This window comes from Myodes glareolus, chromosome 17 (assembly GCF_982192425.1).
Source record: "Myodes glareolus chromosome 17, mMyoGla1.1, whole genome shotgun sequence".
NCBI lineage: Eukaryota > Metazoa > Chordata > Mammalia > Rodentia > Cricetidae > Myodes > Myodes glareolus.
In genome coordinates, this window is record NC_142042.1 from 63,553,419 (window position 1) to 63,673,210 (window position 119,792).

The following is a 119,792-nucleotide window of genomic DNA, read 5'->3' on the forward strand; positions in this document are numbered from 1 at the left end:
CCTCAGTCTTTCCTGGAATTCCACAGTTGATTCTCTATTGCCAGCTATGGAAAGGACTTGCTGTAAGGCAACCTTTTATATGCTAAGAGCATAGGGTGTGGCGCAGTTTAGGGTGTGTCTTCCTTCCTTGAGATCTGGATTAAAGGTGTGTGTCTTCTGGCACCAATCCCAGATTAAAAGTTTGTTATTTTCGAGAGCAGGGCTGAGGATGCAAGGTCTAAGGGAACAGAAGCCAGGAGTAAATCCAATCCCAGGAACCAATCCAGTTCCATGATACTGGTTGACCAGGATTGAGCAGCAATCTGATTCTCTCTCTCTCTCTCTCTCTCTCTCTCTCTCTCTCTCTCTGTGTGTGTGTGTGTGTGTGTGTGTGTGTGTGTGTGTGTGTATTTGTGTCTGTTTGTATGCCTTTCTATTTGTTTCAGTCAGTTTGATTTGCTGTAATGACCAAGACTTTCTCTGGTATGTGGACAATCCTGTTGATTAAGACCCATGCCTCTTCCTGATGAGGACCTGAATCCTTTTGGCTGTGCCAGGTTCTCCAAGAACCACTTACCTGAAATAAAAGCCCCACCTGCCCCATTCCCGAAATGATACTGTATATGAACAAATACACTAAGTTCCCCAATAGGAAGTAGCTTTCCTCTTCAGGAGCATACTCATGAGAGCAATGAAATGGCAATGCAAAGCTTATGTTTTGCAAATGAGGAGTCCAACATTGACTGTGTACCTTTGTTTCAAATGACACATTGGAGAGAAAGGGTATCTGCCTCCCTGTCCCTAAACCGACATATAGAAGAGTCACTGATGCTACTAACTAGCCACCTGGAAAACCTTCTTATAAAAAATACCCAAAAATTCAGAGATCAAAAGCAATTGATTGATTTATCTTATCTTGAGAGATGATCAGCATTGGAGGCAGATTTTCAAAAGAGCTGGACTGGGAATTGCTGAGTGGACCAAATCACTAAAGATATGCTCATGTACTTGAGGCTTAATGTGACCATTCAGACATGCTAACCAGAGAGGGATGAGAGATATAGGATCATTTTACAGATTACAGTCTAAGGGGAACTGTCTCCAAACCCCTTCTTCAGTAACTGTTGGATATATTCTGCGTCCTTTGGAAACCAGAATATTCTCTCACGTCTAAGGCCCAGCATAGTAAGCATGGACGTTCAAAGTTTAAAGACAACAGCACACACCAATGAGGATGAAAATTAGGAGGTATTGAGATGCTGAGTCTTGGCAGTCTGCGTGATGGAAAGGAGAAGTATTTAGTATTTTCTCACAGCACACCCCTAAGTGGATCAGGAAGACTGTATAGGGAGGATTAACTGAGGAGGAGAGGAAAACCACCAATGAGATTTGGCAGAGCGATCCTGGGGACTGTGAGTCTGGATGGAATACAAGGAAGGAAAGAAGACAGCCACATTCAGAGTCCTGCCTATCTCTGCTTCCTGCCACCATATATGAATTCTTCCACCTGAACCTTCATGTTGTGAACACAGAGGCCCCTGACAGAGCAAGAAAAGCACCTCTTCCTTAATCATGTTTCTTGTTTTGGAAAGAATTCTTTTTTTGTCTGTGTTTGTGGGGAGGGACAGGGTTTCTAAGTAGCTATGTAGCCAGTCCTAGAACTCACTCTTTAGACCAGGCTGACCTCAAACTCACAGAGACCCACCATCCTCTGCCTCCCAAGTGCTGGGATTAAAACCCTGCCCGGTTTATGGGAAGAATTCTTACAACAATATAAGAAGAGTAATAACAGCTGTGTAGGAATAAACATCATTCCTTTATTTCTGGTAAATTGACCCCAGTAAACAAAATGCACTTGTGATGGATAATCATGGTTTCCTACTTGACTAGACCTGGAATTAACTAAAATTCTAAAATGGAGGGCACAACTATGAGTAATGTTATGCTTAAGTTGAAGTAAGTAAATCTCTTCAAATACAGACTTTGGAAGTAGAAAGACACAAACATTTCATCCATATCTTGAGGCTAGGAGACACACTTTAAATTGAGGCACACCTTTTGCCTTCTGGAAGCCTAGAAAAGTACATGGAAGATACAAGCTGTTGCTCTTAGTCTGCTTGCCCTCATCTTGCCACAAGTCCATTCCCTCATTGGTATTAGAGAATTCTTCATAATTCCAACATAGACTAAAGATTAACCTGCAAGTCTAACCTGCTGGACTGAGTATGTACTGAATTCTTGGACTTCCACTTCACAGGTAGCCATTAAGACATTGTAGACAGAAAGTTTTCTCCCACCTAGCCCCATGGTCTTTCAGTCCCAAAGAAGCACACAAAGACTTATAGTAATGACAAACACTTAGACCTATTCCTTAGGCTTGTTGCTAACTATCTCTTACAACCAAATTGAATTCATAAATCATATCTATGTGTAGCCATGTGACTTGGTACCTTTTCCGTGTTAGGCATTTTTATCTTCCTTCCTCTGAGTCAGATCAAACTGTGTTTCTGATTTTCCTCTTTCCAGAATTCTCCTATTCTGATACTCCCAACTGTACATCCTGTCTGGCTACTGGGCACTCAGTTTTTTATCAAACCAATAAGAGTGGCAAATCTTTAAAGTGTACAAGAGCCTTATTCCACATCATTTCCCTCTTTTTTCTTTTCAGAGCAAGAACCCTGAATCTAATTTCTTTTGTTTAGTTTCTCCTGACTATTATACATAACCATCATGCTAAACAAAGACAAATATTCATAATCCATTTTTATGGTGATGGGGCTTAGTTTTCTAGGCTACTTCCTGATATTTTGGGGTGTTAGTAACATTATGGGAACCCAAAGCAAAAATTTAGGGTAAAGATCAAATTCTAACTGGAATATTCTGTGAATCTGTATTCAGTCAGCAGTCTTGAAGTTGTTCTGGATGTGGAACTCAGAGAAACTGCAAGGTAGTTGCCCTAAAATGTTGGATCATCTGGGTCTACTAATCCTATCCAAGATATTTAATAGGGGTCTTGCTTGATCAAACATGGTTTTTCTTAACCCAGAATGAATCCACAGCTTCTAATTAGCTGTGGAAATAAAAGAAGAACCTCTTTCCAAAGGAACATATTTTTTAACTTAAATTTTGAAGTTGAGATATTTTAAAATTATATAGGTTGAATTAATCCAGCAGCACTTTACTCAAATGCCTTTTAGCAGCTGTTGCTCCTTCCTCAGCAATCAAACAATTCAAAGACCATGTAATAACAAAAAGTAACCCAATTCTCTTTTAATTATATTTTTAATTTTTGGTTTTTTTTTGAGAAAGGGTTTCTCTGTGTATCATTGGCTGTCTTACATCTCACTCTGCTGTAGACTTGACCGGCCTTGTGGCGTGGGAGAATTGTCTATATTCTGTCAATCGTGTATTTTAATAAAACGCTGAGTGGCCAGGCAGGAAGTATAGGTGGGTCAACCAGACAGAAAGTAGAGGTGATACAATGAGAACAGGAGAATTCTGGGAAGCAGGAAGCTTCCTCTGCCACTCCTGCGCAGACCACCAGAGAAGTAACATGTAACCTGCCCAACTAAAAAAGGTACCAAGCCATATGGCTAACATAGATAATGATAATGGATTAATATAAGTTACAAGGACTAACAAGAAACCTGAGCTAATGGGCCAATCAGCTTTATAATTTTATGGAGTCTTGTGTGTGATTTTCCTTGGGAGTTGCCGGTTGTGGGGTACCAGACGGGACAGAAACCCCAACAAGCTGGCCCTCATGTTACAGCCTTGAACTCACAGACTACCTCCCTCTACCTCCCAAGTGCTGAGATTAAAGGTGTGTGCCTCCACACTGGACTACTCTATTTTTTGAAAGATATTCTCTATCCTTTTTATTTTCTTTCCCAAGTCTACATATATTTTTAAATACAGTGTAAGCCATTTAGGGGATCTTTTTGTCTAAGTCTGTCTTTAAAACGCAGCTTCCTGGGCCCTGCCGCCGATGCAAACACAGGCTTTGGTGCATTTGTGGGCCTGGGTGTTTGTGTGTCTGCTTGGGATCCAGAGGAGAGTAGCTGAGACCATGCCTGGGCATCAGCTCTTCCTGCCAGGGCAGATGGTGGAAGCAGGCTTGGTCAGGCGGGAGAGCATGGCAGATTCCTGCCACCATACAGAGAGATGATTCCAGGCTGCACAGTGCTTTGCATGACTGGATTGGCTGTAACTCAGATAGAAAGAGTTTCTGTGCCACACACTCAGTCTCAGAGTTAAAGTGCTGAGTATGGCTCCTACTTGAGGGCCTCAGAGCTAGCAGAAATAGTACATTTTCCATTTTGAAATTGAAGAGAGGTGGAGACAACATCAAGAGTAGCCTGCCACTCTGCAGCTCAGAGGGTCAACTGAATCAGAGGCACAAGCGGCTCTGCCATGTTGGACTGGGTAGGGCAAGTCCACCGTACCTGTTATTGACCTAGGAATGTCACAGCTTACATTCTTAAGTGCTTAGCGATTTAAAAGCACAAAGCAAAAATGTTCCTGGACACCAAAGAGTTACAGACAAAGCAATAGGACAGATTCAGACATAAAAGACCTCTAAATTGGTCATAGTGCTAGATAGACATATGTAGACATGGGAGAGAGAAGAAAAAGAATATAGAGAATAAGGTTAATGCCTTAAAAATGGTAATGTCTTTAAAGAGACAGAGTACAGATAGTTATAGATTAAAAGAAATAAAGAAATATAAGCCACGTAAAATGGTAATTTCATAGAGAGTTTGGATTCTGTATATTATTGTATTTTCTTTCAATTTTTGACTGTGAAGGAGCTAAATACAGAGAGACATTTCATTGTGTGGTCTGTTACGCTAATCCAACATGTATATTATGAAACTATCTTGACTTCAGAATTTGGATCTAAGGACATGATGCTTTGGAAAAGAGGTTCTTCTTTTGTTTTCTCAGAGGATGAGACCCTGTGGATTGTTTCTATCCCAATATGGTATGATAGACCATGCACTCATGAAAGGTTGCTGTGAACACCCTCAAAAATTACTTCACTCAACTGCAAACTGAGATGAACTTAGCACATAGGTTATACCATGAAAGACCTGATTAACAGTGCCCCTATACAGCAGGAAGAAGTTTGGAGAGAAATAACTACATCCATATTCCCAGATACTGTTTATAAATGTTCTTTTACATTTAAAGGGGGACATGATATTGATATGAATAATTTACATTGGTAGAAATTTTACTTTATTAATATAAATTTATGGTCAATTTTGTTATATGTATATGTATTTCTGCTCTTGATTAAGGTATTGTGATTGTGTAGATCATTTAAAAATGTTATGTATAATTAGGAAATATAGGTTGTTAATGGATAATCATTGAGAATAGTCAAGTTTGTAGTCATGTTAGTTAGATTTACTAAATGTATAGAGATATGTTTCCATTAAATAGGCATTCTTCATATATTTAAAAGACTACAGAATATGGCATTTAATGTTTTAAAAACTTAGGACTTTTCATGACCATGAGAAGTCTAACCCAAGGAAAATCACACACAGGACTCCATAAGATTATAAAGCTGATTGGCCCATTAGCTCAGGTTTCTTGTTAGTCCTAGCAGCACCCGCTACTTCAAGAGGAAGATAGGCATTGATGAGGCTCCTTATGGAATTTGATAGCCATTTGGGCAAGAAACTGTTCTTGCCTGGACTGTTGTATAAACTGGATACAAAGAATCTGCAGAGAGAGGACTGCTGAACTTGCCTAAAAGTGAAACATTTCTTCAAGGTTCCTGTTTCATGAGTCTGTGAGACGTTCTGCAGGACACATAAAAAAGTGACTGAACTGTCTTTAAATTTTCTGTTTCATAGAAATGTCAGCTGGATATATGGGCCTGTAGGCTGAAGATGGATGCCCCAATGGTACAAAAGAACTTTGGGTGACTGTACAGACAGCAAGATGTCTCTGTCATTTCTAGAGCTTTGGAAATTGCTTACTTCTTGTTTACTTAAATAATATTATATCCTTTTGGAGTCTTCGATGGAGTTGAAGAATAGATAGATAGTTACAGTTTTTCTTAGTCATGATAAAAGATAAAATAGATCTAAATATTATAACTGTAATTCTTGTATGATAACTGTTTTTGTTATATGTAATTTTACTATGTTAAAGTTAAAGCCTTCCTTTTTGTTTAAACAGAAAAAGGGGAAATGGTGTAGGAGGGTCTTCTGTATATGTGTTATTTTCATTGGTTAAATAAAGAAACTGCCTTGGTTTTTTGATAGGGCAGAATTTAGATAGGTTTAATAGACCAAACAGAATGCTGAGAGAAAGAAAGCAGAGTCAGGCAGATGCCATGGCTCTCCTCTCCGAGATGGATGTTGGTTAGATTCATGCCAGTAAGCCACAGTCAAGTGGCAATACATATTATTAGAAATGGGTTGAATAAATATGTGAGAGTTAGCCAATAAGAGGCTAGAACTAATGGGCCAGGCAATATTTAAATGAATACAGTTTCCATGTAATTATCTCAGGTAAAGCTAGCTGAGTGGCTGGAAGCCAGGCGAGATGAGAAACGGCCTGCTGCTACTTTTACTACAGGGAAGGCAGGATTGTATGAGAGATCAATGATACCAGGAGAACAAGGCCCACAGAATCAACTAAGTGGGGTCATAGGGACACACAGAGACTGAAGAGCTTTCATATGTCTGTACTAAGTCCTCTGTATACATGCTGTTGTGTTTAGCTCAGGGGGTTTTGTGTGACTCCTAACAACAGGAGTGTGGGAAAATCTGATCTGTTTGTCTCTTCCTAGGGACATTTTCTTTCTTCTGGGTTGGCTCCTTCAGCCTTGGTGTGAGGGTTTGTGCCTACTCCTATTGCATCTCATTATGATGTGTTCAGTTGAGATCCCCAGGAGGCCTGTGCTTTTCTGAAGGGAAACAGAGAAGCAGTACATCTGGGTGGAGTGGAGGGAGGGGAGACTATGGTCAGGACATATTGTATGAGAAAAAGATAAGTAAAAAAGAAAAAGGGAAAAAACTGGAGAGGCATTTGAGGAAAGAGTATTTGGACAAATCTGCTAAGGAACAAGGAATGTGAAGATTCCTTCATCCCCTGTAAATGTCCATCAAAAGGTGCCTTCAGCAGTGGAGGAGTTCAATAAACAAGGAGAAAGGATGACCCATTCTGTGCACAGTCAGATTTTTTACCAAGCTATCTCAATGATTGCTCGATGTGCCCATGATCAAAGCAGCTAAAGTAACTGAGATGTGGGATGTCCAAGAGATCAAAAACATGGATATGTACTTCTCAAGACTGACCTTGTTACCACTGCTTCTGAATGGCATTTCTGCCAATAGCAGAGACAACACAGAAGTCCATATATATCACCATTTCCCTAGCCTGATCATCTAACAACTTGACAACAGTATAGCTAGATTGAACCAATTTCTCTGTAGAAGGCATAAAACTTTGTCCTTATTGAAGTAAATATTTAATCTAGTTATGGATTTGCCTGTATGTAATGATTTTACCAAAACTACCTTGTCTTCCATCATGGTATTCCACACAATATGGCTTCTGACCTAGGAACTTAATTCATAGCAGAGGGGTACAGCAGGGGCCCACAATCATGGAATCCATTGGTCTTACCATGTTCATCAACTTCTTAAATGAGCTGTCATGACAGAAAAATGAAATGGCCTTTTTGAAGACACAGATATGGAGCTAATAAAAGGGCATCAGCCTAGAATACTGGGACAGGATTCTCCAGGAGGCAGGATATGCTTTGCATTAGAGTCCAAGATATGATGTGATTCTCTATATCTCAGATTCACGGGTCCAGGAATTAAGTGGTAAAAAAGGGAATAGTTCCACTTATTATCACCCCCAGTGATCCCCTGGGGGAAATTTGCTTTCTGTTCCCATGTTCCTAATTTTGACTGGCCTGGAAATGTTGGTTCTGTTTTGATGGTGTGGAGGCAATACAGTGCTCCTGACTGGAGCCATAACAAACATTCTGTTAAGATGGAAGCTCAGACATCTCCCAGGTCACTTTGGGATTCAGGTGTCCTTAAGCCAACAGGCTAAGAAAAAATCAACAGTGTTAGGAGAGGCAATTTACCAAGAGGAAATTGGTTGCTTCTCCAAAATAGAGGTAAGAAAGATTATGGATGTTGGTCAGGAACTCCTTTATGGCTACACATGCTACCACATAGTCCAACAACTAAAGATGATGGGAGACTACAGGCAGACAACAAAAGGTACAGACACACCAGTGGTGTGGGACCATGATCTGTATTCTGTCAATTATATTATAAATAAAAGCTGATTGGCCAGTAGCCAGGCAGGAAGTATAGGTGTGACAACCAGACAGAAAGTAGAGGCAGGTCAAGGAGAACAGGAGAATTCTGGAAAGAGGATGCAGTCATGGCCCAGACACAAAAGAAGCAAGATGTGACTACCTCGCTGAAAAAGGTACTGAGCCATGTGGCTAACATATACTTGAATAATGGGCTAATATAAATTATAAGGGTTAATAAGAAGCCTGAGCTAATTGGCCAATCAATTTATAGTCAATGTAGACCCCTATGTGATTTCATTGGTACTTAATGATTGTGGGAACCGGGCAGGACAAAAAAAACTCAGACATAAGCATTTGTTCAACTATGTTCATAGCAGCATTATTTTTAATAGCTAGAGGCTGGAAACAATCTAGATGTCCCTTAATGGAAGAATGGATAAAGAAAGTGTGGAACATATACACATTAGAATAATACTCAGCAATAAAAAACATTGACATCTTGAATTTTGCATGCAAATCAATGGAAATAGAAAACACCATCCTGAGGGAGATAACCCAGACCCAAAATGATGAATATGGTATATTCTCACTCATTAGTGAACTCTAGCCATAAACAAAGGACATTGAGCCTATAGTTTGCGATCCTACAGAAGCTAAATAATAAGGTGAACCCAAAGAAAAACATATATAGATCCTCCTGGAAATTGGAAGCAGACAAGATCACCAGGCATAAGTTGAGAGCATGGGAGTTCGGTGGGGGTGGGGTGGGAGGAAGGGGAGAGGGGGAGAGAGAAGGGAGAAGGAAAGGATTGGGGAGAACTTGGGAGAGTGGAATGGTTGAGATGGAGGAAGGGTGACTATGGGAGCAGGGAAGGAGATATCTTAATTAAGGGAGCCATTTTAAGGTTGGAAAGAGACTTGGCTCTAGAGGGGTTCCCAGGTATCCAAGGAGATGTCCCCAGCTAGGTCCTTGGGCAGTAGAGGAGAGGTTGCCTGAACTGGCCTTGTCCCACATTCACACTGATGAATATCTTGAATATCACCATAGAACCTTCCTCCGGCAATTGATGGAGATAGAGACAGAGACCCACATCAGAGCACTGGACTGAGCTCCCAAGGTCCATTTGAAGAGCAGAAGGAGGGAGAAGAAGAGTAAGATAGTCAGGACCACGAGGGATTGGTCCACCCACTGAGACAGTGTGCCTGATCTAATGGGAGCTCACTAAATCCAGCTGGACTAGGACTGAACGAGCATGTGATCAAACTGAACTCTCTGGATGTGGCTGACAATGGGGACTGACTGAGAAGCCAATGATGATGGCACTGGGATTTGATTCTACTGTATGTACTGGATTTTTGGGATCTTTGGTATCCCAGCAGTTTGTCAACCTGACTTTTCCTGTAGGGCAATCGACATCTCCCCCTACACCATGAAGCCATGATGTAGAAAGGATTCAGTCAACTCTTAGTTCTCACAGCCAAAATCTACATAAAAAATCATCTCCCACAAATTTTCTTTATTGACAGTAGTCACTGATTAAAAAAAAGAACTTGGATTGGTATTTTTTAAAAATATATTTTTTTAAAAAAAGTAAAAGATAAAAGGAGCCTCATACAGGAGGCAGTATGTCTGCTCTAACTGCAGACTCAGCAAGGTGTAATCTACTGGTCTGCTCTGGTGGAATAGGCTGCTAATATCCTGTATTTACCCTTTACCTTGGTTTCAATTAACATAGGATCATAGCCCAGGAAATTAACTGCTTATACAGATTAAAGGCCTGAATCGCTAAAACTAGCTTCAGAGAGAAAGCTTCTCACCTGGGCACCCTGTTGGAGTGAAAAGCAGGGTTCCCAGAAGAGATTCCTTTGAACTCAACCATCTAGATGCTGATGTAAACCAAGGCAGCAGGTTAGTATTGCTACCAATGCTGCGTTCCCAGCCACAGGGGATCTGCACAGCCACGCCCGCTCTGAGATGTAGAGCACCCCTATGCCAGATCCACTGGTTTCTTGTGTCTCTGTGAAGATGCAAGGTTAATACTATTGTTACCCACTATGGGATTGTTAACTTGTCTGTATACCAATATAAACTGAAAGCTTTCAGGAGATCACCCACACACACACCTTTTTAAACTTCTTCTACGCTTATGCCCCCTTTTGCTATTGCACCCAGACATAGGCCTCAGCAACAGTCAGAGCCCAGATTGCGCCATGGACCCAGATGACAGCACAGTGTTTGAGACCAGCGTGGTTCCAATGTATAGATTTATGTCTGAGTCGTCCATTCAGTACTGCCAATACCATGCCAGTTTATAACTTTTATTATTGTTTTGAAGTACAATTTGAAATCAGGAATGAGGAGACCTAAAGAGGCTCTTTTCTTGTTTAGAAGTGTTAACCATGGAGTAAGAGTGAAAGTAAGATACATAGAAGGGAAGAAAGATATAAGCCCAGAGGCAAGAGGTAGATGGGATAATTTAAGGAAAGCTGGCAAGAAACAAGCCAGGCTAAGGCTTATAAGAACGAATAAGCCTCTATATGTGATTAATTTGGGAGCTGAGTGGCAGGCCCCAAGAAGACAAAAGCATAAAAAGCCAAACGATTAAAAAGAATTAAAAAAAAAAAAACCAGAGAACTTTCTGAATGTCTTAGACCTCACTCTATAGACCAGACTGGCTCAATATATAGAGAGCTGCCTATCTCTAATTTCTACAGGGTGAGATGCAGTCTTGACTTCTTTTTTTTTATTGATATTTATTGAGCTATACATTTTTCTCTACTCCACACCCTGCTTCTTCCCTTTCTCCTTCAATCCTCCCCCAAGGTCCCCATGCTCCCAATTTATTCAGGAGATCTTGTCTTTTTTCTACTTTCTACTTTCCATATAGATTAGATTTATGTAAGTCTCTCTTAGTGTCCTCATGGTTCTCTAAATTCTCTGGGATTGTGGTATGTAGGCTGGATTTTTTTTTTTGCTTTATGTTTAAAAACCACCTATGAGTGAGTACATGTGATAGTTGTCTTTGTTCTGGGTTACCTCACTCAAAATAATGTTTTCTAGCTCCATCTGTTTTCCTGTAAAATTCAAGATGTCGTTATTTTTTTCTGCTGTGTAGTACTCCATTGTGTAAGTGTACCACATATTTCTTATCCATGCTTTGATGGAGGGGCATTTAGGTTGTTCCCAGGTTCTGGCTATGACAAACAAAGCTGCTCTGAACATAGTTGAGCACATGTCCTTGTGGCATGATTGAGCATCCTTTGGATATATACCCAAAAGTGGTATTACTGGATTTTGAGGAAGGTTGTTTCCTAATTTTCTGAGAAATCACCACACTGACATCCAAAGGGGTTGTACCAGCTTGCATTCCCACCAGCAAGGCAGAAATGTTCCCCTTTCCCCACAACCTCTCCAGCATAAATTCTCATCAGAGCTTTAGATCTTTGCCACTCTTACAGATATAAGATAGAATGTCAGAGTTGTTTTGATTTGCATTTCTGATGACTAAGGATGTTGAACATTTCCTTAAGTGTCTTTCAGCCATTTTAGATTCCTCTGTTGAGAGTTCTCTGTTTAGGTCTGTACTCCATTTTTTTTATTGAATTATGTGATCTCTTGGTGTCCAATTTCTTGAGTTCTTTGTATATTTTGGAGATCAGACCTCTGTCTGATGTGGGATTAGTGAAGATCTTTTCCCATTCTGTAGGCTGTCGTTTTGTCTTGTTGACCATGTCCTTTGCTTTACAGAAACTTTTAAGTTTCAGGAGGTCCCATTTATTAATTGTTTCTCTCAATGTCTGTGCTTCTGGGATAATATTTAGGAAGTGGTTCCCTGTGTCAATTTATTCAAGTGTACTTCCCACTTTCTCTTCTATAAGGCTCACTGTGGCTGGCCTTATGTTGAGGTCTTTTATCTATTTGGATTTGAGTTTTGTTCATGGTGCTAAATATGGGTCTATTTTCATTCTTCTACATGTTGATATCCAGTTATGCCAGCACCACTTGTTAAATATGCTTTCTTTCTTCCATTTGATATTTTCTCCTTCTTTATCAAAGATCAACTGTTCGAAGATGTGTGGATTGATATCCAGGTCTTCTATTCAGTTCCATTGGTCCTCATGTCTATTCCTATGCAAATACCAGGCTATTTTCAGTACTGTAGCTCTGTGATAGAGTTTGATGTCAGGGATTGTGATGCCTCCAGAAGTTCTTTTATTGTACAGGATTGTCCTGGGTTTGCTGCTTTTCCAAATGAAGTTGAGTACCATTCTTTTGAGGTTTTTGAGGAATTTTACTGGGATTTTGATGGACATTGCTTTGAATCTGTAGATTGTTTTCGCTAAGATTGCAATTTTTACTATATTAATTCTGCCTACCCAAGAGCATGGGAGATCTTTCCACTCTCTGGTGTCTTCTTCAATTTCTTTCTTCAAAGTTTTAAAGTTCTTTTCATAGAAGTCTTCCACTTGTTTCGTTAGAGTTACTCTGAGATAGTTTATGCTATTTGCTGCTATTCTGAGGGGTGTTGATTCTCTGATTTCTTCCCCAGTCCTTTTATCATCTATGTACAGGAGCGCTACTAATTTTTTTAGTTTATCTTGTATCCTGTTACATTGCTGAAAGTGTTTTTGAGTTGTAGAAGTTCATTGGTAGAATTTTTGGGATCACTTATGTAAACTATCATATCGTGAGCAAACAGTGAGAGTTTGACTTCTTCTTTTCCAATTTGTTAAGAAAATGGTTTGATAACAGAGCCAAAAATGAGGCACTTTTAGAAATATACAATATTTACAGGCTAATAATGAACAGCTAGTTGAAAAAACTAATACTATTGAAAAGGATAACATTTACTTGACAAACAAAATCCAATCAATGTTGAAGGGTGCCGAGACATTATCTGAAAGAATTTTTGCTGTTGAATTTTAATGACCAGAATATGTTGAAAAGTATGATAGGTTAATGGATAAGGTATCTCTTCAACAAGGCAATAAGCACATCATCAAAATAATGTCCAAGAATGAGACATTAACTAATGGAAAATTTGATGCCTTGAAATCATCAATGAGGACATTAGAATGGAACACTAGATAGGAGATTCAGACTTTATTAAAAGCAGTGGTAAAAAGATTTGAAAAGATTGAGGAAATTATAGAAACTGATGATCAGGGACAAAAAGTAAAAGGACAGGAAATAGCATAAGGTAGGCAACAAATATACATGGCTACATATAGGCATGATCAATCTAAAAGAAATTAACCAAGCAAAGGTATCTTATTACCTAAATTCACCATTTGTTGGGGAAATTGTGAAAAGGTGGGCTTCAAGCAATAAGACTACCTCACACAATTGGCTTCAATTAACTTCAGTGGTCCTAGAAAATGAACCCCCACTGTTATGGAAATGCTATTGGTGAGAAGAGGCAAAAATTTTAGAACAAAAGGTAAATGCGAAAGGATTTGAGGTTTCTCAACACAAAATCATGGCAAGGACCACTATTCTGATCCTCAGGACCAGGCTCTCTGTGATGAACACACCTTGTCCCTATGTAACACAGCAGCTTTAAATTCTTGGGACAAGATTCAGGAACTAGGAAAGAGAAATGAATCATATACCAGGGTTAAACAGGGCCAGAGAGAAACTTTAATGACTTTTTACAAAGACAACAAAGGCTGTACAAGTAGGAGTAAGGGACCCAGAAGCTAGATATGTACTTATTGAATCTCTGGCTTTTGAAAATGCCAACTTAGAATGCAAAAAGATATTTGAAGTTTTAAAGGTTAGATCAGCACCAGTGGATGAACGGACCCTGAATACAATGAATGTTTAGATTTGACTATAACACTGAGACTTGGGTAGTAGAAGCAATTTCCAAAGGTATGAGGAAGCTTTCAAAGGTTAAATGTTTCAAATGTAGTAGAATAAGACATCAGAAAAGGGATAGTAGAGGGAATTACTAGGAATAATATCTCCTCTGGAAATGACAAGAAGAGGTGGTTTCAGCTTTCTGGAATATGCAGGAGGTATGGCAGAGGCAGACATTGGACCAATGATGCAGATTGACAAAAGACAGACAGGTCAACCTGATACCACTAGGAAACTCCTGGAGGGGCACATCTCACAGACCCCTATGTCAAACGTGGTCAGGTCATTCCAAGTCACTTTAGAGAACCGGTCTCACCAGGAAAATTAAAAAGTCCAGTGCCTACTGTAAAAAAAACATACTATTCATGATGATTGAATAGACATGAAAGATGAATCAAAACTCCAGTAGGAAATAGGAAATGTATATTTTGGCAGATGTCTATGAATGATCATAGACCAACGCTAAGAGTACATATAAATAACATTGTAATTCAGAGATTGAAATACAAGCTGTTACGATGGCCTTGAGAGCCCAGAATTCCTGTCCAGCTGCCTTCAAGCAGCAGTCTGTGAAGAAGGAATTCTCCCACAGCTCCCCTAGCTCAGCTGCCAATGTGGACCTGACAACCTGGAACCTTTGTTTCATTTTCTACTTAGAGATCTTGAGTGAGTCTTTGATCATGCTCACCTTGCAGAGGAGGGTGAACTCATCTTCAGAGAGAATCTGATATGCCTGGGACAAGGTGAAATCTCAAGGGATGAACCTTTTGAATCTCAGGTTGTAATCTGGCAGGAAACAGAATACTCTTGGGCTCCTCACACATTGGGTTTTCTTCTCCTTAGGCACTTGTGATCCAGAACTGAAACTTTGCCCAAATGTGACTCTTTGAACAGCTGAGCAACACTAGGTAAACTGACAGGTAACCTGTGCTTTCCTCCTGGACCCTGTTGGAGTGTACTCTCAGACACCATTTGTCATTATCTCCTGTTGAGAATGTTGGGCTTCTAATGCTGTCCCATATCTCCTCCAGGAAAAAAAATGGAAGTTGCTAATGGTCCACCTGTAGGATAAATTCTGGACACAATTTGTGTGTAGTCCCAGCTCTGGGCTGTGCTGCCCTCTGACATTTCTTCTGGAGGTGGTTTAAAGGTTAAACTGGATCCCAAATGAAGAACTAGGATTTGCTTTCTCTTCACCCCATGAAACACAATAAGAAACAGGGTATAGAATTTTAGTTTATGTTTCTTATCTGTTACCTCTTCTATGTAGCAGCAACTGTATTTCTTGAAATTTTCACTCCAGATTTCAATAGTAATTTCACAGAAGACAGCCAAGGCTACTACTAGGGATTATTAAATCATTCAATTGTTTTTTTTTTCTAGGTTGAATCTTAGGTAACTTGTTTTGAGAATAGGTAACTAGTTTGGGCAATTATACATTACTTTTAAAAGTTTGGAACATTTTATACACTCTTATCTAAAAATATTGCTCTAGGATTCTCTAGAGTAACAGAACATATACAGAGCATCTCTCTTTCTTTAAATTCCAAGGGGATTTATTGGAATTACTTAGTGCTGAAGTTCTGACAGCATGACATTCCACAATGACTAGCTGGGAAGGTCGAGTCCAACAACCCAGTATGTACTTAGTCCAGGAGGTTAAACATATTGCCTGGTCTTCAATAAAGACAGAAATTTCAAAGGAGAATTCTCTAATGACAGTGCAGGAATGGACTTGCTGCAAGATGAGGGTAAGCAGCAAAGAGCAAGAGCTTCTTTCTTCCATGTTCTTATCTAGGCTTCCAGCAGAAGGTGTGGCCCAATTTTCAGTGTGTCTATCAGGCTCAAGATTTGGATTAAAGGTGCATGACTTTAGGCCTGAAAATCTGGATTAAATGTTTGTGTCTTTCTATCTCCAAAGTCCATATCTGAAGAGACTCTATCTACTTCAACTTAAGTAAAACATTTGTCACAGTTGTGCCTTCCATTTTAGAATTTTAGTTAATCAGGTGTGATCTCGTTGGGAACCAATAATAACCGTTATAAGTGGAGCTGGCTCACTGGGGTTCATCTTCCATAAACAAAGAGATCATGTGTTGTAGGAGGCTGCTTATTTGTTCCCAGCTGCTCAGCCCCAAAATACCCACTCAGAAACTATATTTATTAAATCACAGATTGGCCCATTGGCTCTAGCTTCTTATTTGCTATCTTAATTTAACCCGTTCTAGTAATCTGTTTATTGTCACATGCCTGTGGCTTACCAGGTAAATTTCCCAGCATCTGTCTCTATCAGGGATATATGACTTCTCCCTGACTCTGCTTCCTTTCTCCTAGCATTCAGTGTAGTTTTCCTCACCTATCTATGTTCTGCCCTATCAACAGGCCAAGGGAGTTTCTTTATTCACCACTGGTATTCACAGCATACAGAGGAGGATTCCATATTATCTTCCCTATTCTGTTTAATAAAAAAGTTTTCAACTTTGACATAGTAAAACTACATATAATAAAACAAGTATCAAGCAGTAACTACAGTTACAATATTTATACTTTATCTTTTCTAATAACTAAGGAAAACAATATTATTACTATCTACTCTCCTATTACATCAAAGACTCTAGAAGGATGTAATATTACCCAAGTAAATAAGAAGTGCATTGCAAGCAACTTCCAAAACTGTAGAATTGACAAAGACATCGTGCTGCCTGGACAGTCACCCGAAGATCTTCTGTACCATTAGAGCATCCATCTTCGGTCTGCAGGCACAAAGTATCTAGCAGATTTTTCCATGAAGCAGGAAATTTCAAAGACAGTTCCACCTATATTGGCAATTTGTCATGCACATATTTCTGTGTCCTGCAGAACGTCGTGGATAACTGAATCCATAGAAAGCTTGAGAAAACTTGGAAAAGAATTGAGTAAAGCATGTTTTCTTGGTAGCAGCAATTTCTCGGTCTGCTCTGCTTGCTAGAGGCAAGTAAACACTCTCATCTAAGAGAGGCTTCCTGACTCAGCTTCAGCTGCAAAACCCTGTAGCTGTTTTAAGAGGTCCTGCCACAAAACACTTAAACAGTGTTGATGAAAAGCTGACAACATGTTTTTTGGTTTTCAACCATAGCAGGAAAAAAAGCTGCGCCATTTTAAAATGTCAGCTTTCTGGACTGTCCTGCCAAGGCAAACTCTGACTCTATCAGGCAGGCAGTCCACCTGAGTGTGGTCTGTGAGCAGAATGCTGCGGTTTGCTTGCTGGCAAGGACCTTGAAACGCCATAGAATTGTGGCAATAAACATGGCTACAGCCAGTACATCTGCCATGAAGCTGGAAAGCTAAGGAATGGGCTGGATCCAGCTATCAAAGCCGTGACTTTAATCCTCTCCTTAAAGACTCATGTAGTCAGATAAAGAGAGATATACAACAAAGAGAGATTCAAAAAAAACTGGTTTACAGTGTGTTAAAAATATATTCAGGCTAAAGGTTAAAGTCATTAAAAATAAAAAAGAAAGAAAGAGAGAAGTAGCGTGTGGTGGTACCCACCTTTAATCCCAATGCCTGGGAGGCAGAGGTAGACTGATCTCTGTGACTTCAAGGGGCAGAGGTAGATTGACCTCTGTTATTTTAAGGTGTGGTAGCACACACCTTTAATCCCAATGCCTGGGAGGCAAAGACAGACAGATCTCTGTGGATTCAAGGTGTTGTAGCACACACCTTTTATCCCAGCACTGGGGAGGCAGAGACAGAAGGATCTCTGTGAGTTCAAGGATAGCCTGGTCTACAGAGTTATTCCAGGATAAAGATATACAGAGAACCTGTCTCAAACAGTAAAAGTAAAAATAAAAGAAATAAAGGTTAAAATAAAGCCGCACAAAGATGGAAAATACACATAGAATCTTCATACTTTCTGCTATTATGCTTTCATTGAATTGTTTGAATGCTGAGGAAGGAACAACAGCTGCTAAAATATATTTGTTTATAAATGCTGCTGAATTAATTCAAGGTAGGTATTCTGAAAATACCTTGACTTCAAAATAGAAGTCAAAAGGGATGCTACTTTGGATATGAGATTTTGCTTTTGTTTCCACAGGAAATAAGAGGCTGTGTATTTTTTCTGAGTTAAGAAAAATCCAGTTTGATCAAGGAAGACCATCTGAGAAATCTCTTGTCGGAACAAATGACCCAGATGTCAGAGTTCTATATCCATAACAGGTTCAATACTGTTGCCTGAGATGATCAAGACTCACAGGATAGTCCAGTCAGGACTTGATTATAACTCTTTAGGTCTCCATAAGATTATTAAGGCCCCTAATCAGCAGGAAGTAGCCTGGAAAACTACATCCACATTCCCAAAAAATGGACTATGGATATCTTCCTTTGTTTAAAAAAAAGGGAGGGGGGAGATGGTACGGGAGAATTGTCTGAAATCTGTCAATCATAATTTAAATAAAGGCTGATTGGCCAGGCAGGAAGTATAGCAGGTCAACCACACAGGAAGTAGAGGCAGAACATTGAGAACAGGAGAAGGCTAGCAAGGAGAAAGCCCATTCCTCCATTCCTGCCCAGACCACAGAGAAGCAAGATGTAACCTGCCCCACTGGAAAAGGTACTGAGCCACATGGCTAACACAGACAAGAATTATGGGTTACCATAAGATTTAAGAATTAGTTAATAAGAAGACTGAGCTAATGGGCCAATCAGTGTGATTTTCTTGGGGGCTTGCTGACTGTGGGGTCCCGGGCAGGACAGAAACCCTCAATAAGCAGGTCCCTTCATGTTACAGTGCTGCCTGAACAGTCGCCCAAAGATCTTCTGTACCATTAGAGCATCCTTCTTCGGTCTGCAGGCCCAAAGTATCCAGCAGATTTTTCCATGAAGCAGGAAATTTCAAAGAGAGTTCCACCTATATTGGCAATTTGTTACTCACATATTTCTGTGTCCTGCAGAATGTCTAGCAGACTCTTTCATGGAGGAGAAACCCTGAAGGACCATCTCACCTTTATGCAAGTTCAGCAGTCACTTTTCTGTGGGTTCTGTATGTCCAGTTTATCCAGAAGTTCAGGTAAGAGCAGTTTCATGCCTCTTCGATGCCCATCATCCTCTTGAAGTAGTTGGTGGTGACAGGAGCAGATGAGACTCATTGTCATGAAAAATCCTAAGATCTTAAAATATTTTAAATGCCATATTCTGTAGTCTTTGAAAGGTTTGAAGGATGTCTATCTAACTGAATAAAACTCTATGCATCTAGGAAATCTAACATGGCTACAATCTTGCCTATTATAGATGACTATCTATTAACTTACATTTATTAATTATACATTACATTTTTAAATGAGCTGCAGAAAGACAATATCTGAAATACATTTCTGTTCATCTAGAAAACCTAACTAGCATGACTACAAGCCTGACTATTATAGATGACTATCTAATAACCTATATGTCTTACTTTCACATTATATTTTTAGTTGAGCTGTACAAACACAATACCTTAAACAAGAGCAGAAATATATGTATATACACACACACAATATAGCAAAAACGACCTTGAATTTGTGTTAATAGACCAAGATCTATACCAAAGTATCCATTTCTATAGCATATCCCCCTTTAAATGTAAACAAACATTTATAAACAATATTTGGGAATCTGGGCATAGTTCTCTCCATACTGCTTCAGTTTTTTGTTGGGAAAATATTTTGGGGGGCAGTGCTCACTACCCCCATTCAGGGGATCTTGGTGCATCAAACCACATTAGTCTAGAAGCAATTCACAGATTCTCATCCTCTGTGGAAACAAAATAAAAACCTCTTTTCCAAAGTAACATATCCTTAGACTGTATTTTTAAAGTAAAGATACCTTTGTGTTAGTTTAGCTAGCAGTCCCCAGAAGCAAATGTCTTCCTGCAGTCAAAAAGTTCAAAGAAAACACAATAGTATAAATAATCCACACTCTGTGTATACTCCATCTTTACGTGGCTTTTCTTACTCTATTGCTTTTTTATATTTATTTTATCTTTCCTCCTTTAATCTATGACTGTCTGTACTCTGTTTCTTTAAAGACTTTGTTTTAGTATTTTAAAACCATTTACTTTTGTTTTATAACTCTCTATCGTCTTTTCTCTTCTCTCTCCCAAGCATATGTACATCTTTCAAACAAACTGTGTCTCATCTAGAGGTCTTTTTCATCTGAATTTTTCTTTATTGTGTATTTATAATTATTTTCTGACCAGAAGTGCTTCTTAAAATGCTAAGCCCTTCTTATGAACTTAAGTGGTGCCATTGCTAGGGAAAATACAGAACTGCCTGCTTGCCCCACCTAGTCTGGCATGGCAGAGCTGTTTGCTGTTTCTGAGAGCCATGCTCACAGCTTCACTTTTAGGCACACAGCCAGTCTATGTTGCCATTAAACAAGTTGTAGCACTCTATTAAGAAACCCCATTTCAATGCTCGGCCTCCTGAAAGAGTCAGTGTTCATGCTGGCAGCATGGCCCAGAAAGCCGGCATTTCAAAGCCACGCTTTTTTCTTCTACTGCTGATCCAAGAAAACCTCTCTTAAAGGAACTGCAGAATGCTGCCAGCAAGCAACGCCCATTCAGAAAAAAAAGGGTCTAAACTTTGTTTTTTACTGTCGAGAATTCCTTTGCAAACCCTCTCAGGTTTTAAGTGGACTTTAATTGTCCAGGTGGGTGCCAATTTGTTGCAGCAGGCTGCTTGTTGGTTCCTGTCTGCTCTGCCATGCAACAATCACACAGAAATTATATTAATTCAATCACTGCTTGGTCATTAGCTATAGCTTCTTATTGGCCAACTCTTACATCTTAATTTAACTCATTTCTAGTAATCTGTGCATTGCCACGTGGCTGTGGCTTACCAGGTAAATTTCCCAGCATCTGTCTCTATCAGGGCTACATGGCTTCTCCCTGACTCTGCTTTCTTTCTCCCAGCATTCAGTTTAGTTTTCCTCACATATCTAAGATCTACCCTATCAACAGGCCATGGCAGTTTCTTTATTCACCACTGGTATTCACAGCATACAGAGGGGAATCCCCCATCATTAAAGTAAAAACTGAAATCAGAAATGGTGACATCTATAGTGAGAGTTTCTGCATCAATGTTTGAAATGGAATTGCTCTGTGATTTAGATATCGGTGTAATTTAGTACTCATAAACTAAATTTGGAAATGTTTCTATTTCTGGAATAAATTGACAGAGTTGGGCATTAACTCTTGTTTGAATAGCAGATACAGTTCTGTGCCAAAACTATCTTACTCAAGGATTTCTTGTTGTTGTTTCATTGCATTTCTGCTGCCTCAGTTTCCCAATATAGGCATGATTCAAGAAAGGGCAATAAGATATCACGTTTACTACATATAGAGAACACATAATTGTTTTGATGTATTCCTAGATGGAACATTGAATTATTGTTCACGTTGACCTACCTATATATAAGCAATCCTCCTGAACAAGTCTCAAGGGTATCTTGAGCTGAAGAGATGAACCACCACATACACAATAAAAAACAACTTTCAGCTTGATTGGGGTTCTCTCTCTTTTTGATTTTGAAATGAAGTATTCTTACACAGCCTAGGATGTTTTTTAATTCACTCTGTAGGCCAGGCTGCTTTCTTAGGATTAAAACTTGCCTTTTTGAATCAGAAGAGAGACAATAATAAGATGACTGGCTTTGACAGAAAGAAGAGATAAAAAATATTTTTAAATGAATGGAATATAAGTAGTATGCCCTGTGGACCCTAGTTCTTCACAGACTAAGGGGATGAAATCAGGAGTCCTCTGGCCTAGGCTGAATACTGAGTTGAACCACAACAGGAAGAGTTGGAGAAAACTTCAGGGAGACATCAACTAATTTCTCTCCAGCCTAGAAGCTTGCATGATGCCCAAAGCAGAGAGAGATCATTCCCATTGTTTCTGTGTCTCTGTGTATACACACACGCGCGCACGCACGCGCGCGCGCGCACACACACACACACACACACACACATATATATCCTTTTTGTTAGTCTTTGTTGTAAGGCCTTCCTGCATGACCCGACTTGCTCTGTTCCTACATCCCATTACCTCATCCTACCAGGTTATACACGAGCACCACCACTACTGACTCTTGACGCCTAAGGAATGTTCTAAATAATAAATAAATCCAAACATTCAGTGGACCTCTGCCATCCTCTCCGTGATCTCCAGGCAGCATTTATTTTCCTGTAATGAGCAATAGCATTATCATGCATGAGGACACCACTGCTGATTAAGACTTGTGTATCCACCTGATCCGGACCTGAATCCTTTGACTGTGCAATATCCACCTGAGAATCATCTACCTTAAGTAAAAGCACCACCTATCCCATTCCAGAAAGGAGAGACTATATGAACAGATCCTGTGCTTCAGCTCCATGGGGATTTCAGGTCCCCATGAGAAGTTGCTCTCCTCTACAGCAGCCTGCTCATGACAGCTCTGGGCTAAAATGTGAAGAGTTTATTTTTGCAAATTTGGGGTCCTGCTTTGATTGTCAACTTCCATTACCAAACACACTGGAGGGAAGAGGTACCCGCCACCTGACTCTAAACCTACATAGAGAAGAGTCACTGATGCTACTAGTTAGCCAACTGTAATTGATTCCTAAGTGAAGAACCAACAACTCAGAGATCAAAATAAGTCAATTGATTTATCCTGTTGTGAGAGAGGAGCGACCATGGAGAGAGACTTTCAGGAGAGCTAGCCTGGGAATTTTTGAGTTGATTGAATAACTGAAGGTATTGTCATGTCTTCTAGGCTTAAAGAATCCTTGCAGACATGCTGGTCTGGATAAAGATGGTAGACCTGGGGAGCAATTTACAGATTTCATTATAAGGGGAACGGCCTCAAAATTCCCTTCTTAGGTAACTCCTGAATATATTCTGCACCCTTTGGAAGCTAGAATACTCTCTCACTTTTAAAGCCCTGAAGAGTAAGCATGAAAGTTCAAAGTTTAAAGAGGACAGAACTCACCAGTGAGGATGAAAGTTATGAGGTATTGAGAAGCTGAACCTTGACAGTCAGCATGAAGGAATTGGGAAGTATTTAAGATTGTCTCATAGCACACCCTCAAGTGGATCAGGAAGACTGCTTTCAGTTAGGATTATTTGAGTTGGAAAGGAATAGGCAACCAGTAATATTGGTGGAGGCATACCGGGGACTGTGAGTCTGGATGGAATAAAAGCCAGAAGACAACCACTTTCAGAGGATCCTGACTGCCTCTGGTCCCAGCTGCCATAGATGATCTACCACCCTGACCTCCATGTTGTGAACACTGAGGCGCCTAACAGGGTTCAAAAAAAAGCACCTCTTCCCAGATCATATTATAAGGGACTTCTAATAACAACATGGCAAAAGTAATAACAGCTGTGTAGGAATGGACACCATCCCTTTACTTATGGAAGATTAACCCCCGTAAGCAAAATGCACCTGTGATGAATATTCTTGCTTCCCACGTTACTACACCTGAAATTGACTAAAATCCTAAAATAGAGGGCACACTTGTGAGAAATGCTTTCATTAAGTGTGTAGATCACTTCAAATACAGATGTTAGAAAGACAAACATTTAATCCGGATCTCCAGGCCTGAAGACATGTACCTTTAATTCATATCTTGAGGTTGCTAGCCACATCTTTAATTGGCCAACATCTCCTGCCTTCTGGAAGCCTATAAAAGGACACAGAAGAATGAAAATATTGCTCTTTGCCTGATTGCCCTCACTTTGAAGCAAGTCTATTACTTCACTGCCATTAGAAAATTCTTCAGAACTCCAGCATATACTGAAGATGAGCCAACATGTCTAACCTTCTAGACTAAGTAAGAATTGAATATTTGTACTTTTCCTTCAGAGATAGTCATTGTAGGATTAGCAGGACTGCAGCCCTAAGTCATTCTAATGAATCTCCTTTGTTCATACAGAGAGAGAGAGAGAGAGAGAGAGAGAGAGAGAGAGAGAGAGAGAGAGAGAGAGAGAGAGAGTTTGGATATGTTCTGTTACTACGGAGAACCCAGATAAAAAAAATTTTGAAATGAGTATATAAAATGTCTCATATGATCAAAAGGTGAGAATAACTGGCAAAGTAACGTATCTACTGACCTAAGACTCAATCTTTAAAAAAATGAAGTGATAGAACAGCCCATGGTAGCCTAGACTATCTACACTGAAAATACTTTGGAATCTGGATAGATAATTTTAGAGATCTGATGTGGGAGGTGAAATATGCTGTGAATAAGTTTTATTACCATTGGTTAATAAAGAAGCTGCTTTCAGCCAATGGCTTAACAGAGTAAAGTCAGAGAGAGAGAGAGAGAGAGAGAGAGAGAGAGAGAGAGAGAGAGAGAGAGACAGCAGAGTAGGTGAAAAGTCATGTAGCCCTGCCAGAGACAGATGCTAGATGGCACTTTACCCAGTAAACCACAGCCATGTGGAGATATACAGATTAATGGAAATGAGGTAATTTAGGATATAAGATCAAGCTAGAAATATTCTTAAGCTATATAGTTTCAGAGTGATTATTTCAGCTCTAAGCAGCCAGGAACAAATGAGCAGCCTCTCCTAAGAGACTGACGTGCAAATGTAGAGCTGACTCATCTACAGAAAGCCTGGGAAAGCTTGGAAAGGAATCCTAGACACAAAAGAACAGAGTTAAGCATGGCTTTTTGATAGCAATATTTTGTCCAGGGGGCTCTGTTTGGTAGAAGCAAGCAGAGGCATTCTTTCTTTTTTTGAATTTTTAATTGATTTTTATTTAGCTCTACATTTCTCTCTGCTCCCCTCCCTGCCTCTCTCCTTCCCTCTTCAGACCTCCACCGAGGTCCCCATGCTCCCAATTTACTCAGGAGATCTTGTCTTTTCTACTTTCTACTTCCCATATAGATTAGATTTATGTAAGTCTCTCTTAGTGTCTGCATTGTTGTCTAAATTCTCTGAGATTATGGTTTGTAGGTTGGTTTCCTTTGCTTTATATTTAAAAGCCACCTATGAGTGAGTACAAGTGATAATTGTCTTTCTGGGTCTGGGTTACCTCACACAAAATAATGTTTTCTAGCTCCATCTGTTTTCCTGCAAAATTCAAGATGTCATTATTTTTTCCTCTGTATATTACTCCATTGTGTATATGCATCACATTTTCCTTATCCATTCTTTGGTTGAGGGGCATTTAGGTTGTTTCCATGTTCTCGCTATGACAAACAAAGCTGCTATGAACATAGTTGAGCACATGTCCTTGAGGCACGATTGAACATCCTTTGGATATATACTCAAAAGTAGTATTATTGGGTCTTGAGGAAAGTTGTTTCCTAATTTTCTGAGAAATTGTCACACTGACATCCAGCTTGCATTCCCACCAGCAAGGCAGAACTGTTGCCTTTTCGGCATAAGTTGTCATCAGTGTTTTTGATCTTGGCCATTCTTACAGGTGTAAGATGGAATCTCAGAGTTGGTTTGATTTGCATTTCTCTGATGACTAAGGATGTTGAACATTTCCTTAAGTGTCTTTCAGCCATTATAGATTCCTCTGTTGAGAGTTCTCTGTTTAGGTCTATAAACCATTTTCTTATTGGATTATGTGATATTTTGGTGTCCAATTTTTTGAGTTCTTTGGATATTTTGGAGATCAGACCTCTGTCTGATGTGAGGTTAATGAAGATCTTTTCCCATTCTGTAGGCTGTGGTTTTGTCTTTTTGACCATGTCTTTTGCTTTACAGAAGCTTTTCAGTTTCAGAAGGTCCCATTTATTAATTGTTTCTCTCAGTGTCTGTGCCTCTGGGGTTATATTTAGGAAGTGGTTCCCCGTGTCAATGTATTCAAGTGTACTTCCCACTTTCTCTTCTATAAGGTTCAGTGTGGCTGGCTTTATGTTGAGGTCTTTGGTCCACTTGGACTTGAGTTTTTTTGCATGGTGCTAGATATGGGTCTATTTTCATTCTTCTACATGTTGATATCCAGTTATGCCAGCACCACTTGTTAAACATGCTTTCTTTTTTCCATTTGATATTTTTTGCCTCTTTGTCAAAAATCAGGTATTCGAAGATGTGTGGATTGATATTCAGGTCTTCTACTCAGTTCTATTGGTCCTCCCGTCTGTTCTTATGCCAATACCAGGCTGTTTTTAGTACTGTAGCTCTGTAGTAGAGTTTGAGAATGATTCTCTATATGAACAAATCCTGTACTTGAACCACAGGGAACTCTAAGTTCCCATACAAAAACCTGCTCTTCTCTCCAGGAGCATGCTCCTGGGAAACCCAGGCTGGCAATGTAAAGAATTTCTTTTACAAATGAGGGTCCTGTATTGACTGCCTACCTTCACTCAAATGACACATTGGAGGGAAGCGGTACCTGCCACCGTGATCCTAAACCCACATAGACAAGAGGCACTGATGTTATTAGTTACCCACCTGTAACAGATTCCTAACTGAGGAACTAAAAATTAGGAGATCAAAACCCATTGATTGATTTATCCTGTCTTGAGGGATGAGTAGCATTGGAGACAGACTTTCAGGAGACCTGGGCTGGGAATTGCTGAGAGGATTGAATCACTGAAGTTATTTTCCTGTCCTATAGGATTTGTGTGTCCCTACAGACATGGTGATCTGGATTAAGATGATAGATGTGGGGAACATTTTACAGATCACAATCTAAGGGGAAGGGGAAGCATCGCAAAATCCCTTCTTCAGTAACTGTTGAAAATATTCTGTACCCTTTAGAAGACAGAATACTCTCTCCCATTTAAGGTCCACCATGGTAAGCATGGAAGTTCAGTTTAAAGAACAGAACTCACCACTGAGGAGGAAAATTATGAGGTAATGAGACACTGAATCTCAGCAGTCTGATTGATGGAAATGAGAAGTAATTAGGCTTTTCTCATAGCACACCTTTAAGTGGATCAGGAAGAGAGTATAAGGAGGATTAACTGGGGAGGACCAAAAAGGCCACCAATATATTTAGTGGAGCCATCTCAGGGACTGTGAGTCTGAATTGAGTAAAAAGCATGAAGGAAGACAGCCACATTCAGAGAATCCTGTCTGGCTCTACTCCTGCCTCCTTATATGAATACTTCCACCCTGACCTCCATGTTGTGAACACTGAGACCCCTGACAGAGTAAGAAAAGCATCTCTTTCAATATTAAGTTTTTGGGAGGAATTCTATCTTTGTAGCATGGATTCTAATTGGTCTTAATAATAAAAACTTGGAGTCAACTATTAGGGGATGAAGCTGAAGGATTGGAGAAGCAGAGAAGCCAGCCACTAGAGTTCTTACCTCTACCAATACCCAGATCAAATGGTCAATCTTGTCCTCAGAATGCCACCTGAGACTGCGTTCTTAGACTACTGCTCCTCAGACTGTGCTGCCATGAGCTCCTGTCTCCTCCCACTTTATTTTCTTCTCTCTGCCCAGCCATATCCTTTCCTGTCTCTACCTCTTTAGTGCTCAGATTAAAGATGTGTGACACCCAAATACTGGGATTAAGGTGTGAGGCACACCACCCTTTGCCCTCTTTCTCTTTTAGACTGGATCAGATTCATGTAGCCCATGGTGGTCTTTAACTAATAGAGATCTGTCTGCCTCTATCTCCAGAGTGCTGGAATAAAGTTAACTAGTGTGCCTAGCTCTGCACTCTGATCTTCAGGCATGTCTATTTATTAGATCACAAAGAAAATATCAACACATCTCTTTATCCTTCTTTTTCCCATACTGTCTTTATCTGTGTCTCTCTCTATTCATCTCTCTTTGAATCTCTGTATGTCTCTCTGTTTGTAATCCTGTATGTGTGCATGTCGTTCTGCATTTGTTTCTGTGTGCTTCTGTCACTTTGTTCTCCTGTAATGGTCAGTGACTTTCTCAGGTATGAGGACACTCTCACAGTTTAAGACACATGACTCATCTTGTGGGGAACCTGAATCCTTTTGGCTCTAGAAGGTAGTCTGGAGAATCACCTACTTGAAAAACAACCTCCACCTGTCCTATTCCTGGAATGGGAGACTATATAAATAGAACCTTTGCTATCTGCCCCAGGAAGTCTCAATTCTCCCTTGAGAAGTGGGCCCAGCTGTCCAAGCATATGCTCATGGGAACTCAGGACTCACAAGTAGAACCCTTTTCTTAGAAATGAGGGGTATTTTAGTGATAACCTACCATCATTTAAAATGATGGATTGGATGGAAAGGTACTTACCACCCTGTCTCTGAGCCCATATACAGAAGAGTCACTGATACTACCTTTTAGCCACCTGAAAAAGCTTCTTATAAGGAAGCAAATATGTAGGGATCAAACCCAATTGATTGATTTATCCCGTATTGGGGGATGAGCAACACTGGAGCCAGAATTTCAGGAGAACTAGGCTGGGTAATGCTGAATGGATTGATTTACTGAAATTATTTTCATGTCTTCTAGTATTAGTGAGTCCCTCAAGACATTACGAATGTGGAGGCCCAAAAATGTGGGCCTATTTCCACCTTGCCTGAAGGTCAGAGAGTTTTATCTTGTTCAAAATTGTTGACAACAACCAGGGCTACACATCCTGACCTAGGGTGTGTTTACTTGGAGTTTTTGTCATTAAGATGTCTCATACAGGTAGATCCACTCCGCTCTGACCAAGGTCAGGGAATTCAAGAATACTTCTGCTCCTTCTTTTGAATTAAGAGGTTTGACTGAGGGAGTGGCTGCCTTCAGAATACTTGGTCTAGGGTGGGTTCACTGTCTAAACAATAGAATGTTTTTCTCAAGAATTAATGGCTTGATGGCTCAAAGTATTGAAGCAAGCAACTATTGTAATTTCCTTTGTATCATGTTAGAGCAGTTTTTTGTCTTGTTCCCCATTTTGTATTGGGGGTATAAGAGTGCATGGAAAATAAAAGTAGGTGAATTCACCATTCAGTATTTTCTGAGTTGCCCTCCAAATACTTAACTACATCTTAGTGATTTTTTTCTTATCTATGTTCCTCCTCCTTAACATTTTTCTGATCCTCATGCCCCTACCCTGGTAAGTGGTATACTTGTCAAAGCATGGTCTCTGCTACATGGATGATAAATTTGGGGAGCATTTTACAGACCACATTTCAAAGGGGAACTGTGTCAAAACCCCTTCTTTGGTAACTGTTGAATATATTGTACCCCTGTGAAACCAGAATACTCTTTCACTTTTAAAGCCCAGCAGAACAAGCATGGGAGGTCAAAATGTGATGAGGACAGAACTCACCAAAGAAGGACTCAAATCATAAAGTATTTAGCTGAATCTTGGGAGTCAAAGTAGTTGAATTGAGAAGCACTCAGGATCATAGCACACCCATAAGTGGACTGGAAGAGTGTTTTCTAAGAGAATTATCTGAGGTGAGGGGAAGAGCACCAATGGAAGTTGATGGAGTCATATTGGGCACTGTGTGTCTGGATGTAATAAAAGGCAGGAAAGAAGACAGCCAATTTCAGAGGGTCCTGCCTGGATCTGCTTTCTGCCCATCATATGTGAAGTTTTCCATTATGACCTCCATGTTGAAAACACTGAGAATCCTGACAGGGTAAGGAATACACCTCTTCCCTGATTGTGTTTATGGGAGGTATTAGTGTAACATCATCAGAAGGATAAATAACAGCTGTGTAGAAATGGACACCATCCCTTTGCTTATAGAAGATGAACCACCATATGGGAAATATACTTGTGATGGTGTTCTTGGTTCCCAACTTAACTACATAAGGAAGTTACTAAAATCCAAAAATGGAGGGCATGCCTGTGAGAAAATTTTTGCTTAAATTGAAGTAGGTAGGTACACTACAAATAAGGACTTGGAAGGAGAAAGACATGCATTTAATCCAGATCTTGAAGATAGAAGACACAATTTTAATTGGGCCACACTGTCTGCTACAAGCAGAACATGGAAGAAGGAAGCTATTGATGTTTGCCTGCTTACCCTTATCATGCAGCAAGTCCATTCTTTCAAAACAAAATCAAACAACAGAAAAATAATTGCCTGCATTTTAGGGATATGTAATGAGCTCAGAAATTCGCAGGACACTATGTCGTTTCTCAGTGTCTATCATATGGTTATGGAGGGTCATCTGGACAATCATTTCCAGTTAATTTTCCTCTGAATTAGACAATACAGTACTGTGTGGCATTTGACTTCTCATGTCTCTTCTCCACTGCTCTGAATTTCCTTTCTTAAAAGGGTGTTATCATAATCTTATTCATAGACCTTAGATGGTATAGTCTATGAAACCAAGGTTGTCCTTCACTGTGTCTCCTAGAGTCCCTTCCTGGAAAACTCCAGGATAAATCTGAGTCTAAGGTTTCAGTAGTAAGAATAGGAAAGACAAGCCACATCCAACTGAATCATATTTATCATCACTATCATCATCATCATCGTCGTCATCATCATCATCATCAACTATATTATTCTAGGAACTAAAAGAACTTGGCCTTGTGTTTGATGACCAACATGCTTTAGTGCTTTAGATTATGATAGTTCTTGCAAACTCGTTTAGAAGTGTGATAACTTTGACAAATATTTTGAAGGAAATAAAATCTCATATGTGGAAGTTCTCAACCTTGGTTTGCATGTCACTAACAGCTCATCAGACATGACAAATGTACCCATCTCATGCATTATTCCACTAAGACAAAGCTTTTAGGAGAGAAAGAACTTAAGAAATGTAAATTTCTATACATGTGTTAGGTTTTTGTATAACTAAAATTCCCTAAACAGCAAAATACACTTCTGTAGGTAAGAGGTCCTGGGAAGTTGGCAGCAGTGCTGTAATATCATGGATATTGAATCTCCCTGGATCCCTCCATGAGAGAACACAAGTAGCTTGCTCATGGTCTGATGTGGTCCTTGTCCCCACAGTTCACATGGTGATCTCTAACTCTTAGAGTGATGTTAAGAAAGGTGTGACCCAACTGGACAATGCACAAAAAGTAAAAGACTTTGAAATGGTGATAAACAAATGAGAAATCTTTATCAAATTCCTTCCCCCCAGAACTAGGGAACCAAGTATAGGTAGAGGAGGAAAGAGTGTGAGAGTCAGAGAATACAAATGACCAGAGGGAACAGTGCCTTCCTAGCTGTCACTGTGGATTAGGTTGTTCTGTCTTTGCCTTTGAATATAACTTACAGAAGCACACCAGCTTCACAGACTGCTGCCTGGTGGTAAATGGCCAGGAATTCCGGGCTCACAAGGCCATCTTAGCTGCTCGCTCTCCAGTTTTCAGAGCCATGTTTGAACATGACACGGAGGAGAGCAGAAAGAATCGCATTGAGGTTCATGACCTGGAACCTGAAGTCTTCAAGGCAATGATGGGCTTCATTTACACCGGGAAGGAACCAGATCTCCACAGCATTGCAGATGCTGCACTGGCAGCTGCTGACAAGTATGGCCTGGAGCATTTGAAGGTCATGTGCAAGAGTGCCCTCTGCAGGGACCTCACAGTAGAGAATGCTGCCCACACTCTCTTCCTGGCTGACCTCCACAGCACACAGCACCTGAAAATACAGGTGCTGAATTTTATTACAGCTCATGCTTCCGAGGTCTCTCAGACTGCAAGCTGGAAGACAATGGTGGATTCATACCCTCACTTGGTGGCTGAAGCATACAGCTCCCTGGCATCTGCTCAATGCAATCTACTGGAGCCCCCTCCTAAACGCCTGAAGTAATCCCAGGACCCTGTCCCCTGTATCCTACATGTGTATCCCAGAAGTAGTGGTCACTGATACTACCAATGACTCCTGGGTAGACTATGGGGTATTTACAGCAGCACTGGGGAAACACATCATGGTTAGTAGTGTTTTAATACATTTATTAATGAGTTGACTATTGTATTGGTTTATTATTTGTATCTTTTTTGAAAAAATAAGGAGGGAACTTTATTTAACATGTCTGGGAGGGAAGGGAGGAAGGTGGCTTCATTTGGTGATGGTGTTCGCATTCATGCTCTTGCCTCTGCCACTGAGCACGATGTATGGTGTCTTCTGGGCCTTCTGCTTCTTCCGGAGCAGTGCCACAGTGCCCAGGGGCGTATCACTGGAGCTCATCTTTTTCAGGAGCGCCTCCTCACCCAGCTTCTTCATCCGCTGCTCAGTCTTCATCTTGCCTGAACCCTTCCCGTGGAAGCGGTGGGACAGCTGCCGGAAGGCCTCCTTGGGAGTCAGTTTCCTGCCGGTCTCGTCCACGTACTCAATCTTAACATCAGGCCTGTAGCCTTCCTTCTCCTTGAAGTCCTGGGTGAAGCCCCTGTACTCCTCCCGCCGGCTGTACTTATCATCGATAGCCATCTTATCCTCGATGCAGTACACAGCTGAGGGTAGTGACTTATTGGGAGCCTTCACCCGGGCCACCTTTTGCACTGTGGTCTCCAGAAGCCCTTTGTTCTGACACAGAAGCAGGGCAGCAGCCAGCCCTCTGTTCACGATGGGTTCCTCATCCAGGATGGTAGTAGAAGAAGCGGAGAAATCCTGTTGCTGCTCCTCCTCATCGAGGTTGACGGTGCTCCAGCCGATGTTCTCTTCCCCATCTGATTCTGAGCCATCATTGGCCGAGCGATCTTCATCCCATTCAAAGTCCATGAGCTCCTCCTGGTCCTCCCGGTTGCCAGCCAACCCATAGGTGGGGATCTCCCCTAGCGTGCGGCAGAATTCAGAAGTGGCATTGTACACGATGGCCCCCTTCTGCTCAGGGTCCTCTTCTTCCTCCCAGCCGCGCTGGCGAGACTCCAACTTCTTCACAATCTCCACCACCTTCTCGCCGCGGTCTCGAAGCTGCTGGAGTTGCTGCAACTGCTGCAGACGCCGCGCCTTCTCCAGCTGCTTCTGCAGCTCCAGCTCTGCTTCATCTTCTTCCAGCACCTCTGGGGACCCTGACGGAAGAGCTCCCCCATCCTCTTCATCACTGATATCCATGTTCTCTACTCTATTATCATCTGATGGTGGGGGCTGGGCCACAGGGTCCTTCTCCTCATCCTCCAGGACATCCTGTTCCACCTCGGGAACCCGACGCCGACCCCGGCCCCGAAGCCTGGATCCAAAGTCCCCATCCTGAGTCTGGTCCCCAAGAGGCAGTAAGTCATCTGCCCGCATTACAACTTCCTTCTCCTTCTTTCGGATTTTCTTCACCCTCCTATTTCTTACTGGAATTTTTATTCATCCCCTATTTCTTACTGGAATTTTTATTCATCCTTCCTGTCTATTCCATCATTGAGAATAGTATGGGTTTTTTACAGTAGGCACTGGACTTTTTAATTTTCTTGGTGAGACTGGTTCTCTAAAGTGACTTGGAATGACCTGACCACGTTTGACATAGGGACCTGTGAGTGATGCCCCTTCAGGAGTTTCCTAGTGGTATCAGGTTGATTTGTCTGTCTTTTGTCAATCTAAATCATTGGTCCAAGGCCTGTCTTTGCCACACATCCTACATTTTCCAGAAGGCTGAGACCACCTATTCTTGATATTCTCTGAGGAGATATTATTCCTAAGAATTCCCTCTACTATCCCTTTTCTGATGTCTTATTCTACTACATTTGAAACATTTAACATTTGAAAGTTTCCTCATACCTTTGGAACTTGCTGCTACTACACAAGTCTCAGTGTTACAGTCAAATGTCTAAACGTTCTTTGTATTCAGGGTCCATTCATCCATTGGTGCTGATCTAACCTTTAAAGCTTCAAATATCTTTTTGCATTCTAAGTTGGCATTTTCAAAAATCAGAGATTCAATAAGTAGCTTCTGGGTCTCTTACTCCTACTTGTACAGCCTTAGTTTTCTTTGTAAAAAGTCATTAAAGTTTCTCTCTGGTCCTGTTTAACCCTAATATATGATTCATTTCTCTTTCCTAGTTCCTGAATCTTGTCCGAAGAATTTGGTGAGCTCACATTAGATCAGTACCCCTGTCTCAGTGGGTGGATGCACCCCTCGTGGTCCTGATTCCTTCCTCATGTTCTCCCTCATTTTGCTCCTCATTTGGACCTTGGGCGCTCAGGACAGTGGTCCAATGTGGGTGTCTGTCTCTAAAATCATAAACACCAATGAGAGCATATGCTGGAGAGGATGTAGAGTAAGGGGAACACTCATCCATTGTTGGTGGGAATGCAAACTTGTGCAGCCACTTTGGAAATCAGTGTGGTGGTTTCTCAGGAAACTGGGAGTCAACATACCTCAGGACCCAACAATTCCACTCTTTGGAATATACCCAAGAGATGCCCAATCATACTACAAAAGCATTTGTTCAACTATGTTCATAGCAGCACTATTTGTAATAGCCAGAACCTGGAAACAACCTAGGTGCCCCTCAATAGAAGAATGGTTAAAGAAGGTGTGGAACTTATACACTTTAGAGATTTACTCAGCTGTATCATTTTTAAAAGTGTCTTATTATTGGCTCTGTTATCAAACCATTTTCTTAAAAATATAATATGAAAAGCAAAACTAATTCTAAAATCAAATAACTGGATATAAGAAAAATCATATAAGCCTTGCAGAATACCATCCATTATATAAGCAAAGAGGTTATTAAATTCCTAGATGGTAATATTTTTTTCTTTTTTTCCTTATTTATTTATTTAAAAAATTTCCACTTCCTCCCCTCCTCCCAATACCCTCCCGCTCCCGCTCCTCCCACTCCCTCTCCACCTCCCTCCCCATTCCCAAGAGCAGTCAGGGTTTCCTGCCCTGTGAAAAATCCAAGTTCCTCCCCCCTTCCTAAGGTCCAGGAAGGTGAGCATTCAAACAGACCAGGATTCCGAAAAGCCAGTCATTGCCAAACTCCTTTTATGAAGCTACAGTTATTTTGATACCAAAACCACACAAAGACCCAACCAAGAAAGAGAATTACAGGCCAATCTCATTCATGAACATTGATGCGAAAATTCTCAATAAAATACTGGCAAACCAAATCCAAGAACACATTAGAAAAATTATCCATTATGATCAAATAGGCTTCATCCCAGAGATGCAGGGCTGGTTCAACATACGCAAATCTATCAATGTAATCCATTGTATAAATAAACTGAAAGAAAAAAACCATATGATCATTTCATTGGATGCTGAAAAAGCATTTGACAAAATTCAACACCCAGTTATGATAAAGGTGTTGGAGAGACTGGGGATACAAGGATTATACCTAAATATAATAAAGGCAATATACAGCAAGCCGACAGCTAACATCAAATTGAATGGAGAGAAACTCAAAACCTTTCCACTAAAATCAGGAACACGACAAGGCTGTCCACTCTCTCCATACCTCTTCAATATAGTGCTTGAAGTTCTAGCAGTAGCAATAAGACAATATAAGGGATCAAGGGGATTCGAATTGGAAAGGATGAAATTAAACTTTCGTTATTTGCAGACGATATGATAGTGTACATAAGCGACCCCAAAAACTCTTCCAAAGAACTCCTACAGCTGATAAACACCTTTAGTAATGTGGCAGGATACAAGAGCAACTCCAAAAAATCAGTTGCCCTCCTATACACAAAGGATAAAGAAGCAGAGAGGGAAATCAGAGAAACATCACCTTTCATGATAGCCACAAATAGCATAAAATATCTTGGGGTAACTCTAACCAAGGAAGTGAAAGACCTATTTGAAAGAACTTTAAGTCTTTGAAGAAAGAAATTGAGGAGGATACCAGAAAATGGAAACACCTCCCCTGCTCTTGGATTGGGAGAATCAACATAGTAAAAATGGCAATTCTACCAAAAGCAATCTATAGATTCAATACAATCCCCATCAAAATCCCATCAAACTTCTTCACAGACCTTGAGAAAACAATAATCAAGTTTATATGGCAAAACAAAAAACCCAGGATAGCCAAAACAATCTTATACAATAAAGGAACTTCTGGAGGCATTACCATCCCTGACTTCAAACTCTATTACAGAGAAACGTTATTGAAAACAGCTTGGTATTGGCATAAGAACAGAGAAGTCGACCTATGGAATCGAATAGAAGACCCAGATATTAACCCACAAACATATGAACACCTAATTTTCGACAAGGGAGCTAACGGTATACAATGGAAGAAGGAAAGCATCTTTAACAAATGGTGCTGGCATAACTGGATGTCAACCTGTAGAAGAATGAAAGTAGATCCATATCTAACACCATGCACAAAACTCAAGTCCAAATGGATTAAAGACATCAACATTTGTTAGCCTCCGCACTTTTCTGTGAATACCCAGACCTCGAAACAGGCACACGCTTTCCTGACTCGAGGCCACGAGAATGGACGACTGTCCTAAGGGTTTAAACACACAGACACAAAGAGACCTGCTCATTCATCAAAGAGCAAATGGCAACTTTATTAAACTCAAGTCGGGTATATATAGTAGTGGGCAAGAGGGCAAAAGGGCACGGCCCCCTCCCATCAGGAGCAGTGGAAGAAGATGACAGGTGCCCAGTGCCTCAGGCCAGAAGCAGCTGGGGGAGGCAGGCGTGGCAGGCGTATAGGGCTCAAGGCTGGAACCTTGTTCACAGGTGGAATTACCATAACAAAAGAGAACCAAGTTCTTTCTAAGCTATAACCTCAGACCAGTGCAGAGCAGAGAGGCCAGGGAGTCAGAGGTCAAACAGCCCTGCAAATCTCCACGAAGAAAAGGGGAAAAGGCCTGTGTACCTACAAACATTAATCTGTCCACTTTGAACCTGATAGAAGAGAAAGTGGGAAGTGTTCTACAAGATATAGGCACAGGAGACTACTTCCTAAGTAGAACCCCAGTAGCACAGACAATAAGAGAACCTAGATGGTAATATTGTCTGCAATTATATAACTTTCAAGTTTATTGATTTATATATTAATCAAATAGTTACCTTTGTTATTAGATTTTAGTAAATTGCTGAAGGTGTAATCATCTTTATTACGCAGCAGTTGTTGTATTGTAGCTTCATAGCAAAAATACATGACTGGCTCCTGCTCAAACAAGTCCCATTCTATTTTGATTCTATGTGTTGGTGCATGTTTAAATACTGATAAAAAGGCTTTTCTTAACAAATTAAGAGCAATTAAATCAATTCCATACATGGAATAAGGAGCCCAGAACTCATAAACAGGGAATATAAATCAGAAGCTGCTCATATGACTGCATAGTAGGGAAGCCAGCAGGGGGAACCATGCATGAGCCTGGGACACTGTTAAGTCATTGCATGGTGGCTCTGCTGTGACAGGGTTTTGGCAAGATAACACATAGTAGGAGAAATCAAACTAGGTGGTTGGGGATGTGGGACTTTCTGGTTTGTGAACCTTTAGGGCTTTTTTGGTTGATCCACCTGGAAGACAGGGAGTTGGAATTCACATGGGTGCCGTAAGATGAACTGTGTAAAGTAATCCTACATAAGATCAGAATTGAGTATAATAAAGGGTTATTTATTTAGGGGTAGACCCATAGACCACAGTCCTCTGTATGAACAGGGAACAGAAACCAAATTCAGCAGAAGACACAGAGACAACGAGAAAGATCTCTCTCTGCTTTGGGCAGGGGACAAGAAAAAAAATCAAGAAAATTTTCGAATATATGTTTTTTAAACATAAATCAAAAAGAACCAGCCTACAAACCACAATCCCAGAGAGACAACAATGAGGACACGAAGAGAGGCTTACATAGATGTAATCTCCATGGGAAGTAGAAAGTAGAAAAAGACAAGATCTCCTGAATAAATTGGGAGCATGGGATCCATGGAGGAGGTTTGAATAGGGGAGGGAAGAGGCAGGGAAGGGAGTAGAGAAAAATGTAGAAGTTAATAAATATCAATTAAAAAAAGAAGTTAAGCATTTCATCGCAGCTCGCAGAAGTCAGACAAAGGCAGCTTTCTATATTTTGAGCCAGCCTGGTCTATAGAGTGAGGTCTATGATAGAAAGTTCTCTGGTTTTGTTTTTTTTTACTCTTTTTAATCCTTTGACTCTTTATGCTTTTGTCTTCTGGGGGTCCTGCCACTCAGCTCCCAAACTAATCATATATAGAGGCTTATTCTTTCTTATAAGTTTAGCCTGGCTTGTTTCTATTCAGCCTTTAAAAAATTATCTCATCTATCTCTTGCCTCTGGGATTTTATCTTTCTTTCCTTTCATGTATCTTACTCCATGGTTGGCTGAGTGGCAAGGTGGCTGGGTGACTCAGGGGCCAGACCCTAGCATCCTCCTTTCTTTACTCTCTTGCTCCTACCCTCTTCTGTATTTATCCTTCTATTTTCCTCTCTCCCCGCCAACTCTGCCTATCTCTCTCCTGCCCCAATATTGGCTGTTCAGTTCTTTATTAGACCATCAGATGTTTTAGATATGCACAGTAACACAGCTTTCCTGAGTTAAAAATACAACATAAACAAATGTAACACACCTTACAGTAATATTCTACAAGAGCCATAGATAACTAAAACATTTCTATACAAGAAAAGAGCCTCTTTAGGTCTCGTCATTCCTGATTTCAAATTGTACTTCAAAATTATAATAAAAGTAATAAAAATGCATGGTATTGGCAGTATTGAATGGAAGACTCAGATATAAATCTATATTTAGAAACCACGCTGGTCTCAAACACTGTGCTGTCACCTGGTTCCATGGTGCAGTCTGGGCCCTGACTGTTGCTGAGGCCTATGTCTGGGTGCACAGCACTACTAAGGCCAGGATCATTACCCAAACACGACACATCAGACAGCTAAGCAACACTAAGTAAACTGACAGGTAATCTATGCTTTCTTCATTTACCTGGTCAACCATACTCTAACAGTATTTCTGTTTGCCATTGCCAGATATTTTGTAGCTCTGCAAAAATGAGTTCTCCAGGAAGAGTGTACACATACCCTTTCCATAAACAGTCTATTAGATCTGTCAACTGTTCATTTACTGTATAATACTGTGATCTCACAACAGTCCTGGATATTCTCTTCAAACCGAGACTAGGGAAGAAACCCATTTAGGGAGAAAATAACATTTACATAATTTGATTCACATTATTTAGGCTAGTTGTAATAACACTACCCATATTGGATCTTTATTTGCAGTTGTGATATGTATTTTCATTCCTGGTGTGTTGTCTGAGGTTTTTTTTTTAACTTTTTATTGCTTTATAATTAATACCATTCAAAATTTCCACTTCCGGATTCTAACCGTAATTAAAGGTCTTTGAGCCTATTATTCGTGATCCTAGAGAAGCTAAAGAAGGTAAACCTGACGAAAATCATGTAGCTATCCTCCTGGAGATTGGAAATAGACAAGAGTGCCAGGTAACCTCGGGTGCATGGGGGGGGTCAGGGGGCTGTTGGAAGGGGAGAGGGTTAGAGAGAAGGGAGTAGGGGAGGAATGGGGAAAGATCGGGGGACTGGGATGGGGGGGGAGGGAGAATGGATAGATATGGGATCAGGGAAGTTTATACCTCAACTAAGGGAGTCATTTTAGGGTTTACAAGAGACTTGAGTATAAAGGGGATCCCAGGTCCAAGGAGAGATCCCCAGATTGTTCTCTGGACAGAGGAGAGGGTGCCTGAACCGGCCTTGGCCCACAACCATACTGATGAACATTTTGCATATCACCATAGAACCCTCATCTGGCGATGGAGGGAGATGGAGGCGGAGACCCAAGTCGAAACACTGGACCTAGCTCCCTAGGTCCAAAGGAGAGGCAGAAGGAAGGAGAATGTGAACAAAGTAGGCAAGAGCAGAGGAAACCTTCATCCGACATTGGATGGCGATACAGACGGAGACCCATATTGGAGCACCGGACGGAGCCCTCCACGGTTCAAATGAGGAGCAGAAGGATGAAGAAAATGAAAAAAGAAATCAGGACTGCGATGGGTGCCATCACCCACTGATACAAGGGGACTGATCTAGTGAGAGTTCACCAAGGCCAGCTGGACTGGAACTGAACGAGGACGTGATCTAACCAAATTCTCTGAATGTGGCCAGATTCTCTGGATGTGGCTGGCCCGGAGTCTTTCTGAAAAGCCATTGACAATGACACTGGGACTTGTTTCCTCTGCATATACTGGATTTTTGGGGTCCAGTCTGTTTGGATACTCATCTTCCTGGACCTGGAGGGAGGGGGGAGGAACTTGAACTTCCCATAGGGCAGGAAACCCTGACTACTCCTAGGGATGGAGAGGGAGAAGGAAAGGGAGTGGGGGAAGTGGGAGGGTGTTGGGAGGAGGGCAGAAATGGAAACTTTTATAATTTAATAAACTTTTAAAAAAATTTCCACTTCCTCTCCTCCTCCCATTTCCCTCCCACTCCCCCACTTTCCCTCTCCCCTCCCCCTCCATTCCTAAGAGAGGGCAGGGTCCCCTGCCCTGTGGAAAGTCCAAGGCCCTTCACCCTCCATCCAGGCCTAAGAAGGTATCCATCCAAAGACTGGGATCCCAAAATTTGGGCATCCATCTTCAGCCCCCAGGCCCATATATCCAATAGAAATTTCTATGAAGCAGAAAAATTTAAAGACAGTTCAATCACTTTTTTGTGTGACCTGCAGAATGTCTCACAGACTCTTTCATGAAACAGGAACCCTGAAGGAACATCTCACTTTTAGGTAAGTTCAGCACTCCTCTCTCTGCAGATTCTTTGTATCCAGTTTATGCAACAGTCCAGGCAAGAAAAGTTTCTTGCCCAAATGGCTTTCTAACTCCATAAGGAGCCTCTTCAATACCCATCTTCCTCTTATAGTAGCTGGTGCTGCTAGGAGCAGACATTTCTCATTGTCATGAAAAGTCCTATGTTATTAAAACTTTAAATACCGTATTCTGTAGTCTTTTAAAGATATGAAGAATGCCTATTTAACAAAAACATATCTCTTTATATCTAGAAAATCTAATTAACATGACTACAAGCTTGACTATTATCCATGATTATCCATTAACAATCTATATTGCCTAATTATACATTACATTTTTAAATGATCTACACAATCACAATACCTTAATCAAGAGCAGAAATTCACATATATATATAAGAAAATTGACCTTAAATTTATATCAATAAAGTAAAATTTCAACCACTGTAAATTATTCATATCTATATCATGTCCCCCTTTAAATGTAAAAGAACATTTATAAACAGTATCTGAGAATATGGATGTAGTTATTTCTCTTCAAACTTCTTTCTGCTTTATAGAGGCACTGTTAATCAGGTCTTTCATGATGTATCCTGTATGCTAGGTTCCTCTCAGTCAGCAGTTGAGCAAAGTAATTTTTTGAAGGTGTTAACAGCAATCTTTCAAAATGGTGTGATCTATCATACCATATTGGGATAGAAGCAATTCACAGGGTCTCATCCTCTGAGAAAACAAAAGAAGAACTCTTTTCCAAAGTATCATGTCCTTAGATTCAAATTCTGAAGTCAAGATAGCTTTATACTACACATGTTGGATTATCATAGCAGACCACACAATGAAATATCTCTCTGTATTTAGCTCATTCACAGTCAATAAATTGAAAGAAAATACAATATACAGAATCCAAACTCTCTATGAAATTTCCATTTTTATGTGGCTTATTTTTCCTTATTTCTTTTAAACTATAACTATCTGTACTCTATCTCTTTAAAGACTTTACCCTTTTTTAATGCATTAACCTTATTCTCTATATTCTTTTTCTTCTCTCTCCAAAGCCTATGTATGCCTATCTAACACTATGTCCCATTTAGAGGTCTTTTATGTCTGAATCTGTCCTATTGCTTTGTCTGTAACTCTTTGAAGTTCAGGAACATTTTTGCTTTGTGATTTTAAATCGCTAAGCACTTAAGAATCTAAACTGTGACATTCTTAGGTCAAAAGCAGGTACCATGGGCTTGCCCTACCCCGTCCAACATGGCTGAGCCACTTGTTCCTCTGAATCAGTTGAGCCTCTGAGCTGCAGAATGGCGGGCTGCTCTGGATGTTGGCTCCACCTCTCTCCAATTTCAAAATGGAGGACTTACCATTTCTGCTAGTTCTGAGGCCCCCAGGTAGGAGCCACATTCAGCACTTTAACTCTGAGACTGAGTGTGCGGCACAGAAACTCTTTCTATCTGAGTTTCAGACAAAGCAGCCATGCAGAGCACTGTGCAGCCTGGAAACATCTCTCTGTATGGTGGCATGAATGTGCCATGCTCTCGTGTCTGCCGAAGCCTGATTCCGCTGTCTGCCCAGGCAGAAAGAGCTGAGGCATGGGCACGGTCTCAGCTACTCTCCCCTGGATCCCAAGTGGACACAGAAATACCCAGGCCCAGAAATGTACCATAGCCGGGGTTTGCACCGGTGGCCAGGCCAAGGAAACCACATTTTAAAATGGGGTGGCTTTTCTCCTGTTGCTTTTGCTAAATCAGAAAATCTCTCTCTACAGCATGCCCTAGCCAACAGCAGAAAGCTTTGTATACTCTGTTTTTTCTGTGCTTAAAATTAAGTTCTCTCAGGATTTACATGGATCCAGTTCTCCACATTGAGGCCCCAAACTGTAGTAAAAGGTGCAGTGGGCCGCTTCCCATCCTGCCTGGCTCCCAGCTGCCTGGCTAGCTTTACCTGAAATAATTACATGGAAACTGTATTCATTTAAACACTGCTAGGCCCATTAGTTCTAGCCTCTTATTAGCTAACTCTCACATATTGATTCAACCCATTTCTAATAATCTGTATCACCACTTGACTGTGGCTTACCGGCATGATTCTAACCCGTGTCCATCTCAAAAAGGAGATCCATGGCATCTGCCTGACTCTGCTTTCTTTCTTCTCGCTTTCTGTTCAGTCTACTCCACCTATCTAAATTCTGCCCTGTCAAAACGCCAAGGCAGTTTCTTTATTTAACCAATGAAAGTAACACATAGATAGAAGACCCTCTTATACCACTTCCCCTCTTCCCTGAGGTTCTCTGAGCTCTGCCTAATGTTTGACTGTGGATCTCAGTGATCTGTTTCCCATCAGCTGATGGAGAAAACCTAACTGATGATGACTGGGCAGGTATAGCAATTTCATTAGGTATCATTTCATTGAACCTTTGTATGTATGAGACCATTAGGACCCTGAACAAACTTCAACAGCTGAGAAGAGCTAGATGGGGTAATGGACGTCTTTGAACAGAAACACCACTAGAATGCACAAAGCTGATTTTACTATTTATATCCATTTAATATTTTATTGATGTCAGAGTTTTTTGCTCTAGGCCCTTGATCATATGTTCTATTCAGTTCAATTCAGACAAGTTTTTCTAAAGAAATTTTAGAGGGATGTGCTTGAGGCCTTAAATAAACTGAATCTCTGTAGCCAAGTAATAGACAAAAGTTGAACCAGTACAGCAACAGGGTCAAGGTTGCTTTGATAATACCAGATTCTGGCACTGCCCCTCCCCCAGTCTGACAGTCAATAAATTTACAGTTGTCTTGAAAGGCTATTCCACCAGGCTGTCTTTCCCCAGGTTCACTGTAAATGCTCCACATACCCATAGTCTACCCAGGCGTCATTGGTAACAATGTTGACTGCTGATTCTGGGATACATGTGAAGGTCACAGTTGACAGGATAGTAGAATTTCTTCAGGCTTCAAGAACAGACTCCATTGCAGAGCAGTAAGGAGAAGCCAGGGCACCGTATGCTTCAGCCACCAGTAGGGGTATGAATCTGCAATTGTCTTCCAGCTTGAGGTCTCAGAAACCTCTGAAGCATGAGCTATAATGAAACCCAGGACCTGGATTTACAGCTGCTCCTCACTGTAGAGATCAGTCAGGAAGAGAGTGTGGGCAGCATTCTCCACAGAAGGAACTCTGAAGAGGGCTCTCTCGCACATGACCTTCAAACTCTCCAGATCATACTTGGCAGCAGCTGCCAGCACAGCCTCTGCCATGCTGTGGAGGTCTGGTTCCTTCTGATTATAAATGAAGCCCATCATTGCCTTGAAGACTTGTGGCTCAGGTCAATGGTCTCAACACAGTTCTTTCTGCCCTCCTCCATGTCACATTAAAACATGGTTCTGAAAACTGGGGAGTGAGCAGCTAAGATGACCTTGTGAGCCTGGAATTCCTGGCCAGCTACCACCAGGCAGCAGCCTGAAGTGAGAATTCTCCCAAAGATCTCCTAGCTCACTGGACAGTGCACACCTTGGAACCTTGATCTCTGGCTTTGTGCTCTCCTCAAAAATTCTGTAGGTGTCTGGCATCAGAATCCTTATGCACAGAAGAGTGAGCTCACCTTCAGGGAGAAGCCAATATGCATGGTGAATAGAAAACTTTGAAGGATGAACATTTTTTTATTTATTTATTCAAAATTTCCACCTCTTCCCCACTTCCCTTTTCCCTCCCCCTCCCCACTTCCCCCTTCCTCTCTAGTCCTAAGAGCAGTCAGGGTTCCCTACCTCTTGGGAAGTCCAAGGTCTTCCCCCCTCCATCCAGGTCTATAAAGGATCATTAAAGACAGTGATCATTAAGACAGTGTGTAACCTAAGCAACCTATGAAAACAATGGAAAGAACAAATGAAATAACAAAACATAGCAAAACCTTACACTAAAATGAAGAAAACCAAAAAAACTAATGAATAGATATCCTGAGATATAAACCAAACCAAAACAAAACAATTGAAAACATAACAAAAACAACCAAACAAACAAAATTCCCACTTCCCTTTCATAACCTGGCAAGAACCTGAAAGATTTTAGACTTGGCACAATTTCACTACTTTCTCTTTCAGAGCTGATGATCCAAAACTCGAATTATGTCATAATGGGACTCTTTGGAGAGCTGAGCAACTCTTGGTTAACTGACTGATTGTCTGTGCTTTCTTCATCAAAACTCTTTGTGTGAACTATCAAACACCATGTGTCATTGTCTCCTGTTGAGAAAGTTGAGATTCTAATGCTGTCCTTCATTTGCCCCAGAATAAAGTAAGTTGTAAATGGTCCACCTGCAGAAGAAATTCTGGATGTTGAACATTTGTAGTCTGAGTTCTGGGCTATAGCATCCTGTGGCATTTCTCCTGGAGGCAGCTTGAAGGTTAAGCTGAATCCAAATGAAGACTAGAATTTGTTTTCTCTTCACTCTGTGGGACACAATAATAGGCACGATACAAATTTTAGTTTTTGTTTCTCCTCTATTCCCTCTTCTTTGAGGCTGGAAATTTGAGCCTCTGAAATTATCCAAATTACAATGCTAGTTCATAATAAGTAATCTAGGATACTAGGGACTATTATATCACTTCATTGATTTCTAAGTTGACTATTAGGTCAATTGGTAGCTTATTTGGACACCCATATGCAACTTTTGATAATTTGGAACATATTATAAACTCATATCAAAAATGCAGTTAATCCTCCCTATACAGTCTTCCTGGTCCTCTTATGGGTGTGCTGTGAGAAAATACTAAATACTTCTCCTTTCCTTCATGCAGACTGCCAAGACTCAGCGTCTCAATACCTCCTAAATTTCATCCTCATTGATGTGTGCTATTGTCTTTAAACTTTGAACATCCATGCTTACTATGCTGGGCCTTAGACATGAGAGAATATTCTGGTTTCCAAAGGATGGAGTATATATTCAACAGTTACTGAAGAAGTGGTTTGGAGGCAGTTCCCCTTAGACTGGTGATCTGTAAAATGCTCCTACATCTATCATCTCTCTCCAGATTAACATGTCTGAATGGACACATTATGCCTTATGTACATGAGCATATGTTTAGTGATTTGATCCACTCAGCAATTCCCAGTCCAGCTCTCCTGAAAATCTGCCTCCAATGCTGCTCATCCCTCAAGATAGGATAAATCAATCAATTGCTTTTGATTTCTGAATATTTGGGTTTTTTTCTATAGGAATGTTTTCCAGGTGGCTAGTTAGTAGCATCAGTGACCATTCTATATGTAGGTTTAGGGACAGGGAGGCAGGTAGCCTTTTCCTCCAATGTGTCATTTGAAACAAAGGGACACAGTCAATGCTGGACTCCTCATTTGCAAAACATAAGCTTTGCAATGCCATTTCATTGCTCTCATGAGTATGCTCCTGAAGAGGAGAGCAGCTTCCTATGGGGGAATTTAGACGCCACTGGGGTTCAAGTAGAGTATTTGTTCATATACAGTATCACTCCGAGAATGGGGCAGGTGGGGCTTTTATTTCAGGTAAGTGGTTCTCTGGAGGACCTGGCACAGCCAAAAGGATTCAGGTCCCCAAAAAGAAGAGGCATGGGTCCTAATCAACAGGATTCTCCATATACCAGAGAAAGTCTTGGTCATTACAGCAAATCAAACTGACTGAAACAAATAGAAAGACATGCAAACAGACACAAATACAAAAAAAACACACAGAGAGAGAAGATAGAGAGAGAGAGAGAGAGAGAGAGAGAGACAGAGACAGAGACAGAGACAGAGACAGAGACAGAGACAGAGAGGGCGAATCAGGTTGCTGGCTCAATCCTGGTCTGCCAGTGTCTCGGGACTGGATTGGCTCCTGGGACTGGATTTACTCCTGGCTTCTGCTCCCTTAGACTGTTAATCTGGAATTGGTGCAAGAAGACACACACCTTTAATCCAGATCTCAAGGCAGGAAGACACACCCTACACTGAGCCACGCCCTCTGCTGTTAGCATATAAAAGGTTGCCTTGCACCAAGTCCTTTACTTCCCAGGCAGTAGAGAATCACCTTTGGAATTTCAGCACAGACTGAGGAATAGCCAACATGTCAGAAATCTGGGACTGAGTAAATACTGGTGAAGCACTTTTCCTTCACAGTTAGCCTTTGTGGGATTAGTAGGACTGCAGCCCTAAATCATTCTAATGAATCACTCTCCTTTATATAGAGAGATTCATTCTATGGGTTCTGTTCCTTTAGAAAACCATAGTACACTTTTCAATATAAGAGTGTATAGAATGCTCCAAATTATCAAAAGTTGTGTGGAATTGTCAAAACTAATCACCTCCTTACTTAATATTTAATCAAGAAAAGATGGAGATTGTCTTCTTTGAATCTCATAGTGCAATATGTGTAGAATTTCAGAAAAACCAAAGTTTCTAACCTCATAGAACAGGAAACAGATGGAAAAACAGAAACTAAAAATCTGAAATATGTCTGTAATTGTGACCCCCAGGTTGAAGAAGAAGACAATCCTGTTCTTCTCTGGCTCCAGGTAAACCATCACACTCACAGCAGCAGATATGTCAGAGGACCTGGCAGCTGAAAGCAGCGGCTACACACAGATCCGAGTCAAGAAATTCTCCTACAGATGGACCATCAGCAACTTCTCTTTTTGCTTGGAGGGAGTCTTGGGGAAAGACTTTAAAAGCCCCACTTTCTCACCAGGAGCCAATGACAAGCAGAAATGGTGTATGAGTGTATACCTGAATGGATTTGATGAGGAAAGCAGAGGTTATCTGTCAGTTTTCCTAGGGTTGCTCAGCTCTCCAAAGAGCCCTGTGTGGGCAAAGATCCAATTTGGGATCATAAATGCCAAAGGAGAGGAATCCCGAATCATGAACAGTCAAAGAGTTGTCAGGTTCAACCAAAACGAAGGCTGGGGTATCCCAAAGTTCATTCTTCGGGATTTCCTTTTGTCTACTCCCTGTTTTCTTCTCCCAGATGACAAACTCACACTCTGCTGTGAGGTGAGCGTGGTTCAGGACTGCATCAGCATCTCTGAGCAGAACACGCAGCCAGGGATTGACATTCCAAGGTGCACACTTGTAGATGATCTAGGAGAGCTGTGGGACAAATACACCTTCACAGACTGCTGCCTGGTGGTAGATGGCCAGGAATTCCGGGCTCACAAGGCCATCTTAGCAGCTCGCTCTCCAGTTTTCAGAGCCATGTTTGAACATGACATGGAGGAGAGCAGAAAGAATCACATTGAGATTCATGACCTGGAACCTGAAGTCTTCAAGGCAATGATGGGCTTCATTTACACCGGGAAGGAACCAGACCTCCACAACATGGCAGATGCTGTGCTGGCAGCTGCTGACAAGTATGGCCTGGAGCGTTTGAAGGTCATGTGCGAGAGGGCCCTCTGCAGGGACCTCTCTGTGGAGAATGCTGCCCACACTCTCTTCCTGGCTGACCTCCACAGCGCAGTGCAGTTGAAAACTCGGGCAATGGATTTCATTACAGCTCGTGCTTCGGAGGTTTTTCAGACCTCGAGCTGGAAGACAGTGGTTGACTCCTATCCCCACTTGGTGGCTGAAGTATGTGTCTCCCTGGCTTCTGCACATTTTCCTTTTCAAGAGCCCCCTAACAAACGCCTGAAGCAATCTTAGGACCCTGTGGGCTGTGACCTACATTTGTGTTCCTGAAAAAGTAGTCAGTATTGTTACTAATGACACCTGTTTAGACTATGGGCTCTGGGGCGCATTTACTGTGAATCTGGGGAATTACAGCTGCCAGACCAAGCTTCAATACATCTGTAAATGAGTTGAAGGGCAGGTAGGGGGAGGAGCAGCCCTGGACTCTAGTATACCCTATGCGACTTCAATCCTGTTGTTAGACTGCTTTGGTTTTTGCCCCATCAGATGGAAACTGGGATTCAAGGTTCTATTGAGTCCAAGATCATCCCAGAATGGTTTCTTGGCAGAAACTGTCTGCATTGGACTGAGCAGACCAAATGATCAAGGGCTCAGAACAAAGAAAAGAAAAAACATGAATGTTTATTTAAAAGAGAAGGGCAACAGGAAGAAGACATTTTCCCTCCAAACTCAGCATGTGTGAGATGGAGAGATGGTGACTCAGTTGACAAATGCAATAGTTATTCCTGCAGGGGACCTTGGTCACTTCCTGACACACATGTGGGGCTTTTCAAACATCTCTAACTGGGGTTACAGAGGATCTGAGTTCCTACTCCATGGGCACAGCCATCTCTGTAGACAAAATCCTACTCAAATAAAATATAAAATGAGTAAAATATTTAAATCAGTTTTTTCGTTCCGCTAGTGTTCTTTTCAGTGAAGCCCATTTTTGTCCCTCCAACTGTGCTGAGCTGTGGAGGTTTGTTTCAGTCCTCACTGCCACATAGGACCACAAGCCCTCAGTCCTCTCTGGGCACTGACATTGGCAGAGGGGATAACAACCCATCATGCTCTTGTGGAAAGTGAGACATGGAAGCCTAGGGGAAAAAGACACCTGCACCTGGCAGTGTGTTGATAGACTCAGCTTTGAAAAATAACATTTATTGGTTCTGAGAAAGGAGATGGGGATTGATTCATTAAGAATTCAAACTTTCTTTTCCTGACCTGTGGTTCTGTCATTAGATATTCAGAATATGATTCATTATTCTCCTCTAATTTCTCTCACCTTCAATGATTGTATATTTTTTGTATTTTAATAAATAAAGTTTGTCTGAAGTTCAGAGGGCAAAGCAGCCATACTATTCCATTATAGAGTCCAGGGAGTGGTGGCACACACCTTTAATCCTAGGACTGAAGAGACAGAGCCAGACAGATCTCTGTGAATTCAAAGTAATCCATGGCTACTTGAGATTGAATCTATCTTTAAAGGAGAAACATAGCTCACTCAAAGGTGATCCCAATGCCTGGGAAACTTATCCGGCAACTTATATTTTGTCAGACTTCTATATATGATCAAAGACCAAAGCTAAGAGTGCATATAAATAGCATTTTAATTGAGGCATTACTAGACATGGGTACGGACATGAGTATTATTATTCCAGCATCATGACTTTCAGATTCGCCTCTTCAAGAGGCAGATGCTAAATTTTATGAATTGAAACCCTTTCTTAAGTGAACCAAAGCATAGCATGGATTGAATGCATAGGGTCAGAGGTAGAGAAAGGAAGGCTGAGTCCATATGTAGCTAATATTGCAGTGAACTTATGGGGTTATGACCTATTGCAGCAATGTAATACCCAGGTTACCCTTCTTGCAGTTTCCAAAACTCATGTTTTTGGGAAGGATATTATAAACAAAGGTCATCAGCCTTCCCCAACATTGCACATCTCCTCATTTTCATTGTGAGGCCAACACATCCTTGAAATACACTGGCTGATTTAATTCAGAAGGTTTTTTCTATTATCCAATGTATCTCTGATGCTGTTGTTCCTTTCCCATTAGCGTTAAGAAAATTCAATGTTAATAAAGAACTTTGTAATCAGTTTCTGGGGGTAGTTTCCATACTGGAAATTGGAAAATTACAGGATTGACTGACAGGGATGGGAGCATTGTGATGAGGGGACAAGGGAGGGTAAGAGAAGAAGAGGAGGGAAGAGGGGGAGGGGAGAGGAGAATTTGAAGGAAGGGGATGGTTGAGATGGAGGAAGAACAGAGATGAGAGCAAGGAGAGAGATATCTTGATTGAGGGAGCCATTACAGAGTTAGCTGAAACCTGGCTCTAGAGAATTTCCCAGGAATCCAAATCCCAGCCCTGCTAGTATTTTAAGGATGTATTGACCTCACAATGAAAATGAGGAGATGTGCAATATTGGGGAATGGGTTTTGCTTTGTTTCCACAGGAGGAGATATGCCATGGATACCATCAAAACTAATAAATATTCAGTTTGGAAAAAGAAAACTTCTTGAGAAAGAGAAATGACAGGTTATCCATAGAGGTGACAATCACAAAGGAGGTAAGTAAACCTGATAATGGGTGGGGCAGGGTTTTCTTCTGAAAGTGTTCCTCCAACACTAATCATCAGTGTATATAGTGTAAATTAATCAATTGTTTTTAATCATTTGACTTTTGATTTCTCTGGTAGGTAGATTTTGTGCAGATTGGTAATTAGTAGCATGGGTAAGTTACTCTTCAATAGGAATGTTCAGGGTCAGGGTGGTATGTGCCCCTTTCTCAAATCTGTCCTTTGAAAGGTTTGTAGGTGAATACCCATTGTTCCCAAGAAAGGTGCTGTAGATCTGTGAATTGCTTCTAGGCTTATGTGGTTTGATGCACGAAGATCCCCTGAAAGGTTGCTGTGAGCACCCCCAACATATTTTTCCAGCAAAGAGCAGAAGCAGTATGGAGAAAACTATGCCCACATTCCCAAATACTGTTTATAAATGTTTGTTTACATTTAAAGGGAGATATGCTATAGGAATATATACTTTGGTATAGATCTTGGTCTATTGATACAAATTCAAGGTCAATTTTGTTATATTATATATATATATACACATATGTATGTATATATATATATATGTATATATCTGCTCTTGATTAAGGTATTGTGTTTGTAAAGCTCATTTAAACATATAATGTGAAACTTTGAATTTCCATGCTTACTATGCTGGGGCTTAAACATGAGAGAATATTCTGATTTCCAAAGGATGCAGAATATATTCAACAGTTACTGAAAAAGGTGTTCGGAGACAGTTCCCCTTAGACTGTGATCTTTAAAATGCTCCTACATCTATCATCTCTCTGCAGATTAGCATGTCTGAATGGACGCATTAAGCCTCAAGTACATGAGCATATCTTTAGTGATGTGATCCACTCAGCAATTCCCAGTCCAGCTCTCCTGAAAATCTGCCTCCAATGCTGCTCATCCCTCAAGATACAGTAAATCAATCAATTGCTTTTGATCTCTGAATTTTTGGGTTTTTCGTACATGAATGTCTTCCAGGTAGCTAGTTAGTAGCATCAGTGACCCTTTTATGAACTCCTTTTATGAAGCTACAGTTACCTTTTATGAAGTTACAGTTACCCTGATACCAAAACCACACAAAGACTCAACCAAGAAAGAGAATTACAGGCCAATCTCACTCATGAACAACGCTGCAAAAATTCTCAATAAAATACTGGAAAACTGAATACAAGAACACATCCAAAATATTATCCATTTTGATCAATTAGGCTTCATCCAGAGATGCAGGGCTAGTTCAACATACGAAAATCTATTAATGTAATCCATCATATAAATAAACTGAAGGAAAAAAAAACATATGATCATTTCATTAGATCCTGGAAAAGCATTTGACTAAATTCAACACCCCTTTATGATAAAGGTCTTGGGGAGATTAGGGATACAAGATTCATTCCTAAAGATAATAAAAGCAATATACAGCAAGCCGACAGCTAACACCAAATTGAATGGAGAGAAACTCAAAGCCATTCCATTAAAACCAGGAACAAGACAAGGCTGTCCACTCTCTCCATATCTCTTCAATATAGTGCTTGAAGTTCTAGCAAAAGCAGTAAGACAGCATAAGGAGATCAAGGGGATTCGAATTGGAAAGGAAGAAGTCAAACTTTCATTATTTGCAGATGATATGATACTGTACACAAGCAACTACAAAAGCTCTACCAAAGACCTCCTACAGCTGAAAAACCCCTTTAGTACTGTGGCAGGATACAATATCAACTCCAAAAATCAGGTACCCTCCTATGCACAAAGAACAAAGAAGCAGAGAGGGACATCAGAGAAGCATCACCTTTCATGATACCCACAAATAGCATAAAGTATCTTGGGATAACTCTAACCAAGGAAGTGAAAGATCTATTTGACAAGAACTTTAAGTCTTTGAAGGAAGAAATTGAAGAGGATACCAGAAGATGGAAGGATCTCCCATGCTCTTGGATTGGGGGGTGAACATAGTAAAAATGGTAATTCTATCAAAAGCAATCTATAGATTCAATGCAATCCCCATCAAAATCCCAACAAAATTCTTCACACACCTTGAGAGAACAATAATCAACTTTATATGGAAAAACAAAAAACCTAGGATAGCCAAAACAATCCTATAAGCTAAAAGTACTTCCAGAGACATTATCATCCCTGACTTCAAACTCTTTTACGGAGCTACAGTAATGAAAACAGCTTGGTATTGGCACAAAAACAGAGAGGTTGACCAATGGAATCAAATCAAAGACCCGGATATTAATCCACAAACCTATGAACACCAGATTTTTGACAAAGGAGCTAAAATTGTACAGTGGAAGAAAGAAAACATCATTCACAAATGGTACTGGAATAAGTGGATGTCAACCTGTAGAAGAATGAAAATAGATCCATATCTATCACCATGCACAAAATTCATATCCAAATGGATTAAAGACCTCAATATTAATCTGACCAAACTGAACCTGATAGAAGAGAAAGCAAGAAGTAGTCTGCAACACATGGGCACAGGAGACCACTTCCTATGTAGAACCCCAGTAACAACAACAATAAGAGCAACAATGAATCAATGGGTCCTCCTGAAACTGAGAAGTTTTTGTAATACAAAGGATACTGTCAGTAAGACAAAAAGGTAACTTACTGAATGGGACCTCTTCACCAACTCCACATCAGACAAAGGTTTAATCTCCAAAATACATAAAGAACTCAAGAAACTAGACATTAAAACTCTAATTAATGACCAGTGGTTGTTGACTCCGGTCATTTTTTTTTTTTAGGTAGTAGAGTGTATGTGTTTTCCTTCTTTGATTTGTGCTTGTGAATGGTCGCTAGATGTTTGAGTTATTGGAGGTAGTGTTGGCAATGTTGGATTCCTTTGGTTGTGATTTTCCTTCTAATAGTCTCTGTAAGGCTGGATTAGTAGCTACGTATTGTTTAAATTTGTTTTTATCCTGGAATATTTTGTTTTCTCCGTTGAGACTGAATGATAGCTTAGCTGGGTATAGTAGTCTGGGTTTGCATCCATGCTCTCTTAGTTTCTGCAGTACCTCTACCCAGGATCTTCTGGCTTTCATGGTTTCCATAGAGAAGTCCGGTGTAAGCCTGATAGGTTTACCTTTATAAGTTACTTGACATTTTTCCTTTGCAGCTCTTAAAATTCTTTCTTTAATCTGTATGTTTTGTGTTTTGATTATTATATGGCGAGGAGATGTTTTTTTCTGATCCAGTCTATTCGGTGTTCTGTATGCTTCTTGAATTTTCATAGGAATATTGTCCTTTAGGTTGGGAAAGTTTTCTTCTATAATTTTGTTGAATATATTTTCTGGGCCTTTGATCTGCAGTTCTCCTTCTTCAATCCCTATTATTCTTAGATTTGGTTTTTTTATTGTGTCCCAGATTTCCTGAATGTTTTGTGAAGAGAATTTGTTGGATTTGCCATTTTCTTTGACCAGAGCATTTATTTTCTCTATGGTATCTTCAGAATCTGAGATTCGTTCTTCTATCTCTTGTATTCTATTGGTTATGCTTGATTCTGTAGTCTCCGTTTGTTTACCTAGGTTTTCCATATCCAGCCGGACCTCGTTTTGTGTTTTCTTCATTGTCTCCATTTCAGTTTTCAATTCTTGAACTGTTTCCTTTACCTCTTTGATTGTTTTTTCTTGGTTTCTCAGGGTCTCATTCACAGATTTACTTATTTCTTCAAACTTTTTGTTATATTTCTCATCTATTTCTATACTCATTTCTTCAAACTTTTTGTTATATTTCTCATCCAATTCTTTAAGGGACTCTATTGCTTTCATAATGGCACTTTTTTCCAGGTCTTCTGGGTTAAGGTGTTCAAGTCCTTCTATTGTAGGGTCCTTGGGATCTGGTGTTTTCATGTTGTTTTTCAGATTGTTGGATGAGGTCTTGTCTTGGCGTCTGCCCATCTCTTACTTCAAATGCTCTCTATTTGAACTTCTGGTACCAGGTCAGGTTCCCTTCTTGGGCAGGAACTTCACTGACAGAATGCCCACCTTTCCTCAGGCAGGCTATTGAAGCACAGGCACTCCCTCTTTCCGGGATGCACTTACAATGCAGGCCCAGCTTGCAAGGCAGGTGAGCTGGGGAAATTTTATGGCCCCAGGGGGAAGGGAGAAATATAGGAATTTATACCTGGATGGAAGCTGGGATGGCAGGCGGGAGGGGGGAGCCAGCATTGCAGGGTGACCTGGGTGTCTATGGGGTCTGGGAATGCCCAATCTCCTCCTCACAGGGATCCTGCCATGGGACGAAGCAAACTCACCCCTCCAATGGCCCTCTGCTAGAAGTCAGGGCCCCAGCTGGTCAGGAATGTGGCTGAGCTGGCACCTGGTCCACCTGTCCTCAGGTACCTTTAAGACCCAGGAACTGGCTCCAGCCGGGATGCGCCTACAACCCAGGTCCAGCTCGCAAGCCAGCTGAGCTGGTGAAATTTTATGGTATTGGCATAAGAACAGAGAAGTCGACCTATGGAATCGAATAGGAGACCCAGATATTAACCCACAAACCTATGAACACCTAATTTTCGACAAGTGAGCTAAAGGTATACAATGGAAGAAGGAAAGCATCTTTAACAAATAGTGCTGGCATAACTGGATGTCAACCTGTAAAAGAATGAAAGTAGATCCATATCTATCACCATGCACAAAAATCAAGTCCAAATGGATTAAAGACAGCAACATTAATCTGTCCACTTTGAACCTGATAGAAGAGAAAGTGGGAAGTAGTCTACAAGATATAGGCACAGGAAGCCTCTTCCTAAGTAGGACCCTAGTAGCAAGGACAATAAGAGAAACAATGAAAAAATGGGATCTACTGAAACTGAGAAGCTTCTGTAAAGCAAAGGACACAGTCAGGAAGACAAAAAGGCTGCCTTCTGACTGGGAGAAGATCTTCACCAACCCCTCAACAGACAAAGGTTTGATCTCCAAAATATACAAAGAACTCAAGAAAATAGACATTAAAACTCTAATTAACCCAATTAAAAAATGGGGTACTGAACTAAACAGAGAATTCACAACAGAAGAACTTCGAATGGCTAAAGAGCACTTAAGGTCATGCTCAACCTCCTTAGCGATCAGGGAAATGCAAATCAAAACCACTTTGAGATACCATCTTACACCTGTCAGAATAACTAAAGTCAAAAACACCAATGATAGCCTATGCTGGAGAGGATGTGGAATGAGGGGAACACTTATCCATTGTTGGTGGGAATGCAAACTTGTGTAGCCACTGTGGAAATCAGTGTGGCGGTTTCTCAGGAAACTGGGAGTCAACCTCCCTCAGGACCCAGCAATTCCACTCTTGGGAATATACCCTAGAGATTCCCTAATATACTACAAAAGCATTTGTTCTACTATGTTCATAGCAGCACTATTTGTAATAGTCAGAACCTGGAAACAGCCTAGGTGCCCCTCAATAGAAGAATGGTTAAAAAAGGTGTGGAACATATACACATTAGAGTTTTACTCAGCGGTAAAAAACAATGACATCTTGAATTTTGAATACAAATGGATGGACATAGAAAACGCTTTACTGAGTGAGGTAAGCCAGACCCAAAAAGAGGAACACGGTATGTATTCACTCATGAGTGGATTCTAGCCATAATTAAAGGTCTTTGAGCCTATTATTCGTGATCCTAGAGAAGCTAATTAAGAAGATGAACCTGATGAAGATTATTTAGCTATCCGCCAGGAGGTAGGAAATAGACAAGAGTCCCAGGTAACCTCGGGTGCATGGGGGGGGGTGGGAGGGTTGTTGGAAGGGGAGAGGGTTAGAGAGAAGGGAGTAGGGGAGGAATGGGGAAAGCTTGGTGGACCGGGATGGGCAGGAGCAACGAAGGATGAATATGGGATCAGGGAAGTATATATTTCAACTAAGGGAGTCATTTTAGGGTTTACAGGAGACTTGATTATATATGGGATCCCAGGTCCAAGGAGAGATCCCCAGATTTTTCTTTGGACAGAGGAGAGGGTGCCTGAACCGGCCTTGGCCCATAACCATACTGATGAATATTTTGCTTATCACCATAGATCCTTCATCTGGCGAAGGATGGCGACACAGACGGAGACCCACATTGGAGCACCGGACTGAGCCCCCCAAGGTCCAAATGAGGAGCAGAGGAACGAAGAAAATGAAAAAGGAAATAAGGACTGTGAGGGATGCTAGCACCCACTGGTACAAGGGAACGGATCTAATGAGAGTTTACCAAGGTCAGTTGAACTGGGACTGAACGAGGACGTGATCTAACCAGATTCTCTGAATTTGGCCGGATTCTCTGAATGTGGCTGGCCTGAAGTCTTTCTGAAAAGCCATTGACTATGACACTGGGACTTGTTTCCTCTGCATATACTGGATTTTGGGGATCCAGTCTGTTTGGATACTCACCTTTCTGGACCTGGAGGGAGGGGGGAGGAACTTGAACTTCCCACATGGCAGGAAACCCTAACTGCCCTTAGGGACGAAGAGGGAGGAGGATAGGGAGTGGGGGGAGTGGGAGGGTGGAAATGGAAACTTTTATAATTTAATAAAATTACTTTCAAAAAAAACTCTAATTAACCCATTTAAAGAATGGGGTACTGAACTAAACAGAGAATTCTCAACAGAAGAAGTTCAAATGGCCAAAAGATACTTAAGGTCATGCTCAACCTCCTTGGCCATAAGGGAAATGCAAATCAAAACAAGTTTGAGATAACCTCTTAGACCTGTCAGAATGGCTAAAATCAAAAACACCAATGATAGCCTATGCTGGAGAGGATGTAGAGTAAGGGGAACACTCATCATTGTTGGTAGGAATGCAAACTTGTGCAATCACTTTGGAAATCAGTGTGGCAGTTTTTCAGGAAACTGGGAGTCAACCTACCTCAGGATTCAGCAATTCCACTCTTGGGAATATACTCAAGAGATGTCCAATCATACTACAAAAGCATTTGTTTAACTATGTTCATAGCAGCACCATTTGTAATAGCCAGAATCTGGAAACAACCTAGGTGTCCCTTAATAGAGGAATGGGTAAAGAAGGTGTGGCACATATACACCTAGAGTTCTACTCAGTGGTAAAAAAAATCACATCTTGAATTTTGCATGGAAATGGATGGAAATAGAAAACACTTTACTGAGTGAGATAACCCAGATCCAAAAAGAGGAATAGGGCATGTACTCATTCATAAGTGGATTCTAGCCATAAACAAAGGACATTGAGCGTATAGTTTGTGACCCTAGAGAAGCTAAATAAGAAGGTGAACCCAAAGAAAAACATATATCTATCCTCCTGGATATTGGAAGTAGACAAGATCACTGGGCAAAAGTTGGGAGCAAGAGGATGGTGTGTGATGGGGGGAAGGGGAGATGGGTAGAGAGAAGGGAGAAGGGGAGGATTGGGGACACCTTGGGAGAATGGGATGGTTGAGATGGAGGAAGGGTGGATAAAGGAGCAGGGAAGAAAATACTATAATTAAGGGAACCATTTTAACGTTTGTAACATGAAGGGTCCTGGTTGTTGGGGGTTTTGGTCTCTACCTGGTACCCCATAGCCAGAAAGCCCCAGAGAAAATCAACCATATAGAAATCAGGCTATTTATTAGTTTTTATGACCATATAGGGGTCAGGCTATTTATTAGTTTTCATGACATATCTTACCCCATTATTTTGATCTATTTTAGCCATGTGGTTCAGTATCTTTTTTGGTGGGGTAGATCATATCCTGCTGTTCTGGTGATCTGGGCAGGAGTGTGAGGAATCAGCTTTCTCCTTCCCAGAATTTTCCTGTTCTCCTTGCATCATTTATACTTTTTGTCTGTTTTCTTTTTCTTTTTCTTTTTTTTTGTGCCTATAGCTCCTGCCAGGCCAATCAGCATTTATTTAAAACTTGATTGACAGATTATAGACAATTATGGTGCGGGAGAATTGTCTGTATTCTGTCAATCATGTTTTAAATAAATGCTGATTGGCCAGGCAGGAGGTGTAAGTGGGAAAACCAGACAGGAAATGGAAATCATGCAAGAGAGCAGAAAAATTTTGGGAAGGAGGAAACTGATTACTCCCACTCCTGCCCAGATCACTGAAGCACCAAGATGTGATCTGCCCCCCTGAAAACAGGTACTGAGCCACATGGCTAACATAGATCAAAAAAATGGGTTAATCAAGATGTGAGAGTTAGCCAATGAGAGGCTAGAGCTAATGGGCCAATTGGCTTATAATTTATGGAGACCTATGTATGTTTTTCTTTGGAGCTAAACAGCTATGGGAACTGGACAGGACCAAAAACCCCAACAAACAAGTCGCCTTCATGTTACAAAGGTTGGCAAGAGACATGGCTCTAGAGGGGTTCCCAGGTGTTCAAGGAGATGTCCCCAGCTAGGTCCTTGGACACCAGAGGGGAGGGTACCTGAACTGTCCTTATCCCATAGCCACACTGATGAATATCTTGAATATCACCATAGAACCTTCATCTGGCAATGGATGGAGATAGAGACAGAGACCCACATTGAAGCACGGGACTGAGCTTCCAGGGTACAGATGAGGAGCAGAAAGAGGGAGAACATGAGCAAGGAAGTCAGGACCACGAGGGGTGCGTCCACCCATGGAGACGGTGGGACTGATCTAATGGCAGCTCACCAAGGCCAGCTGGACTGGGACTGAACGAACATGTGGTCAAACTGGACTCTCTGAATGTGGCTGAAAATGAGGGCTGACTGGGAAGCTGAAATTAATGGCACTGAGTTTTGATTCTACTACATGTACTGGCTTTTTGGGATCTTAATCTGTTTGGACGCACACTTTCCTACACCTGGATGTAGGGGGGAGGGCTTGGATCTCCCACAGAGAAAAAAACAGAGGCTGGTGCTCTCATCACCACTCTGGTGCAGAACTCGAAGTACAGATGGAAACAAACCATCTTTTCCATGGACTTGGGTGACCTGGTCACTCCTTCATCAAATTGCCAGGAACACCTTCCAAGAATTAGAATGGGGGTCTCATGGCACATCTGCTCTTCCCTCTGGTCCCGTTTCAATACAGACCCTGTGCAGGTACAATTTTCAAATTACTGATTCACAATTACACATAAATAGAAACATAATACACAAACAGACAGACATAAAAGTGAGCTCATTTATACCTCCAACTGGGTCTGGAGTGGGTCTGGGAGAGACTTGATTCCCAGTCAGGGAACCAAATGTTAGACCATGAAGTCCAACTACCAGAAGGAGTCACACCAAGAGACCATCTCTCATACCACAGTTGATGTAAAAGCATGAGGATTTTCTCAATTCTGTCATGACAGGTTCTTTCAGCATGCGAGAAGCCAGAAAGACCCCAAATAGCTGGTACAGGCTATTTTTAAAGCAAAGAGCCACAAAAGGAAGGGTGTGGGGGGGGCTTGTTTTTTAATTATTATGATTGACTTATTCAAAGGGCTATTACTAATAATTGGCTAGAGAGAGGTTGCCAGCTCAGGTGAGGTAAGAGGAAACATCTGAGGGTCAGTTTTCCTCTTTCCCAGGAACTGAGTCAACACCTAAGGGTTATTTTGCCCATATTCAATAACTGAGTTCTATTTGGTGAACATTTACAAGGACTCAAGGACATGATGAAAAGTTCCCAACATTTTAGTACGTGCATGTGTAGTTGTTATGTCCTTGGTTCCCAGGGGCAGGTACTACTGCTGTGAGGCTTCAAATTGGTCACAGAGTTGTCAGAAAGTCTTTATTAAAACACAAATCATATACCACTATAGAATTTGATAGAATTCAGAGGAGGATAAATTATCATATTCTCAATATCTAATGACAGATCCACAGGTCAAGAAGAGAAAGTTTGAATTCTTAATGAAATAATCCCCTTCTCCTTTTTCAGAACCAATAAATGATATTTTTCAAAGCCGAGTCAATCAACACACTGCCAGGTGCAGTTTTTTCCCCCCTAGGCCTCCATGTCTCACTTTCCACAAAAGCATGATGGTTTCTCATCCACTCTGCCACTGTCAGTGCCTAGAGAAGCTAAATAAGAAGATGAACCTGATGAAGATTATTTAGCTATCCGCCAGGAGGTAGTAAATAGACAAGAGTCCCAGGTAACCTCAGGTGCATGGGAGGGTGGGAGGGTTGTTGGAAGGGGAGAGGGTTAGAGAGAAGGGAGTAGGGGAGGAATGGGGAAAGCTCAGTGGACTGCGATGGGGGGAGGGAGGATGGATAAATATGGGATCAGGGAAGTATATATTTCAACTAAGGGAGTCATTTTAGGGTTTACAGGAGACTTGATTATATATGGGATCCCAGGTCCAAGGAGAGATCCCCAGATTGTTCTCTGGACAGAGGAGAGGGTACATGAACCGGCCTTGGCCCATAACCATACTGATGAATATTTTGCTTATCACCATAGATCCTTCATCTGGCGGAGGATGGTAACACAGACGGAGACCCACATTGGAGCACCGGACTGAGCCCCCCAAGGTCCAAATGAGGAGCAGAAGGACGAAGAAAATGAAAAAGGAAATAAGGACTGTGAGGGATGCTATCACCCACTGGTACAAGGGGACGGATCTAATGAGAGTTTACCAAGGTCAGTTGAACTGGGACTGAACGAGGACGTGATCCAACCAGATTCTCTGAATGTGGCTGGATTCTCTGAATGTGGCTGGTCCGGAGTCTTTCTGAAAAGCCATTGACTATGACACTGGGACTTGTTTCCTCTGCATATACTGGATTTTGGGGATCCAGTCTGTTTGGATACTCACCTTTCTGGACCTGGAGGGAGGGGGGAGGAACTTGAACTTCCCACAGGGCAGGAAACCCTGACTGCCCTTAGGGACGAAGAGGGAGGAGGAGAGGGAGTGGGAGGAGTGGGAGGGTGTTGGGAGGAGGGGCAGAAATGGAAACTTATATAATTTAATAAAATTACTTTCTAAAAAAAAATCCTGGGGGTGAAAGCCCCCTGGCCTCTCTCTACCTCTTGACTTGGCCTGGATCGAGCATTTCCCACGGGTAGGAGTCTGTGTAAGTTTTTCCTTCTGTTTTATTAAAGCTGTATCTTTTGTAAGATAGTCTGGGGACTTTTCATTACCGATCGCCCTGCGGCATCAAATCCCATATTCCATCTGATGGGACAAAAAAATAAATCAAAGCAGTCTAACAACACGGTAGAAGTTGTATAAAGTATAATAGATTCCAGGGGTGCTCCTCCCCCTATCGGCCCTTCAACTCCTTTACAGATGTGTTGAAGCCAGGCCTAGCAGCTTTAATTCCCAAATTCACTGTAAATTCACCCCAGAGCCCACAGTATAAACAGGTGTCATTCATAACAATTCTGACTGCTGCTACCAGAAGACATATGTATGTCGCCCCAACAGGATTCAAAGAGTTCATCAGGCATTTGTTTGTTGTTTCCAGGCTAAGACCATGTGCAGAAGCCAGGGAGACACTTTCTTCAGCCACCAAGTGAGGATAGGAGTCAACCACTGTCTTCCAGCTCGAGGTCTGAAAAACCTCCGAAGCACGAGCTGTAATGAAATCCATTGCCTGAGTTTTCAACTGCACTGCACGGTGGAGGTCAGCCAGGAAGAGAGTGTGGGCAGCATTCTCCACAGAGAGGTCCCTGCAGAGGGCCCTCTCACACATGACCTTCAAATGCTCCAGGCCATACCTGTCAGCAGCTGCAAGCACAGCATCTGCCATGTTGTGGAGGTCAGGTTCCTTCCCGGTGTAAATGAAGCCCATCATTGCCTTGAAGACTTCAGGTTCCAGGTCATGAATCTCAATGTGATTCTTTCTGCTCTCCTCCATGTCATGTTCAAACATGGCTCTGAAAACTGGAGAGCGAGCAGCTAAGATGGCCTTGTGAGCCCGGAATTCCTGGCCATCTACCACCAGGCAGCAGTCTGTGAAGCTGGAATTCTCCCACAGCTCTCCTAGATCATCTACCAGTGTGCACCTTGGAATGTCAATCCCTGGCTGCGTGTTCTGCTCAGAGATGCTGATGCAGTCCTGAACCACGCTCACCTCACAGCAGAATGTGAGTTTGTCATCTGGGAGAAGAAAATGTCGATTGTACAAAAGGAAATCTTTAAGGATGAACTTTGTTAAACCGAAGCTTTCGTTTTGGTCAAACTTGGTGACTCTTTGCCTATACATGATTTGTGATTTCTCTCCGTTAGCATTTATGATCCCAAAGTGGAAATTTGCCCATACAGGGCTCTTTGGAGAGCTAAGCAACCCTAGGTAAACTGACAGGCACCCTCTGCTTTCCTCATCGATTCCATTCAGGTATGCTTTCATATACCATTTCTGCTTGTCATTGGCTCCAGGTGAGAAAGTGGAGCTTTTAAAGTCTTTCCCCAAGACTCCCTCCAAGCAAAAAGAGAAGTTGCTGATGGTTCATCTGTAGGAGAATTCCTGACTCGGATCTGTGTGTAGCCGCTGCTCCCAGCTGCCAGGTCTTCTGACATATCTGCTGCTGGGAGTGTGAAGATTTACCTGGAGTCAAAAAGGACAAGGTTATTTTCTTCTTCAACCTGGGGGGGGTCACAATAACAGAAAATATTTTAGATTTTTAGTTTCTGTTTTTCTATCTGTTCCCTCTTCTATGAGGTTAGAAACTTTGGTCTTTCTGAAATTCTATACATATTGATCTATGAGATTCAAAGAAGACAGTCTAGAGTACTAGGCATTCTTTCTTACATCACTCCATCTTTTCTAGATTAAATATTATGTAAGAAGGTGATTAGTTTTGACAATTCTAAACAACTTTTGATAATTTGGAACATTTTATACACTCTTATATCGCAAAGTGTTGTATTACGGTTCTCTAAAGGAACAGAACACATAGAATGAATCTCTCTAATGAAGGAGAGTGATTCATTAAAATGATTTAGGGCTGCAGTCCTACTAATCCCACAAAGGCTATCTGTGAAGGGAAAGTATAAGATCTCAGTACTTACTAAGTCCCAGAGGTCTGACGGGTTGACTATTCCTCAGTCTATGCTGGAATTCCAAAGATGATTCTCTACTGCCAGAGAAGGAAAGGACTTGCTGCAAGGGGAGGGCAAGCAGCAAAGGGCAGCAGCTTCCTTCTTCCCTGTCCTTTTATATGCTTACAACAGAGGGTGTGGCCCAGTGTAGGGTGTGTCCTCCTGGCTTGAGATCTGGATTAAATGTGTGTGTCTTCTGGCATCAATTCCAAATTAAAAGTTTGTATTTTCCTCAGTGGGCCTGAGGAAGCAAGCGCCATGGGAGCAGAAGCCAGGAGCCAATCCAGTCTCAAGAGCCAGTCCACTCATGGGACACTGTGGGATCAGAATTGAGCCAGTGACCTGACCCAGAGTCAGTGATCCCCATTGGAATAGGATGGGGACTGGACCAGGTACCTAGGACAGGGTGGGCCTGAGGAATTAAGCTCCATGGGAGCAGAAGACAGGAGCCAATCCAGTCCCAAGACACTGGCAGACCAGGATTGAGCCAGCATCCTGATTCTCTGTCTCTCTCTCTCTCTCTGTCTCTCTATTTCTCTGCATGTGTGTTTGTATTTGTGTCTGTTTGTATGCCTTTCTATTTGTTTCAGTCAGTTTATTTTGCTGTAATGACCAAGACTTTCTCTGGTATGTGGACAATCCTGTTGATTAAGACCCATGCCTCTTCCTGATGGGGACCTGAATCCTTTTGGCTGTGCCAGGTCCTCCAGAGAACCACTTATCTGAAATAAAAGCCCCACCTGCCCCATTTCTGGAATGATGCTGTATAGAAACAAATACTCCTCTTGAGCCCCAGTGGGCTCAAGCCTAGGTTTCCAGTTCTGTCCTGTTTCTATAAATCCTGGTCTGGATCTCCTCCTGTAGAAGTCCCTGGACTGGAGTTGAGCCTGTTCTCATAGAGATCACTGACTCTAGATCTGGTTACTGGGTCAATCCTGATTTGCCAGTGTCCCGGGACTGGGTTGGCTTCTGGGACTGGATTTGGTCCTGGCTTCTGCTCCTGGTTGAGCTATTTGCTCTCTGTCCTAGGAAGCTGGTTCTGTCCCACTCCAGTTCTGGTGGTGATCTCTGACTCTGAGTCAGGTCTCTAGCTCAATTCTGATCCACCAGTGTAGCTGGGACTGGATTTTCCCCAGGCTTCTGCTCCCAGTGAAGCTTATTTCCTCAGGCCCTTTCTGTTACAGGTAGCTCAGCCAGAGCTACTTTTGTGGATTTGTTGCCAAGGGTGGAGTTCCTTGCCTGGGAGCAAATGTGGCCTAAGTTACCTGCTTTGACCTGTAACTGTAAATCCTGGTCTGGATTCCCTCCTGTAGAAGCCCCTGGGTTGGAGTTGGACCTGGAAAGTTTTCTGGTTCTGGTCTACTGCCTCGGAGGTCCCAAGTTAGGATGCGCCTGAACCCGAATCCTCAGAGGACCTGCTTACTTCTTCAGAGATCTTAGACTCATGCTCGGACCCACAGGGGTTCCAGGTCCCTACCTATTCCCTTTGATGTCCCAGACCAATGCCCAGACCCACAGAGGTCCTGGCTCAGGCCTACTCTCTCTGACGACCCAGACTCATGCCTGGCCCTACCAAGACCTCTGCTTCCTGCCAATTCCCTCGGAAGTCCCAGGTTTACTCACACCCAGACCAGCAGAGGTCCTGGTTCAGGCCTAGTTCCTGGGAGGTCCTAAATTCATGCCCAGACCCACTGGGGTCCTGGCTTAGGTCTACTCCCTTGAAGATCCCAGATTCACATCCGGACCCTCAGCGATCTCTGGATTTGGCTCACTGGCGAGTGGTTTCTCCCCTCTACCTGTTCCAGTTGAGATCGCTGACTCTAGATCTGGTCACTGGCTCAATTCTGATCCACCAGTGTCCCAGGACTGGGTTGGCTTCTGGGCTGGATTTCCTCCTGGCTTCTGCTCCCAGTGGAGCTTGTTTCCTCAGGCCTTCTCTGTCTAAGGTCTTCCTGATTCAGCAGTAGCAAAAAAGAAAAAAGGAAAAAAAAAGAAAATAGAAAACTCATGCAATTTCAAAATGGTGGCTTCGAGGAATGTGCTACCAAGTGTGAACTCTGGGTCTTTCAGGAAGCTGAGCATTTAAATGGGGTTTGTGAACAGTGTGTTACTAACTGCTTAATGGTGTGACATAGACCCACTCTATGCCAGAAACTGGGCAGCATGCATAGCTGGTCAAGAAGTGACACAGATCTGCACCATATTGAATTGGGTGGAACCAAAAGGCAAAGCAGTCTTAGCCCTAGTAATGCAGTTTAGCTTTTTAAGAAGTGTTTGTAGACAGAGAAGGATTTCAGATACCCAATAGGACAGGTTCAGACATAAAAGACCTGTAAATGAGAAACATAGTGTTTTAAAAAAATGTACAACATAGGCTTGGGAAAGAGAAGAAGAAGAGTAAAGAGACAGAAAATGTACTACAAAAGAGGGCAGGCAGATATAGATTAAAGGAGTAAAGATAATAAAATAAATATGAAAGTTGTAGAAAATAATAGAGTAAGAAAAATAAGCCATGTAAAGATGAAATATACACAGATAGTCTGGATTATGTATATTATTATATTTTATTTAAAGTTTTCGACTGCAGAGAAACATTTGATTCTGGGGACCTCTAAGCTAAACCAACATAAATATTTTAAACGTATCTTGACCTCAGAATTTGAGACTAAGGAGTTGTTCCTGTGGAAAAGAAATTCTTCTTTTGTGGATTTTGCCCAATCTAATGTGGCTTGATGGACTAAGGCTGCCCAAAAAGTCTCTGTAAACACCCCCCAAAATTACTTTTCCCAACAAAAAGCAGGAAGCCTTTGAAGATAACTATTCCCAAATCCCCAAATATTGTTTATAAATTTTTCTTACATTTAGAGGGGGATGTGATATAGAGATTTACATTGGTATGAATCTTGATTTATTGAAACAAATTTAAGTTTAATATTGTTATATGTATATTTCTTCGATTGATTAAGGTATTATGTTTGTAAAGAGTATTTAAAAATGTAATTTATAATTAAGAAATATAGGTTAACAGGGTTATCTATAATAGTCAAGCTTGTAGTCATACTATTTAGGTTTTCTAGATATGTAGAGATACATTTCAGTTAGGTAGGAATTCTTCAAATCTTTCAGAGACCTTCAGAAGATGCATTTAAAATGTTTTAAGAGCTTAAGACTTTTCATATCAGTGAGACACATGTGCTCATGGCAGCACTAATCTACTTCAAGAGGAAGATGGGCATTAAAGAGGCTTCTTATGAAATATGTTCACCATTTGGTCAAGAAACTGATTTTGACTGGAAAGCTTGATAAACTGGACATATAGAACAGAAAAATGACTACCAAACTTGCATGGTCCTTCGGGGTTTCTGCTTCATGAAAGAGTCTGCTAGACATTCTGCAGGACACAGAAGAAAGTGACTGACAAACTGACAATATAGGTGGAACTGTCTTTGAAATTTCCTGCTTCATGAAAAAGTCTGCAGTGTCTGTGGGCCACTAGACTGATGATTGGTGCCCATAATGTTACAGAAGAACTTTGAGTGACTGTGAAGACAGTGAGATGTCTCTGTCAATTCTAAAGTTTTGGACATTTCTTACCATGCGAGGGTCTGTTTACTTAGGTAAACACTTAGGTGACACTGCAGTGTCAGAGGTCTTTCTTCCTTCTTAGTCGTTACTATTCGCAGAGTAGAACATGACCCATCATGTTTTTATGAAAATTGGGAAGAACGAGGGAAGTGGGTTGTCATAGTCCATCTGACAGAGAATTGGTTTTGGTCCAGGTGGGCAAATGTCTCATTTGTAGTGAAAATTTTTCAGAGGATTGATGCATGAAGAATTCACATTCTCTAGGGCATGGAATCTCAATCTTCCTAATTCTGGGACCCTTTAATAGAGTTCCTCATGTTGTGATGATCCCCTACCATAAAATTATTTTCTTGCTCCACAGAACTGTAATTTTGCTACTATTATGAATCATAATGAAGATATCTGACATCCATGATATCTGATATTCCAACTTTGAAAGTATCCTTAGACCTCCATAGAGCTAAGAACTCACATGTTACAAACTGTAAGCTTCCGCACTTTTCTGTGGACACCCGAACCTTGAAACAGGCGCGCGCTTTCCTGACTCGAGCCCACGAGAACGGACGCATGTCCTAGGGGTTTGAACAGACGACATACACACAAAGAGACCGGCTCATCTGCCAAAGAGCAAGTGGCAAATGGCAGCTTTATTAAGCATAAGTCAGATATATATACTGTGGGGCAAAAATCCCCCATCAGGATCAAGGAAAGAGAAAAGTCAGGGGGCCGCACCCAAGGTCGGAGAGCAGCTGAACAGAGAAGAGAGGAACCTTTCCTTCTCTGACCAGGGAACCTTGCCTGCAGGCGAGAACCTTGCTTGCAGGTGGAATTACCATGACAGTAGAGGGAGAGTTCTCTCTAAGCTACACCCTTGGGCCGTAGGTGAAATTAACATAACAGGAGAGGGCAGTTCTATGCTACACCCTCAAGCTGATGCAGTGGAACCAGGAAGCAGAACAGCCCTGCAAAGCGCCTCGGGAAAAGTGGGGAACTTGTGTACCTACAAGTCTCCCCTTAAATATATATAAATATGATGACTAGCAGCTGTCTTAGGCATGTCGGTCGTTGGGTTAGGTCCCTAAACTCGTCTACGGGAATGTGTTCAGGTCCAAACGCACCCCCTGTCTTAGGCGAGACCGCCCCCCCGTGCAATAAACCCGTCATTGCTTACTAGTCATACATTGAATCCAGCCATATTTATGCTGAAAGATGCTCCGAGACGAATGCCTGCTAGGGCCAGGCCGTGGCGGACCTGAAGCCATTGGCCAAGTCAAGATGTTCCAGCATACACATGAGCAATCCTGGAAGAGACTGTGCTTGCACAGTGTCTGAAATGTTTCGCTCTGAATAGAGCCCTTTTGAGTAAGGCTACGGCACCAGCAAATGGGACCCCTGGAATGATCAACCATACTAAATTAAAGCCAATTAGCAATTTTGTATTCCGGGGTCCGAGAAAAGCAGCAAAATCCTAACCAGCGACCAGCAGAGGTCAAAATCCACACCCAGTTTGTAAAGATCAACAAAAGCATCCAATCGAGAATTTAAATTAATTCGAATGTCCATGGTATTTCTGTCTGACCTGCAAGGTTCCGCCGTGAGTACTCAATGCTGCAATCTAGGGTAGGGGAAGTAGCTGCTTCCCCTCAGGGGGTAGAGCAGCCTTGGCTAAACAGGCAGATCAAGGCAGAGCAAAGATGGGAAGCTGGGAAAGGGGCAAAGGCAGGCGCTGGATCATCTCTCAGGAATCTGTCATCTTCCTCGCTGCCTCTGCCGCACCCGCGGGGTCTCTTGATCTCGCCTTGTCCTCAGGTCTCTGAATAGCGGAATCCACGGTCCGCACCAGACATTTAGGGACCCAAATGGATTGTTTTGCATCCTGTGGAAACACATAAACAGCTCCTCTACCCCAAATTAATGCATGAACTGGACCATGTTACATATTGGGAGTAACAAATACTCAGAACAAAACTTAGCTCAGCCAGTATTGACGTTGGCTGGTCTTGAACTTAGAGACCTGTAGGTCTCTGCTCCAAAGAGCAAACTTCATTGGCCTGTGCCATTGCAACCGGCCTAAATATTGGACTGCATAGCGAACCCCAAAACATCCTTTAGAATTAGTTTTGCCTGGAACTTTTCCAGGGGCAGAAAATAATTATCTGATCCAGTATGTGAGCACTTATACAACTGGATAGGATTATTAAAATTGTTATCTTTATGGGGGCACATTGTCTCCCGCCAACATTTTGAGAAATAATTAATAGGATCGACATATCTGCTTACAGATGTGGAAATCTTTGTCAGTCATCAAGCCATACAGAAAACATTAGGACTCCAGAAATAGTCCTCCAAAGAACAATTAAATAAATTAAAATATACGCAATAAATCTAAACTGAAAACTCTCAATGGACAAACTTAAAAATGACTGAAAGACATTTTGAAAAATCCTTAAGCATGACATCTTTAATCATTGGAGAAATGTGAATCAAAATAACTTTTGAGACTATCTTATTTTAAATGACATGACCAAGATCAAACATTGTTCACAGTTTATACTTAAGAGAAACCTGTTTTCCTGCTCCTAGCCTGGAGCCCTCTAAAAACGTGTAAGCAACCTTTCTTTAGAAAGGAAAACATTAGATTTAAAACCAGACAACTGTTTCTTACAACAACCTCTTTAACTCTGATTTACCCGGGGTATTCACCATTTTTTAATTATCTCTTATTTAATTATATCTCAATCCACAATGCATCCTGGCCACACAACAGGATGACCCAGTCCACGATCCTCATCTTTCCGATCTCGTCTACGAGTCTCGGCGGAGGGTGTCCAGGTTGAATGAAATCCATAGAGCATGAGGTTGAGGAGAAACAGCAGCTTGCTTATTGCTCTGCTGGGGCTAGCTTTTTACCATGGCACCAAATGGAGAGCCACGGAGGGACTCTCACCTGACCCCAGCAGGGATCAAGGAATAATCACCTGCACTCAAACTTCCTCATCCAACTCCAGGAGTGGAGGGAAGTTATGATTCTTTGTAGATAAGCTCCTCAAACGTATATCTTTGTCCTGGAATAACTCTGTAGACCAGGCTGTCCGTGAACTCATAGAGTCCCACAGTCTCTGCTTCCCCAATGCTGGAATTAAAGGCGTGTGCTACAACACCTTGAACTCATAGAGATGTCTCTGCTTCCCAGGCATTGGGATTAAAGGTGTGTACTACCACACCCAACTACTTTTTAAAGAACTTTAACTTTTAGCCTGCTTACATTTTTAACACATTGTAAACCAGTTAGAGGTTTTCTTCCTCTTAGAATCTCTCTTTACTGTATATTTCTCCTTTTTTGACTACATAAGTCTTTAATTTACTAAGCAATATGGAGACCCGTGGCTTTGACGGCTAGATCCAACCCGTTTTTTAGCTTTCTGTTGAGATGGAAAATCCTTGAGCTAGCAGCCTTAACGTTGTTTGCCGTTGCCCCAGGCTATTGGTTCGTCTTTGTTATCTAGAACATGGGCAACCTGCTGAAGCGGCGACCTGCTGAAGCAACTCTCCAGCTATGGCGCGCTTTTTGAGCTAGCCCAAAGGTAGCAACTGCCTGCCAGAAAACTGTAGGCTCGTGGCCTCTGTCAGCTTAAAGGCATTTGTGTCTGGCCCAGCCTTTGTCATGGGCGTGCGCAGCCTTTGCTCTGTAGGCGTTGTTCCGAGCCTCACATAAAGCTACATACAGCCTCTGATGTTAACCTGCCCTTAGCCCGCCCACTTGTGGCAGGCACCTTTTGGCACCGCGGCGTTCCGCGCCTTGGCCGCCAGTTTCCTGGGACTCCTAGAGTTGCCAGCCGCAGTTGCGCAGCCTGCCGGAGTCCTGTGTACAGACCCCGTATGGTCTATGGCCTCCGTGCAGGTGGATCACATTCCGCCTAGCATGTAGCTCATTAGCTGCGGGTAATACCCAGCTCCATCTACGGCTTGGGGCTTAAGGCTGCTGCGCTCTCTTATTTTGTCAAAACTCTCTCTCTTTTGCTCTTTTGCCTCAGAAACTTTTAATAGAATTGTTAGACACACCTTTGAATATTTTCTCAGCCCGAGGTCCGCAATTACATGGCCATCGGCTATTGCTAGCGTGCTTGCTTAAGCTGGGTCCTGGGTCCTGTAACCTTGGGAACGGATTCCAGCCCTGAGCTAGCTGTGCCCAGCCTGTTCTCTTTGGCAAAAATTAAAGTTCCCTGCATGTGAGAGTCAGGGACTGAGTTTTAAAATAGTCTAAACAGTCTCTTGAGCTGTGTCATCTAATCCTGGTACCTAGTCTCTTTACGAATTTTAGCAGCTGATTTGCCCACTGGCCTTCAGCTCTGGATCAGACCTTTCGGCACCCATACTTCTAAAAATCAAACTCATTCACCCCCTTATCACACGTGCACAACCGCACATCACAACACTGGCCAGATTCCGGATCGTGGGGGAACCCCTACCTCTTTGGGTTTCTCGTAGTAGATCCACAGACGGCAGAACGCTGTTCTTCAGTCCTTATTCAAAGCTAAGCCCACTCGAGGGATGCCATCTGTAAGCTTCCGCACTTTTCTGTGGACACCCGAACCTCGAAACAGGCGCGCGCTTTCCTGACTCGAGCCCACGAGAACGGACACATGTCCTAGGGGTTTGAACAGACGACACACACACAAAGAGACCGGCTCATCTGCCAAAGAGCAAGTGGCAAATGGCAGCTTTATTAAGCATAAGTCGGATATATATACTGTGGGGCAAAAATCCCCCATCAGGATCAAGGAAAGAGAAAAGTCAGGGGGCCGCACCCAAGGTCGGAGAGCAGCTGAACAGAGAAGAGAGGAACCTTTCCTTCTCTGACCAGGGAACCTTGCCTGCAGGCGAGAACCTTGCTTGCAGGTGGAATTACCATGACAGTAGAGGGAGAGTTCTCTCTAAGCTACACCCTTGGGCCGTAGGTGAAATTAACATAACAGGAGAGGGCAGTTCTATGCTACACCCTCAAGCTGATGCAGTGGAACCAGGAAGCAGAACAGCCCTGCAAAGCGCCTCGGGAAAAGTGGGGAACTTGTGTACCTACAAGAAACCACAAGCCTAAGTCATGCCTGCCAGAAAACCAGGTAAGATTTTTGCCTCTCTTCTCTTCTCCCTATGTTCGCTGAGACCCAATCTTCCAGTCTCATCTCCAGCTCTGCAGCAGAACACCTGGGAGCCTTCCCTGCACCCCTGTGTGTAGATACCACAGACTTCCCCTTCTAATAACCCTATCCCAGACTCCTTGCTTTGTTCCAGCTCCCAACCCAGGCAGGTGCCCTCTGCTAAGCCAGTGAACACCCTTCCCCGGGCAAAAAGTAGGCTGAAGTCAAATCCATGTCTCTGATTTTGCTCCTCCTCTTCCACCTTTCTTGGTCTCATCGCCTGCTCTGTAGAAGAAAATCTGCTGTGTTCTTTCCTGTTAGACTTATTCCCACAGGCTCATAAAGATCTTTTCCTGCAATCTTCCTTCCCCTACCTCATCCCATCATCCCAGACTCCAACACCACCAGGCATTTACTAAGAACACACCAGCAGAACAAAAAGGGAAATAGGTTAGCCAACTGAAGAACTTCATCCCTAATTCTTCCCCTCCAAATCTAAACACCCCAGTTCATCTGCAGAGTTGCCACAGAACACCAGGTGCAGCTATATTCTCCTACCCACCCATACTGCCAACATCTCCTGTGGATTCCAGCAAAATTCCCCTTCTGTTTTTTTTCATGACTTTTTTTGTAATTAGGAAATTTCACTTTATGTAACCTGAGCACCATTTCTTCCCAGTCACACAAATTGTGACTCCCTGCCTTTGGGCTTTCTCCTCCTAGAGAAAAATAGAAGGAAAAATGAACACATCCAATTTATGTTGCTCTGGAACTTGGTCAAACTCCTGGTATCCAACTCCTTAAAGAAAACCAAGTCCTTCCCATTCAATTCTGGAGAATTTCACTTCCACCTCCTTATCACCCTTTTTAAAATTTCTCTTCAGTGACTTTCTGTCTAGGCTCTTGCCTTTTGGGGGAGGGACAAAGTAGTGGTTTTTACAGAAGCCTCTATGTCCCTCTTTCTCAACTCTGAGGCTGCAGTCATCAATACCATGACAATAAAAGCCTACTTGTCATAACAATAATCAGGAGCATAGATCATGGACTTCTATATGGTTTCTGAAGATAGCACAGACCGTGGGCATCTATATGGTTCTTGGCAACAGCATGTGCCACTGACTTAAGTACGGTCTCTTGTGACAATACAGACCACAGACAGCAACCCAGTCCTCTGAAGATGCATGGGCCATGGACACCATCACACTCTTCTATGACAGCACAGGCCAAGTAAATCATCATGGCCACAGGTGGACATACTGGCCACTCACATCAATATGGCCCTTGGAGGTAGCACAGTCCTTAGACATCAACTTAGGTTCACACATGCACATCCTCATAGCCTTTGTTTGTAACACACACACTCCATGGACATCAAATACTCCTGCTGCTTTAGACTATGGAAGCCAACATTGCATCACAGTATATTTGTGAATAATGGCATCACAAGAGTCTGTCTATATAAATGGGAAAGAAAAATACAAAGAAGCATAGAAAAAATGACAGCAGGAGAGACTTTCACGAGTCTGAAAACCCACATCACACTCAGTGTAGTGCCATCTGAGGTCTGAACAAGGCTAGAGCCTCCATTATACTACTGATGGGTTCATGAGAGCTCTTCTAACTTCTTGGCATTTCTGTCCTGTGCATTAATGCATTATAAGAAAATATATGCCTCTTGGCTCCTCAGCACAGCAGCATCAATCTAGCTTGTGCTCTTTTTCTGTTTCCGATTCAAGTAACATTTGGTGAGAATGTATTCATCCAAATAATCAACAAATTTTGTGGCTTTACCTTTGTGTTTAAATAGTGACATCATCATAATAATAGGATTTTCAAAGAAAGGAAATCAACAGCTTTGAAAATGAAAATAAAATACATGAAGGTTTTAATGACTCAAATGTCAGTTATACTCAAGCACACACATGGGGCAGTGAAAGTCAACTTTCTTTCAGTCTTCTGTTGCCTTGAATACACCTGTGCATCATCTAGTGAGTGGTCACTGAGTTCCTTTACAAGTCCACCCTTTGTCAATGTGACACACAATCATTTATCCTAATGCCATGATTAATTTCCAAATGAAAAAAATAGCCAGGACATAATTATACCTAAACATAATTTAATTTTTCAATATATAATTGTAAATGCAGTATATATTTAACCAGGTTAAAATTTTGCTTAGCATGCTATAACTGTCTCCCATACAACAACAAATTATTAGAATCCGTGATGATGACCTGTGGGGAACATTCTCTTACTCTCTGAAACTTAAATATGAAAACCATTTGTACTCTCTTATTGGATTACCTAATAAAGACAAAGAAAGAAAACTCAAATATCTTTATGAATGCATTCTTAACAAAATACAACAGAATCACTCCTGTCAACTGTAATCATCTTTTCTGTAATTATTTATATTTTATGTCCTGCCCCTCACCAGGAGCAGTGCTCAGGAGAACTGGCCCTATATAACATTAGAACAACACAGTAGATCTGAACTTTTTGGCAGGTTTGTGTGTGTGTGTGTGTCTGTGTGTGTTGAGATGGACTGAGGGTATGAGGGCAGGAGAGGCAACTGTACTACTTGCTGCCTGCTGAGTGGATCAGCTAGCAATGGCAATGCCAGAGAGCTCGCCCTGCTATTGTCCATGAGGGAAAGCTGACAGGCTGACACACCCAGCTACCACCCAGGCCCAGAAACAAGCCTATGAGTTGGCCCAGCCCAGCATTCACCTCACCTATGAACTGCTGAAGCATATGAAGGGGCTGGAGCTGCAGATCCAAAATGGCAGGACCTATGAAACAAGGTGAAAACGAAGGATATGGGGAAAAATCCCAGTGAGGCCAGAGCAGCAGAAGCCAGACACCTTGACCTAGAGCAATAACACATTGCAGCAAACACTTACAACTGAAGACGTAATGACTAAAGGATATACTGTGTGACTCACTGCTGCGTACTCCAGCATCTACTCTGAGACATCTTACTTGATATTTATTTGGTTGTCTGTGTTTTGTTTTGCTTTTGTTTCTGTTTTGAATTTTCTTTTACTTTGTGGGAGAGATTGCAAGGGTGGAGGGGAGATATGAAGGGATAGGAGAGGGAAGGGATCGGAATTTATGATGTGAAACCCACAAAGAATCAATAAAATCATTAATAAAAAAAGAAGTCACGCACTTAATCCCAGTCCTCGGAAGGCTGAAGTAGGCAGATCTCTGCGCTTTTGAGTCCAGCTTGCTCTTTAGACTGAGTTCCAACACAGCTAAGGTTGTGAAAAGACACCGCCTCTCAACATGAGAGAGAAGCCAAATAAAGCTGAAAGTTGTTTTTCATCGTGTGTGTTGGGTAATGACTGAACCTCAAGATACCCTTGAGACTGGCTCAGGAGGATTGCTAAAATACAGACAGACCATTGTAAGCACTGATCCATGATCCCATCTAGAAATATATCAAAATAACTATGCTTTATCTGTGTATGTACTACATGTGATATTCTAAGTTGCCCTGCTTGGCTAAGGCCTGCATTGGAAAACTGAGGCAGCAGGAATCCCAGGTGATTGATAGGTGTGTCTGAGCATACCAAATGAAATCTTGTCTCTAACACCAAAACAAACTAAATAAGATGCCCTCCAAGTCCTTAAAAATGACTCCCTCCCCTAAGAACTGATTCTTAACCTGGTAACAGTGGTGTGCTTCTGTAACCTATATTCAAGAGGCAAAGATAGAACAACCTAATCCACAGTGGCAGCTAAGAAGGCATTGTTCCCTCTGGTCATCCATGCTCTCTGGCTCTCACACTCTTTCCTCCTTTCCTATACTTAGAAGAGAATTAAGTGTGATTGAGAATCCAGATAGCCCAACATAACATTATTATACACACTGAGAAACAAAATAGTGTCCTGTGAATTCCTGGGTTCATTATATTTCTCTAAAATGAAGGCCGTTGCTTTCCTCTTTTGATTTTGTTTTGAATGAATGGATTTTCTTCAAGATGAGGGCAAGCAGACAGAGGTAATACCTCCCTTCTTACATGTCCTTTATATATAGGCTTACAATAGAAGGTGTGGTTCAATTAAAAGTGTGTCTTCCAGCCTCAAGATCTGTATTCAATGCTTGTCTTCCTACTTCCAAGTCCTTATTTGAAGTGGATCTACCTACTTAAACTTAAGCAAAAATTTTCTCACAAGTATGCCCTCCTTTTTTGGATTTTAGTAACTTCCTGATGTAGTCAAGTTGGGAATGAAGAACAAACATCACCACATCACTTATGGTGGTTTATCTTCTATAAGAGAAGGGATAGTGTCCATTTCTACAGAGCTGTTATTTACTCTTCTGATGATGTTACACTAATACCTCCCATAAACATGATCAGGGAAGAGGTGTCAGGAGTCCCAGTGTTTTCAACATGGAGGTCTTAGTGGAGGAATTCATGTGTGGGGGCAGGAAGCAGAGCCAGGTAGGACCCTCTCAAAGTGACGGTCTTCTTTCTGTCTTTATTCCATCCAGACACACAGAGCCCAATATGACTCCATCAACTTTCATTGGTGGTCTTTCCCAACCCTCAGATAATTCTCCTAGAAAACACTCTTCCATGTCCACGTAAGGATGTGCTGTGAGAGGATCCTGAGTGCTTCTCAATTCAACTATGCTGAATGCCAAGATTCATTGGCACTGGAAATGGTACAGGTGGAGGTTATGTTTCAAGTAGGTGATTCTCCAGTCTGCCTCCTAGAGCCAAAAAGATTCAGGTCCCTCACAAGATGAGTCACGGGTCTTAAGCTGCAAGAGTGTTCTAATACCAGAGTAAGTAATGACCACATTATGGGAGAACAAACTGTCAGAATCACATAGAAACAAATATGGAGAGACATGTACACATACAAGGGTACAGATAGAGAGACACAGCGATAGACAGACAGAGACACAAGAAGAAATGAACAGAGAGAGACACCGAGAAAGACAGTGAGAGAGAAAAAGAGAAAGAAAAGAAGATGTGGTTTTTTTGGTGTGATCTAGCAAATAAAACTTGCCTGAAAATCAGAGTAGAGAACTAAACACACTAGTTCTCCCTGGAGACCATGCAGTGATGGCACACTCCTTTAATCACAGTACTCGGGAGACAGAGGCTGTGAAAGACTTCCAGAGCTCAAGTTTTGGGGTAACAGAAGCCCCCAGGAACTCACGAGAGAACGTCCTTGCTGCAGTCACATGAGGTTTATTGACAGGACAGGAACCAGTGCACTGGGGCCGAAACTCATTTCCCATGCAGGAGTAGAAAGTTCGGACCCGAGTAGCTGGAAGAAGGAGTATTTAAGGGAAGAAACATTAACACAATAATCCAAAGGGGGTTGGGAGGGCATCATTGGAAAATTCTGAAAATACCAGTGATCATTGAAAAATTCTGAAAATACCAGTGATAATCACAAGGCGGTAACTCCCTGTTTCTCAAGATTATATTCTAACTTTATCTTCAGCTAGTTCCTGAAACAGACTCATTGAATCAGCTAATCTAGATTTTTGATTCTTCTCTCCCTGCTTAGATTTTTGGCTCTATTTTTTCTGCTAGAGGGACTCAGCAGATTTATCTGAGTCTTTCAGCTGATAGATCTTTGTTAGTTCAAGGCCACCATGGGCTATGTGAAATTGATCTAGTTTAAAAGAGAAACAGAGTCAAGTGAGTGTGGCTCACACCTTTAATCCCTGTATTTGGGAGTCACACACTTTGAATCCCAGCACTAAGGAGGTAGAGAAAGGAAGGGATATGGTTGGGTGGAGAGAGGAGTATAAGGTGACAAGAGACAGGAGCTCATGGCAGTGCAGTCTAAGGCACAGTCAGTGTACGGCAGTCAGTCTGTGGTGGCAGTCTGACAAAGAATTCTGAGGACAGGATCACCACTTTGGTCTAAGAATTAGTAGAGGTAAAAGCTCTAGTGGCTGACTTCTCTGCTTCTCTGATTCTTCAGCTTTCACCCCAGTAGTGGACTATGAGTTATTATTAAAACCAATTAGAATCCATGCTACAGAGAGAGACACACAGTGACACACAAAATGAGAAATACAGAGAGAGAACGAGAGAGAGACGTACATAAGATAGACGGGAAGATGAGAGAGTGACAAGGAGCGAGGTACACAGAGAGGTGTTCTCTAAACAAACTCTCACACAGGAGAGAGATTGATAGATAGACAGACAGAGAGATGATAGATAGATAGATAGATAGATAGATAGATAGATAGATAGATAGAGACACATAGCTATACACAGAAAGATATAGAGACAGAGAGAGACAGTGAGGGAGACAAAAAAGAGGGAAAACTGACACAGTGACACACAGAGACATTGAGTAAGAGAATGATAGAGAATCATAGAGAAACAAGGTAACAGAAACACAGAGAGAGACGAAGAGAGAAACTCATTATAAACTATTAAAGGAATGCTTAGAATTTTTCCCTGTAGGAAGAGCAGCTATAATTCAGCAACTATGCATTCTCATACTCATGAGCAAGTCATTGTGGACAAAGGAGGTCAACTGAGTTGGGAATGCTCTATTATATCGGGGACCAGTCTTGACAAAATGACCTTTCTTCCAAAGTGAAGGTGTGGGAATTTAGAAATATAGTGAAGAATACAAAGATATAAACCAAAATAATAAAACGCCGAAACAAATAGGATAGTATGGGAAGGAACTTCAGTGAGTACTAAAAATTCATCCGTGTTTAATTTCCAACAGCTTAATATACCCCTGACTTCAAAAGGTAGGAGCAGAACAAAAGGACTGCATTAACATACAATTAAAAGTCACGGGGTACATTCATCACTCACGCCCTTAATTCTGAAAGACTTTGCAACACCTCAGCATTACTGCACTCCCCCTTCCTGGGAACCAGGGGATCCTGGTAACCAACCATGTGTGCACTGGAGCTTTTACTATTTTCCATCCACTTTGTAGTTTTTCTTCAATAGATCCAGACCCTGGAACTGGGGTGAGATGACCTGCAGATGACCTGCAAGTGTTTCTCCTTGCTCAACCAACCCAGCAACCACCACATCATTGATCAATTAGAGTTAACTGACCATTGAATGAACTAGTCAAAATAGTTGACAAATAATTTTTGGACTCTCCCTTTTGATTCTGTACTACCCCCCTTGATTCTGTGGTTTTCTCCTTTAAAAGAGCCTGTAATATACAAAGCAGGGATCTTTCTCCTCTCAAGGCTGAGGGACCTCTGCCGCAGCAACAAAATAAAAATTCCTCTTGCTATTGCATCAACCATAGTAAGAGGGTCTCTTGGGGCGAGCTCCTCCTTGGTGGGGCTTTAGGGCCCAACATTTCATGCCCTAGACCAAACACTCTGTAGGCAAACCACTCCCTGGGTAGAATCCCAAGTTATTTCATTAAAGGGAACTAGAATTTAGTTGGATCCTTAGACTTTTGTTTTAGATAGGAACCAACTACTTCTCTATTTCAGGAGCACAAGGTCTGGCAACTAGCCACACCTGTTTACAATAGCCTTGAGAAAGCAGAACTCTGATTTACTAGTGGGACCTTTGAGTTAGAAGCACAATAATCTCAAACTAAATCTCAAAACTCTCCGACTTTTAGCCTCTTTGAGACGTCACACTATCACAATGCAACAGTAAAATACTCACCATTTATTTATTTATTTATTTATTTATTTATTTATTTATTTTGTTTATCTGCCTTTTAAATTTGCTTTAAATAAAAGTGTTCAAAATAAATGCTCTCAGTCTCCTGTAAAACAACTTACAAACATTGAAAAATAGCCAGGGAAAGCAATTTCTTTCGGCAAAATGGGTGTGATTTGAAACTAACCTGTCTACCAAAACACACATTAACACATTTTCTTCAATTTTTGATGCCTAAATCAACAGGGAGCTTGGCTGGGATTAAACTGTAAATCTACTACTCCATACTAATCTGGAAAGAGTTGTACAAAGAAAAACAAGAAGAGTCAGACAAAGAAGTGGGGAGAGAGAGATACCCAGGCATTGAACCTGTTTCTAAGAGAGAATGAATTTCTGACAATTGCACAGAAAGAAGCAGAGACAGAGGGCAAAGCAGCCATACTATTCAGTTATATAGGTCAGGGACTGGTGGCACAGACCTTTATTCCCAGGACTCTTGAGACAGAGCCAGACGGATCTCAGTGAGTTCAAAGCCATCATGGGCTACTTGAGATTGAATCTGTCTTAAAGGAGAAACAAAGTTCAAACAAAGGTGATCCCAATGCCTGGAATCACATGCCTTTAATTCCAGCACTAGGGAGTTTTAGGCAGGAGTTATATACCTGGGTGGAGAAAGGCACATAAAGGGAAAGAGAGTAACTCAGTGGACTGTAGAGTATGGAGACATGTAAAGACAGCAGCCCTGGCTCACCCTGCAGCCTCAAAAGCCCAGGAGGCACCAGAACTGGATTACACTCACAGCCAAACACCATCCCCAGCTGCTTACAGGTTTCACAAAGAACAACAGGTCCCAGCTTCCCAGACCACAGCTGTGGGAAACTTGGGGTACAACAAACAAAATTCTGTATTTACCTGCCCAGGCAGAGCTGATTTTGGTAGCTCACACCTGTAGGATTTGCTGAAGGAGGAGGGGTAGCAATGGTGGCTGAGCTGAGTAGCCTTCTTAAAGGGACATCGGCCCTTTTGATACAAACTCTACGGATGGTAAGAAGCTTTTCTTACCAGGACTGAGACGGCCAATGTGGTGGCTAAAAAGATCAGAGAAGAACTCTTTCTGAGTTTTGGCCTGGCCAAGGTAATTGAGACTGATGGTAAAACTGCCTTGTTGCCCAGGTAAGTCAGGGACTGGCCACCCAACTGGAGATCAATTGACACTGTGCTCCCGACCCCAGAGCTCAGGTCAGAGAGAAAACCCTAAAAAAAGAGACAATGACAAAATTGGTCCGAGAGATCAGTGGAAATAACTGGACAGTCCTCCCTTCCTTTGTCCTGTTCTGGGTTCAAATCTCACTTTTTTGAGATCATATGTAAAAGCCATTGCTTACTAAGGTGGATAACCTATATAATCCTAATGCTGTTCTTCCCAGACTGTTATCTATCCATCTAAAGGCCCTTCAGATCTCCAACCCCTGGCCACCCAGACACCTGGAAATCTCACATCCATTCCAGAATTGATGCCTGGGGTATATATTGGCAAGACGTGAGGAAAGCGCAGCTCTGCACACCCAGAACAGCAGCCGCCTGCTCACACCTGTTTGTGCTGCAACCCAGGCCTCCTCAAGCCCTTGCTTTGATACCCCTGCCCATCCATAGTAATCTCCATGCACCCCTGAAACTGACTTGGCAGGTTTCCTCACAAACCAGGGAGGTGGTTGGATCACCTCCAAAATAGCCCCTCCAGGTACTTGGTGGCCCACCTCACCCCTGATTTCTGTCAATTAGAGGTCAGACTAGATTCCTGGGATATTCCAGATTCATAGCTCCAACAGCTGCGTTTAGACACTGAAAAAGGACTTAGGTACCACCTTCACCATTAAGCTAAAGGTAGAGATTCCTCCAAGCTAACCAATAGGACCCAATCAAGTACTATCTGACCAGGGTCAGCTAGCCCCGGCTGGACTAGCGCCCCTAAAGGGGCCCTAACTATCCCTTCTGCTGCCAGCCGGACTAGACCCCCCTACTGGGGCTCGAGCTATCCCTGATGCTGCAGGCTGGTCTACTCCCCATGCTTCTGTGCCAGCACCTCCCAACACCAGACAACGACTATTCAACCTTGTGCAGGGAGCCTTTTCCTTGCTAAATAGTACTGACCCCAGCTTGACACAATCTTGCTGGCTATGCCTGTCAGCAGGACCTCCCTATTATGAGGGAATAGCCTCATCTGGCAGTTTCAACAATATCACCTCTCATACGTCCTGTAGTTGGGGGCAACAGAAAAAGTTAACCTTAACAAAAGTATCAAAAAAAAAAAAAATAAAAAGCCTTATGTTTGGGGACTCCAACACCTCAATATCAACACCTGTGTAACCTAAATCTCCCAAGTCCCAGGAAGACAGGAAACTGGTCCCTGGTGCCCTCTATTGATAGATGATGGGCCTACAACACTCGTTTAACTCCTTGTGATTCTACTTCTGTCGCTGATGATTCTGCTAATTTCTGTGTACTGATCCAATTAGACCTCCAAATTTACTAAAATTCCAGGATTGGAATTTTGGTCAAATAAGAGGAGGCAATGTAGAACTCTAAAATAACTTTAAAGCCATTTCTGACAACTCTGAGGCCAATTTTGAGGCCTCTCAGCAGTAGTGCCCCACCCCAGGAAACAAGGACCTTTCAGCTGCACATGCATGTACTAAAATGTTGAGAACGTTTTTTAAAAATATATTTATTTATTAAAAATTTCCACCTCGTCCCATTTCCCTTTCACTCCCCTCCCTCTCCTTCTCCATTCCGAAGAGAAGTCATGGTACCCTGCCATGTGGGAAGACCAAGGCCCTCCCTCCTCCATCCAGGTCTAGGAAGGTGTGTATCCAAACAGACTAGGCTCCCAAAATGCCAGTACATGCAGTAGGCATAACCCAGTACCATTATCATTGGTTCTCAGTCAGCCCTCATTGTCAGCCTCATTCAGAGAGTCCGGGAATTTTCCATTATCTCTCTAAGTCCTTGTAAATGTTCTCCAAATAGAACTCAGGTATTGAATAGGGGCAAGACAACCCTTAGGTGTTGACTCAGTTCCTGGTGTTTTGACTCAGTCCCTGGGAAAGGGGCAAAGTGACCCTCAGATGTTCCCTCTAACCTCACCTGAGCTGGCAACTGCTCTCCAGCCAATTATCAGTAATAGCCCTTTGAATAAGCCAATCATAATAGTTAAAAAAAAACAACACACAGATACCCCCTTCCTTTTGTGGCGTTTTGCTTTAAAAGTAGCCTGTACCAGCTATTCAGGGTCTTTCTGATTCTCGAATGCTGAAAGACCCTGTCATGACAGAATTAATAAAATCCTCATGCTTTTACATCAACTGTGGTGTGAGAGATGGTCTCTCAGGGTGACTCCTCCTGGTAGTTGGACTTCAGGGTTCAACACTTTCACATTTCAAACATGGTCAAGTCATTCCCAGTCATTGTGGAGAACATGTCTCACCAGGAAAACTTAAAAAATGCAGTGCCTACTGAAAAAAGCCATAGTGTTAAGGATGATGGAATAGACAGGGAGAGGATTTAAAAACTCCAGCAGGAAATAGGAAACATATATTTTTGTCATACTTCTATATATGATTAAAGACCAAATCAAAGAGTACATATAAATATCATTTTAATTAAGGAATTACTAGACATGGGTGAACACTTGAGTATCATTACTCTATAATCTTGGCATTCAGATTGGCCTCTTCAAGAGGAAAATGCTCAATTTCTAGGAATTGAAACCCTATCTTAAGTGAAACAAAGCACAGTGATGCTGTATCATCTACATGGTAAAAATTGATTATCTGACATGGATAAACCTCTAAGCAACAATCAGAGCTTGCTTTATATTTGGACCCAAGCTATTCTTTTCCAAATCCAATCATGTCGTTAAAAGAAAAATTCAGAATTTCTGTCTCAAGTCAGGTGCTATCTGGTATGGGAGAGAAAAAAGATAAGTTTTAATTAAATATTTTAGTTTTCTCCATGCCCATTTTGTCTTTATCATATCTTTTATCGAATATATGTCTATATGAATAATGTTTAAGTTTTCAATAATTATCAGTAGATTTTCCTGCAGTAATCTTTAAAGTGTCCAGGAAGTAAAAGGGATCCCACAACAATGACTCCAACTGATTGATATGACATCATGATGCTGATAGCACTACTATAAGGCCAGTTTTTGGGTACCAGATGCAGAAATGATGTATCTTCTTACAATGTTCTGGCCAGAACTCCAAATAAGAACTTCAGAAAAATCCTATTGACTACTAAGAAACCATTTGTAATTATTTGAAACAGCAATCTTGAGAGTTATTCATTTTATTTATGCAGGATCTCATAAAAAGAACATTGCCCCCATGACAGCTGGAAGCAGTTCTAGAAGATGATGTCCCCTCTCCCAAGAAAGTTTGTCCTCATGGTTATGGACACTATTTAGGGAGTGATCATTACTTTTATGGGGTTAGATGTTGGGTGGAAATTATATAGGCCCAGAGACCTCAAAAAAGTGCAAATTAAATGGGATAATAGGTAGATTAGTGTGAACTTACACTAATAACAATAATAGTGAGTAATAGAATGAATACTTGTGAGTTATTATTTACATTTGTATCAACTTTTGCATATTGATACAAGTTCAAATTATATTTGTTATATTGAATATGCTTCTATTTCTGTTTACAATATTTGTACACCTATGCAAAGTTATTTATTTTGTCAGACTGTGTGCATGTATGTTTCTACCTCTGTTTAAGACATTTCATATATTGATAAAATTTTAGGATATATTTATCATGTTGAATTATATATTTCTACCTCTGATCGGGATATTTACACATTGTTTACATTTTGAAGTCATTGTCCTACTTTACTGCACAGTATTAAAGGTTGTTTAATATTCTGATATGAAGCCTTAATCTTTAAGTTATATAGGTATTAAGTATTTTAGGTCAATAGTTATTCATGTTTGTTATACTTTTAGTCAGACTAATTAGGTTCTTTAGATACATAGAGATTGAAGTCTGCATAAATAGGTAAACTTCAACTACTTCAAAGATTTGTATAACATGGCATTTAAATTACTTAGTGTTCTGCTGAGGTGAGACACAAGTGCTCCTGGCAGCACTGATCTATTTCTGAGAGAGTGTTGATCACCAAAGATACTCCACTTGGAGGGTTTTTTTTATTCTTGACACAACTGGCCTTTGGGTAAGGTACTGCTAATGCCTCGATCACTGACAAAGTGCACGATGTCCAGACTGGACAAGCAGGATACAAGAAAAATGACTGCTAAACCTTGCCAATATAGGGTAAGACTGTTCTGAAAAATTTCCTGCCTCTGAAAATGGTCTGTCAAGTACTCTAGGCCTTAAACAAAGTTGGTTGCTTCAACATTGCAAATGAGACTTTGGATGATTGCTCAGACAGTCGGTTGTCTCTGTCATGTACTACACATTTTGGAAGCTGCTTGATTGTACTTTCTGCCCACTCAAGTAATGCTATCTCTCTTCTCAGGCCTTCCATGGGGTTAAAGATTAGATAGTCAGTCGTAGTTAACATCCTCTTATAATCTAGCCAAGCCATTTTCAATACAAGTTGTAGACTCCTTGGGATAGAATGTGTATTTAAAACATTAGGATATGTTCCTTGCTTACTATTGTTTATGCTAGTTGTATTTCCAACTTTACCCTTGATATCTGTTCCTAGTGTGCTGTGTGATAATGATTTTACCCTGTAAAGATTTGTTTCTTGTATTTGTTTAATAAAATGCTGAATGGCCAGTAGCCAGGCAGGAAGTATAGGTGGTGCAACCAGACAGGAAGTAGAAGTGGGACAAGGATAACAGGAGAATTCTGGAAGAGAAAGAATCAGTCTGCAATGGTCACCAAGACACAGAGGAAACCAGACACAGAGCAAGCAAGATGTGACTGCCTCGCCGATAAAGGTACCAAACTTCATGGCTAACGTAGACAAGAATTATGGACTAATATAAATTATAAGAGTTAATAAGAAGCCTGAGCTAAGAGACCAACCAGTTTAAAATTAATGTAGAACTCTGTGTGTTTCTTTGGGATGAAATGGCTGTGCAAATGGGTAAGACAGAAACCTCTGTCAACACTAGTGTACATAGTTTTGTATTGGGTTTGGGACTCTCTTATCTAAACAAAAGGGGAAGGTGCGGTGGGAGCTTCTTCAGCCACTAGCCTTTAAGATACCAGCCCACTTGGGCATAATATCTTATACTATAAATGCAGCTGTAAAGCATCTACTCACTCTCTTGCTTCCAGTTTTCTCTTCCTGCTGCTAGATTTGTTTCCTGTTCCCTGTTTGTGCAGAGGACTGTGATCTAGGACTATGATCTGTGAGTCTACCCCTCAATAAATAACCCTTTAATATACATAATTTTGAACTAGTGTGGAGTTATTTTGTAACTTTCAGCATCACCTGTCTACCTGAAATATATCTCTGTATATCTAGAATACCTAACATGTCTATAACCTTGATTATTTTAGATGACTCTCTATTAACCTATGTTTCTTAATTATAGATTGCATTTTCATATAAGCTGCACAAACACAATACGTTAATAAAGAGCAGAAACATATGTGTGTATAACAATTAGATTTCTATAGCATATCCCCCTTTAAATATAAACAAACATTTATAAACAATCATTTAGTTAATTTGGGCATAGTTCTCTCCAAATGCTTCCTGCCTTTTGTTTGATGAATTAATTTTTAGGGGTGTTCGTGGCAACCTATCAGGAAGTCTTGTTGCATCCAACCACATTAGTCTGGAAGGATTCCACAGCTTCTCATCCTCCGTGGAAACAAAAGAAGAACCTCTTTTCGAAAGCAATATATCCTTAGACCCACGATTTGAAGACATATGCCATTAAAATATATGTTGGTTACTTAGTTCCTTCACAGTCAAAAAATTCAAAGAAAGCACAATAATATATATAATCCAGACTTTCTGTATATATTACATCTTTATATAACTTATTTTTCTTACTCTATTACTTTTTCTACAAGTTTAATATTCATTTTAATATATTTACTCTTTTAATTTATGACTATCTGTACTATTTTATCTTACATTTATTGTTTCTTTATTCTTTTACCTCTCTCTCTCCCAAGCCTACATATATTTTTTTAATTTATTTACTTGTTTATAAAAATTTCCACTTCCTCCCCTCCTCCCCATACCCTTCCATTTCACAAACTTCTTCTCCTCCTCCCCCCCAACTTCCTTCCCTCCTTCCTCTCCAGTCCTAAGAGCAGTCAGGGTTTCCTGCCCTGTGGGAAGTTCAAGATTTCCTTTTTCATGATCTCTCTCCTTCTGCTCCTCATTTGGACCTTGGGGGCTCAGTCCAGTGTTCCGATGTGGGTCTCTATCTCTATCTCCATCTATCCCCTCTCCCTCCAGGTCTAGGAAGGTGAGCATCCAAACAGCCTAGGATCCCAGAAAGCTAGTACATGCAGACAAAACAAGACCCAGTGCCACTGACAATGGCTTCTCAGTCAGCCCCCATGTCAGTCATATTTAGAGACTCCAGTTTGATCACATGCTCGTTCAGTCCCAGTCCAGCTGGCCTTGGTGAGCTCTCATTCGATTAGTCCCCTTGTATCCGAGGGTGAACGCACCCCACACAGTTCTGATTTCCTTTTTCATGATCTCTCTCCTTCTGCTCCTCATTTGGACCTTGGGGGCTCAGTCCAGTGTTCCGATGTGGGTCTCTATCTCTATCTCCATCTATCGTCAGATGAAGGTTCCCTCTAGTCCTGCCTTTCTTGCCCACGTTCTCCAAATGAGAAGCAGAAGGAGGGAGAACGTGAGCCTGCATACATTTTTAAACACACTTCTCATTTGAAATCTTTTATGTCTGAATTTGTACTATTGTATATCTGAAATCCTTTTCTGTCCTAGAGAGCTTTTAAAATGCTAAGCTGCTTGGTTGCAGTAACCCTGGATGCTGTCTCTATCTTTATTTGCTTTGCAAAATGACAGAGGTACCATTACTGCCAGCTCTGGGACTGCCAGGTAGGAGCTGCACTCACCACTTTAACTCTGAGAAAGAGCATACATAAACCATTTTTGTTTGAGTAATAGCTAAATCTGCCATGCAACACACTGCATGGCCTGTAAATATCTCTCTGTATGGTGGCAGAAATCTGCCATGCTCTCTTGCTTGTGCACACATAGTAGACCTGATTCTGCTGCCTGCCCAGGAAGGGAGCACTGAGTCATGGGCATTGTCCCAGCTACTTTGCTCCAGATCCCGTGTGAGTATACAAGAACCCAGGCCCACAAAGCCCATTCAAGTGCTTGGCCTCCTGAAAGTGCCAGAGCAGTGTGTGATGCTGTTTTGAAACTGTGTGGCTTTTTTGTCTCTTCTGCTGAATCAGGAAGACCTCTCTTAAAGGAACTGCAGCATGCCACCAGCAAGCAGAGTCCATTAGAAAAACATGTGGCTAAACTTTCTTTCTTACTGTCTAGAGTTCCTTTTCAAGACCTTTCAGGTTTTATGTGGATTGAGCTAGAACACATTGGAGTGCCAATCTGTTATAGGAGGCCACTTGCTTTTTCCTAGTTTCCCAGATTCCTGAAATAACCACTCAGAAAGTGTATTAATTAAATCACTGCTTGGCCTATTAGTTCTAGTTTTTTATTGGCTAGCTCTTACATCTTAATTTAACCCATTTCTATAAATCTGTTTATTACCATGTGACTGTGTCTTACTGGCGGTTCCTTGTGGTGTCTGTCTCTGGTGGGGTTACATGGCTTCTCACTGACTCTCCCTACTCTCTTTCTCTCTATGTCTTTCAGCCTGGCTTTACTCTGTTAAGTCAATGACTGAAAGCAGCTTCTTTATTTACCCAGGGCAATAAAACTTATTCACAGCATACATTACCTCCCCTTTTCTGTTTAAATAAATAGCAAGCTTTTAACTTTAACATAGTTAAATCACATAGAAGAATTACAGTTATAATATTTATGTCTACTTTATCTTTTATCATGACTAAGGAAAATTATAACTATACCTATTTATTCTTCAAGTCCATCAAAGACCCTAGAAGGATATCATATTACCTAAGTAAACAGGAAGTGCATTGTAAGAAACATCCAAAATTCTAGAATTGACAGAGACATCTCACTATCCGGACAGTCACCCAAAGTTCTTCTGTAACATTTTGGGCACCCATTATCAGCCTGCTGGTCCCTAGTATCCTGCAGACTTTTCCACGAAGCAAGAAATTTCAAAGACAATTCCACCTATATTGGCAGTTTGTTAGTCACTTTCTTCTGTTTCCTGCAGAATGTCTGGCAGACTCTTTCATGAGGCAGGAACCCTGAAGGACTGTCTCACCTTTAAACAAGTTCAGCAGTCATTTCTCTGTGGGTCTTACATGTTTAATTCATCAAGCATTCCAGTGAACAGCAGGTTTTGCCCAAATGACAAACAATTCCATACTGAGATTTTCAGTGGGCTGGTGGGTAGTCAGAACAGATTATATGAGTCTGGTCAGAGTCTAAGTGTCTGAGTGGAGAGAAAGTGCTTTGCAGGTCACTCCCTGGTCCCTTTTGGATGTTCCTCCCCTGTCCCCACATAGATGCTGAGTGCTGAAGATTTCAGGGCTAGGGGCCTGATCAGTGGGCTTCAGAAAGGGCCGTGGGAAATGCTTTCTCCTCCTCCCCCTCTGCCTTCTCCTCCTCCTCCGGAGGAGGAGGAGAGAGAAGGTCATTCTGGGTATCAGGAAGAACTGGAGGTGCTTGAATTCTGGGTTTTTTGCTCCAGTACAGGAAAGAGAGAAGACAAAAGGCTTTGAGGAGGGGCAGCTGCCTTTGTTGCCTTCCCTTTCAGAATCAGGAGAGCTGATGATGGCCATGGGGTGGTAATATGTTGTTTTATTTTATCAAAGACAAACCGACAAACAAAAACAAAAATACAAAGAGACAGACACAAATTCAAATCCAGAGGCTGGTGGTTTCACCACCACTCTGGTGCAGAACTGAAAGTACAGTTGGAAACAAATCATGTTTCCCATGGACTAGGGGGACCTGGTCACCCCCCTCTTCAAACTGCCTGGAATACCTTCCAAGACTATGGACTGGGGTCTCAGGACACATCTGCTTCCTACCTCTGGTCCTGTTTCAATGAAGAACCTGCACAGGTACAATTTTAAATTACTGATTCACAATTACACAGTAACATAATACACAAGCAGACAGACATAAAAGTGAGCTCATTCATACCTCCAACTGGGTCTTGAGTGGGTCTGGGAGAGACTTGATTCCCAGTCAGGGAACCAAATGTTGGACCATGAAGTCCTACTACCCGGAGGAGTAGCCCCAAGAGACCTTCTCTCACACCACAGTTGATGTAAAAGCATGAGGATTTTATTAATTCTGTCATGATAGGATCTTTCAGCATTTGAGAAGCCAGAAAGACCCTGAATAGCTGGTGCAGGCTACTTTTAAAGCAAAAAACCACAAAAGGAATGGGGTGTCTGTGGGTTGTTTTTTTAAACTGTTATGATTGGCTTATTCAAAGGACTATTACTTATAATTGGCTGGAGAGTTGATGGGTGTGGTCGATCGCTAGTTAGAATTAACTAGACTAGCTTAATATAAAAGTTTTAGCTTTAATAAATGGAAGAAAGGAAACTTACAAAACCAGGATTCCAGCAATCCAGGAGCTCAGGGAACAAAAGGACAGAGGCAAGTGTACCTGGATGTTTCTGTTTTCTTTGGAACCAGGGAGATACACCCTAAACAGAATGTTATTGGTAGAGCTTCCCCATCAGAGAGCAGATGCCAGATCAGGTGAGGTAAGAGGGAACATCTGAGGGTCACTTTGCCCCTTTCCCAGGGACTGAGTCAAAACACCAGGAACCTAAGGGTTATCTTGCCCCTATTCAATAACTGAGTTCTATTTGGAGAACATTTACAAGGACTCTGGGACATGATGGAAAGTTCCCAACATTTTAGTATGTGCATGTGTCATTGTTAGGTCCTTGGTTCCCTGGGGCACGTACTACTTCTGTGAGGCCTCAAAATTGGCCACAGAGTTGTCAGAAAGACTTTAGAATCTTTTTAGAATTCTACAAAAGCAATTCCTTTCGACAAAAGGGGTGTGATTTGACACTAACCTGACTTCCAACATACACATGAACATGATATCTTCAATCTTTGATGCCTAAATCAACAGGGAGCTAGGCTGGGATTAAACTGTAAATCTACTACTCCACACTAATATGGAAAGAGTTGTAGAAGAAAAACAAGCAGAGTCAAACAAAGAGTGGGGAGAGAGGGATACCCAGGCATTGAACCTGTTTCTAAGAGAGAATGAATTTCTGACGATTGCACTGATGGAAGATTTACAACAATTAATGAAAACCCAGAGACAGATGTTGTGGTAAACCTGAATAACAGAAAAGAAAAGGAGTCAGCCACTCTGTCTTACCTCTACTTCAGAAAGAATATGGGTGAGATCCTGTCTCCATGAATGCTGAAGTGTCCACACTCCATATCCACTGAGTTCCTCTCTTTTCCTATATATGCCTTTCTCCATACAGTCATACAACTCCTGTCTCAACCTCCCTAGTACTGGAATTCAAGTCATGTGATACCAGGCATTGGGATCACCTTTATGTGAGCTTTGTTTCTCCTTTAAGACAGATTCAATCTCAAGTAGTACAGGATGGCTTTGATCTGTCATTTGATCAGATGACTGAGATCAGTCTGGCTCTGGCTCCCAAGTCCTGGGATTAAAGGTGTGTGCCATCAGATCCTGACCTGTGTAACTGAACAGTATGGCTGCTTTTTCCTCTTACCTTCAGGTGAACTTTATTTATTAAAACACAAATCATATACCACTATAGAAGATGATAGAAATCATGGAAGAATAAACAATCATATTCATAATATCTAGAGACAGTACCACAGGTCGGGAAGAGAAAGTTTGAAATCTTGGTGAATCAATCCCCTTGTCCCTTTTCAGAACCAATAAACACTATTTTTCAAAGCCGAGTCAATCAACACACTGCCAGGTGCAGTTGTCTTTTTCCCCTTAGGCCTCCATGTCTCACTTTCAACAAGAGCATGATGGGTTGTTCTCCACTGTGCCCAGGGAGGACTGGGACAAACCACTATGGCTCAGCAGAGTTGGAGGGACAAAAATGGGCTTCACCAAACAGAAACACTACCAGAACCCACAAACTGATTTAAATATTTTACTCATTTTATATTTTATTTGGGTAGGGTTTTGTCTACAGAGATGGCTGTACCCATGGAGTAGGAACTCAGATCCTCTGTAGCCCCAGTTTGAAATGGGTGAAAATCCCGCCATGTGTGCCGGGAAGTGATTAAGGGTCCCCTGCAGGAATAACTATTGCATTTGTCAACTGAGTCATCATCTCTCCAGCTCACAATTGCTGAGTTTGGAGAGAAAATGTCTTCTTTCTGTTCCCCTTCTCTTGAAAATAAACATTCATGATTTTTCTTTCCTTTGTTCTGAGCCCTTGATCATATAGTCTACACAGTTCAATCCAGACAGTTTTCTGCCAAGAAACCTTACTGGGATAATCTTGGGCTCAGCAGAACCCTGAATCCCAGTTTCCATCTGATGGCACAAAAATCAAAGCAGTCTAACAACAGGGTAGAAGTTGCATAGAGTATACTAGAGTCCAATGCTGCTCCTCCCCCTACCTGGCTTCAACTCATTTACAGATGTGTTAAAGCCAGGCCTGAGAGCTGTAATTCCCCAAATTCACTGTAAATGCACCCAAGAGCCCACAGTATAAACAGGTGTCATTCATAACAATTCTGGGTGCTTTTTCTGGAATACATACGTAGGTCACAGCCCACAGGGTCCTAAGATCGCTTCAAGCATTTGAGAGGGGGCTCCAGAAAAGGACAATGTGCAAAAGCCAGGGAGACACATACATCATTCACCAAGTGGGGATAGGAGTCGACCACTGTCTTCCAGCTTGAGGTCTGAAAAACCTCGGAAGCACGAGCTGTAATGAAATCCATTGCCTGAGTTTTCAACTGCACTGCACTGTGGAGGTCAGCCAGGAAGAGAGTATGGGCAGCATTGTCCACAGAGAGGTCCATGCAGAGTGCCCTCTCACACATGACCTTCAAATGCTCCAGGCCATACCTGTCAGCAGCTGCAAGCACAGCAGCTGCCATGCTGTGGAGATCTGGTTCCTTCCCAGTGTAAATGAAGCCCATCATTGCCTTGAAGACTTCAGGTTCCAGGTCATGAATCTCAATGCGATTCTTTCTGCTCTCCTCCATGTCATGTTCAAACATGGCTCTGAAAACTGGAGAGCGAGCAGCTAAGATGGCCTTGTGAGCCCGGAATTCCTGGCCAGCTACCACCAGGCAGCAGTCTGTGAAGCTGGAATTCTCCCACAGCTCTCCTAGATCATCTACAATTGTGCACCTTGGAATGTCAATCCCTGGCTGCGTGTTCTGCTCAGAGATGCTGATGCAGTCCTGAACCACACTCACCTCACAGAAGAGTGTGAGTTTGTCATCCGGGAGAAGAAAATGTCGATTGTACAAAAGGAAATCTTTAAGGATGAACTTTGTTAAACCGAAGCTTTCGTTTTGGTCAAACCTGGTGACTCTTTGCCTATACATGATTTGTGATTTCTCTCCGTTAGCATTTATGATCCCAAAGTGGAAGTTTGCCCATACAGGGCTCTTTGGAGAGCTGAGCAACCCTAGGTAAACTGAAAGGTAACCTCTGCTTTCCTCATCGATTCCATTCAGGTATACTTTCAAATACCATTTCTGCTTGTCATTGGCTCCTGGTGAGAAAGTGGGGCTTTTAAAGTCTTTCCCCAAGACTCCCTCCATGCAAAAAGAGAAGTTGCTGATCGTCCATCTGTAGGAGAATTTCTTGACTCTGATCTGTGTGTAGCCGCTGCTCTCAGCTGCCAGGTCCCCTGACATATCTGCTGCTGAAGGTGTGAAGGTTTACCTAGAGCCAAAGAAGAACAAGGTTATTTTCTTCTTCAACCTTGGGGGTCACAATTACAGACATATTTTAGATTTTTAGTTTCTGTTTTTCCATTTGTTCACTCTTCTATGAAGTTAGAAACTTTGGTCTTTCTGAAATTCTATACATATTGAACTATGAAATTCAAAGAAGGCAGTCTCCATCTTTTGTAGATTAAATATTAAGTAAGAAGGTGATTCATTTTGGCAATTCTACACAACTTTTGATAATTTGGAGCATTTTATACACTCTTATATTGAAAAGTGTACTATGGTTCTCTAAAGGAACAGAACACAGAATGAATCTCTCTTATTTGAAGGAGAGTAATTCATTAGAATTACATAGGGCTACTGTCCTGCTAATCACACAAAGTCTATCTGTGAAGGAAAAGTGCAAGAACCCAGTACTTACTTAGTCCCAGAGGTCTGACGTGTTGACTATTCCTCAGTCTATGCTGGAATTCCACAGATGATTCTCTATTGCCAGCTATGGAAAGGACTTGCTGCAAGGCAACCTTTTATATGCTAAGAGCATAGGGTGTGGCACAGTTTAGGGTGTGTCTTCCTTCCTTGAGATCTGGATTAAAGGTGTGTGTCTTCTGGCACCAATTCCAGATTAAAAGTTTGTAATTTTCGAGAGCAGGGCTGAGGATGCAAGGTCTAAGGGAACAGAAGCCAGGAGTAAATCCAATCCCAGGAACCAATCCAGTCCCATGATACTGGTTGACCAGGATTGAGCAGCAATCTGATTCTCTCTCTCTCTCTCTCTCTCTCTCTCTCTCTCTCTCTCTCTCTCTGTCTCTCTCTGTCTCTGTCTCTCTCTCTCTCTGTCTCTCTCTCTGTCTCTCTGTGTGTGTGTGTGTGTATTTGTGTCTGTTTGTATGCCTTTCTATTTGTTTCAGTCAGTTTGATTTGCTGTAATGACCAAGACTTTCTCTGGTATGTGGACAATCCTGTTGATTAAGACCCATGCCTCTTCCTGATGAGGACCTGAATCCTTTTGGTTGTGTCAAGTTCTCAAAGAACCACTTAGCTAAAATAAAATCCCCACCTGCTCCATTCCCGGAATGATACTGTATATGAACAAATACACTAAGTTCCCCAATAGGAAGCAGCTCTCCTCTTCAGGAGCATACTCATGAGAGCAATGAAATGGCAATGCAAAGCTTATGTTTTGCAAATGAGGAGTCCAACATTGACTGTGTAACTTGGTTTCAAATGACACATTGGAGAGAAAGTTATCTGCCTCCCTGTCCCTAAACCGACATATAGAAGAGTCACTGATGCTACTAACTAGCCACCTGGAAAACCTTCTTATAAAAAATACCCAAAAATTCAGAGATCAAAGCAATTGATTGATTTATCTTATCTTGAGGGATGAGCAGCATTGGAGGCAGATTTTCAAAAGAGCTGGACTGGGAATTGCGGAGTGGACCAAATCACTAAAGATATGCTCATGTGCTTGAGGCTAATGTGTCCATTCAGACATGCTAACCAGAGAGGGATGAGAGATATAGGAACATTTTACAGATTACAGTCTAAGGGGAACTGTCTCCAAACCCCTTCTTCAGTAACTGATGGATATATTCTGCGTCCTTTGGAAACCAGAATATTCTCTCACATCTAAGGCCCAGCATAGTAAGCATGGACGTTCAAAGTTTAAAGACAACAGCACACAACAAAGAGGATGAAAATTAGGAGGTATTGAGACGCTGAGTCTTGGCAGTCTGCATGATGGAAAGGAGAAGTATTTAGTATTTTCTCACAGCACACCCCTAAGTGGATCAGGAAGACTGTATAGTGAGGATTAACTGAGGAGGAGAGGAAAACCACCAATGAGATTTGGCAGAGCGATCCTGGGGACTGTGAGTCTGGATGGAATACAAGGAAGGAAAGAAGACAGCCACATTCAGAGTCCTGCCTATCTCTGCTTCCTGCCACCATATATGAATTCTTCCACCTGAACCTTCATGTTGGAACACAGAGGCCCCTGACAGAGCAAGAAAAGCACCTCTTCCTTAATCATGTTTCTTGTTTTGGAAGAAATTCTTTTTTGTGTGTGTTTGCGGGGAGGGACAGGGTTTCTAAGTAGCTATGTAGCCAGTCCTAGAACTCACTCTTTAGACCAGGCTGACCTCAAACTCACAGAGACCCACCATCCTCTGCCTCCCAAGTGCTGGGATTAAACCCCTGCCCGGTTTATGGGAAGAATTCTTACAACAATATAAGAAGAGTAATAACAGCTGTGTAGGAACAAACATCATTTCTTTATTTCTGGTAAATTGACCCCAGTAAACAAAATGCACTTGTGATGGATAGTCATGGTTTCCTACTTGACAAGACCTGGAATTAACTAAAACCCTAAAATGGAGGGCACAACTATGAGTAATGTTTTGCTTAAATTGAAGTAAGTCGATCACTTCAAATACAGACTTTGGAGGTAGAAAGGCACAAACATTTAATCCATATCTTGAGGCTAGTAGACACACTTTAAATTGGGGCACACCTTTTGCCTTCTGGAAGCCTAGGAAAGTACATGGAAGATACAAGCTATTGTTCTTAGTCTGCTTGCCCTCATCTTGCCACAAGTCCATTCCTTCACTGGTATTAGAGAATTCTTCATAATTCCAACATAGCCTAAAGATTAACCTGCAAGTCTAACCTGCTGGACAGAGTATGTACTGAATTCTTGGACTTCCACTTCACAGGTAGCCATTAAGACATTGTAGACAGAAAGTTTTCTCCCACCTAGCCCCATGGTCTTTCAGTCCCAAAGAAGTTCAAGTTTCTCCCCCCTCCCTCCAGGTCCAGGAAGGTGAGTATCCAAACAGACTGGATCCCCAAAATCCAGTACATGCAGAGGAAACAGGTCCCAGTATCATAGTCAATGGCTTTTCAGAAAGATTTCGGGCCAGCCACATTCAGAGAATCCGGCCAAATTCTGAGAATCTGGTTAGGTCACGTCCTCGTTCAGTCCCAGTCCAACTGGCCTTGGTAAACTCTCATTAGATCCATTCCCTTGTATCAGTGGGTGATAGCATCCCTCGCAGTCCTGATTTCGTTTTTCATGTTCTTCCTCCTTCTGCTCCTCATTTGGACCTTGGGGGGCTCAGTCCGGTGCTCCAATGTGGGTCTCCATCTGTGTCGCCATCCTACGCCAGATGAAGGATCTATGGTGATAAGCAAAATATTCATCAGTATGGTTATGGGCCAAGGCCAGTTCAAGCACCCTCTCCTCTGTCCAGAGAACAATCTGGGGATCTCTTCTTGGACCTGGGATCCCATATATAATCAAGTCTCCTGTAAACCCTAAAATGACTCCCTTAGTTGAAATCTATTCTTCCCTGATCCCATATTCATCCTTCCTCCTTCCCCCCCCATCCCAGGCCACCGAGCTTTCCCCATTCCTCCTCTACTCCCTTCTCTCTAACCCTCTCCCCTTCCAACAACCCTCCCACCCTCCCATGCACCCGAGGTTACCTGGGACTCTTGTCTATTTACTACCTCCTGGTGGATAGCTAAATAATCTTCATCAGGTTCATCTTCTTATTTAGCTTCTCTAGGCACTGACAGTGGCAGAGTGGATAAGAAACCATCATGCTTTTGTGGAAAGTGAGACATGGAGGCCTAGGGGCGAAAAAACTGCACCTGGCAGTGTGTTGATTGACTCGGCTTTGAAAAATATCATTTATTGGTTCTGAAAAAGGAGAAGAGGATTATTTCATTAAGAATTCAAACTTTCTCTTCTTGACCTGTGGATCTGTCATTAGATATTGAGAATATGATAATTTATCCTCCTCTGAATTCTATCAAATTCTATAGTGGTATATGATTTGTGTTTTAATAAAGCCTTTCTGACAACTCTGTGATCAATTTGAAGCCTCACAGCAGTAGCCCTTTGAATAAGTCAATCATAATAATTAAAAAACAAGCCCCCCCCCACACCCTTCCTTTTGTGGCTCTTTGCTTTAAAAATAGCCTGTACCAGCTATTTGGGGTCTTTCTGTCTTCTCGCATGCTGAAAGACCCTGTCATGACAGAATTGGGATTGTTAACTTGTCTGTATACCAATATAAATTGAAAGCTTTCAGGAGATCATCCCCACATCCACCTTTTTAAACTTCTTCTACACTATGCCCCCTTTTGCTATTGCCCCTCTTTTTCTTACCCTTACCTTTTTATCCCCCTTTATGCCTTATACCTGATGCCCTTATCCCTCACCCTTCTGTCTGATGCTTTACCCTTGTACCTTAGACCCCTATGCTTCCTCTTTTCCCTGGAATAAAGAAACAATCAGGAAGAAGCGTCCCTAAGTCTGTTTGTTCTGTCTTGCAGATCTCATTACAAAGTCAGTTTTCGCTTGTTGTAGAAGTCCTAGTCTGAACTCTGAGAGAGTGCTGAGGCTGGTACTCAGTAGCTCTAATACAGGAACATGGGAGAAGTGGGGTTTTTATAATGCCCCAAATAGAAGGCTAACAGTTTTACAAGGATTGGGGAAGATCCAGAGGAATTTTGGTAATGTACGTACATGGCTGACCTTTCCCACCAAGTGGCAATGGCAAAGAGAAATACTGTTCGAGTATGGCTGACCAGCTTAATGAAAAAAGCACAGATTACCTGTCAGTTTACTTAGTGTTGCTCAGCTGTTCAATGTATCATGTTTGGGCAAAGATTCTGGCTTTTTTAGTGCCATGCACCCAGACATAGGCCTCAGCAACAGTCAGAGCCCAGAGTGCGCCATGGACCCAGATGACAGCACAGTGTTTGAGACCGGCGTGGTTCCTATGTATAGATTTATGTCTGAGTCTTCCATTCAATACTGCCAATACCATGCTCGTTTATAACTTTTATTATAGTTTTGAAGTACAATTTGAAATCAGGAATGATGAGACCTAAAGAGGCTCTTTTCATTGAATCTATAGATTGGTTTTGGTAGAATTGCCATTTTTGCTATGTTGATCCTCCCAACCAAGAGCAAGGGAGATCTTTCCATTTTCTGCTATCCTCCTCTATTTCTTACTTCAAAGACTTAAAGTTCTTGTCAAATAGGTCTTTCACTTCCTTGGTCAGAGTTATCCCAAGATATCTTATGCTATTTGTGGCTATCGTGAAAGGTGAAGTTTCTCTGATTTCCCTCCCTGCTTCTTTATCCTTTGTGTTCTTGTTTAGAAGTGTTAACCATGGAATAAGAGTGAAAGTAAGATACATAGAAGGGAAGAAAGATAAAAGCCCAGAGGCAAGAGGTAGATGGGATAATTTAAGAAAAGCTGGCTAGAAAAAAGCCAGGCTAAGGCTCATAAGAAAGAATGAGCCTCTATATGTGATTAATTTAGGAGCTGAGTGGCAGGCCCTGAGAAGACAAAAGCATAGAAGGCCAAAAGATTAAAAAGAGTAAAAAAACAAAAAACCAGAGAACTTTCTGAATGTCTTAGACCTCACTCTATAGACCAGACTGGCTCAATATATAGAGAGCTGCCTATCTCTGATTTCTACAGGCTGGGATGCATTCTTGACTTCTTTTTTATTGATATTTATTGAGCTATACATTTTTCTCTACTCCCCTCCCTGCATCTTCCCTTTCTCCTTTAATCCTCCCCCAAGGTCCCTATGCTCCCAATTTACTCAGGAGATCTTGTCTTTTTTTACTTTCTACTTCCCATATAGATTAGATCTATGTAAGTCTCTCTTAGTGTCCTCATGGTTCTCTAAATTCTCTGGGATTGTGGTTTGTAGGCTGATTTTTTTTTGCTTTATGTTTAAAAACCACCTATGAGTGAGTACATGTGATAGCTGTCTTTCTGAGTCTGGGTTACCTCACTCAAATTAATGTTTTCTAGCTCCATCTATTTTCCTTCAAAATTCAAGATGTTGTTATTTTTTTCTGCTGTGTAGTACTTAATTGTGTAAGTGTACCACATTTTTCTTATCCATTCTTTGGTTGAGGGGCATTTAGGTTGTTTCCAGGTTCTGGCTATGACAAACAAAGCTGCTCGGAACATAGCTGAGCACATGTCCTTGTGGCATGATCGAGTATCCTATGGAATGGATATATACCCAAAAGTGGTATTACTGGGTCTTGAGGAAGGTTGTTTCCTAATTTTCTGAGAAATCACCACAATGACATCCAAAGGGGTTGTACCAGCATGCATTTCCACCAGTGAGGCAGAAATGTTCCCCTTTCCCCACAACTTCTGCAGCATAAATTGTCATCAGAGTTTTAGATCTTTGCCACTCTTACAGGTATAAGATAGAATCTCAGAGTTGTTTTGATTTGCATTTCTGATGACTAAGGTTGTTGAACATTTCCTTAAGTGTCTTTCAGTCATTTTAGATTCCTCTGTTGAGAGTTCTCTGTTTAGGTCTATAATCCATTTTTTTATTGAATTATGTGATCTTTTGGTGTCCAATTTCTTGAGTTCTTTGTATATTTTGGAGATCAGACCTCTGTCTGATGTGGGATTAGTGAAGATCTTTTCCCATTCTGTAGGCTGTCATTTTGTCTTGTTGACCATATCCCTGTAGGATAAATTCTGGACACTATTTGAATGTAGTCCCAGCTCTGGGCTGTGCTGCCCTCTGACATTTCTTCTGGAGGTGATTTAAAGGTTAAACTGGATCCCAAATGAAGAACTAGGATTTGTTTTCTCTTCACCCCATGAAACACAATAAGAAACAGGGTATAGATTTTTAGTTTATGTTTCTTATCTGTTACCTCTTCTATGTAGCAGCAACTGTATTTCTTGAAATTTTCACTCCAGATTTCAATAGTAATTTCACAGAAGACAGCCAAGGCTACTACTAGAGATTATAAAATCATTCAATTGTTTTTTTTCTAGGTTGAATCTTAGGTAACTTGTTTTGAGAATAGGTAACTAGTTTGGGCAATTATACATTACTTTTAAAAGTTTGGAACATTTTATACACTCTTATCTAAAAATATTGCTCTAGGGTTCTCTAGAGTAACAGAACATATACAGAGCATCTCTCTTTGTTTAAATTCAAGGGGATTTATTGGAATTACTTAGTGCTGAAGTTCTGACAGCATGACATCCCACAATGACTAGTTGGGAAGGTCTAGTCCAACAACTCAGTATGTACTTAGTCCAGGAGGTTAAACATGTTGCCTGGTCTTCAATAAAGACAGAAATTTCAAAGGAGAATTCTCTAATGACAGTGCAGGAATGGGCTTGCTGCAAGATGAGGGTAAGCAGCAAAGAGCAAGAGCTTCTTTCTTCCATGTCCTTATCTAGGCTTCCAGCAGGAGGATGGCCCAATTTTCAGTGTGTCTACCAGGTTCAAGATCTGGATTAAAGGTGCATGACTTTAGGCCTGAAAATATGGATTAAATGTTTGTGTCTTTCTATCTCCAAAGTCCATATCTGAAGTGACTCTATCTACTTCAACTTAAGTAAAACATTTGTCAGTTGTGCCTTCCATTTTAGAATTTTAGTTAATCAGGTGTGATCTTGTCGGGAACCAATAATAACCGTTATAAGTGGAGCTGTCTCACTGGTGTTCATCTTCCATAAACAAAGAGATCATGTGTTGTATGAGGCTGCTTATTTGTTCCCAGCTGCTCAGCCCCAAAATAACCACCCAGAAACTATATTTATTAAATCACAGCTTGGCCCATTAGCTCTAACTTCTTATTTGCTATCTTAATTTTACCCATTCTAGTAATGTGTATATTGTCACATGGCTGTGGCTTACCAGGTAAAGTTCCCAGCATCTGTCTCTATCAGGGATACATGACTTCTCCCTGACTCTGCTTCCTTTCTCCCAGCATTCAGTGTAGTTTTCCTCACCTATCTATGTTCTGCCCTATCAACAGGCCAAGGAAGTTTATTCACCATTGATATTCACAGCATACAGAGGGGGATTCCATATTATCTTCCCTTTTCTGTTTAAATAAAAACGTTTTCAACTTTGCCATAGTAAAACTACATATAATAAAACAGGTATCAAGCAGTAATTACAGTTACAATATTTATACTTTATCTTTTCTCATAACTAAGGAAAACAATATTATTACTATATACTCTTCTATTCCATCAAAGACTCCAGAAGGATGTAATATTACCCAAGTAAATAAGAAGTGCATTGTAAGCAACTTCCAAAACTATAGAATTGACAAAGATATCATGCTGCCTGGACAGTCGCCCGAAGATCTTCTGAACCATTAGAGCATCCATCTTCGGTCTGCAGGCACAAAGTATCTAGCAGATTTTTCCATGAAGCAGAAAATTTCAAAGACAGTTCCACCTATATTGGCAATTTGTCACTCACATATTTCTGTGTCCTGCAGAACGTCGTGGATAACTGAATCCACATAAAGCTTGAGAAAACTTGGAAAAGAATTGAGTAAAGCATGCTTTCTTGGTAGCAGCAATTTCTCGGGTCTGCTCTGCTTGCTAGAGGCAAGCAAACACTCTCATCTAAGAGAGGCTTCCTAACTCAGCTTTAACTGCAAAACCCTGTAGCTGTTTTAAGAGGTCCTGCCACAAAACACTTAAACAGTGTTGATGAAAAGTTGAACACATGCTTTTTCGTTTTCAGGAATAGTAGGAAAAAAGCTGCGCCATTTTAAAATGCTGGCTTTCTGGACTGTCCTGCTAAGGCAAACTCTAACTCTTTCAGGCAGGCAGTCCAACTAAGTGTGGTCTGTGAGCAGAATGCTGCAGCTTCCTTGCTGTCAAGGACCTTGAAACGCCATAGAATTGTGGCAATAAACATGGTTACAACCAGTACATCTGCCATGAGGCTGGAAAGCTAAGGAATGGGCTGGATCCAGCCATCAAAGCCGTGGCTTTACCCCTCTCCTTAAAGACTCATGTAGTCAGATAAAGAGAGATATACAGTAAGAGAGATTCAAAAAACTCTAACTGGTTTACAGTGTGTTAAAAATATATGCAGGCTAAAGGTTAAAGACATTAAAAATAAAAAAGAAAGAAAGGGAGAAGTAGGGTGTAGTGGTCACACCTTTAATCCCAATGCCTGAGAGGCAGAGGTAGACTGATCTCTGTGACTTCAAGGGGCAGAGGTAGATTGTCCTCTGTTATTTTAAGGTGTAGTAGCACACACCTTTAATCCCAATGCCTGGGAGGCAAAGACAGACAGATCTCTGTGGATTCAAGGTGTAGTAGCACACACCTTTTATTCCAGCTCTGGGGAGGCAGAGACAGAAGGATCTCTGTGAGTTCAAGGATAGCCTGGTCTAGAGAGTTATTCCAGGATAAAGATATACAGAGAACCTGTCTCAAAAAGTAAAAGTAAAAATAAAAAATAGAGCTTAAAATAAAGCCACACAAAGATGGAAAATACACAGAGAATCTTTATACTTTCTGCTATTATGCACCCATTGAAATGTTTGAATGCTGAGGAAGGAACAACAGCTGCTAAAAGATATTTGTTTATAAATACTTCTGAATTAATTCAAGATAGGTATTCTAAAAATAACTTGACTTCAAAATAGAAGTCAAAAGGTATGCTACTTTGGATATGAGATTTTGATTTTGTTTCCACAGGAAATGAGAGGCTGTGGATTTATTCTGAGTTAAGAAAAATTCAGTTTGATCAAGGAAGACCATCTGAGAAATCTCTGGTCGGAACAAATGACCCAGATGTCAGAGTTCTATATCTACAACAGGTTCAATACTGTTGCCTGAGATGATCAAGACTCACAGGATACTCCAGTCAGGACTTGATTATAAGTCTAAATTTTCTTTAGGTCCCCATAAGATTATCAAGGCCCCTAATCAGCAGGAAATAGCCTGGAAAACTAGGTCCACATTCCCAAAAAATGGACTATGGATATCTTCCTTTGTTTAAAAAAAAGGGGTGGGGAGATGGTATGGGAGAATCGTCTGAAATCTGTCAATCATATTTTAAATAAAGGCTGATTGGCCAGGCAGGAAGTTTGGGTGGGTCAACCAGACAGGAAGTAGAGGTGGAACATTGAGAAAAGGAGAAGACTAGGAAGGAGGAAGCCCATTCCTCCATTCCTGCCCAGACCACAGAGAAGCAAGATGTAACTGTCCCTACTGGAAAAGGTACTGAGCCACATGGCGAACACAGACAAGAATTATGGGTTACCATAAGATTTAAGAATTAGTTAATAAGAAGACTGAGCTAATGGGCCAATCAGTTTTATAACTTATGGAGATCTCTGTGTGATTTTCTTGGGGGTTTGCTGACTGTGGGGTCCTGGGCGGGACAGAAACCCCCAACAAGCAGGTCCCTTCATGTTACAGTGCTGCCTGGACAGTCGCTCAAAGATCTTCTGTACCATTAGAGCATCCATCTTTGGTCTGTACGCCCAAAGTATCCAGCAAATTTTTCCATGAAGCAGGAAATTTCAAAGAGAGTTCTACCTATATTGGCAATTTGTCACTCATATATTTCTGTGTACTGCAGAATGTCTAACAGACTCTTTCATGAAGGAGAAACCCTGAAGGACCATCTAATTTTTAGGCAAGTTCAGCAGTCATTTTTCTGTGGGTTCTGTATGTCCAGTTTATCAAGAAGTTCAGGCAAGAGCAGTTTCATGCCTCTTCGATGCCCATCATCCTCTTGAAGTAATTGGTGGTGACAGGAACAGATGAACCTCATTTCATGAAAAATCCTAAGATCTTAAAACATTTTAAATGCCATATTCTGTAGTCTTTGAAAGGTTTGAAGAATGTCTAACTAACTGAATAAACTCTATGCATCTAGGAAATCTAACATGGCTACAATCTTGCCTATTATAGATGACTATCTATTAACTTATATTTATTAATTATACATTACATTTTTAAATGAGCTGCAGAAAGACAATATCTGAAATACATATCTGTTCATCTAGGAAACCCAACTAGCATGACTACAAGCCTGACTATTATAGATGATTATCTATTAACCTATATGTCTTACTTTCACATTATATTTTTAATTGAGCTGTACAAACACAATACCTTAATCAAGAGCAGAAATATATGTACACACACACACACAATATAACAAAAATGACCTTGAATTTGTGTTAATAGATCAAGATCTATACCAAAGTATCCATCTCTATACATATCCCATTTTAAATGTAAACAAACATTTATAAACAATATTTGGGAATCTGGGCATAGTTCTCTCCATACTGCTTCTGTTTCTTATTGGGAAAATATTTTGGGGGGCGGTGCTCACAGCAACCATTCAGGAGATCTTGGTGCATCAAACCACATTAGTCTAGAAGCAATTCACAGATTCTCATCCTCTGTGGAAACAAAATAAAAACCTCTTTTCCAAAGTAACATATCCTTAGACTGAAATTTTAAAGTAAAGATACCTTTGTGTTAGTTTAGCTAGCAGTCCCCAGAAACAAATGTCTTCCTGCAGTGAAAATATTCAAAGAAAACACAATAGTGTAAATAATCCAGATTCTCTGTGTATACTCCATCTTTACGTGGCTTTTCTTACTCTATTACATTTTTGTATTTATTTTATCTTTCCTCCTTTAATCTATGACTGTCTGTACTCTGTTTCTTTAAAGACTTTGTTTTAGTGTTTTAAAACCATTTACTTTTTTTTATAACTCTCTATCCTCTTTTCTCTTCTCTCTCCAAAGCTTACGTACATCTTATAAACAAACTGTGTCTCATCTAGAGGTCTTTTTCATCTGAATTTTTCTTAATTGTGTATTTATAATTATTTTCTGACCAGAAGTGCTTCTTAAAATGCTAGGCCCTTCTTATGAACTTAAGTGGTGCCATTGCTAGGGAAAATACAGAACTGCCTGCTTGCCCCACCTAGTCTGGCATGGCAGAGCTGAATGCTGTTTCTGAGAGCCATGCTCACAGCTTCACTTTTAGGCATACAACCAGTCTATGTTGCCATTAAACAAGTTGTAGCACTCTATTAACAAACCCCATTTCAATGCTCAGCCTCCTGAAAGAGTCAGTGTTCATGCTGGCAGCATGGCCCAGAAAGCTGGCATTTCAAAGCCACACTTTTTTCTTCTACTGCTGAGCCAAGAAAACCTGTCTTAAAGGAACTGCAGAATGCTGCCAGCAAGCAATGCCCATTCAGAAAAAAAGTGGCTAAACTTTGTTTTTTAGTGTCTAGAATTCCTTTGCAAATCCTCTCAGGTTTTAAGTGGACTTCAATTGTGCAGGTGGGTGCCAACTTGTTGCAGCAGGCTGCTTGTTGGTTCCTGGCTGCTCAGCCCTGAAATAATCACACAGAAATTATATTAATTCAATCACTGCTGGGTCATTAGCTATAGCTTCTTATTGGTCAACTCTTACATCTTAATTTAACTCATTTCTAGTAATCTGTGCATTGCCACGTGGCTGTGGCATACCTGGTAAATTTCCCACATCTGTCTCTATCAGGACTACATGGCTTCTCCCTGACTCTGCCTTCTTTCTCCCAGCATTCAGTTTAGTTTACCTCACCTATCTAAGTTCTGCCCTATCAACAGGCCATGGCAGTTTCTTTATTCACCAGTGATATTAACAGCATACAGAGGAGAATCCCACATCATTTAAGTAAATACTGAAATCAGAAATGGTGACATCTATAGTGAGAGTTTCTGCATCAATGATAGAAATGGAATTGCTCTGTGATTTAGATATCAGTGTAATTTAGTACTCATAAAATAAGTTAGGAAATGTTTCTATTTCTGGAATAAATTGACAGAGTTGGGCATTAACTCTTGTTTGAATAGCAGATAGAGTTCTGTGCCAAAACTATCTTACTCAAGGATTTCTTGTTGTTGTTTCATTGCATTTCTGCTGCCTCAGTTTCCCAGTATAGGCATGATTCAAGAAAGGGCACTAAGATATCACGTTTACTACATATAGAGAACACATAATTGTTTTGATATATTTCTAGATGGAGTATTGAATTATTGTTCACGTTGACCTACCTGTATATAAGCAATCCTCCTAAACAAGCCTCAAGGTTATCTTCAGCTGAAGAGATGAACCACCACATACACAATGAAAAACAGCTTTCAGCTTGATTGCGGTTCTCTCTCTTTTTGATTTTGAAATGAAGTGTTCTTACACAGCCTAGGATGTTTTTGAATTCACTCTATAGGGCAGGCTGCCTTCTTAGGATTAAAACTTGTCTTCTTAAATCAGAAGAGAGATAATAATAAGATGACTGTCTTTGACAGAAGATGAGATAAAAAAATATTTTTAAATGAATGGAATATAAGTAGTTTGCCCTATGGACCCTAGCTCTTCACAGACTGAGGGAATGGAATCAGGAGTCCTCTGGCCAAGGCTGAATACTGAGTTGAACCACAACAGCAAGAGTTGGAAGAACGGAGTCCCTTTGTTCCAAAAGCCGGCCTGCAGCAAGCCAAGACTGCAGGCAGGGGCACCTCTGACCAGCGAGGGGCTCTGTTCCTGTGGAGGGGTAAGTGTATTGTTCCTGACCGCCACACACGGCCGGTTAGGGAACACACAATACTCCCGCCACCCTTATCTCCCTGACTACTCCAAAGGGGCAGCTTCCCCAGCTAACCCCTCTCTCCTGCAACGCCATCCCAGCTTTCTGCCTGGAACCCATCCCCTCCCCCCTCCTTTTTTCGGGGCTTAAATTCCTCCATCTCAGCCGGGGTGGGCACCGCGGGCCAGGTTAGGCGGTGAGTGCAAAGGGGCTGGAGTCCCTTTGTTCCAAAAGCCGGCCTGCAGCAAGCCAAGACTGCAGGCAGGGGCACCTCTGACCAGCGAGGGGCTCTGTTCCTGTGGAGGGGTAAGTGTATTGTTCCTGACCGCCACACAAGGCCGGTTAGGGAACACACAATACTCCCGCCACCCTTATCTCCCTGACTACTCCAAAGGGGCAGCTTCCCCAGCTAACCCCTCTCTCCTGCAACGCCATCCCAGCTTTCTGCCTGGAACCCATCCCCTCCCCTCTCCTTTTTTCGGGGCTTAAATTCCTCCATCTCAGCCGGGGTGGGCACCGCGGGCCAGGTTAGGCGGTGAGTGCAAAGGGGCTGGAGTCCCTTTGTTCCAAAAGCCGGCCTGCAGCAAGCCAAGACTGCAGGCAGGGGCACCTCTGACCAGCGAGGGGCTCTGTTCCTGTGGAGGGGTAAGTGTATTGTTCCTGACCGCCACACAAGGCCGGTTAGGGAACACACAATACTCCCGCCACCCTTATCTCCCTGACTACTCCAAAGGGGCAGCTTCCCCAGCTAACCCCTGTCTCCTGCAACGCCATCCCAGCTTTCTGCCTGGAACCCATCCCCTCCCCTCTCCTTTTTTCGGGGCTTAAATTCCTCCATCTCAGCCGGGGTGGGCACCGCGGGCCAGGTTAGGCTGTGAGTGCAAAGGGGCTGGAGTCCCTTTGTTCCAAAAGCCGGCCTGCAGCAAGCCAAGACTGCAGGCAGGGGCACCTCTGACCAGCGAGGGGCTCTGTTCCTGTGGAGGGGTAAGTGTATTGTTCCTGACCGCCACACAAGGCCGGTTAGGGAACACACAATACTCCCGCCACCCTTATTTCCCTGACTACTCCAAAGGGGCAGCTTCCCCAGCTAACCCCTCTCTCCTGCAACGCCATCCCAGCTTTCTGCCTGGAACCCATACCCTCCCCTCTCCTTTTTTCGGGGCTTAAATTCCTCCATCTCAGCCGGGGTGGGCACCACGGGACGTACAGGCGGTGAATGCAAAGGGACGGAAATCCCTTTGTTCTAAAGCCTGCCTGCAGCAACCTAAGGCTGCAGGCAAAGTGATTCCTGGATAGCAAGGGGCATTAATCCAGTAGTAAAGACCCAGCGGAGGGAAGAGCCATTGGAGAGCATCTGAAGGAAGAGATGGGCAGGCGCCAAGGCAAGAATTCCTCCAACATTCTGAAAAACAACACGAAAACACCAGATCCCAGCGATCTTATGACAGAAGGACTTGAACACCCGATACCGGAAGAAGTGGAAAACAGTGTCATTATAAAAGCAATAGAGTCTCTTAAACAGGGTATGAATAACTCACTTAAAGAAATAGAAGAGAAATATAACAAAAAGATGGAAGAAATGAGTAAAGAAATGGAAGACAAATATAACAAAAAGTTTGAAGAAATAAGTAAATTCGTAAATGATACCCTGGGAAACCAAGAAAAAACAATCAAACAGGTAATGGAATCAGTTCAAGAATTGAAAACTGAAATGGAGGCAGTGAAGAAAACACAAACCGAGGACCGGCTGGATATGGAAAATCTAGGTAAACAAACAGAGACTTCAGGAACAAGCATAACCAATAGAATACAAGAGATAGAAGAACGAATCTCAGATTATGAAGACTCCATAGAGAAAATAAATGCCCTGACCAAAGAAAACAGCAAATCCAACAAATTCTCATCACAAAACATTCAGGAAATATGGGACATAATAAAAAAACCAAATCTAAGAATAATAGGAGTAGAAGAAGGAGAAGAATTGCAGACCAAAGGTCCAGAAAATATATTCAACAAAATTATAGAAGAAAACTTTCCCATCCTAAAGAGTGATATTCCTATGAAGGTGCAAGAAGCATACAGAACACCGAATAGACTGGATCAGAAAAAAACATCCCCTCGCCATATAATAATCAAAACACAAAGCATTCAGATTAAAGAAAGGATATTAAGAGCTGCAAAGGAAAAAGGTCAAGTAACCTATAAAGGTAAACCTATCAGACTTACACCAGACTTCTCTATAGAAACCATGAAAGCCAGAAGGTCCTGGATAGAGGTACTGCAGAAACTAAGGGACCATGGATGCAAGCCCAGATTAATATACCCAGCCAAGCTTTCATTCACTATCAACGGAGAAAACAAAATATTCCAGGATAAAAACAAATTTAAACAATACGTAACTACTAATCCAGCCCTACAGAGAATATTAGAAGGAAAATTACATCCCAAGGAATCCAACATTGCCAACACTGACTACAATAACTCAGACATCTAGCGACCATTCACTAGCACAACCCAAAGAAGGAAAACACATACACCCTACTACCTAAAAAAAAAAAAAAATGACTCGAGTCAACAACCACTGGTCATTAATATCTCTTAATATCAATGGACTCAATTCACCTATAAAGAGGCACAGACTTAGAGATTGGATACGAAAACAGGATCCAACATTCTGCTGTTTACAAGAAACACACCTCAACCACAAAGACAGACACCTACTCAGAGTAAAGGGTTGGGAAAAGGTTTTCCAAGCAAATGGACCTAAGAAACAAGCGGGTGTGGCCATTCTAATATCTAACAAAATCGACTTCAAACTAAAATCAATCAGAAGAGATGGAGATGGACATTTCATACTCATAACAGGAACAACTCATCAGGAAGAAGTCTCAATCCTGAATATCTATGCCCCTAATATAAAGGCACCCACTTATGTAAAACAAACTCTTCTAGAACTCAAGGCAGTCATCAAACCACACACACTAATAGTAGGAGACTTCAACACTCCTCTCTCACCAATGGACAGGTCAATCAGACAGAAACCAAACAGAGAATTAAGAGATTTATTGGAGGTATTGAATCAAATGGACTTAACAGACATCTATAGAACACTCCACCCAAATAGGAAAGAATATACCTTCTTCTCTGCAGTTCATGGAACCTTCTCGAAGATTGACCACATACTCGGTAACAAAGCAAACTTCCACAGATACAAAAAAATATTAGTAACCACATGTGTCTTGTCAGATCACCATGGATTAAAATTAGAATTCAACAACAATGCTAACCCCAGGAAGTCAACAAACTCATGGAAGTTGAACAGTCAACTACTAAATCACCCCTGGGTCAAGGACGAAATTAAGAAAGAAATTAAAGACTTCCTTGAATTTAATGAAAACAAAGACACAACATACTCAAACCTATGGGACACTATGAAAGCAGTGCTAAGAGGAAAGTTCATAGCAATAGGTGCCCAAATAAAGAAAACGGAGAAAGCACACATTGGAGACCTAACAGCACACTTGAAAGCTCTAGAAAAAAAAGAAGCTGATTCACCCAGGAGGAGTAGAAGACTGGAAATAATCAAACTGAGGGCTGAAATCAACAAAATAGAAACAGAGAAAACAATCCAAAGAATCAACGAATCAAAAAGCTGGTTCTTGGAGAAAATCAACAAGATTGACAAACCCCTATCCAAACTAATCAAACGGCAGAGAGAGAACGTGCAAATTAATAGGATCAGAAATGAAAAGGGGGACATAACCACAGACACAGAGGAAATTCAGAGAATCATTAGATCTTACTACGAAAGTTTATATGCCACAAAGTTGGAAAATGTAAAAGAAATGGACATTTTTTTAGATAAGTACCATATACCAAAGTTGAACCAAGAACAGGTGAACAATCTAAATAGACCTGTTAGTCGCGAAGAATTAGAAGCTGTTATCAAAAATCTCCCTACCAAAAAAAGCCCAGGACCAGATGGTTTCAATGCAGAATTCTACCAGAACTTCCAGGAAGAGCTAATACCTATACTCCTTGACGTATTCCACAATATAGAAACAGAAGAGTCATTGCCTAACTCCTTTTATGAAGCTACAGTTACTCTAATACCAAAACCACACAAAGACACAACCAAGAAAGAGAATTACAGGCCAATCTCACTCATGAACATTGACGCGAAAATTCTCAATAAAATACTGGCAAACCGTATCCAAGAGCACATTAGAAAAATTATCCATTATGATCAAGTCGGCTTCATTCCAGAGATGCAGGGCTGGTTCAACATTCGCAAATCTATCAATGTAATCCATCATATAAATAAACTGAAAGAAAAAAACCATATGATCATCTCACTAGATGCTGAAAAAGCATTTGACAAAATTCAACACCCATTTATGATAAAGGTGTTGGAGAGACTGGGGATACAAGGATCATACCTAAATATAATAAAAGCAATATACAGCAAGCCGACAGCTAACATCAAACTGAATGGAGAGAAACTCAAAGCCTTTCCACTAAAATCAGGAACGCGACAAGGCTGTCCACTCTCTCCATACCTCTTCAATATAGTGCTTGAATTTCTAGCAATAGCAATAAGACAACATAAGGAGATCAAGGGGATTCGTATTGGAAAGGATGAAGTTAAACTTTCGTTATTTGCTGACGATATGATAGTTTACATAAGTGACCCCAAAAACTCTACCAAAGAACTCCTACAGCTGATAAACACCTTTAGTAACGTGGCAGGATACAAGATCAACTCCAAAAAATCAGTGGCCTTCCTATACACAAAGGATAAAGAAGCAGAGAGGGAAATCAGAGAAACATCACCTTTCATGATAGCCACAAATAGCATAAAATATCTTGGGGTTACTCTAACCAAGGAAGTGAAAGACCTATTTGACAAAAACTTTAAGTCGTTGAAGAAAGAAATTGAGGAGGATACCAGAAAATGGAAAGACATCCCCTGCTCTTGGATTGGGAGAATCAACATAGTAAAAATGGCAATTCTACCAAAAGCAATCTATAGATTCAATGCAATCCCCATCAAAATCCCATCAAACTTCTTCACAGACCTTGAGAGAACAATAATCAAGTTTATATGGCAAAACAAAAAACCCAGGATAGCCAAAACAATCTTATACAATAAAGGAACTTCAGGAGGCATTACCATCCCTGACTTCAAACTCTATTATAGAGCTACAGTATTGAAAACAGCTTGGTATTGGCATAAGAACAGAGAAATCGACCTTTGGAATCGAATAGAAGACCCGGATATTAACCCACAAACCTATGAGCACCTAATTTTTGACAAGGGAGCTAAAGGTATACAATGGAGGAAGGAAAGCATCTTTAACAAATGGTGCTGGCATAACTGGATGTCAACCTGTAAAAAAATGAAAGTAGATCCATATCTATCACCATGCACAAAAATCAAGTCCAAATGGATTAAAGACATCAACATTAATCCGTCCACTTTGAACCTGATAGAAGAGAAAGTGGGAAGTAGTCTACAAGATATAGGCACAGGAGCCCTCTTCCTAAGTAGGACCCCAGCAGCACAGACAATAAGAGAAACAATGAATAAATGGGATCTACTGAAACTGAGAAGCTTCTGTAAAGCAAAGGACACTGTCAGTAAGACAAAAAGGCTACCTTCTGACTGGGAGAAGATCTTCACCAACCCCTCATCAGACAAAGGTCTGATCTCCAGAATATACAAAGAACTCAAGAAACTAGGCACTAAAACTCTAATTAACCCAATTAAAAAATGGGGTACTGATCTGAACAGAGAATTCACAACAGATGAACTTCGAATGGCCAGAAGACACTTAAGGTCATGCTCAACCTCCTTAGCGATCAGGGAAATGCAAATCAAAACCACTTTGAGGTATCATCTTACACCTGTCAGAATAGCTAAAGTTAAAAACACCAATGATAGCCTATGCTGGAGGGGATGTGGAATGAGGGGAACACTCATCCATTGTTGGTGGGAATGCAAACTTGTGCAGCCACTTTGGAAATCAGTGTGGCGGTTTCTCAGGAAACTGGGAGTCAACCTCCCTCAGGACCCAGCAATTCCTCTCTTGGGAATATACCCTAGAGATGCCCAAACATACTACAAAAGCGTTTGTTCAACTATGTTCATAGCAGCACTATTTGTAATAGCCAGAACCTGGAAACAGCCTAGGTGCCCCTCAATAGAAGAATGGTTAAAAAAGGTGTGGAACATATACACATTAGAGTTTTACTCAGCGGTAAAAAATAATGACATCTTGAATTTTGCATGCAAATGGATGGAAATAGAAAACGCTTTACTGAGTGAGGTAAGCCAGACCCAAAAAGAGGAACACGGTATGTATTCACTCATAAGTGGATTCTAACCATAATTAAAGGTCTTTGAGCCTATTATTCGTGATCCTAGAGAAGCTAAATAAGAAGACGAACCTGATGAAGATTATTTACCTATCCGCCAGGAGGTAGGAAATAGTCAAGAGTCCCAGGTAACCTTGGGTGCACGGGGGGGGGGGGGGGGGGGGGGGGTGGGTGGGGTGGTGGGAGGGTTGTTGGAAGGGGAGAGGGTTAGAGAGAAGGGAGCAGGGGAGGAATGGAGAAAGCTCGGTTGACCGGGATGGGGGGAAGGGAGGAAGGATGAATGTGGGATCAGGGAAGAATATATTTCAACTAAGGGAGTCATATTAGAGTTTACAGGAAACTTGATTATATATGGGATCCCAGGTCCAAGGAGAGATCCCCAGATTGTTCTCTGGACAGAGGAGGGGGTGCCTGAACCGGCCTTGTCCCGTGACCATACTGATGAATATTTTGCTTATCACCATAGATCCCTCACCTGGCGTTGGATGACGATACAGATGGAGGCCTGCGTTGGAGCACCGAACTGAGCCCCCCAAGTTCCAAACGAGGAGCAAAAGGAGGAAGAAAATGACGAAGGACTGCGAGGGATACTATCACCCACTGATACAAGGGGTCGGATCTAATGAGAGTTTACCAAGGCCAGATGGACCGTGACTGAACGAGCATGTGATCCATCCAGATTCTCTGAATGTGGCTGGATTTTCTGAATGTGGCTGGCCTGCAGTCTTTCCGAGAAGCCATTGACAATGACACTGGGACTGGTTTCCTCTGCATAGACTGGATTTTTGGGATCCAGTCTGTTTGGATGCTCACCTTCCTGGACCTGGAGTGAGGGGGGAGGAACTTGGACTTCCCACAGGGCAGGAGACCCTGACTGCCCTTGGGGACAAAGAGGGAGGAGGAGAGGGAGGGGGGGAGTGGGAGGGCGTTGGGAGGAGGGGCGTAAATGGAAACTTTTTATAATTTAATAAAATTACAAAAAAAAAAAAAAAAAAAAAAGAGTTGGAAGAAAACTTCAGGGAGACATCAACTAATTTCTCTCCAGCCTAGAAACTTGCATGATGCCCAAAGCAGAGAGAGATCATTCCCATTGTTTCTGTGTCTCTGTGTATACACACACGCACACACACACACACATATATACATACATACATATATATGTGTGTGTGTGTATATATATATATATATATATATCCTTTTTGTTAGTTTTTGTGGTAAGGCCTTCTTGCATGACCCGACTTTCTCTGATCCTACATCCCATTCACCTCATCCTCCCAGGTTATGCATGAGCACCACCATTACTGACCCTTGACGCCTAAGGAATGTTCTAATTAATAAATAAATCCAAATATTCAGTGTACCTCTGCCATCCTCTCTGTGATCTCCAGGCAGCATTTATTTTCCTGTAATGAGCAATAGCTTTATCATGCATGAGGACACTACTGCTGATTAAGACTTGTGGATCCACCTGATCCAGACCTGAATCATTTGACTGTGCAATATCCACCTGAGAATCATCTACCTGAAGTAAAAGCACCACCTATCCCATTCCAGGAAGGAGAGACTACATGAACAGATCCTGTGCTTCAGCTCCATGGGGGTTTCTGGTCCCCCATGAGAAGTTGCTCTCCTCTACAGCAGCATGCTCATGACAGCTCTGGGCTACAATGTGAAGAGTTTGTTTTTGCAAATTTGGGGTCCTGCTTTGATTGTCAACTTCCATTACCAAACACACTGGAGGGAAGAGGTACCCGCCACCTGACTCTAAACCTACATAGAGAAGAGTCACTGATGCTACTAGTTAGCCAACTGTAACCGATTCGTAAGTGAAGAACCAACAACGCAGAGATCAAAATAAGTCAATTAATTTATCTTGTTGTGAGGGAGGAGCGACCATGGAGAGAGATTTTCAGGAGAGCTAGCCTGGGAATTTTTGAGTTGATTGAATAACTGAGGATATTGTCATGTCTTCTAGGCTTAAAGAATCCTTGCAGACATGCTGGTCTGGATAAAGATGGTAGATCTGGGAAGCAATTTACAGATTTCATTATAAGGGAAACGGCCTCAAAAATCCCTTCTTAGGTAACTCCTGAATATATTCTGCACCCTTTGGAAGCCAGAATACTCTCTCACTTTTAAAGCCCTGAAGAGTAAGCATGAAATTCAAAGTTTAAAGAGGACAGAACTCACCAGTGAGGATGAAAGTTATGAGGTATTGAGAAGCTGAACCTTGACAGTCAGCATGAAGGAATTGGGAAGTATTTAAGATTGTCTCATAGCACACCCTCAAGTGGATCAGGAAGACTGCTTTCAGTTAGGATTATTTGAGTTGGAAAGGAATAGGCAACCAATAATATTGGTGGAGGCATACCGGGGACTGTGAGTCTGGATGAAATAAAAGCCAGAAGACAACCACTTTCAGAGGATCCTGAGTGCCTCTGGTCCCATGTGCCATACATGATCTACCACCCTGACCTCCATGTTGTGAACACTGAGGCACCTGACAGGGTCAAAAAAAAAGCACCTCTTCCCAGACCATATTATAAGGAACTTCTAATAACAACATGGCAAAAGTAATAACAGCTGTGTAGGAATGGACACCATCCCTTTACTTATGGAAGATTAACCCCAGTAAGCAAAATGCACCTGTGATGGATATTCTTGCTTCCCATTTTACTACACCTGGAATTGACTAAAATCCTAAAATAGAGGGCACAATTGTGAGAAATGCTTTCATTAAGTGTAAGTGGGTAGATCACTTCAAATACAGATGTTAGAAAGACAAACATTTAATCCGGATCTCCAGGCCTGAAGACAAGTACCTTTAATTCATATCTTGAGGTTGCTAGCCACATCTTTAATTGGCCAACATCTCCTGCCTTCTGGAAGCCTATAAAAGGACACAGAAGAATGAAGATATTGCTCTTTGCCTGCTTGCCCTCACTTTGAAGCAAGTCTATTACTTCACTGCCATTAGAAAATTCTTCAGAACTCCAGCATATACTGAAGATGAGCCAACATGTCTAACCTCCTAGACTAAGTAAGAATTGGATTTTTGTACTTTTCCTTCAGAGATAGTCATTGTAGGATTAGCAGGACTGCAGCCCTACGTCATTCTAATGAATATCCTTTGTTCATACAGAGAGAGAGAGAGAGAGAGAGAGAGAGAGAGAGAGAGAGAGAGAGACAGTCATTGAATATGTTCTGTTACTACGGAGAACCCAGATTAAAAAAAATTTTGAAATGAGTGTATAAAATGTTTCATATGATCAAAAGGTGAGAATAAGCGGCAAAGTAACGTATCTACTGACCTAAGACTCAATCTTTTAAAAAAAATGAAGTGATAGAACAGCCCATGGTAGCCTAGACTATCTACACTGAAAATACTTTGGAATCTGGATAGATAATTTTAGAAATCTGATATGGGAGGTGATGTATGCTGTGAGTAAGTTTTACTACCATTGATTAATAAAGAAGCTGCTTTCAGGCAATGCCTTAACAGAGTAAAGTCAGATAGTAAGACAGAGAGAGAGAGAGAAAGAGAGAGAGAGAGAGAGAGAGAGAGAGAGAGAGAGAGAGAGAGAGAGACGGCAGAGTAGGTGAAAAGTCATATAGCCCTGCCAGAGATAGATGCTAGATGGCACTTTAGCCAGTAAACCACAGCCATGTGGAGATATACAGATTAATGGAAATGAGGTAATTTAGGATATAAGATCAAGCTAGAAATATTCTTAAGCTATATAGTTTCAGAGTGATTATTTCAGCTCTAAGCAGCCAGGAACAAATGAGCAGCCTCTCCTAAGACACTGACGTGCAAATGTAGAGCTGACTCTTCTACAGAAAGTCTGGGAAAGCTTGGAAAGGAATCCTAGACACAAAAGAACAGAGTTAAGCATGGCTTTTTGATAGCAATATTTTGTCCAGGGGGCTCTGTTTGGTAGAAGCAAGCAGAGGCATTCTTTCTTTTTTTGATTTTTTTTAATTGATTTTTATTTAGCTCTACATTTTTCTCTGCTCCCCTCCCTGCCTCTGTCCTTCCCTCTTCAACCTCCACCAAGGTCCCCATGCTCCCAATTTACTCAGGAGATCTTGTCTTTTCTACTTTCTACTTCCCATATAGATTAGATTTATGTAAGTATCTCTTAGTGTCCGCATTGTTGTCTAAATTCTCTGAGATTATGGTTTGTAGGCTGGTTTTCTTTGCTTTATGATTAAAAGCCACCTATGAGTGAGTACAAGTGATAATTGTCTTTCTAGGTCTGGGTTACCTCACTCAAAATAATGTTTTCTAGCTCCATCTGTTTTCCTGCAAAATTCAAGATGTCATTATTTTTTTCTGCTGTATATTACTCCATTGTGTAAATGCATCACATTTTCCTTATCCATTCTTTGGTTGAGGGGCATTTAGGTTGTTTCCAGGTTCTGGCTATGACAAACAATGTTGCTATGAACATAGCTGAGCACATGTCCTTGTGGCACGATTGAACATCCTTTGGATATATACTCACAAGTGGTATTATTGGGTCTTGAGGAAAGTTGTTTCCTAATTTTCTGAGAAATTGTCACACTGACATCCAGCTTGCATTCCCACCAGCAAGGCAGAACTGTTGCCTTTTCGGCATAAGTTGTCATCAGTGTTTTTGATCTTGGCCATTCTTACAGGTGTAAGATGGAATCTCAGAGTTGGTTTGATTTGCATTTCTCTGATGACTAAGGATGTTGAACATTTCCTTAAATGTCTTTCAGCCATTTTAGATTCCTCTGTTGAGAGTTCTCTGTTTAGGTCTATAATCCATTTTCTTATTGGTTTATGTTATATTTTGGTGTCCAATTTTTTGAGTTCTTTGAATATTTTGGAGATCAGACCTCTGTCTGATGTGAGGTTAATGAAGATCTTTTCCCATTCTGTAGGCTGTGGTTTTGTCTTGTTGACCATGTCTTTTGCTTTACAGAAGCTTTTCAGTTTCAGGAGGTCCCATTTATTAATTGTTTCTCTCAGTGTCTGTGCTTCTGGGGTTATATTTAGGAAGTGGTTCCCCGTGTCAATGTATTCAAGTGTACTCCCCACTTTTGCTTCTATGAGGTTCAGTGTGGCTGGCTTTATGTTGAGGTCTTTGGTCCACTTGGACTTGAGTTTTTTTGCATGGTGCTAGATATGGGTCTATTTTCATTCTTCTAGTTGTTGATATCCAGTTATGCTAGCACCACTTGTTAAACATGCTTTCTTTTTTCCATTTGAAATTTTTTGTTTCTTTGTCAAAAATCAGGTATTCGAAGATGTGTGGATTGATATTCAGGCCTTCTACTCAGTTCTATCGGTCCTCCTGTCTGTTCTTATGCCAATAGTCAATACCAGGCTGTTTTTAGTACTGTAGTTCTGTAGTAGAGTTTGAGAATGATTCTCTATATGAACAAATCCTGTACTTGAACCACAGGGAACTCTAAGTTCCCATACGAAAGTCTGCTCTTCTCTCCAGGAGCATGCTCCTGGGAAACCCAGGCTGGCAATGTAAAGAATTTCTTTTACAAATGAGGGTCCTGCATTGACTGCCTACCTTCACTCAAATGACACATTGGAGGGAAGTGGTACCTGCCACCGTGATCCTAAACCCACATAGAAAAGAGACATTGATGTTATTAGTTACCCACCTGTAACAGATTCGTAACTGAGGAACTAAAAATTAGGAGATCAAAACCCATTGATTGATTTATCCTGTCTTGAGGGATGAGTAGCATTGGAGACAGACTTTAGGAGACCTGGGCTGGGAATTGCTGAGAGGATTGAATCACTGAAGTTATTTTCCTGTCCTCTAGGCTTTGTGTGTCCCTACAGACATGGTGATCTGGAGTAAGATGATAGATGTGGAGAGCATTTTACAGATCACAATCTAAGGGGAAGGGGAAGCATCTCAAAATCCCTTCTTCAGTAACTGTTGAAAATATTCTGCACCCTTTAGAAGCCAGAATACTCTCTCCCAT

The 119,792-nt window shown here is 41.5% G+C and overlaps 2 protein-coding genes and 6 pseudogenes across 2 annotated transcripts in view; 2 read left to right on the forward strand and 6 right to left on the reverse strand.

The window, feature by feature from the left end:
* The window catches only part of LOC148119472 (speckle-type POZ protein-like), a 4,333-nt gene extending 1,592 nt beyond the window's left edge, over positions 1 to 2,741 (reverse strand). The window contains exon 1 of the mRNA XM_087897435.1: positions 2,725 to 2,741. Coding sequence (XP_087753561.1) covers positions 2,725 to 2,741 — 17 coding nt within the window. The remainder of the gene's footprint in view (positions 1 to 2,724) is intronic.
* Positions 2,742 to 13,503: 10,762 nt separating this feature from the next.
* LOC148119473 (speckle-type POZ protein-like) lies at positions 13,504 to 16,890 on the reverse strand (annotated as a pseudogene).
* A 12,870-nt stretch (positions 16,891 to 29,760) lies between these two features.
* On the forward strand, positions 29,761 to 31,808 carry LOC148119474 (speckle-type POZ protein pseudogene; annotated as a pseudogene).
* Positions 31,809 to 31,992: 184 nt separating this feature from the next.
* Positions 31,993 to 33,262, reverse strand: LOC148119475 (U4/U6.U5 tri-snRNP-associated protein 1 pseudogene; annotated as a pseudogene).
* A 10,362-nt stretch (positions 33,263 to 43,624) lies between these two features.
* LOC148119476 (speckle-type POZ protein-like) lies at positions 43,625 to 47,202 on the reverse strand (annotated as a pseudogene).
* Positions 47,203 to 47,221: 19 nt separating this feature from the next.
* Positions 47,222 to 48,313, forward strand: LOC148119477 (speckle-type POZ protein pseudogene; annotated as a pseudogene).
* A 13,507-nt stretch (positions 48,314 to 61,820) lies between these two features.
* On the reverse strand, positions 61,821 to 63,079 carry LOC148119478 (speckle-type POZ protein-like). The gene is given in 2 exon segments (XM_087897413.1): positions 61,821 to 63,031; positions 63,034 to 63,079. Coding segments are annotated over 2 exon segments (1,257 nt in total).
* Positions 63,080 to 92,867: 29,788 nt separating this feature from the next.
* LOC148119479 (speckle-type POZ protein pseudogene) lies at positions 92,868 to 93,959 on the reverse strand (annotated as a pseudogene).
* Between the last annotated feature and the right edge of the window lie 25,833 nt (positions 93,960 to 119,792).